At 42.8% G+C, this 144,179-nt stretch overlaps 1 protein-coding gene across 2 annotated transcripts; it reads left to right on the forward strand.

Moving 5' to 3' along the window:
• The first annotated feature begins 35,099 nt into the window (after window positions 1–35,099).
• On the forward strand, window positions 35,100–115,098 carry LOC126174780 (uncharacterized). Of its 2 annotated transcripts, none has more exons than XM_049921130.1 (4): window positions 35,100–35,227; window positions 62,206–62,423; window positions 84,275–84,620; window positions 114,600–115,098. In XM_049921130.1, the coding sequence occupies exons 1-4, from the start codon at window positions 35,101–35,103 to the stop codon at window positions 114,854–114,856; spliced, it is 948 nt and encodes a 315-aa protein (XP_049777087.1). In that variant the 5' UTR covers window position 35,100; the 3' UTR covers window positions 114,857–115,098. The 2 variants fall into 2 exon arrangements, with proteins under 2 accessions (XP_049777087.1, XP_049777096.1); XM_049921139.1 differs by lacking the exon at window positions 114,600–115,098 and adding an exon at window positions 102,500–102,714.
• The last annotated feature ends 29,081 nt before the right edge of the window (window positions 115,099–144,179 follow it).

The following is a 144,179-nucleotide window of genomic DNA, read 5'->3' on the forward strand; positions in this document are numbered from 1 at the left end:
TGTGTTCTTTTTCGTCATTTTTGCCGGCCGGAGTGGCCGAGCGGTTCTAGGCTCTACAGTCTGGAACCAAGCGACCGCTATGGTCGGAGGTTCGAATCCTGCCTCGGGCATCGATGTGTGTGATGTCCTTAGAACTACTTGAACCTAACTAATCTAAGTTATAGGAGACTGATGACCTCAGAAGTTATGTCCCATAGTGCTCAGAGCCATTTGAACCACTTTTTTCGCCATTGGGAGCTAATGGAAGATCGCGTTGCAACAGAAAATATACAATATGAGTTAGTTTTTCTTTGAGTTGCCTTTTTAATTCATGTGGGTTTCTTTTGAATATACAGTTTGTTGAATATTCTATTCTGATTTCATTTATACCCTGTCTATATACTTACAAACTAATCAGCGCAGTAGTTTTTGTTATTTCAAATACATCTCTCTCTTCCCCTCCATCCATGAATACACCCTCCGTCCTCCACACAATACCAACGATTTCATATTATGTTTACTCGTTGTTAATATCTATTCTCTCTCACACACACTCTCTCTCTGACACTAACGCCGCAAGTGCCCTTCTATTCCATTCCCCAAAAACTTTATAAACAAATCTAGCGGTTTCCAATGACGCTAAATTTTCTCTTTTGATTGCTGCTGTCTTTACTCTCTATCATTCCTCTCAACACCTATGAAACCGTATTCTTTGATCTCCCCTTCCCTATAACCCATTCTTCGTTCTGAAAACAGTTCTTCCTTATCTCTCGGTCCTAAGATAAAACGAACTGTGGCACACATCTATGTAAGCAATACTTTGCAAGCATTTCACGCTTATATTTTGCACTTCTGCACTTCTATCCATTCCCAGATCCCGCCCTCCTTCCTGTTACCCGTCCCTTGACATCTGCATCTACATCTAAATGAATATTCTGCAATTTATAATTATGTGCTTGGCAGGGGGGTCTGTAGTCTGGTGGATTAATCTTGTATTGATGTGTAAAACGTGTAGGTTCACATTTCACGTCAGGCGTAGATTTTTAACACACACAAGTAATTCTCCTTCACCCCTAGTAACGCCAAGTGCTGAACGCCAGTAATCTCCGTAGTTCAATATCCACAGTAAACATAACATCACTTCGCTGCCGACTGGGGCACAGCGGCATTCGTTTGAGCTCTGACAGATGGAGAAACCCCGGAAGGCAGAGACTCTGTCACCAGCAAGCCGTCGTAAACTAGAAAACGTATTTCATTTAATGAACCAATGGCCAAGTAAGTTCACAAGGTTCATACTTTATTTGAAACTGAGACGTTGAAAATTATGGTGTTGGACTGAGATTCTAATTCGATTTCACTGTGTTCCCCAAGATTGCAAACTCTTCTAGGCCTCCGCGAAAGGCGCCTATCTCGTTTCGAATCCTGATCAGTACAAAACATTCATTATTTCATTTCAAGCCCTGGTATGTGCACTCCGAACTACCAGTGAAAAATAGTTGCATTTTCAACGTCTTTTCGTGCGTTGTCAGCTGTAACGTATTCGTTTCAACTCACAGCCACATGATGAGCTTTTTATCACAACATTACAAGATCAAACGTTTCCTTACATCTTTTCAAGTTCAAACATTCCTCTCCATCCTACTGGCGAAAACGGATTCGGGTTTGACGTTGGGTTCGTTGTGATCACCAACGACGATATGTTGTGGATTCAACTTCTAGCCAGCAGAGTATTTTCCATCACATCATTGAAAGTACAGACATGCCACTCCTAGCTATTATTGGAAAAGAATTTGATAGTTAAAGTGTCTTCATGACCACGTGTGCGGGGTTTGAATTCCATTCAGCACAGAACTTTTCGTCGCCTGATGTCTAGCTAAACATGCGCACATCTCACTACAGGTGAACCAACAACAGCTATGTATCGTCTGTTCCTGGCTAGAAAACGACGGCGCTAGATGCTGGGTTCGAATCCCAGTCAGGCAAAAACAATTCTATCGTCATTTAAGGTTCCAACATCTCGCTATTGGTGAAAACATTTGATATTTCTGATTTTACGTACTTCGTTAACAATCCAATTAGGTGCTGGGTTCGCATCCCTGTCACAAGCTTTACATGATGGAATTTCAATTTTAAACATGAGCATACCTTGTTCCTTGTGAATGACACCATATTAAACGTCGTTGGGGGTAGTTCCCATGAAGGTAACTGTTATGACAGATTCCCAGTCCAGTGCAAACATTTTCGTCATTTATTTTCAAGATCTGAATTGATAACTGATGCTGGTGCAAACGTCTATACTTCACGTATCTTTGTGCCTAGTGATCGGGTCTCAATAAGGCACAAACAAAACTTAGCTTGGTTAGCAATGGCTATAGGTGCTGGGTATGAATCCAGGCCCAGAACGACGACGTTGCTCATGTCATTTAAAGTTCAAATTTGTGTACACGTAGCAGTTGATGTGTTACGAGAACAATGATATTACTGGTGATTCGCTGTTAATGTTGAGATATCCGTAGAGTGATTGTTGCCGTTAATCGCGTTTTTTTACTGGTTCATCCAATATCCACTTTCCAGAGCCACTCGCCGTTGAGCGACGTTCAGCACGTGGATGGAAAACCTTTTCGAGAGCGAAAAACTTTTTTCCAATTGCTGTACAGCTTTGTAACTCCATATATTGTCTCAAGTATTTAATTTTGACTAAGGATTACTGTACGACATATGTAAAATAATCTGTTTTCTCAGAACTTTTGGAATGTCACTTGTTGTAATTAAGGTTAGTTTATGAGTGTTATGGGGTGTCTCATAGCCAAGAACGTGTTTTCTAATATGTTTCGTATGACGATATTTGTTGACGCTTAGACTGACTGCCATAAAGACCTTTGGTCTCTAGTAGTCTCTTGCGGTACCCATTGTGTGTAGTCAAACGACTGTTACCCCAAGGGGTTTTGGTGTTTAGAGGACCTGCAACAAAGTTACGTTATGTTGGTTGTATTTGGCAGTGACCCACTTTTTTTGCTGTCAAGTTTACCTAACCAGAATTATTCTCAGCCCTGTACACTATGACGTGCTGTTTATTCGAGCATTTAAAGCCTTATCGATGTTGAAAATTAAACTAACCTGAAAACCGCTATAAAAATCAGTGTCAGAAAAGGATCACCTTATTTCTAACCAATAGAAAATATATTACTGAGTTTCGTTCAGAAATTATAATGTTATGTTTTACAAAATTTATTTTCGTACACAACAAGCTTAAGTTCGTCAGTTTTCGTACAGGATTGAAAAGTTAATTGTGTTTTGTCGTGCATAGTTGTTTTGCAGTTCGTCTGCTGATTTCATCCAATCATACTCATGCTTAAGTCGGGCTTATTTTTGTAACATTTCGCGCCAAAATTATTCACATGAGTTTTTGTAGCGGCGGTGTCTTAATTTTCAGTGTTTAGTTTCACATACTTTAAACCATCGATGACAAGAATTTTAAGATAAAAGATAATAACAAGGTGTATGTTTTTCAATAGTTTATTATTTGTTCCGCAAATCCTTCGCTTTGCGATATAGTAAACTTTTATGTAAGTTTGTCTATGTAATGTGGTCGTATCGCAAGTTTATCTACACAATATAAACTACTTATCATAAACTTCTAGCAGTATTTAATATTTCGTTCCGTATCGCAGTTATGTTTGCTATTATTATGGCAATGTTTCAAGTTCAAAAAATGGCTCTGAGCACTATGGGACTCAACTGCTGAGGTCATTAGTCCCCTAGAACTTAGAACTAGTTAAACCTAACTAACCTAAGGACATCACAAACATCCATGCCCGAGGCAGGATTCGAACCTGCGACCGTAGCGAATGTTTCAAGTATTTATGGTTAGTTTTCATATGTTTTCATATATATGCGCATATGAATAAAATGTGTGTAGATGCAAAACGAAACAAAATTGGAAAGAAACAACAAAAATCAAACAAAATAAAAAATTAAGAGATATAAAACAAAATAATAAAGATAATAAAAATAAAAGGTAAGAAAAAACTTTAAAATCTAAAGAAAACTTCATGCAGGCACGTGACCTTGATGTGGGTGTGAGGCTTGTGTGCTCTGAAGACACAGTAGGCTACACTGGATAGAAACCATACCAGGCAGGTAACCGTACAGCAGCTGGACTAACGATACCCAACTCTGACAACATGGTTCGAAGGACAATAAAAAGTACCTGTACCTGATCAACTGTCAAGGCACGACATTCGATGTCAAAATTAGATTAAAGTAAAAGTTGGGAACCAGGATGAAAAATGCTCCTATTACAGTGATTGGTTTGGATATTATTAAACACCGAGTAGCAGCCCAACAATTAAGCTATACCGACTGTGTCCTAAGGACAAGAGGCTTATCGGCTAGTACTGCTGTGGGAGTTGTCCTTATAAGTGTTTCAACTGCTGAATAAGGCATTAACTCAATCAATAGGTTTTTGTTGTAACAAGAATGACTACGGTGTTCGACTGTTATAAAGTGTTATTTTCCTGATTTTACACAAATGTGAGGCAGTTACTCCCTTCGTCTTACAATTTAATGATTTTTATACTCATCACAGGTCACTCCTTGATATCTTCTTACGGTACAGCAGTAATTAGCGCAAATATCACAGTCTTCACTGCCATTCAGTTGTAGGTGGTAGGCGCGGTTGTCGTGAAACGCGTAATCACCGTTCAATGTAGATTCTTAACAAACTATTTCAAAATAAACTCTTTTGTCACAATCGGTAAACTGACGAGGGTCAACCTCCGGAGTTGGAGACTAATTCATTTGACAATACCCATTACAGGTGACCTTCCGCCCTTACACCGCGCCCTGTTCCCTTCCTTAGCGACACTCCCCTGCACACTGCCTGCACTCAACTTACCAACAACTGCTCTATGTCACTGGCGCTCGTAGCGCTCGACAGTCGATATCTAGCCTGCCTCTACCTGTGTGAGGCAAAACTACATTTACCTTTACGTAACGGGCTGAGCGCGCCTTACAACAACACAAAAACGATGAGTATGTCCCGGGCGGAGTTAGGAATGTAAAAGAAGGGAATTAGCTTCTCGACTTATCTGACAGCTTCAAAGACATATATACCAAAACATCTTGTCATATTCGATCTTTTTTGCGAGTTAACCTTACTTCCCCAGCGCAGTGAGCTCACTTAGTCGCAAGGTGTTGGCACACATCCATCTTGCAATCTATAGGCTGCAGTCCCTGATCCTGTGCCCAAGCTCCAGAAGAATCACCAGCAACAGTAAACAATATAAAATCATACGGATGAAGAGCATACATGTAATAGCTAAAAATGATTTTTTGGGAGGATAAAATTTCTGGAGATGAATTTGTTCCTGAGGGGACGCCAAATCAGTTTTTTTTTTATTTCTGAACATGGGAGGGAAGTTCATTTTCTTCCCCAGGGAGCATTTCTCCTCCAAACCCACCATGTCCTACAGGCACGGTGAGGGGTGTAACAACAAATACATACACATTTAGTAAGTAGGCTGTTTAGATGTAAGTAGGCTGTTCAGGTTTTTGTGTTGGTAACGTCACCTAGCGCTCTGTATGAAAATCACTGGCTGTGGTGTTTGCAGTCTGTGGCTGGTTGGCAGTGCTGGAATATTCGTCATTGTGGTGTTGGGCAGTTGGATGTGAACAGCGCGTAGCGTTGCGCAGTTGGAGGTGAGCCGCCAGCAGAAGTGGATGTGGGGAGAGAGATGGCGGAGTTTTGAGAGCGGATGATCTGGTTCAAATGGCTCTGAGCACTATGGGACTTAACTTCTATGGTCATCAGTCCCCTAGAACTTAGAACTACTTAAACCTAACTAACCTAAGGACAGCACACAACACCCAGTCATCACGAGGCAGAGAAAATCCCTGACCGCAGATGATCTGGACGTGTGTCCATCAGAGACAGTAAATTTGTAAGACTGTATGACATGAACTGATATGTATATGATGACTTTGGAACATTATTAAGGTAAATACATTGTTTGTTCTCTATCAAAATCTTTCATTTGCTGACTATGCCTATCAGTAGTTAGTGCCTTCAGTAGCTTGAATCTTTTATTTAGCTGGCAGTATTGGCGCTCGCTCTGTTGCAGCAGTTCGAGTAACGAAGATTTTTGTGAGGTAAGTGATTCATGAAAGTTATAGGTTATTGTTAGTCAGGGGCATTCTTTTGTAGGGATTTTTGAAAGTCATATTGCGTTGCGCTAAAAATATTGGGTGTCAGTTTAGTGTTGATCAGAATAAGTAAAGAGAGTAATGTCTGAGTACGTTCAGTTCTACTTAGCTGTTTGAAAAGCAAATAACGTAAGAGGTTTTCCAGTACAGTAATTCATTAATTTTTCTAAGGGGACGTTTCATATCCATAAACTGAACGTAGTCAGACATTACTCTCTTTACTTATTCTGATCAACACTAAACTGACACACAATATTTTTAGCGCAACGCAATCTGACTTTCAAAAATCCCTATAAAAGAATTTATGTGCTTGTACATAGTGTGATCCGAGATTGGCGCATCGAGAGAGGCGCATCGATAATAGGAAGCATGCCATAGTGGGGATGCAAACATTCTAAAGTGTAATGACACATTGCGACACATTGCGCAACATGACAAATGCCATGTTGGATGACATGATGCCATGTGGCACGACATGTCCTGGCACATTACTTGCATTACCTCGTTTCCCCGAGCTCCTGAAGATAGATGTTGACTGTGGATATTGTATCATAGACACAGTGCCTTTGACTATTCAGAGATGTCACTAAACCCGCCCAAAGATGTAAACAACCATGCATGAGCATCGCCTATTAGACGGAAGAGGTCCGACACCCAATCAGTTACATTCATTCCACCCGGAAGGAGGTACACGGATTGTGTTGTCTGTAGTTCACCCATGCCTAGACGGTCAATACCGCGGTTCGTCGCGTCTGCATTGTTACTTTGTGCCAGGAAGGGCTCTCAACAAGGGAAGTGTCCAGGCGTCTTGGAGTGAACCGAGGTGATGTTGTTCAGACGTGGAGGAGATACAGAGAGACAGGAACTGTCGATGACATGCCTCGCTCAAACCGCCCAAGGGCTACTAGTGCAGTGGTTGATCGCTACTTACGGATTATGGCTCGCAGGAACCCTGACAGCAACGCCACCATGTTGAATAAGGCTTTTCGTGGATCTTCATTCTGATTGGCTGTAGATCTAAATGACAAATCAGACCGTTCCTTCCTGATCATTCTGGTGGCAAATCTTGCCTTATCCAGTCACTAATTTGATAGTAATTTATGTCAGAAAAACTTCAATTTCTTGTATTATGTTTAATAAAAATAAGCAAAGTGCGAAATATTCTTCAAATTGATAAATAAACTTATTCCACCTCTAACTCTCATTCTGGCTGTTTTTATACAAAACCATGCTCACACAGACATACGTCACCTGAATCGTGGTTGCAAATAACTTTCCCACTGTCTGTTTGTACAAGGTTTTACGTAAAATGAAGTATTAAATTTTAACGTGTGCCCCACATACACTCTCTCAATCATTTTCACGCACTCACACAACAAAATACAATCAAATAATTATTTTGACCCATTTTTGTATTACATAATGCACTGACAACTTTGTAATGGCTTCAAATGATAATGAAAGTCAATCTGTTATTGTTCCTATCTTGATTTTAAAAAATAAGCGTAGGTTTTAGGACTTTTAGGTAATACTCTTTATCTCCGGCACTATAATAAATTAAAAGCTGAAATTTTGACAGCATCATTCCATTAATAACAAAAGGCTGTGTACCAAATTTGAACAAAATCGGATAATAACTAATATGGATTATTTAGATTCGTAGAGGGTATGAATCTTCGTATCGACTGAATGCTGCGCTATGCAGTTCCCACAGCAGGTAGCGTCAGCTGTGCTGTGACCAGAGTGAAGAGAAACATAGCCATCCTGCCGCCACCGTACTAAAGTGGTTCAAATGGCTTTGAGCACTATGGGACTCAACTTCTGAGGTCATTAGTCCCCTAGAACTTAGAACTAGTTAAACCTAACTAACCTAAGGACATCACAAACATCCATGCCCTAGGCAGGATTCGAACCTGCGACCGTAGCGGTCTTGCGGTTCCAGACTGCAGCGCCTTTAACCGCACGGCCACTTCGGTCGGCTGCCACCGTACTAGACGGCTGCGTGCGTTACTGCAACGAATGTCATCTCGTAATAACTTGCTGCGTTACATGGTGTGGCAGCAATCTGGACCACCACCTCTGAAGGTCTCGCTGTATGGTGGTACAACGTGCAATGTGTGGTTTTCATGAGCAATAAAAAGGGCGGAAATGATGTTTATGCTGATCTTTATTTCAATTTTCTGTACAGATACTGGAACTCTCGGGGCCGAGGTGATGCAAAACTTTTTTTATGTGTGTAAATCAAATTTTTATATTTTACTTGACATTATTTCAACAATGTCAAATTTTTCATAAGTGCAGCTCTTCTGATTTGCATTTTCTGTTGTGCAATGTCTCGTTCAACTTTTACAGCACATGAGTAGATTACGTTACACAATACATCAATAGCTTCCGATAGCCAACGAATCCTATTGGTGTTATTATTAAATCTAAAATAATAGATGGAACAATTCCTCAGCTTCTGTAGGAAAGGGTACACATTTTCTTAATCGATTTATGTAATAACTTTTGTACGTAACTAAAAGAGTAGTATGGGAATTAGTTGGAGGTAGACACACAAGACACCATTACGTAAGGAAGCGCTAGGAAATCCATTTTTGTGTTCGCCTTTAGCAGTGCGAAAGAGTATAACGCAAGAGTCGTACCACTAGAGGAACGGAGTGCACACAGTCAACACGTGACGTGAAGGTGACCGCGTGGGCGGCGTATATGACTTTGCCGAATGTTATACAACATTCTGAGTAGGCTGATGTTCGGTGCTCAGAAGTATTAAGATGCATTAAACCAGTGAAGACACCCCTCAGTTAAGTTAATGGACTCGTCCATCTCATTTGGGTGGGCTGCAACAAAAAATAATCCCGCATAAAATTATAGTTTTATTGGTAAATGAAATCAGAATAAAACTTCTGATACTGTCTTATGCAATTTTGACATGAAAGAAAGACGTAAGTAACATCTAAACATGTATCAAAATGAAAAATGAGGGATGATAAAAGACACAGCAGCGGATGGCACGACAGGGGGAGAGTGACGGCATTCTCTCTGAAGGCTTCAGCGCTTGGAGACTATAGTTCCCATGGTTCCAAAACTTCATGCCGAATACGCAGGGAACGCGTGTTCTGATTTTGTGGTTTTTCGTATTGGCTCTTTGCGCTATGGTGTCAGGCACAGACTAGTCGAAGTGGTAATCTCATTTATCCATCCATCAAATATTTTAGAGGCCACCAAGTTTCCATTATGAATTGTGTAAAATTATTTTCGGTTTTCACTGGTATACTTAAGAATCCTTTCCCATAGCTTAAATCTTCTTTGGCATTTACATGTAATGCAGCTGTGTGATACGAACAATGGATTATTTCGGAATGATCCTTTAACAAGTACTGCCGGGAGGTTTGCAAGATGGCAGACTGTAGAACGCCGGCCAGCAGCTGTTATAATAAGGTGAGCCACTGTATAATTTGATTTCTTTCCTAAACCTAACATCACACATAAGCATGACAGACACACGATTGTTGTTCTGGACCAGCACAGGAACGTGGTTGGCAGCACTGCTATATATGACATTTCATAATAATTATCGGTATGATGTACAGTATATGCTACTTCCATTCGACAAAACTACTGCACAGATGCAAGGGGAAAGGTTTTCCAGCAGGAGAACTCCGCGTGATTCAACATTCGGAACAACTGAGAAAAGGCAACGTGGGAGCGGAAAGTTACATGTCGGTAACATAATTTCCTCCTGGAGGTTTTTGGAATTTGTTGCTATTACGTACAGCAAGATGAGCTTTCATTTTACTGTACTTCGAGAAGTAATGTCCGACAGTAAGAAATTTGCTGTCACTGTAATACGCTTTCTGAAGACCGTATCAATTCCAGAATGAGATTTTCACTCTGCAGCGGAGTGTGCGCTGATATGAAACTTCCTGGCAGATTAAAACTGTGTGCCGGACCGAGACTCGAACTCGGGACCTTTGCCTTTCGCGGGCAAGTACTCTACCAACTGAGCTACCCAAGCACAACTCATGCCCCGTCCTCACAGCTTTACTTCTGCCAGTACCTCTCCTCCTACCTTCCAAACTTTACAGAAGCTCTCCTTTCAGGAGTGCTAGTTCCAGGTACTCAGGAGAGCTGAGAACTCCCGATTTGAACAAGTTTTTTTTTTTTCAAAATGTTTTGTGACACATCAGAGAGTATCTAACCAGTAACGCTAGTCAAATAGCCGGCCGGAGTGGCCGAGCGGTTAAAGGTTCGAATCCTGCCTCGGGCATGGATGTGTGTGTTGTCCTTAGGTTAGTTAGGTTTAAGTAGTTCTAAGTTCTAGGGGACTTATGACCACAGCAGTTGAGTCCCATAGTGCTCAGAGCCATTTGAACCATTTCAGCTAGTCAAATGTCGCAAGCTTTGGGCACGTCTAAACTTAATGTGGAGAGTTTACTATGAACTGCTGCACCGACATCACCTTCATAGAGTCCAGGCAACAGCACTGAAATGTTACCCATTACAGATTGCACAATGGCGTCTTCCAACCACAATTTGGTGCTATTTACTAATATATTTACGTCCGAGAGAGATGACTGTAATGGCTCTACTCAGTATTTTATGTGGTGTTGTTGTTGTGGTCCTCAGTCGAGAGACTGGTTTGATGCAGCTCTCCATGCTACTCTATGCTATGCAATTCTCTTCAACTCCGAGTAACTACTGCAACCTGCATATTTTACATCCTTCCGAATCTGTATCCTGTATTCATCTCTTGGTCTCCCTCTACGACTTTACCCCCACGCTTCTCTCCAGTACTTAATTGGTGATCCCTTGATGTCTCATACTGTGTGCTACCCAACGATTCCTTCTTCTAGTCAGGTTGTACCACAAATTTCTCTTCTCCCCTGTTCTGTTCAGTACTTTGTAATTACTTACGTGACCTACTCATCTAATCCTCAGCATTCTTCTGTAGCTCAACATTTCAAAAGCTTCCGTTCTCTTCTTGTCTAAACCGTTTATCGCCCATGTTTCTCTTCCATACATGGCTACACCCCATACATATACTTTCAGAAAGGACTCCCTGACATTTAAATCTATACTCGATGTTAACAAATCTCTCCTCTTCAGAAACATTTTTCTTGCCGTTGCTAGACTACAATTTATAACCTCCTTATTACGACCATAATTCTTTCCGCACGCTATACGAGATTAGAATGATAGAGAATTGTGAAGGTGGTTGGATGAACACTATGCCAGGCACTTAAATGTGATTTGCAGAGTATCCATGTATATATAGATGTAGATCATCAGTTATTATGCTCCCCAAATAGCAAAACTCATCTACTACTTTGTCTCCTTTCCTAATCTAATTCCCTCAGCATCACCTGATTTAATTCAGCGGTATTCCATTATCCTCGTTTTGCTTTCGTTAATGTTCATCTCATATCCTCTTTTCAAGACAGTCTCCATTCCGTTGAACAGCTCTTCCAGGTCCTTTGCTGTCTCTGACAGAATTACAATGTCATCGGCAAACCTCAAGGTTTTTATTTATTCTCCATGGATTTTAATTCCTACTCCAAATTTTTCTTTTGTTTCCTTTACTGCTTGCTCAATGTACAGATTGAATAACATCGGAGATAGGCTACATCTACATCTACATGGATACACTGTAAATCACATTTAAGTGCCTGGCAGAGGGTTCATCGAAGTACCTTCACAATTCTCTATATAGCACGCGGGAAGAATGAACACCTATATCTTTCCGTACGAGCTCTGATTTCTCTTATTTTATCTTTGTGATCGTTCCTCCCTGTGTAAGTCGGTGTCAACAAAATATTTTCATATTCGGAGGAGAAAGTTGGTTATTGGAATTTAGTGAGAAGATTCCGTCCCAACGAAAAACGCCTTTCTTGTAATGATGTCCACCCCAAATCCAGTATCATTACTGTGACACTCTCTCCCATATTTCGGAAAATACAAAACGTGCTGCCTTTCTTTGAACTTTTTCGATGAACTCAGTCAGTCCTATCTCGTAAGGATCCCACACCGCGCAACAGTATTCTAAATGTGGACGGACAAGCGTAGGTTCTGGCGCTGCAGTCCGGAGCCGTGGGACTGCTACGGTCGCAGGTTCGAATCCTGCCTCGGGCATGGGTGTGTGTGATGTCCTTAGGTTAGTTAGGTTTAAGTAGTTCTAAGTTCTAGGGGACTTATGACCTAAGATGTTGAGTCCCATAGTGCTCAGAGCCATTTGAAACATTTTTTTGACAAGCGTAGTGTAGGCAGTCTCCTTAGTAGGTCTGTTACATTTTCTAAGTGTCTTGAAAATGAAACGCAGTCTTTAGTGTGTTCCTTCCAATTTAAATTGTTCGTAATTGTAATTTCTAGGTATTTAGATGAATTTACGGCTTTTAGATTAGACTGATTTATCGTGTAACCGAAGTTTAATGCGTTCTTTTTAGCACTCATATGAATGACCTCACACTTTTCGTTATTTATGGTTACCTGCTACTTTTCGCACCATTTCGATATTTCTTCTAAATTGTTTATAGTTTGTTTTGATCTTCTGATGACTTTATTAATCGATAAACGACAGCGTCATCTGCAAACAACCGAAGACGGCTGCTCAGATTGTCTCCCAAATCGTTTATATAGATAAGGAATAGCAAAGGGCCTATAACTCTACCTTGGGGAACGCCAGAAACCACTTCTGTTTTACTCAATGACTTTTCGTCAATTGCAACGAACTGTGACCTCTCTGACAGGAAATCACAGATCCAGTCACATAACTGAGACGGATTTCCATAAGCACGCAATTTCACTACGAGCCGCTTGTGTGGCACAGTGTGGAAAGCCTTCCGGAAATCCAGAAATATGGAATCGATGTGAAATCCCTTGTCAATAGCACTCAGCACTTCATGTGAATAAAGAGCTAGGTGTGTTTCACAAGAACGATGTTTCCTAAACCCATGTTGACTGTGTGTCAATAGACCGTTTTCTTCGATGTAATTCATTACGTTCGAACACAATATATGTTCTAAAATCCTGCTGCATATCGACGTTAGCGATATGGGCCTGTAATTTAGTGGTTTACTCCTACTACCTTTCTTTAATATTGGTGTCACTTGTGCAACTTTCCAGTCTTTGGGTACGGATCTTTCGTCGAGCGAACGGTTGTACATGATTGTTTAGTATGGAGCTAATGTAAGAGCATACTCCGAAAGGAACCTAATTGGTATACAGTCTGGACCAGAAGACTTTCTTTTATTAAGTGATTTAAGTTGCTTCAGTACTCCAAGGATATTTACTTCTACGTTTACAACACTGTCTCTCTCCCTTCTCAGCCACTGCTTCCATTTCGTGCCCTTCGACTCGTATAACTGCCATCTGGTTTCTATACAAATTGTAAATAGCCTTTCACTCCCTGTATTTTACCCCTGCAACCTTCAGCATTTGAAAGAGAGAATTCCAGTCCACATTGTCAGAAGCTTTCTCTTAGTCTACAAATGCTATAAACGTAGGTTTGCCTTTCCTTAACCTGTCTTCTGCGGGAAGTAGTAAGGTGAGTATGGCCCCGCGTGTTACTTCATTTCTCCTGAATGCAAACTATTCTTTCCCAAGGTCAACTTCTACCAGTTTTTCCATTCTTCTTTAAGGAATTCGTGTTAGTATTTTGTGACTGTGGCTTATTAAACTGATATTTCAGTAACTTTCACAGCTGTCAGGATCTGCTGTGTTTGGAATGGCAATTATTATATTGTTCTTGACATTGAGGGTATTTCGCCTGCCTCTTGTTCACCAGACGGAAGAGTTTTGTCATGGCTGGCTCTCCCAAGGCAGTATTTTAAGTAAAAGTATTAAATCTTTAGTGTAAGCGACTGAAAGTAGCATGGAGGCCACCACGGAGTATTGCAGGAACAGCACTGGCCATCAGCCACGTTATGTCGACATGCAGGGCACAATAACAGATGCGCAAGTCAGATGGGAAGCGAAGATAGTTGTACGCAGCGGTAAACTGCCCCGCGCAGAAAAGAACGATGTAGTGAACGGGTCGTTGCCACCACATTCGAGTGTTAGGAGCGGCGCCGGAACACCACCGCACTGACTGGGCAGCGCCAACAGCAGCCTCCGGTTCGAGGCCAGGTTGCGTCTGCCGCCGCACCGGTTCCTTCACGGGATTTGGTGCCACAGCCCCACTGGCCTACTGTCTGCAAGAAGGGGTTAGGTTAGCTCTGCAGTAGGGAGAAATACGTAGGTCGACAGAGGTAAGTGAGCGGAAACAGATATTTACATCGAGTATTAAGCGTTTCAGTTGCTATCGAATGGAAGATGTACAATTACAAAACCTACAGCGGAATTTGTCTATTACGGGTCACCAACGATTTGGTGGAAATGCAGTGGAGGAAGTTCTGGTCAACGGCAAGGGAGCTCCAAGGCCGCTGACAGGCGTTCCCGATAGGAGTAAGTTCAGTCAGAACGATTGCAGAGGCGGAATGTGCCATAACGGGTGCTGGGAATGGAAGACAGTATAAAGTATTGTTGGACAAAGGAGCATATGTGTCAGTAGCCTTAAGAGAATTACTGGGTAGGAGGTAGTGGATTCCACTACGATAAGGGATAATGATATAAGACATTATGGTCAGAAATGGCGAATTGTTCAGTTGGGACAATCAAGTTTAGGCAGTGTGTGGAAGTAGTATATCATGTAAGCGACAGGTACAGCATGATCCTAGGGCTGGATTTTCTGCATCAACGTCTTACCATAACTGACATTCGACAACATATAGAGAAACTGAGTGAAAAGACATTCCGGTTAGGGGTCACCAACGATTTAGTTGAAATGCAGTGGAGGAAGTTTTGGTCAACGGCAAGGGAGCCCCAAGGCCGCTGACAGGAGTTCCCGATAGGAGTAAGTTCAGTCTGAACGAATGCAGAGGCGGAATGTGCCATAACGGGTGTTGGGAATGGAAGACAGTATAAAGTATTGTTGGACAAAGGAGCATATGTGTCAGTAGCCTCAAGAGAATTACTGGGTAGGAGGTAGTGGATTCCACTACGATAAGGGATAATGATATAAGACATTATGGTCAGAAATGGCGAATTGTTCAGTTGGGACAACCAAGTTTAGGCAGTGTGTGGAAGTAGTGTATCATGTGAGCGAGGGGTACAACATGATCCTAGGGCTAGATTTTCTGCATCAACGTCTTACTACAACTGACATTCGACAACATATAGTGAAACTGAGTGAAAAGACATTCCGGCTAGGGGAAACTGTTGTCAATGTTAACCTGTCGTGAGAAATGTCCAGTATACAAGACGGTCAAGTTAAACTGCCAGCAATAGCATTAAGGCTTAATTTGCATGAAGCATTTGAAAGGAGTAGAAAAATTACAGTTGGAGGACCTGTTGCTAGAATTCCAGGATATGTTTTTTCCGAGAGGGCTGTTGCCTGCCACAAGTAATACAGCACAGGATTTCAGCAGGAGATGAAGTACTGGTATACCGAAGATCATACAGAATATCACGGTCATTGCAACCACTTTCAGAAGAATTCTTAGATCAGAGATTAGATGACGGAATAATAGAACAAAGTAATAGTGTATTGGGGGCAGGAATCTTAATCGTACCTAAGAAGTCTAAGGAGGTTCGCAGAAGTATCGGTTTTGTTGCGATTATCGCTATTTGAGTAGCATGAGTGCAACAGAAACATATCCTATTTTGAATATCACGGAGACCAAAGATAAGTTAAGGCAAAACAAATATTTCTCGACATTGAACTTAAAGAGAAGATACTATAAGTTCGAAGTGGCTCCTGAAGATAGACCGAAAACAGCTTTTCAGTAAATGGGGGACACTACTAATTTAAGAGGATACTTTTTTGATTTAAACAAAGCGCCGGCGACATTCCAGTGGTTGCTGGACGGAGTATTGAGAGGATTGAAACCACACCAGTCTTGATGACTTAATCGACCATTCAAGGGATATTCTAAAAGATGTATTCAGCGGATTATGGGCAGAATGTCTCATACCCAATGCTGAAAAATGTTACTTGCGCTGAAGAAAGTTAACTATTTGGATCATGTCGTAGGTAAGGATGGTGTAAAGATTGATCCAAGGTTGGTGCAAGTAGCGCAATATGTTTCAGTACCACGTACTCCTCCATCCTGCGAATTATTATATGAGGTTCGTGAAGGGCTTTGTGAATATTGCAAGCCTGCTTACGCAATAGTTGAAGAAAGAGCTTAAGTTTGTGCGTTCGAAAGAATGTCAGGGAGCATTTAACGAGAGACAGTAGGTGTTGACATAAATTCCAGTTAAGATGTTTCCATACTTCCAAAAAGATTTGTACTGTTATGTGATGCATCAAACTACACCCTTGATTGCGTTTTGAGCCAGAAGGTGGATGGTCAGGACCAACCTGTTGCCTTTGCATCAAGACAATTGAATGGCGGAGAAGGAAATTACTCTATAATGGACACAGAGATGCTTAGACTGATATTAAGAAGAACGTACTTTCGATGTTATTTGTACGGGAGGAAGTTTAAGTTGATAACGGACCATGCAGCTTTAAAGTGGTTATAGGCTTAAACGACCCTCTAGTACATTAGCGATATAGACATTGAATCTCAGAGAATTTGAGTACAAAGTAATCCATAAGCCGAGAAATGCAGATGGGCCAAGCAGAAAAATGCACGCACTGGGTCACAACCTTGCGGAATGGCGAGTAGCACAGAACACCGACGAGGAATGTAGGCAGTATAAGAAACAGCAGCAATTTGGTGTGCACGACAGATTATTCTGCAGAGAGACAAAATTAAGACCACTAGTTGTGGTGACGGCCAAGTTAAAATTGGAAGCACTATATGAGAAGCATGATCACGGTTTGTCACACCGTGGTGGATGCATGACGACGAATAGATAGATGGCAGGGAAGTACTGATGGAAAGGAAGGAAGGATGGCGTGGATTGATACGTCAAGGCCTGTGCGAATTGTGCGCAGAGGGCCAATTTAAATCGGAAGCAGGTATTGTTACAATGACTGTCTGAACCAACAGAGCCTTTCATTGGGGCGGATGTTTTACAACCATTCAACTGAACACCAGCGGGCAATCATTTTGTTCTGACCATAATAGCTCGTTTTTATCATTATGTCGAGATCGTTCCAATTCTAGACCAACAGGCTATCACAGTCGCACTGCCGTTAGTTAATAGGTTGATACTGAAGTTCGGAGTGCCACAGAAGATTGTAATGGACTGATGGCCGACCTTCACGTCAGACCCCATGAAGGAGTTGTGTTAGTTGCTGAGAGTGAAGGAGTTGATGACTAGCCTACTACATCCACAAGCTAATGACAAAACAGAAAAAGTTCATAAAACAGTGAGGAAATACCTAGTTACTACGTGGATTGAAATCATTCAAATGGGGACACATACCTAGCTTTTATTGCAAATACATGTAACTCTAAAATACGTACTAGTACTGGGTTGTCACCATTCGAGGTAGTTTGTGGCAAAAAAATTCCATCACTTGTCGACATGATTGACCAGGAGAGCGGCAAAAAAGGAGCAGTCCGCAAGTTTGCAAGAAAAGTAAAGGTTGTGCGGAGCAGGGACAAAGACTAAATACGAAGGCTTTGGAAAAACAGGAAGAAGCAATGAGTCGTATGGGAAGGTTACTGCATTATAAGGCGGCCCGATGGATGATACTGTCGAGTCCGTGTACGCCTGAGGGAAAGACGACTAAGTTTTTAACACGGTGCCAGTGCCTGTACCAAGTAGTCGGAACTAAGTCACCGGTGAATATGAAGCTGCAGTTAGCAACAACGACAACGATTGTCATGTGGGACGTCTGCGACCATTCAACGGTGCGCAAGAAGCGATTCCACGAGAAGTGCTGGTAAAGGCAGAGGAGGATAGCAAGCGGAAAAAGTGAAACGATGAACAACGAGAGAGGGAAGTCCGGATGCCTCAGACTCGTTATACATTAACGTCAAGGCCGTAGTCATGTGTATCGATTTTGTGAAGTTTATTTGCAAGTGCAGAGTAGGACATAACGTTGATAGCAATAGGGATATGCCTATATGCTTATTTGTGGTAGTCTTATCAGTAGAATAACAACATTATTGCAGTTCAGAGACAGCAGGCTTCTTGGGAGGATGGGAGGTGATATGGGTCCCTGCCCTAAGGTTGCCAGGCGAAGGAGAAGACGAGTGCTAGTTTTGACAGTTCTTGATCTCTTCAACGGAGGCGGTGTATCGGGACTGCAAGTGGACCATCTGGATGGTGGAGTGTTGTTTTCCAGACAGCGAGATATGGTATTTTCTAACCATAAATGGCCTTATTTTAGTATTTAATGTGTGGGAGCTACGAAATGAAATCAGGAGAAAGGAAGAGGTACTTTCGGGGGTGCAAAAATCAGTGATTTGTAGTGGGGAGCAGAGAGAGGTCTCAAAGGAACACGGGAACTCGCTCGGAGCATATCAACGATTAAAGGAGCAGATGCAAGAGGTGACTGAATTAGTAGCACACGAGCTTAGGAGAGTAAAAAGGAGATGGATAGATGACGGGAGTGACTCTGTTGGATGTGACACAGCCACAGCTGTACTGACCATACGAACCACTAGAGATATTATCCAAACAAAATCTTACCTTTGTGAACGATACTTGGGAACCAGGTCTGGGCCACTCCTCAAGCCAAATGATAGGACCCCTGCGGAACAAAGGCTACAGCACGTCGAGCAGTGTCGAAATAGGTGACGTCAAGTAACAGTGGCTTTAACTGTCACAATTCCTAGCACCATGGTGAATTTGGTTTTGCTCTACCGAGTTTATATATATATATATTTCACGCCCCATAGCGTGAGGAAACCCGATCCAGGAGTAACACAAGTTCCGGTAGATTGGATTCCCAGGGCAAGACTTATTTGACATAGTACTTATGTAATAGTTAGGAATAGACGTTGGCGTAACTGTACAGATAAAGAGTATAGTTGTCATCAAAATAGAGTAACCAGTTGGAGCACGAGCCGAGCACCAGCTCTTCTCCATAGGTATGCAGTGTAGTGGTACTACCCAGTATTTTAGGTAAAAGTATTACGCCTTTAATGTGAGTGGAAGTCCGTCGGAATGCACAATGGACATGAATGGATGCAGGTGATCAGACAGTATGCTTACGTACGTGTCACCCGTCAGAGTCGTATCTAGATGTATCAGGGGTCCCATGTCACTCCAACTACACACGCCTCGCACCATTACAGAGCCTCCGCTAGCTTGAAGAGTCCCCTGCTGACATGTAGGTTCCATGTATTCATGAGGTTGTCTCCATACCCGTACACGTCCATCCGCTCTATACAATTTGAAAGGAGACTCGTCCAACCAGGCAGTATGTTTCCAGTCATCAACAGTCATGTCTGCGTTGACAGGGCCAGGCGAGGCGTAAATCTTTGTGTAGTGCAGTCATCAAGGGAACATGAGTGGGCCTGCGGCTCCGAAAGTCCACATCGATGATGTTTCGTTGAATAATTCGGACGCCGACTCTTGTTGATGGCCAAGCATGAAATATGCAGCAATTTTCGGAAGGGTTGCACTTCTGTCACGTTGAACGATTTTCTTCGGTCATCGTTGGTCCCGTTCTTGCAGGATCTTTAGCCGGCCACATGTCGGATATTTGGTGTTTTACCCTATTCCTGATCTCCACGGTTCACTTGTGAAATGGTCGTACGGGAAAATCCCCATCTCGGAGATGCGGCTCGTGCGCCGACTACAAGACCACGTTCAAACTCACTTAAATGTTGATGACCAGCAATTGCAGCAGCAGTAACCGATCTAACAACTGCAGCAGACACTTGTCTTATATAGGCGTTGCCGACCGCAGCGCCGTTTTCTGCCTGTTTACATATCTCTGTATTTGAATACGCATGCGTATACCAGTTTATTTGGCGCTTCAGTGTATTTAAAATGATTCCGCTTGGTCAGAATATTACAAAATTGATGTTGTGTTTCGTCTAAGTGAAGTATTACAAGAGTTATTGATGTTTGTTTATCGATGTACTACGTAATTAAAAAAAAAACTTAGAGTACCTACCAAGTTAAACAGTTCATCAAAATTGAAGTACTTTGGCCTCAAGCTTCGACTGAAATACATCAGTTACTTTAAAATGATCTTCTACAAAAGTGCCAGAAAGAAGTTGGGCAGTGTTCTCACTTCAGGCTTTGCATGAATGGCTGATGGAATCCATCTCCACAAAACCTTTTACGCCACTGCGAATAAATGGTTGTGCTGATTGCTAGCATATTTTAGTAAAGATGGGTATAACTTTTAAAAGAGAAACCAAATGTGAAAATTTCCACCACACGTACAGATTTGATAAAGTAAATGCCAGAAAAAGATCGGTATGGTAAGGGACAGATAATTTTAAGGTAGTTTATGTAGTGACCGAAAGTTTTCGTTACGATACATCAGAATTACCCATTATTCTGTAGAAATTTGGCATTGTCCTTTACAAAACAGTTTTTACGAGGGTAATCCCAAAAGTAAGGTCTTCTATGTTTTTATAAGTACATAGACCTGTTTATTTCTACAATGGTTTACGTCAGTTTACAGCTTAAACATTTAGCTATATTTCGACATAATCACCATTTCTGTCGATGCATCTTTGTAGACGCTGTGGCAGTTTTTGTATGCCCATGTCATACCAGCTCGCCGCCATGCTGTTCAGGAACTTATAAACCTTTTCTTTCACCTCGTCGTCGGAGCTGAATCGCTTTCCGGCCAAATGTTCTTTTAACCTAGGGAACAGGTGATAGTCACTGGGCGCCAAGTCAGGACTATACGGTGGGTGGGTGATTATGTTCCACTGAAACTGTTGCAGGAGGGCAACGGTTTGCCGCGCGATGCGTGGGCGAGGGTTGTCATGGAGAATGTGTACGCGCTTGCTCAACATTCCTCTTCTCCGATTCTGAATTGCCCGTTTGAGTTTTTTCAGAGTCTCGCAGTACCTGTCAGCGTTAATTGTGGTACGAGTGGGCACAAAGTCGACCAACAACACCCCATTCCGATCCCAAAAAACTGTTGTCATGACTTTACCGGCAGATTGTGTTTGTTTGAATTTCCGCGGGTTTGACGAAGAAGGATGCCGCCACTGGCGTGATTATTGCTACGCCGCGCGGGATTAACCGAGCGGTCTCAGGCGCTGCAGTTACGGACTGTGCGGCTGATCCTAGCGGAGGTTCGAGTCCTCCCTCGGGGATGGGTGTGTGTGTTTGTCCTTAGGATAATTTAGGTTAAGTAGTGTGTAAGCTTAGGGACTGATGACCTTAGAAGTTAAGCCCCATAAGATTTCACACATATTTGAACATGTTTGATTGTTGCTTCGTCTCAGGTGTAAAGTGGTATGCCCAGGTTTCGTCAACCGTGAGAATTGAGTACAGAAAGTTGTCCTGTTCAGCTCCAAGGCGGTGAAGAAATGCGCGGGAAGCATCAACTCGTTGCCGCATGTGGTCTTCACTCAGCATGCGTGGCACCCATCTTGCGCACACCTTCCGGTAGTTCAATGTTTCCGTTAAAATTCTGTGAGCGGTGCTTCGGGAAACCTCATAAACCAATGTGCAGAGATCATCCAGGGTGATCCACCGATCTTCACGTAAGCTTTGCTCAACCTTCAGCACTGTCTCCTCAGAAATTGACGGTCTCGCGCTCCTCTGTTCGACGTGAATTTCGGTCCGACCAGCTGCAAACTACACCACTTACGAACATTTTTGACATCCATGCACGACTCACCATACACTTCCGTCAGTTGGCGATGGATTTCAATCGGAGCAGTGCCCTATGCGTTCATAAGCCGAATAACTGAGCGCAATTCGCACTTGGCGGTAACATCCAACGGAAGCCCCATTCTCAACGGCTGCCAAGCCAAGACTGAGTGCCTGAGCGCGGCGTGCGCATGTTTACACACAGCGCGTGAAGCACTCTCCGTAACAACTGCCACATAAACAGAGTTCTGTACTTATAAAAAAATAGGAGACCTTACTTTTGGGATTACCCTCGTATTTCGAATAGATAGAGTGGTCGCAGTCGATCCCGCATTTTTGAAAAGAGCGGTAAGTTCTCTAAAATTATATTGCAAGCGTAGCGGCTGGCGTTGTGACATCGAGCGCCTCCTGGGCCTCACTGTAGGCGGCAACAGACAGCAGGCCGGCTGGGCTGAGGCGCCAAGTCCCGTGGAGGACAGGCAGACGCAGCCTGGTCTCGAATCGGACACACTTGAGCTGCCCACTCGTCTCTCGGTCCGGCGGTACTCTGGCGTCGTGGTGCGGCTACTCGGCGATGACCAAATCCCGCGTTGTATGACGTCCTGTCCTCAAATTCAGTCTCATTCATGCTCTGTTACTGCTCATTTGTTTCTCTAAAACCTGGCGTCTAGTCATGTCGCCCGTAACTAAGAGACTTGATCGGGTGTGGTGGCAACGACCCGCTTACTACACCGTTCTTTGTTGTGCGGGGCAGTTTGCCGCTGCGCCCAGCTATCCTCGCAACGCAACACACTTGTGCCTCTGTTATTGTGCCCTACCTGTCGACATAGTGTCGCTGACGGCTAGCGCTGTTACCGCTACTTGAAATTACATTTTCGTAACACGTTGATGAAAAAAATGTAACAAATGGTTCAAATGGCTCTGAGCACTATGGGACTTACCATCTGTGGTTATCAGTCCCCTAGAACTTGGAACTACTTAAACCTAACTAACCTAAGGACATCACACACATCCATGCCCGAGGCAGGATTCGAGCCTGCGACCGTAGCGGTCACGCGGTTCCAGACTGTAGCGCCTAGAACCGCACGGCCACACCAGCCGGCAAAAATGTGACACACTCCTTCTATATAACACATAATTTTCAGTTTCAGTGCATCATCTTAACGTTACACGTGGATTACAATTTCAGTTTCACCCACACAACACGAATTCAAAAATACAAGATGGCGCTTTGTCATGCTGAAATTCAAGATGACAATCTTTGCAAATTCAGGATGAAAGTTCTGTTTGCGAGGAACTCTTCAACCCTTTCATAAGAGCGACATTACATTCCGTATTTTGCTGACGTGGTGACATCTTAGAGCTGTATTTAACGTGGTCCAGAAGTCAGGAACACTAACTTTATGTTCCAGTACTTACACGACAACATAATCGACAACAGTTTAAGATATTTCCACCATAAACTGATTTCTCCATAGCGATTTGTATACTGAAATCAATTAAACACTTAAAGAAAGCGCCGGCCGGTGTGGCCGTGCGGTTCTAGGCGCTTCAGTCTGGAACCGCGTGACCGCTACGGTCGCAGGTTCGAATCCTGCCTCGGGCATAGATGTGTGATATGTCCTTAGGTTACTTAGGTTTAAGTAGTCCTAAGTTCTAGGAGACTGATGACCACAGATGTTAAGTCCCATAGTGCTCAGAGACATTTGAACTTTTTTTTTTTTTTAAGAAATATAAAGTCACACTCGGGGGTAGTCTTCTGTGTTTAAAACGAATGTTATGCAGATAACACTGAATTTTTCATTGAAAAGAGCGAATATAGTACCGATTTCAATGAAATGATTACCCACAATTAAGGACAGAATGCTGTTTGCTAGGTACTCTTCAGTCTAATCACAAAACCGGCATGATATTCAGTTACTCATATTTTAATTTCAGTCTGTTCAATAGATACAATAACAGTTATACATGATAGGGATTCATCATATTACGTGGCATAGAGGATACATCATATGGGTATATATAGGATTGACCATCTTCCACAGGAGTTGTTGTCATCTTGGATTTTGAAGTATTTATAAGAAACCTTAAACCATGAATACTCATTTTTATTTGTCTAAGAAGAAGAAGGAGGAGGAGGAGATAGTGGAGAGGAGCAGGAGGAGAAGGAAGTGCAGTTTGCACAAGAAGGAGAATGTGTGTCACTTTACACATTAATTGCTTGAAATTTTGCTTATTGTGCTACATGTATTGATCCATTGGAACAGGTGACCTTTGATCATAGTTGCTTCCATACAGATGTCGACGATCTGTGCAAAATTTTTGTCACCTGCACAGGACGAATGTCATAGAAGTCATATTTGGAGTAAATTTCAAGAAAAAAATTTATAGATACTATATGTCTGAACAAAGACCTATTAATTGCTGCAAGGGATGGAGCTAATATTAAACTTTAGGAATCTGTAATGGTTTTTACTCATAAAGCATAAAGTTTATAGCCACCTGAACAATAGATGACTGTGAAGGCCGTAAACGTGGCAAGTTTCTTCCATATAACAACAACTGAACTCTCCATGGCAACCTATATTGCACTGTACAGGCCATGCACTTTCTTGACACTTGGTCACTTTAAGTATACCCATCGTTTTGGGTCATGAGATGTTAACTTCATTGTACTACCCCCAAACATGTTGACAATGGATGTCTTGTTACTACCAAGGATATCGACATCTTGAGGAAAATGATTTTACTCAGTTGTCATGCAATCCTCGATGCAATTTAGCTTGCTGCACAGTTGCTCCCACTCCATATGACTGAATTGCACCTTTGTACCCTACTGGTTACTCTCTATTTCTACTATTGCTTAGAAATCTATGTCGATGCTAAACCAACTTAAAATGCTTCAGTCCATTGGCAGCCAGTTGAGAAGCAGTGCTAAACTTCACCCCTCTGCAGTGACTTAGCTCAGGCTCAATGTAGTGTATACTGCTGCTGTTTTTAGTGAGTCACAGAAATAACTGTGTTCACGAAGCTGTATGAGATCTCTACAGGATACCCTTCCTGGAAGATACAATGAACAAACACACAATCATCGTTACAACCGACTGATTTTCTAATCTGCAGAGGTGAGCACGAACGGAGAAACGTAAGAACGTCAACAGTTTGATATTGTTCTCTCTTAAAAAATTTGTTCGTACAATACACAGGAGAACTGAAGGAACGATTGCGTACTTATTGAAAGATTATCTAAATACGTAAGTGTAGAAGTGATGTTTGTACAAAAAAGTATGCCTTTACGACATCAGTCACTCTAATTAGATCTTCATAGAAATACGAGGGGCATTCAATAAGTAATGCAACACATTTTTTTCCTCGGCCAATTTCGGTTGAAAAATGCCGAATCTGTTGTGGGACATAGTGGAATATTCCCGCCTCAGCCCCTATAGCTCATGAAGTTCCAATAGGTGGCGACGACATCCGTAATCTTCAGAACTACGACGGTAACGCAGGTGCGTTTCTAGCAGAGATCTGACACTGAGTTTCTTTTGGAGGAGAACCAGAGCATCGCAGATATTCATAGCCGCTTTCAGAATGTCTATGGGGGCCTTGCAGTGAACAAAAGCACCATTAGTCGCTGAGCGAGGCGTCTGTCATCATTGCAAGAAGGTCGCGCGTACCTGTTCGATCTCCCGTGTGCCACCTGGCCGCACACATTTACATAAACTATCTGGTTGATGGTATTGACAGTGACCTTAGACTGTTTGCCGATGATGGTATAGTCTACAGGAAAGTACTATCACACGAAAGTTGTGATCATTGAGGATTTGCAGAAAATAACTGGTGTAATGACTGGCAGTTATCTCTCAATATTAGTAAGTGTAACCAACCGCGTATAACAAGGAGAAGATCCCCATTAATGTAAGAGTACAAAATAAATGCAAAGTCTTTGGAAGCGGCAACATCCGTCAAGTATCTGGGTGTGACTATTCGAAATGATCTCAAATGGAATGATCAGATTACACAAGTAACGGGCAAGGCGAACTCTAAATTGTGGTTTATTGGTAGAATCCTGAAGCGATGTACCCCTTCAACAAAGGAAATTGCTTACAACACGTTAATTCGTCCAGTCTTAGAGTATTGTTCATCTGTATGGGACCCTTACCAGTTGGGTCTCATTAAAGAGATTGAGAAGGTCCAAAGAAGAGCAGCAAGATTCGTGACTGGTACATTTAGCCATCGCGAGAACGTTACAAATCTCATAGAAAGTTTGAAGTGGGACACACTTGCAGATAGACGACGCGCTAAACGGAAGGGGCTGCTCACTAAATTCCGAAATCCGATCTTCGCCGAGGATGTAGAGTATACAGGGTGAGTCACCTAACATTACCGCTGGATATATTTCGTAAACCACATCAAATACTGACGATTCGATTCCATAGACTGAACGTGAGGAGAGGGGCTAGTGTAATTGGTTAATACAAACCATAAAAAAATGCACGGAAGTATGTTTTTTAACACAAACCTACGTTTTTTTAAATGGAACCCCTTTAGTTTTGTTAGCACGTCTGAACATATAAACAAATACGTAATCAGTGCCGTTTGTTGCACTGTAAAATGTTAATTACATCCGGAGATATTGTAACCTAAAGTTGACGCTTGAGTACCACTCCTCCGCTGTTCGATCCTGTGTATCGGAGAGCACCGAATTACGTAGGGATCCAAAGGAAACGGTGATGGACCTTAGGTACAGAAGAGACTGGAACAGCACATTACGTCCACATGTTAACAACTTTTTATTCGTCTTTTTCACTGACGCACATGTACATTACCATGAGGGGTGAGGTACACGTACACACGTGGTTTCCGTTTTCGATTACGGAGTGGAATAGAGTGTGTCCCGACATGTCAGGCCAATAGATGTTCAATGTGGTGGCCATCATTTGCTGCATACAATTGCAATCTCTGGCGTAATGAATGTCGTACACGCCGCAGTACATGTGGTGTAATGTCGCCGCAGGCTGCCACAATACGTTGTTTCATATCCTCTGGGGTTGTAGGCACATCACGGTACATATTCTCCTTTAACGTACCCTACAGAAAGAAGTCCAGAGGTGTAAGATCAGGAGAACGGGCTGGCCAATTTATGCGTCCTCCACGTCCTATGAAACGCCCGTCGAACATCCTGTCAAGAGTCAGCCTAGTGTTAATTGTGGAATGTGCAGGTGCACCATCATGCTGATACCACATAGTCGACGCGTTTCCAGTGGGACATTTTCGAGCAACATTGGCAGATCATCACCGTTCCCTTTGGATACCTACGTAATTCGGTGCTCTCCGATACACACGATCGAACAACGGAGGAGTGGAACTCAAGCGTCAACTTTAGGTTACAATATCTCCGGATGCAATTAACATTTTACAATGCAACAAACGGCACTGATTACGTATTTGTTTATATGTTCAGATGTGCTAACAAAACTAACGTGGTTCCATTTAAAAAAACGTAGGTTTGTGTTAAAAAACATACTTCCGTGCATTTTTGTATGGTTTGTATTAAACAATTACACTCGCCCCTCTCCTCACTTTCGGTCTGTGGAATCGGTTCGTCAGTATTTGATGTGGTTTACGAAATATATCCAGCGGTAACGTTAGGTGACTCACCCTGTATATTATTACCACACACTTTCAAATAGCGCAATGATCATCACTCAAAGATAAGGGAAATTAGAGCGCGTACTGAGGCGTTCAGACAGTCGTTTTTCCCTCTTGCGCTCCGCGAGTGGAACAGAAGGGGGGGGGGGGGGGTAATACGACTTTGGCGCGAATTGTGCCCTCCGCCACACACCGTTTGGTGGCTAGCGGAGTATATATGTAGATGAAGATGTAGAACTGTGAGCGTAGTGCAGGATGTTTTTTATCCAGGGGTGGGTAGCGGCAATGAAGAAGGAATTTACGGATGTTTTTGTTGTATGGATGGGCACAGCTAGCTACTACATTAGTGAGATCCTGTGCTCGATTATGATTAGTTGCCTTATCTGTGATGCGAGATACTGAAGTGCGTGCGAGATGAGGAGCCGATGAAGTAAGCATAGCATGTCACGGTCACGTAACTTGTCCGGCCGGAATCATTATAACTGGTCTTCTGGACGACTGGAACGGTGAAACAGAAGTAGGTTGCAGATGCAACGCACACAAGATTCATGGTTTCTTCTTACGGTCTCTAATTTCCACTTCTCTCGTCTCACTGGATGACATCGCAGTAATGGAGATTGGTAGAACGCATGACTGCACATGTTTGCCCTGTAGACGTGTTACGAGAACACAGAGGCAAGTAAAATTATTCCTGCTAGTGGTGACAGTTTTCTCTTCCCAAATGAGGTGATCATCCAATGCCTCGTGTCCTCTAGTTTTTTTTTCGTTTGCTTCAGTTGCATTGGCATATGGTATGGTATGGTATGTTAACCGGGCACCTAGAAACGACGGAGAGGCTCCGTCCCCGTCGCAGCCGCAGTGGTCCTCAACCCCACGACGTACTGTAGGCAATGGGACAGAATCTGCAGATATTAACCAAGACTTTAGACAAGGTTGCTCTCTCTTACCCACCCGTTTTAATGTTGATAGCGAAGATATCAGTCATAAATTTATGATTTCGTTAAACAGCACACTAAGAAATTATCATTTTAATTTCAAGATGCTACTGTTTGCTGATGGTCGGCTTATAACACGAAGATCTGCAAAAGTTGTTCCAACTGCAGTACATAAGTTGATTCAAATTGCCGCTAAACACAAAATGAGAAAATTCACAGATAAAACAAAACTAATGGTATCTCAAGGACTGGAACCCACAAGTGATAGAGTTAAAATATCTAGGGTGCTATTGAATCGCTTATTACTGAAAGGGGATAACTTCTTAAAAATTGAAAATGCAGATCTTTGTCAGTTTCAGTGTCTTCAGACTCAGATGCATCGACTGGAATTAAAAAGGGAGGCCGTCATTGCCTTGCTACCGAGAGAGAGCGGATTTAAATCTCCAGTTGTTTCTAATAGGTGACAACTCCAGAATCAGTCACATCTTAGATATAAACTTGTGGCGGACTTGGAATAATGCTGATTCAATCGGTCATTTTTATTGGGAACTTTAACTAACAATTCCACTTATAATGTTAAGATGAGCAGCTCAGAGTTGAAAGTGCCAGAAAATAATGAAAAAGAAAGCAAGAAAACGGAAGAAAGGTAAGCCTGATTACTTTTCAGTATTCTACGGGTTTTTGTGATACACAACATGAAAACAGATGAAGCCACGTTTTATTGTTACAATAAAGGCCAAGGTAAGAAAGATCCTAATGAAGTCCTCCTTTCTGTCCCGTTACTTTCAGTACTTAGGCCCTATAAGAAAGCTCCGCCTGTCCAGCAATGCTTGTGTTGGCCAACATGGCAATGATATTATTATAATAATGTTATTGTTCTTAACAGACAGTGACAGATTTCATAAAATCTAGCAGTGTTTCCCCACGGGAGGTCACTCTTATCTAGCACCTGACTGCACTTACGAATGTGCAACAGAGTACTTATTCCAGATCAGTATATGTCACTTACCACCGAATCCAGCCACCTTGGTCGCTTTGAAGTTCATGCAAAAAAAAAAAAGTAAAATAGAGATATCTTATAACATGTTTGATCCTTTTATACAAAATGCTCGTGACCTTAACAGAAACCATGGGGAGAGGCAATAGAAAACTGGACAAATTATCATTTGCCACCTATTAGGTTCTGTACTATGGGTACAGATCAAAAAAGAAAATGCAAGTAGTTGGTAAGTCGTATGTCGGTGGACCCGAAGTCCATATCTCAACTTTGGTGAAAGCCACGACATATTTTCCCAACTAGATCACTGGGTTTTCTCAAGTAGAGACATATTAGGGGAAAGTTTCCTCACACGAAGAAGAAAGGTGTTATTGATAAACTACTAAAGTATATTGAAGATCGACAGTATTAAGTCTTCGTAAAAAGCTGAAGACGTAGGCTATACAGAAGTAAATGGAAATGACTGAAAACTAACTAGAAACAATAATTTTTTGAACACTGTTTCGTATTCATTTTTGCTAATAAACTTAATACACTTTCGTGAACAGTGACCATTCATCATTTGCAACATGCTTTTATTCATTTTTGTTTTAACTTAGGGCATTTTTGTGAACTCTCAGGGCTATAAAGATAATATTGAACGTATTAATTGGTTTAGGTTCAAAAGAACTGACAAAAAGTAAATTATTGGCTTACATTTAAATATTGTAAAACTATGAACATATTGTATGTATTGTATTGTTTGTTAACCGGGGACCTAGAAACGACGGAGAGGCTCCGTCCCCGCCGCAGCCGCAGTGGTCCACAGCCCCACGACGACTACCGCAGTCCACTTCACCCCTCCGCCGCCCCACACCGAACTACTCTTTCAGGTTTCTTGTGCAGTTTGCTGTCCGAGTGGACCCCTCCCCCAGGGAACGTCTCAGACCAGACGAGTGAAACCCGTATGTCTCGTGGTAGAGTAATGGTGGTGTACGCGTACGTGGAGAACTTGTTTGCGCAGCAATCGCCGACATAGTGTAACTGAGGCGGAATAAGGGGAACCAGCCCGCATTGGCCGAGGCAGATGGAAAACCGCCTAAAAACCATCCGCAGACTGGCCGGCTCACCGGACTACGACACAAGTCCGCGCCGGCCGGTGTGGCCGTGTGGTTCTAGGCGTTTCAGTTTGGTACCGCACGATGGCTACGGTCGCAGGTTCGAATCCTGCCTGGGGCATGGATGTGTGTGAAGTCCTTAGGTTAGTTAGGTTTAAGTAGTTCTACGTCCTGGGGAAATTATGCCCTCAGATGTTGAGTCCCATAGTGCTCAGAGCCATTTGAACCATTTTAACCACAAGTCCGCCGGGCTGATTGGTGCCGGGGACCAGGCGCTCCTTCCCCCGCGGAAAGCTGTGCGTTAGACCGCACCGCCAACCGGACGGGTTACCATTAAAATATACTTCATATCATGATTATGTAAGGTAATTTTTCTGTGATAGTACTCTCAAAACAGACATATATCCATTCTATTTAATGTATTGCATTCGAAATGCTGTCACTAATTAAATATAAGTTTTTACTCTTCGTATAATGTAAGTAAGGGCCTTAAAATATATTTTCATCTCCATTTACTGCTATAATGGGGATAACTCCATGTGATAGAAATTACCATAACAGTTAAAAACGTTTTCTAACTAGTTTATGTTAGCCTTACACATTCCAGTAAATGATTTGTTTCAATGACAGAAAGAAATTCCCCATTTAAATTGTAAAACAATGTTGTGGAAAGTTTTTTCTGTCTCCTGAATAATTTATCAGGCGGGAGTTGTCCCCTTTCATAAATAATTGATACAGTTTGAAATTTTCCAAGTCAAACAATGAAGAGATAAAATTGGCCAGATTCAGACATTTCTGTGGAACCATACAACGTACATTACAAACATAATGTAAGTAAAGAAACATTACTTAAACTTCGCATACCGGCCGCGGTGGTCTCGCGGTTCTAGGCGCGCAGTCCGGAACCGCGCGACTGCTACGGTCGCAGGTTCGAATCCTGCCTCGGGCATGGATGTGTGTGATGTCCTTAGGTTAGTTAGGTTTAAGTAGTTCTAAGTTCTAGTGGACTGATGACCACAGCTGTTAAGTCCCATAGTGCTCAGAGCAATTTGAACCATTTTTAAACTTCGCATAGTAAAAGCTAATATACAATTAATTACGACGAATCGAATCATCAGAGATGAAGTTCCTTCTTTGTAGCGGTAAACTCATTGTTGGACTATAAAAGAAACACCTATATTACCAGCAGATAAAAACTAAATGTAGAACGGATTACAACTGTTACCGAAAAAGCCATATTGAACTGGAAAGACCATACGTAATGTACAGTGAGGAGGCAAAAGTGATGACACATCTCATAATATCGTGTTGGACCTCATACTGCCCGGCTTAGTGCAGCAGCTCGACATGGCATGGACTCAACAGGCCGTTGGAAGTCCCCTGAAGAAATATTAAGCCATGCTGCCACTATAACCATTCACAGTTGCTAAAGTGTTGTCCGTGCAAGATTTTGAGAACGAACTGATCTCTCTATTATTATCTAAGTTGCCAAATCATTTGCTCGAACTGCCAACCGTTAACAGTTGTGGCCCTGTGACATAGCGCATCTCATCCATAAGAATCCCATCGTTGTTTATGAATATGAAATCCATGAGTGGCTCCAAAGAGTCTCCAAGTAGCCGGAGATAACCACTTCCAGTCAATGATCGGTTTATTTCAACCAGGGGACAAAGATCATTCCACGTAAACACAGCCCACACCATTGTGGAGCTACCATCAGCTAGTACAGTCCCTTGTTGACAATCTGGATCTTTGGCTTCGTGGTGTCTGCACCACATGAACCCTACCATTAGCTCTTACCAACTGAAACTGGAGCTCACCTAACCAGGCCACGGATTTCCGGTGGTCTAGCGTCAAGCCGATATAGTCACGAGCCGAAGCGAGGTGCTGCAGGCGTTGTCGTGCTGTTAGCAAAGGCATTCGCGTCAGTCTGCTACCATAGCCCATTAACACCAAATTTCGCCGCACTATCCCAACGGATACATTCATCCTAGGTCCCACACTCATTTCTGCTGTTATTTCACGCAGTGTTGCTTGTCTGTTAAGACCGACAAATCTAGCAAACGTATCTGCTCTCGGTTGTTAAGTGAAAGCCGTTGGCCACTGCGTCATCCGTAGTAAGAGGTAACGCCTGAAATTTGGTATTCTCGGCACAGGCTGGACACTGCGGGTCTCGGAATATTGAATTCCCTAATTCTTCCCAAGTGGAATGTCCCTTGCATCTAGCTCCAACTATCATTCCGCGTTCAAAGTCAGTTCATACCCGTCGTGCCACCATAATCACGCCGAAAACATTTTAACGTAAATCACATGGGCACAAATGACAGCTCCGCCAATGCACTGCCATTTTTGTACATTGTGTACGCGATGCTATCGCCGTCTGTATGACTGCATATCTCTATCTCATGACTTAGTCACCTCAGTGTACGTCTAGTAATGTAATAGCTAAATTTGCAATACTGTATAACCGAATAGGAACAAGAAATTTTGGACGTCCCTTAAAGAGCTGGTGTGAACATTGTGAGGCCGAGAAGGCCAAAAGGCCTGATCCTCGAAGACAATGATGATGATGAACCAAGCAAGCACTTGTCGAATCTACGCCACATAGAATTTCTGCTGTATTGTGCTTCAGTGGTGGATGAAGGTGCTATTAAGAAGGGAGTCATAACGTTTTAGCTCGACAGTAGTTCTAATTTATGGGCAAGTATTCGAACTTGTCCTAGAGTATCCAGAATGAGATTTTCACTGTGCAGCGGAGTGTGCGCTGATATGAAACTTCCTGGCAGATTAAAACTGTGTGCCGGACCGAGACTCGTAATCGGGACCTTTGCCTTTCGCGGGCAAGTGGTCTACCAACTGAGCTACCCAAGCACGACTCACGCCCCATCCTCACAGTTTCACTTCTGCCAGTACCTCGCCTCCTATCTTCCAAACTTTACAGAAGCTCTCCCGCGAACCTTCTAACAACCCTACCACAACAAAGGTCAAAAATTAATTATGATTGTAGTGTTGCTCACGCTGCTGAATATTGCATTATCGGGTAACAACAAAGTTATATTATGTGGCAGGCGCCATTAGAGCACAGTTAATAAAGTCATTTCTTGAAATAATGGATAAACTAGGCACTCATCTTTTCGTGTTTCCCACGCTGGTCTCGTTGTGAACTCATGACGCAATCGTCGAAAATGTAGGTAGTGATGATCCCAAGCTCGGATGCAAAGAGGCCTAGGTGTTATTCTGCAATATTCAAAAGTTTTACAGATGTGTTTCATAAACCATTTTTGAAGATTAAACTATTGCAAGTTAGGACAATGGTGATGTAAAACAGTAATCAGCACTCTGAATTTAAATTACATTCTTTTTTATTAGTTTTGTTCCAATATCACGTAACTCGTTCCAAAACATTACTGCACAATATAAAACATACTTGAAAATATCTTCCTCACCGTTAAAGTTCACATTTCATAAACTGACTACAATTTGCGTCTTTTTAACATGACGACAGAAGCTTGACTCTCTAATAACGGATTACGCGCCTAAAACTCAGGGTTACAAATACGTCAAAGATCATAGTGACAAAAGAGAGAATACACATAAGAATAATATCAATGCAACATATACATATGGACGTATCGAAGTACCTCTACATTAATGAAATCAAATCTGAATGTTGTCACAGAAATATGTTAACTTTTTTACAGAAACACAGTAGAATATTGCTGGTATCGAGAGGTTGAGGTGAGGTGCCGTAATGGTTACGTAATTCAAGTACCACTACAACCTGCAGAATTAGCACTCCTGAAAGAAAGGATATTCCGGAGACATGGCGTAGCCGCAGCCTGGGGGATGTTTCCAGAACGAGATTTTCACTCTGCAGCGGCGTGTGGGCTGATATGAAACTTCCAAAGTTCTTGCAGGAGAGCTTCTGTAAAGTTTGGAAGGTAGGAGACGAGGTACTGGCAGAAGCGAAGCTGTGAGGACGGGGCTTGAGTCGTGCTTGGGTAGCTCAGTTGGTAGAGCACTTGCCCGCGAAAGGCAAAGGTCCCGACTTCGAGTCTCGGTCCGGCACACAGTTTTAATCTGCCAGGAAGTTTCATGTCCTAGAGTACGCCATATTGCACTATGACCTTCGCCTCTTTAATGACGTTGCGTGTAACACGAATGTTTTTAAAGGTCATAGACCCTTCGATTACGTGATCATTAGCGATTTCCATTGTGCCGTTTTGTGATCAGCTGAAGGCAGTGTTTGTCACGTGCTAAAAGTGTAGGTACAAACAGACCACAAAGGCAGCAAAACACTTCGTCAATTAAACGTCCTGCGTGTGGCAAGACAGTTAAGGAGAGGTTTTGTGTGTGGGACACTGAACGTCGACGCTTTGTGTTACGCGAGTCGCGACACAAACTCGGGCGCCGGCTTGCGTGAGAAGAAGGCGGGAGGCCTTCGCACGGCGTGGCGGCACCAAGACGGAGAGGAAGCGGCGGAGCGCCAGCAGCTGCCGCGGGCATGGCGAGGGGTGGGGAGGGGAAGCAGGTCTGTCGGGTCGCGCGCCGGCACAGTGAGCGCCCATCTGCAGACATGGCAGCCACGCCGCTACTCAGCCTGCTCCTACTGGCCGCCGCCGCCTCCAACGGTAAGTGAGCCTCAATAGACACGTCAACTACTTTTCAAATGTTCTTTCTACTGTTCCTGACATGGACAAGCTACACATACACACATATTAAACCAACGGTACATACACTACTGGCCATTAAAATTGCTACACCACGAAGATGACGTGCTACAGACGCGAAATTTAACCGACAGGAAGAAGATGCTGTGATATGCAAATGATTAGCTTTTCAGAGCATTCATACAAGGTTGGCGCCGGTGGCGACACCTACAACGTGCTGACATGAGGAAAGTTTCCAACCGATTTCTCATACACAAACAGCTGTTGACCGGGGTTGTCTGGTGAAACGTTGTTGTGATGCCTCGTGTAAGGAGGAGAAATGCGTACAATCACGTTTCTGACTTTGATAAAGGTCGGATTGTAGCCTATCGCGATTGCGGTTTATCGTATCGCGACATTGCTGCTCGCGTTGGTCGAGATCCGATGACTGTTAGCAGAACATGGAATCGGTGGGTTCAGGAGGGTAATACGGAACGCCGTGCTGGATCCCGACGGCCTCGTATCACTAGCAGTCGAAATGACAGGCATCTTATCTGCATGGCTGTAACGGATCGTGCAGCCACTTCTCGATCCCTAAGTCAACAGATGGGGACGTTTGCAAGACAACAACAATGTGCACGAACAGTTCGACGACGTTTGCAGTAGCATGGACTACAGCTCGGAGACAGTGGCTGCGATTACCCTTGACGTTGCATCACAGACAGGAGCGCCTGCGAAGGTGTACTCAACGACGAACCTGGGGGCACGAATGCCAAAACGTCATTTCTTCGGATGAATTCAGGTTCTGTTTACAGCATCATGATGGTCGCATCCGTGTTTGGCGACATCGCGGTGAACGCACATTGGAAGCGTGTATTCGTCATCGCCATACTGGCGTATCACCCGGCGTGATAGTATGGAGTGCCACTGGTTACACGTCTCGGTCACCTCTTGTTCGCATTGGTGGCACTTTGAACAGTGTACGTTACATTTCAGATGTGTTACTACCCGTGGCTGTAGCCTTCATTCGATCCCTGCGAAACCCTACATTTCAGCAGGATAATGCACGACCGCATGTTGCAGGTCATGTACGTGCCTTTCTCGACACAAAAAATGTTCGACTGCTGCCCTGGCCACCACATTCTCCAGATCTCTCACCAATTGAAAACGTTTGTCTATGGTGGCCGAGCAACTGGCTCGTCACAATACGCCAGTCACTCTTGATCAACTATGGTATCGTGTTGAAGCTGCATGGGCAGCTGTACCTGTACACGTCATCCAACCTCTGTTTGACTCAATACCCTATCAAGGCCGTTATTACGGCCAGCGGTGGTTGTTATTTGTTCTGGGTATTGATTTCTCAGGATCTATGCACCCAAATTGCGTGAAAATGTAATCACAGGTAAGTTTTAGTATAATATATTTAGCCAATGAATACGCGTTTATCATCTGCATTTCTTCTTGGTGTAGCAGTTTTAATGGCCAGTAGTGTAATATCCTGTCTTCCCTTGCAAGTTCCCTCGCCTAAGTAGCGCGAAAGAACACTGGGTGTTTTCATCAGGAACTGTAAATACGAGGGGCTTTGAGTAAACTGCAACGCATTTTTTTCTCGCCCAATTTCTGTTGGAAAAATGTGGAATTTATTATGGGTCATCATGGAATATGTCCGTTTCAGCCCCTATAGTTTCACGAAGTTCGGTAGGTCGGGGCGCTATACGTAGCCTTCAAAATGGCCTCTGTAACGGAGATCCGTTCCAAGAAGAGAGCTGTTATCAGGTTTCCTCTGGAAGAAAAACAGAGCATCGCAGGTATACACAGGTTTCTGCATCATCGCAAGAAGGTCGCTCGAGCCTGTCCAATCCGCCACGGGCCGAACGGCCGCACACAGCTGTGACTCCTGCAATGTTGAAGCCTCATTCGAGGTGATCGACAAATCACAATCAGACAAACTGTTCTGCAGCTGGGGAGGTTATTGATGCAGCAAGACGTTGGGCATACAAGGCCGCCCTGTAAGCTCGCATTGAACGGAGTTTATGTTGTAAAACAGGGCTTTTTAGCCAAAATAGTGGGGAATAATATAGCGTATTGAAAACCTGAATAAAACCAACCTACTTTCAGACAAAAATGTATTGCATTACTTATTGAAGACCTCTCGTATTTTGAGAGGTAGCACTATAGATATATAAAGATGTACGTGATACTCTGTCACCCAAACAAATACTCACAGAAGGTTTTATGCAAAGACAAATAAGTTCGAAGTTTATTTTCATAAATTCAACCCTCTTTGCATTCAATGGACATTCTAGTTCTCCTCTCAAGTTGTCTCAGCGTTCTTGTTGAGGTCTGCGCTATTCAGAATCCGATCAGTTTTTTGATTACAGACTCTATCAACCATCATCAAAGTCAAAAGTCTAAAGGGGTAAGGTCGGGGGATATTGGTCACAAGAAGCTTGACCGTTTCTGCCTTTCTAGCTGCGGGGATTCTCAGCTTAGGTGATGTGTAATCTGACGACTTGAATATGCAGGGTCTTCCATCATGCTGGAAGAACATACTCATCCTTGTACCCAAAGGAAAAGCTCCCAATAGCGCTGGAAACTCGTGGAAAGTCCAGATAACAGGGACAGGTAAGACGATGCGGTAATTCAATAAACGCAATCAAATGATCGTCCATCGTACCAGACCACACATTTATAGGAAAGCGTTCATCGCACCACCAAAACAAAACTAATAGCGGATAAATAAACCCATAGCAGCTGGAGTTCAAACATGCGAAATGCAAAATTCTCTCTATAACCAACTGTATCTCAGTCTCTAATAAAAACTTGACACATGTTACACGGAATATTTCATTTGTATTGGCCCATATTTCGGCCTCCTAAAATATTTGTTATTCTTCCCGAAACACTCTTTATATCCCTAGGAATTAGCAACTATCGCTATTAACTTGCCCTTACGCAGAACATACAATAGAGACATTTAGTATTGTTTTGCTGGTTCTCGTATTTTATCAAACAACGAATGTTAAGCAGAATATAGTAATTATTCCATCACTGCCCATCTAAGTTTCCAGAACATAGCTTCAAAACATTCGTATTGACTAAAAACACACGTGATAAGTATCACTCAGTGTCTTCGACATGTATCTTCAGGCTGACTTAGTGTTTCGATCGTGATCTTCAGCCCGAATACTAGTATGATGTAGCGCCTGACGGTGGTCGGTCGTGTGCCAGCTTCTTCATCTCCCTGTAGCTGGGGCAACAAACATTAACTTGAGCCTCCTTACTGTTGTCAAGACTGTCTCCATCTACATTTTAACCGAACGCTGTGGCCGATCGGTTCTAGGCGCTTCAGTCGGGCACCGGGCTGCTGCTATGGTAGCAGGTTCAAATCCTGCCTCGGGCATGGATATGTGTGATGTCCTTAGGTTAGTTAGGATTAAGTAGTTCTAAGTCTAGGGCACTGATAGCCTCAGATGTTAAGTCCCATAGTGCTTAGAGCCATTTGAACCCTCAACATTCGCGCCCGGGTTCCCAGGTTCGATTCCCGGCGGGGTCAGGGATTTTCTCTGCCTCGTGATGGCTGGGTGTTGTGTGATGTCCATAGGTTAGTTAGGTTTAAGTAGTTCTAAGTTCTAGGGGACTGATGACCATAGATGTTAAGTCCCATAGTGCTCAGAGCCTCCCTCAACATTTTCAACCCCCCACACTCCCCCCTCCCCCCATTAAAAATGTACGACTCCTTGATGCCTCTAGATCTGTCCTATTAACCAATCCCTTCCTTTAATAAAATTGAACGATAAATTTCTTTTCTTCCTAATCCAATTCCGTATCTCCATGATGTAAACCGATCTTCCCATCGAATCTTCAGCATTGTTGTACAAACCACATTTAAAAAGCTTATATTCTCTTCTTGCCTGAAATATTTATCATATATCTTTCATCTTCAAACGGAAAAAGATTTCCTAATTCTCTAATTGATATTCGATGTTAACATTTTTCTCTTTATCAGGCCAACTTTCTTACTGTTATCAGTTTGCATTTATATTTTCCCTAGATCGGCTGGTATCAGTTATTTTGTAGCAATACTTATCGTCTGCTACTGTTGTCTGATTTCCTAATGTAATTTCCCCACCATCACCTGGTAATCCGACTCCGTCCTGTTACTCTTATTCAACTTTTGTTGATATTCTTTTTATAATCTATTTTCATTACAGCATTACGAATATAGGCCACACAATGATAGAATACGCTGTTTATTCTGCAGAGGCATCTTATTCTCGCAAACCTTTTTGTGATGAAGTCACCTCGCCTCCCAGTAACTTACTCTCTTCCTCTCTGTCGCAACACCTAAATACACTCCTGGAAATTGAAATAAGAACACCGTGAATTCATTGTCCCAGGAAGGGGAAACTTTATTGGCACATTCCTGGGGTCAGATACATCACATGATCACACTGACAGAACCACAGGCACATAGACACAGGCAAAAGGAGCATGAACAATGTCGGCACTAGTACAGTGTATATCCACCTTTCGCAGCAATGCAGGCTGCTATTCTCCCATGGAGACGATCGTAGAGATGCTGGATGTAGTCCTGTGGAACGGCTTGCCATGCCATTTCAGTTGGACCAGCGTTCGTGCTGGACGTGCAGACCGCGTGAGACGACGCTTCATCCAGTCCCAAACATGCTCAATGGGGGACAGATCCGGAGATCTTGCTGGCCAGGGTAGTTGACTTACACCTTCTAGAGCACGTTGGGTGGCACGGGATACATGCGGACGTGCATTGTCCTGTTGGAACAGCAAGTTCCCTTGCCGGTCTAGGAATGGTAGAACGATGTGTTCGATGACGGTTTGGATGTACCGTGCACTATTCAGTGTCCCCTCGACGATCACCAGTGGTGTACGTCCAGTGTAGGAGATCGCTCCTCACACCATGATGCCGGGTGTTGGCCCTGTGTGCCTCGGTCGTATGCAGTCCTGATTGTGGCGCTCACCTGCACGGCGCCAAACACGCATACGACCATCATTGGCACCAAGGCAGAAGCGACTCTCATCGCTGAAGACGACACGTCTCCATTCGTCCCTCCATTCACGCCTGTCGCGACACCACTGGAGGCGGGCTGCACGATGTTGGGGCGTGAGCGGAAGACGGCCTAACGGTGTGCGGGACCGTAGCCCAGCTTCATGGAGACGGTTGCGAATGGTCCTCGCCGATACCCCAGGAGCAACAGTGTCCCTAATTTGCTGGGAAGTGGCGGTGCGGTCCCCTACGGCACTGCGTAGGATCCTACGGTCTTGGCGTGCATCCGTGCGTCGCTGCGGTCCGGTCCCAGGTCGACGGGCACGTGCACCTTCCACCGACCACTGGCGACAACATCGATGTACTGTGGAGATCTCACGCCCCACGTGTTGAGCAATTCGGCGGTACGTCCACCCGGCCTCCCGCATGCCCACTATACGCCCTCGCTCAAAGTCCGTCAACTGCACATACGGTTCACGTCCACGCTGTCGCGGCATGCTACCAGTGTTAAAGACTGCGATGGAGCTCCGTATGCCACGGCAAACTGGCTGACACTGACGGCGGCGGTGCACAAATGCTGCGCAGCTAGCGCCATTCGACGGCCAACACCGCGGTTCCTGGTGTGTCCGCTGTGCCGTGCGTGTGATCATTGCTTGTATAGCCCTCTCGCAGTGTCCGGAGCAAGTATGGTGGGTCTGACACACCGGTGGACGACATTGTACCGAAAGTTTGATGCTAGGTTTGCAGCCTCATAGATTCTACTATGTCACTTACGCACTTTAAATAATGGCTCTACTTACGCACCTTAAATAATGGCTCTCAAGTAAGATGTCCTAATAGTAGAAACACTTTTAACAGCTACCCGTGGACCACAAATTGACATTAGTGCGGGTCAGGGATTTTCTCTGCCTCGTGATAGCTGGATGTTGTGTGATGTCCTTAGGTTAGTTAGGTTTAAGTAGTTCTAAGTTCTAGGGGACTGATGACCATAGATGTTAAGTCCCGTAGTGCTCAGAGCCATTTTTTTTTTACATTAGTGCTGACGACACCACTGATCCACTGATGGCAACTGAGGGAAGCAATCTATGTGCCTGTATCGTTTTCACCTTCTCACTCTCATCGCGCAATCACTCATAATGACACAGAGACAAGCACTCGTCGCAATCGTTTGCTTTTCATCATCACGCAGTGGAGCCCGCCTGCCCATCTGACACGTAGGCGCAGCTGACTGCCATGCGGAGGAGCCGGGTCAGATTCCAGACACAGTCAGGTTTCTTTCTTCATGAAAGGAGGCATCCAATGACGCCAGTGGCAGAGGTTAGCTCTGCAGTCGGCCGGCGGACGGAGTTATTTAGTTAATTAGTGAGTAAGCAGAGGACGCCAGACACAGAACTATAAGATAAAGAACTCAGCTCTGAATTTTTCTTTGACTTAGTAAAACTATCCGCAAATCAGTTGCAAATTCAGGTTGGAGAAATGATAAGGCACTACATTTCAAATGCTAGAAACAACCGTTTTCTCAATGTTTATTAATCACTGCAGGAGAATACGAATGCAGCTACCCTATTTCAGTAGTTATATTACCCAAATGTTCCACGAAACTGGTGCATTAAATCTTAGAAGAACAAACTAGAGCGATTGCTGGAGAGTGTTATTTGTCCTCCGGCATACCTCTAATCCAAGTGTGGAAGTTGTTCCATACCTTCTTTATCTTCTCTTTATTCTTATGTTGTCTCTATATCGCTAAATGTACTGAATTCACAGAAACAACTGCAAAAATTATTTCTTAGAGATTACTAAAACCAGATTTCCAACAGACTCTTAATGCGAAATTTGCAAAGTTCTATGAACACTCTACATTCTTTTGGTCTCACATGACGTTACGCCTAGTATTTTGTGGTTTCCTAAACTCATAAGATATTTTCTTTCAGTTTTATATACACTCTTCTTACAGCTTCATTCTCATTACTGATTGTGGAACGCTTACTTGCTTCCATTTCGTTCTTATTTCTGTCTTTAAACACTCGAGTTTTCATATAATGTAGTTGATTTTCTACTATGTAATGACACTGTAGATTGTAGGGATGCGTTTTACTTAGTAAGACTACAGGAACCAAATAAATAAGAAATGCAGAGAGGCCGAACCGATGTAAAAAGAAATGGCCATCGGAAGGACGTATGCAACAAATAGAAAATTCATGACAACCTTCGGTGGAATTGAACTCAAAAGAGTTAACTCGAAGAGCTCAAGAAGGATTTCACTGTTAAACGGTGAGCAGAGTATACTGACAGCCCCGGCGAGTGGGGGGAAACTGACTGAAGTTGTGAGAGAATGAGAAATGGGAGTCGATATGGAAGACAATAAGGATCCAGTATTAGAGTCAGAGTTTAAGAGAGCTTTGGAAGACTTTCCATCAGATAAGACGGTAGGCGTGTACCACATATCTTCCGAATTTCTAAAATCATTGGGAGAAGTAGCAACCAAACAATTAAAATTTCTTTGTGGAATCTCGTTTGAAGATTCCGGAAAAATGTCATCCACACAATCCCGACGACAGCAAGGTCAGATAACTGTGACGACTGTCGCACACTGATCTTGAAAGATTATGCATTCAAGTTACTGCCAAAAATAATATACAGATGAATGGAAAAGACTACCCCTTCAGTTTTTACCTTCTGCGACTTCCTCAACCACCACGGAAACTATTCTCTAATATCTTAACACATGGTCTATCACTTTATATTTTTTGTCAATGTTTTCCACATCATCCTCTCCTCGATGATTCTAGGGTGAACTTCCTCTTTTCTTATCATATCAGTTCACCAACTTTTAGGCATCCTTCCGTAGCAGCACATCTTAAACTTTTCGATTCGCCCCTTTTCCAGTTCCCCCAACAGACCATGATTCACCTCCATACACTGATGTCCTCCACACGTATATCACCAGAATTTTCTTCCTCAAATTAAGGCCATTGTATGATGTATAAAGAAAATGAATGATCTTTTAAATGACGATCCATTTGGCTTTAGTAAAGATAAAGGCACCATAAAGGCACTTCTGGAAGCAAGACTTAAGAAAAACGAAGACACGTTCAAAGGATTTATGGATCTAGTAAAAGTATTTGGTAATTTAAAATGGTGCAATGTGTTCGAAATCCTCAGGAAAATAGCAGTAGGCTACAGGTAAAGACGGGTAATAAACAATATGTATTTGGACAACTAGTCGCATCTTCACATGGCTACAGTTGTTCAATAAGCCTGTCACTGTCGTTTCCTGTTGTACTTCATGAGAATATTTACGCAGTTTGCGCCACTTTATGTGTTTTATGGATGACTTACATAAGTAAAAAATGTACTAATGTGCATGCTACGTGAAGGCACAAAAAGTGAATGAAATGTGACCATTGATAAGAGCTTCAGTGATCGATATTTGTATTAATATTTGTGACTAGTCGATCTCAACAACCTTGTTGAAATGTATCTGACTCTCAAAACAAAAATTTCATTCCGCTAGTAGAGTGCACACAGTACAGAAAGATGCTAACATGTTAAAGCTGTATATCGGACCACAGCTTACACATTATCTGATAAACAACTGAATTTGCTTGCAAATTTCGTCACCGTAGGAAGATAATCAGTCGAATGGAGTAACAAACTAATGGAATCTGACATTGTAGCTTGTGAAAATCTGACATCGAAAGGTGACAAAATAAATTCCCAAAACCGAATTTCTCTCTCATTACTCCTTATTGGCGTATGCTGTTAACTTGTTTGCAAGACTTTTAAGGGAACTTATTGCCTACGTGTTGTATGGCACCCTGAAGTGCTAAGCTAATGACAGGAAAGAATACGCATCTACTTAATAGTCAAAAGCGTTTCTTGTTTCAAATACTATGCTATAACACGACTGCTTCATTGTAGTGATGAAATTACATAGCGAGGAAGAACAGCCTGCAGGTGAAGGACTATCATTAGTTCCGCTTAGGCAGAGCACCTGAGAAACAGCGTTTTCGTTACCCAACGTGCCTCCTCAGAATTGTCACCGCATAGGCTAGTCTTGTGACGATGCAGGAGGAAATTTATCAAGATGTAAAACTGTATTGTTGTGTGTGGTCTTCAGACCGCAGGCTGGTTTGATGCAGCTCTCCATGTTACTCGATCCTGTGCAAACCTCTTCATTTCCGAGTAACTAGTGCAGCCTACAGCCTTCTGAATGTGCTAACTGTATTTCTCTCTTGGTCTCCATGTACGATTTGTAACCCCCACATTTCCTTCCAACACTAAATTGATGACTCCTTTATGTCTCAGAACGTGTCCTATCATCCTTCCTCAAGTCAGGTTGTGCCACAAACATTTTTTCTCCCCAATTCTCTTCATTACCTCGTTATTAGTTATGTGATCTACTTACCTAATCTTCAGACTTCTTCTGTAGCATCACATTTCAAATTTTTCTATTCTCTTCTTGTCTAAACTGTTTATTGTCCATGTTTTACTTCCATGCGTGGCTACACTCCATACAAATACTTTCAGAAAAGATTTCGTAACACTTAAGCCTATATTCGATGTTAGCAAATTTCTCTTCTTCAGGAAACCTTTTCTTGTCGTTGCCAGTCTACATTTTATATCCTCTCTACTTCGGTCACCATCAGTTATTTTGCTTTCTAAATAGGAAACGTCATCTAGTACTGTAAGTGTCATGTTTTCAAATCGAATTCCCTTAGCGTCACCGGGTTTAATTCGACTGCATTCCATTACTCTTACTTTGCTTTTTTTTATGTTCATCTTACATCCTCTTTTCAAGACACTGTCCATTCCGTTAAACTGCTCTTCCAAGTCCTTTGCTGCTGTCTCTGACAGAATTACAATGTCATCGGCAAACGTGAAGGTTTTTATTTCTTCTTCCAGAACTTTAATTTCTTCTCCAAATTTTACTACTTGTTCAGTGTACATATTGAATAACATCGGGGATAAACTACAAACCTGCCTCTCTCCCATCTCAACCATTGCTTCCCTGTCATGTCCTGCGACTCTTATAACTGTCATCTGGTTTCTGTACAAGTTTAAATAGCCTTTCGTTCCCTGTATTTTTCGTCTGTCATCTTCGGATTTTCAAAGAGAGTATTCCAGTAAATATAGTCAAAAGCTTTCTCTAAGTCTACAAATGCTGACAATGTAGTTCTGACTTCCCTTAACTTCTCTTCTAAGAGAAGTCGTAAGGTCAGTATCGCCTCGTGTGTTCTTACATTTCTCCGGAATCCAAACTGAACTTCCCAGAGGTCGGCTCCTACCAGTTTTTCCATTCTTCTGTATGGAATTCGTGTTGGTGTTCGGCAACCATGAGTTACTAAACTGAGAGTTCGGTGCTTCCTTAGCAATTGGGATTATTATATTATTCATGAAATCTGATGTATATTGCCTGTCTCATACATCTTGCACATCAGATGGAAGACTTTTCTGATGGCTGGCTCTCCCAAAGCTATCAGTAGTTCTGATGGACTGTCGTCAGCTCCTGGGAATTTGTTTCCGCTTACGTGTTTCAGTGCTCTGCCAAATTCTTCTAGCAGTGTCATATCTCCCATTTCATCTTCATCTATGTCTTCTTCCAGTTCTATAATATCGCCTTCAATTACACCTCCCTTATATAGACCCTCTAATTCTCATTCTACCTTTCAGCTTTCCATTCTTTGCCTAATACTGGTTTTCCATCTGAACTTTTGGTATCCATACAGCTGTTTCTAATTTCTTCAAAGGTCTCTGTAATATTCCTGCAGAGGGTATCTATCTTTCCTCTAGCGATATATGCTTCCAAATCCTTATATTTGTCCTGTAGCCATTTCTGATTAGCCAATTTGCTCTTCCCGTCAACCCCATTTCTTAGATTTTGTATTCGCTCTCTCCTGCTTCATTTGTTGCATTTCTATATTTTCTCCTTTTTTCAGTTAAGTTCAGTACCTTCTGTGGTATCCAAGGATTTGTACTAGGCCTTGACATTTCCCCCCATTTGATTATCTGCTTCTTTCACTACTTCATCTCTCAAAGTTATCCATTCGTCTTCTAACGTATTCCTTTCCCAGTTCTTGTCATCGTTGTCTAATGCTCCCTCTGAAATTCTCAAAACCTTTGTTTCTCTCAACTTATTCAGGTCCTGTCTCCTTAATTTCCAACACTTTTGCAATGTGACAGTTTTATTCGTCGTATAATCTAATACAGAGTCTAAAAATAGCTGTATTCTCACATCAGACTCAAAAATAGATTTCCATTCTCCGTAGCTTACGATGAAATCTGTCGACAATTCAGGGAACTTCCGGCTCCATTAAAAGCGTTATTTTCAATATACACATTTTTTTCCGAGACATTATCCTTGGATTAGATTGACACAATGCCTTCTAGCATCAGATATGACGCACTCAAGACTATGTTGTAAGGCTGGAGGAGACTCCCACACAGTAAGCGTCTGCTACACCTCCTTAATTGTATACCTACTAGTATTTAAAAAACTCCAGATTTATTGTTATACTCAGTGAGGGTTAAAAACTGAAGGACAGATTTGGTGCCCTGCAATAGTCTGTCAGTACTCTTATAACCAATACGTTCATTATATGTGCATCAGACCCTTTCAGAGGTGGATGGAACATTGAAACTATTGCTGCTTCCTTTCTCTTGTTTATCCGCACTCAAAATAACAAATTTATTCAGCAGACGAAATCTTTCAGAATATTCATAAGATACTTCAGCTACTGTATATTCAAGGAGCAAATATCAACTGCTGTATGACATTCCATGAGTGTAATCTTTTTGTAGGGCGTGTATACTGAAAACACTAGCGTAAAAAAATGTAACATCTCTGTAGTTAGAAAAACTTAGTGTTAATAGGAACAAGAGTATTAGAAAGAAGGTAATATGCTAAGGTTAATAATATCATTGATCCGATAATGTAAATCTTAATCAGACTTCGCATAGGAACCTGCCCGATGACACAGGACCAAATCATACGTTAGGTAATCCAGTAGCATGGGTCGAAACTGGTGTGCCATTATCCACGGAACACCTTTTACTAAACTGTGTTCGATCCTGTGACAGGGGGAGCAGTGCTAGAATTTCTTAGAGATTTGCTGCAATTTACGTTACAAAGAAACTGGTGCAGAAAAGATTTTAAAATTTCGTATGCCCGGTATACCGCTAAAACTTTTAGAAACTAGATTTCCATATGTGTCTCATGTGGTGATATATCGTTTTTCCTATGAAATAAAAAGATTACGGGAAAATCCTTTGCATGCCTCAAATAGAGAACCTACCTAACAATCCTCACTACAGAAGTACTTTCTGAAAGTGAACGGGGACAATAGAACAGAGAGGAATTAGCCAGAGGTATGAGGACAACAGGGTAAAGATCAGAAGACACACACACAGCTCCATCAGATGCATCACGTCAGTGTTAGTACTCATATCGTTGTCAAAATGTTGCGCACCTGTTATGCTTGTCGCGTTAAACGTGGATAGTAGGCACCATATTTTAGACGTTTTGCCACCGTCTCGAGTTCTGAGTTCCCCCATGTGTCCTGCGCAGCAGCAGCGATGGATGTATGAAAATTAAAACGAACCACTTTGAGCGCCGTGATGTTTTTCGTACATTCTGGCGTGGAGAGTGTTTTTTACAGATCTTCGACAGCTGGCAACAAGTGCTATGCACGGAACGGCCTTGTTGATGTTGTGTGTTTACGCGAGATCGCTTCGTACGTGACACCTGTGCTCACAACAGGTCTGGCTGTTCTTTGGGGACTGTTGTTTCCCCTAAGACAGACATTAACGGAACCCATCTTTGTTAACTTTACGTCCTCAGGGAGTACCTACCAGCCTCCTTACCGTAATATAAAAGCTACCGATTAAAATTAATAACAACCTCATAAGAACGTTAATTTTTTAATCGGGAGAAGGAACCTGTTGACTATAGCGGTTGATGTAGCACAATGAAACTTTGGGGAAAACGTGAATGAAATTGTAGAACGGAGCAATCAGTAAATTTTTCTCGTTTTCGTAAATTATACGAAAGCTTTAGTAGTTTCAGTTCCAACAAAATCTGTGCTGATTTCATTGAGGTACAAAGTGTTGATTCAACATATTATACCCAATAAAAACATACATTTTCGCAGCTTCCATTAGACTTCATTTGGATAATGAGGAATTCAGAACTGATATAGCAGCCAGGCAAGAAGGTTCCACAACATCAAAATATTTCTTAGCTGTCCTAGAGAGAGTTTCCAGATCTTTAAACTTGGCGGTCGAAGATAGGATATGCTTCAGTGGAATATAATGAAGCCACCTCCTTTCCTTTATTCAGATTGAACTGTTTGCCTGTAACTCAAATAAACTTTCCACGACGAATGCAAGAACTTAGCAGAGCAAGCTTAAAATAGGTCTGAAAAGCAATGTCATTGTAACTAATACAACGTATAATTACATACACTGAAGAGCTAAAGAAACAGGTACACCTGCCTAATATCGTGTCAGGCCCCCGCTAGCTGTGCTGTGTGCAGTCTGTGGCTGGTTGGCATTGTTGGAATATTCGCTTGTGTAGTGTTGGGCAGCCGAATGGGAACAGCGCGTAGCGTTGCGCAGTTGCAGTTGAGCCGCCAGCAGTGGTGTATGTGGGTAGAGAGATGCCAGAGTTTTGAGCGGACGATCTGGACGTGCGTCCGTCAGAAAAAGGAATTTGTTTAATTGGATGACATAATATATATATATATATATATATATATATATATATATATATAGAGTCAGTGATTTTCATACAGAGCTCTACGTGGAGTTACCAACATAAAAACATAAACAGCCTATTTATACCGTGATTATCAGGAATACGGTAAAATGTCAAATCTCCGACATCACTGCGGTCGGAAAAAAGATCCTGCAGTAACGTGACCAACGACGACTGAGATTGCAGCAGATTTCAGTGCTGTGCCATCTGCGTGCGAACGAGCAAGCGAAGCATCATCTATATGGGCTTTCGGAGCCGAGAGACTACTCGTGTACTCATGATGACTGCACGACACAAAGCTTTACGCCTCGCCGGGCCCTTCAACACCGACATTGGACTATTGGTAACTGGAAACACGTTGCTTGGTCGGACGAGTCTCGTTTCATTGTCTATAGATCGGATGAACATGTACGGGTATGGAGACAACCTCGTGAATCCATTGACCCTGGATATCAGCAGGGGACTGTTTTAGCTGGTGGAGGCTCTGGTGTGGGATGTGTGAAGTTGTGATGATATGCGACCTCAGACATGTCTAGATACGACTCTGTCAGGTGACACATACGTAAGCATCCTGTCTGATCACCTGCTTCCATTCATGTCCATTGTGCATTCCGACGGACTTGGGCAATTCCAGCTGGACAATGCGACATCCCACATGTCCAGAATTGCTACAGAGTGACTCTAGGAACACTCTTGTGAGTTTGAACACTTCCGCTGGCCACCAAACTCCCCAGAAATGAACATTATTGAGAATATCTGGGATGCCTTGCAACGTGCTGTTCAGAAGTGATCCCCGCTCCGTCGTACTCTTACGGATTTATGGACAGCTCTGCAGGAGTCATGGTGTCAGTTCCCTGTAGCACTATTTCAAACATTAATCGAGTCCATGCTACGTCGTGTTGCGCCACTTCTGCGTGCTAGCGGGGGCCTGACACGATATTAGCCAAGTGTACCTGTTTCTTTAGCTCTTCAGTGTATATATAAAGAAACAGAGGTAAGTGAGGTAAGAGATTCATGAAAGGTACAGGTTATTGTTAGTCAGGGCCATACTTTTGTGGGGATTATTGAAAGTCAGATTGCATTGCACTAAAAATATTGTGCGTCAGTTTAGTGATGATCAGAATAAGCAAAGAGAAAACTGTTTGAGTACGTTGAGTTTTGCTCAGCTGTTTGAAAATCAAATAACGAAGGAGTTTACCAGCACAGTTATTCTTAATTTTCAATGGGGACGTGTCAACGCTACACTCGTGAAATGGGTATACGAGAAAATCCCCACTTCATCGCTACCTCGAAGATGCTGTCCCATCCCTCATGTGCCCACTATAACACCACGTTGAGACACACTTAAATCTTGGTAACCTGCCTTTGTAGCAGCAGTAACCGTTCTAACGACTGTGCCAGACACTTGCCTTGTATAGGCGTTGACGACGGCAGCGCCGTATTCTGGTTGTTTACGTATCTCGGTATTTGTATTCGCATGCCTATAACAGCGTCTTTGACGGTTCGGTGTATATAAAACCAGCATATAGAAGAGAGAATTGCACGTATTCACAAAGTAGTCGTGATAACAGTTGATGAACTTTTCGTATTTAGTTAACGATAGCAAAAGTAGGAGAGTAAAAGTGGGGAGGTGAAATTTTAGTAAAGTAAATGACGTGTTTAAAACCAAGCTCTCTTTGTTTCAGAAGCAGAAAGATTATACTCATAAACTGAGGGTGCTCAGTGAGCAATGTAGATATGAATGTTGGAAATTTTGGTTACTAGGAGACACAAGAAAACGAATAAATGAATTAGGTAAAAGAACAAAGTGGAGTACAAGACGTAGCTCTGAATGTAATAAAAATAAAATGGGAGCTGGCCAGATGAATAGAGGTAGAACAAGGAATTTCGTTGTTGGATTGCACGATATGAAACCGATATAGCGAAACGATCTGATAAGCGGTCGGCCGGCCAGAGTGGCCGAGGGGTTCTAGGCGCTACAGTCTGGAACCGCGTGACCGCTACGGTCGCAGGTTCGAATCCTGCCTCGGGCATGGATGTGTATGATGTCCTTAGGTTTGTTAGGTTTAAGTAGTTCTAAGTTCTAGGGGAATGATTACCTCAGAAGTTTAAGTCCCATAGTGCTCAGAGCCATTTGCACCATTTGATACAAGGTCGGTGAAACAGATATTGTAAATAAACATAATGGCCATTACTTTCTATGTCTGTGAGTCTAAGAGATAGGTTAAAATCGTTTCCCAGTTTTAGCGGTTTAAAATTTTGAAATTAGTGTTTCGTTATTTCATCAGTCACTTGTGCAGTAGTAGCTGATTCGGATATGTGGCCATTATCATCTGGGAAAGTTTTGTTTACAAACACAATATCTCTGAAGTGTGGAGGAAGTTTTATTTTTGACAAAAGCCACATAAAAAATCTTTTCAACGTTGTTCGACGACGTGGGGTTGAGGAAATTGTGGTAGTTCCCTATTTTATTGCTGTACCAACACAATTTCTTGTTGAATCTGACAAAAAATCTACAGCGCAGTATGAATGGTCTGTAGCATCTGAGAATAGGTGTAACCACTGCCTAAGTCTTTCGAGCACACCTTGTGCGAGTCCATATGTATAAGGTTTTGTTTGTATATGAACGTCCCCGGTATTCAGGCTAGTAGTCGAAGTGGGCATCTAGGTCGGGTAATGTGTTTTGGGAGTGGTTGGCAAGTTTTTGCCGTGTCCTCAGTGTACAGCGGTGTTCTCGCGAGAGTGGCCTGCGGGCATCCGCCGCGACTCCGCGTCGTCTCGGCAGAGGCGGCGTTTTTGCGAGTGTGACGCAAGATCCTGGCCACGCTATTACCTGCAGGAAGCACTTATCGAAACAGCCATCTCCGTCTCCAGGAGACAGCCTCGCTACGGCATGAACTTAAGCAGGTCTTTCTTCAAACCGCTCGGCGTCTGTATCCACGTTCCACACCGTTTGCTAATATACCTGCTGTTGCCCCATAGCTGGAGCAGTTATTGGTACAGTTTGATAATTATCACAAGTATGAAGAAATCAGGACCTTAATCGCTTGAACTATTTCCTGTGCATTTCCTTACATTATTCACATAACTAGCGAATGTTTACAGCTTTCGTTTAATGAAACGAAATGGTTCAAATGGCTCTGAGCACTATGGGACGTAACATCTTAGGTCATCAATCCCCTAGTACTTAGAACAACTTAAACCAAACTAATCTAAGGACATCACACACATCCATGCTCGAGGCAGGATTCGAGCCTGCGACCGTAGCGGTCTTGCGGTTCCAGACTGAAGCGCCTAGAACCGCTCTGCCACTCCGGTCGGCTTAATGAAACACTATGAACTGAATTACCGGCTCAAATGGTTCAAATGGCTCTGAGCACTATGCGACTTAACTTCTAAGGTCATCAGTCGCGTAGAACTAAGAACTAATTAAACCTAACTAACCTGAGGACATCACACACATCCATGCCCGAGGCAGGATTCGAAACTGCGACGGTAGCGGTCACGCGGTTCCAGACTGAAGCGCCTAGAACCGCACGGCCACATCGGCCGGCCTGAATTACCGCCCAAGGTATAAGTGATATGCCGCCACTGAAAACTGGTGCAAAGACATATGCTCCATATAATTTAATCTCTGGCGGATGGCGTCGAACTGTTGAGCCACGCCGCTTCACACCCTCTGAAACGCTCAACGTGTTGAGTCAAAACTGTGGATACTATCACGAGGAACATACAGTATGCCCTGTCCTGATAAACCAGTACTAACTCTGATTTATAGTACACACCTCCCGTCCATGCAGTTGGGTAATTCTTCTGGAGGGCTATACACACTCTTGTATGTACAAAACAATACCACTTTCAATTAATCTGCTTTTCAACTCACTCATTTCTAGAATGTTTACTAACCCAGTTAGAAATAACATAACGTTAAAATAATTGCGTAGGCCTCCGCGGCCAGTCAGTTAACGTGGGACTTTTCTGGGTATGGTATTGCGTCATATTGTCGTATTGTAAATAACTATCACTAATGAAATCAACTTTTCGGTAGACCCAGAAAGAAGCCACCGTAACCTCTGCCGAAACGCTGGTTTTATCAGTGATAGTCTTTCACAATATGACACGGCAATATATCCAGAAAACATTCATGTTAACGGAACATTAGTTCATCAAGTGAAACACAGTTGACGTTTAACGAATATGTGGTGATAAATGAAAATTTTTACCACGCTGGAATGAGAATCAGATTTCCCGTTTTCTTTTCGAGCAGCTGCCATAGCATGCTTCCAGGCCTCACTCAAGTGTTCAATGTTACTGTTTGTCAAGATTGATTCCCGGCAGGTACTGCCAGATGTTCTTACTCGGGACAGACGGGACTAGGACCACTGGTGCAACACCCTATCTAACTGAATAGAAGTACGAGATGCTTCAAGTAAGGTGTTTTCTTCTGCAACTTATAAAACAACTGAAAGGAATGTTTATTTAGATATGTAAACGTAAGAACAATGCTCTTTGTTCGGAATTATAAACATAGTTAGCTTAGTTATTTACCACAAAACTACAGAACGAATTACAGTTTTTTCAACAGAACATTTTATCTATCATGCAGCTACACTACTGGCCATTAAAATTACTACGCCACGAAGATGACGTGCTACAGACGCGAAATTTAACCGACAGAAAGAAGATGCTGTGATACGCAAACGATTAGCTTTTCAGAGCATTCACAGAAAGTTGGTGACACCTACAACGTGCTGACATGAGGAAAGTTTCCAACCGATTTCTCATACACAAACAGCAGCTGACCGGCGTTGCCTGGTGAAACGTTGTTGTGATGCCTCGTGTAAGGATCATAAATGCGTACCATCACGTTTCCGACTTTGATAAAGGTCGGAATGTAGCCTATCGCGATTGCGGTTTATCGCATAGCGACATTGCTACTCGCGTTGATCGAGATCCAATGACTGTTAGCAGAATATGGAATCGGTCGAACAGGAGGGTAATATCGAACGCCGTGCTGGATCCCAACGGCCTCGTATCACTAGCAGTCGAGATGACAGGCATCTTATCCGCATGGCTGTAACGGATCATGCAGCCACGTCTCGATCCCTAAGTCAACAGATGGGGACGTTTCCAAGACAATAACCATCTGCACGAGCAGTTCGCCGACGTTTGCAGCAGCATGGACTATCAGATCGGAGATCATGGCAGCGGTTACCCTTGACGCTGCGTCACAGACAGGAGCGCCTGCGATGGTGTACTCAACGACGAACCTGGGTGCACGAATGGCAAAACGTCATTTTTTCGGATGAATCCAGGTTCTGTTTACAGCATCATCATGGTCGCATCCGTGTTTGGCGACATCGCGGTGAACACACATTGGAAGCGTGTATTCGTCATCGCCATACTGGCGTATCACTCGGCGTGATGGTATGGGGTGCCTGCCATTGGTTACACGTCTCGGTCACCTCTTATTCGCATTGACGGCACTTTTAACAGTGTACGTTACATTTCAGATGTGTTACGACCCGTGGCTCTACCCTTCATTCGATCCCTGGGAAACCATACATTTCAGCAGGATAATGAACGACCGCATGTTGCAGGTCCTGTACGGGCCTTTCTGGATACAGAAAATGTTCGACTGCTGCCCTGGCCAGCACAATCTCCAGGTCTCTCACCAACTGAAAACGTCTGGTCAATGGTGGCCGAGCAACTGTCTCGTCCCAATACGCCAGTCACTACTCGTGATGAACTGTGGTATCGTGTTGAAGCTGCATGGGCAGCTGTACCTGTACACGCCATTCAAGTTCTGTTTGACTCAATGCCCAGGCGTATCAAGTCCATTATTACGGCCAGAGGTGGTTGTTCTGGGTACTGATATCTCAGGCTCTTTGCAGCCAAATTGCGTGAAAATTTAATCACATGTCAATTTGTCCAATGAATACCCGTTTATCATCTGCATTTCTTCTTGGTGTAGCAATTTTAGTGACCAGTAGTGTATGTATTTAATACATGTACAAATCAGTCTAATCAGATTTGTATAACTTTTAATTTGGTCGCTATAAACTTTATAAACATTCCACAATCTAGCCGAACGTGACTTCAGACTGTACACCGAGAAACCTTGTCTCTCCATTATACAAATATCTTGAAGTCACAATCTAGTCCGCAGTTCGTTTAGAAAGCACTCTTACATACGCAATGTGGAAAATGGGCAGTTTTTGGAACACCTAGCTTAAATGAACACCCACACGAAGACAGGCAATAATGAACAGTATGTTGCATCTACCCATAAAACTCTGAACGTTTCTAGCTCCATGAATAAAAGTTATAGAAATGTAATTTAAATTAATTTGCACACAGTTGGTTCAAATACGTCAGTTGCAAGGTATAAAAAACAGTTTTATAATTAATGAGTTATAACTTCTTGCTGCTGCTCTTGGCACAACCATACATATTAGGAAAATGGATCTATGCATATATGTATACACTGAGGTGACAGAGGATCATAGAATGCCCTTGTTTTCTGGGTGTAATGCAGCAACACGCATGGACTCAACAACTCGCTGTAAGTCTCCTGCAGAAATATTGAGCGATGCTGCCCCTATAGCTGTCCATAATTCCGAATGTGTTGTCGATGTAGGATTTTATGCTCGAAAGGAGCTCTCGATCATGTCTCATAAATGTTCGAAGGGATTCATGTTGGATGATCTGCGTGGCCAAATCATTCGCTCGAATTGTCACGTATGTTCTTCAAACCAATCGTGAACAATTATGGTCCAGAGACATGGTGCATTGTCATCCCTAAAAATTCCGTGATTGTTTGGGAACATGAAGTCTATGAATGGATGCAAATGGTCTCCAAGTAGCCGAACATAATTGGAGGATCCAGCCCATTCCATTATGGAGCCACCACTAGTTTGCAGAATGCCTTGTTGACGACTTGGGACCATAGCATCGTGGGATCTACACCGCACTCTAAACCTACCATCACCTCTTACCAATTGAAATCGGGACTCATCTGACCAGGCCACGGTTTTCCAGTAGTCTAGTGTCCAGCCTATGTTGTCACCAGCCCAGGAGAGGCGCTGCAGGCGATGTCAAGCAGTTCGGTCGTCTGCTTTCATAGAACGGCAGATTTCACCGCACTTTCTTAATGAATACGTTCGCCGTACATGCCTCATTGATTTCTGCAAGTATTGCTTGTCTGCCAGCACTGACAAGTCTACGCAAATGTCACTGCTCTCGCTCGTTAAGTGAAGACCATTGGCCACTGCGCCGTCTGTGGTGAGAAGCAATGCCTGAAATTTTGGATTCTGTGCACGCTCTTGACACTGCGTATCTTGGAATATTGAATGCCCTAACGATTTCTGAAAAGGGACGTCCCATGTGTCTAACTCTCCAACTACCATTCCCTGTTCAAAGCCCGTTAATTCTTATAGTGCGGCTGTAAATACATCGTAAACCATTTCACATGAATCACCTGAATGCAAAAGACAGCTCCGTGAACAAGTTGTCTTTTTATACCTTGTATACGCGATACGGAAATTTGGAAATTTGTGGTAAGGTCTGATAGGATCAAACTGCTGAGGTCATCGGTCCCTAAGCCTACGTAGTACTTAATCTAACTTACGCTAATGACGACACACACACCCATGCCCGAGGGAGGACTCGAATCTCCGACAGGGGGGGGGGGGCGGGGGGGGGGGGCGACCGTGACAAGGCGCCCAAGACCGCGCACCTACGCCGATACTACCGCCATCTGTACATGTGCATATTTCTATCCCACGACTTTGTTGTAACCTCAGTGTATATGTTTGTATGTTCCACATCTTCTCCTAAACTATTAAACTATTGGACCGATTTCAACAAAACGTTGTATACCTATCACTTACTGTCTGAAAACAATCGCAGTGAGGTTAAGGAGCACCTACCTACCCAACGTGGGGGGGGGGGGGGTCGGTGAAATAAGACGTGTAGTCCACGACACGCAAATGACACAATTAATTCATCCAATACATAGTTAGTCACTTGGAACATGCTTTAGAGATAATTTCAAACCTTCAAGAAAGTTTTTGTCGCTGACAACCTCCACAAAATGATGAAAGGGGAAAGTTTGTCCCTTGTTATATTGTCGCTGCTCAAGCAGTAAAACTCCTGCATCAGGCATGACGTTTAAAATTATTACTTCTTTGCTGCTAAGTCGATCCGCAATTCATTTCACAGACAGTATTTACATGTGCTGCTGAATGTATCTACAAAATTACATCATTGTGCGACACATGGTTCAGGAGATATGACGTAGTGAACATTGGGCTGCATGGAAACGAAGGCGTAGGGCGAATTTCGCTAGAGATACAGGTGAAATATGTATGAAGTGAATTACATACGTCATGCAAAAGGGCGTATGTGGGCAAAGCCACGGGTAAAATATTCTCCTAAGCCCCTGGATTGTGTTTTTAAACTTGGTACTCTTATTACTCATTATCTGGAAAGAAATACAGTAGGGGTATGAACCAGCAATCTCGTATTGAGATAGGAGTGCTGACGTGGACAGAGAGAGAGAGAGAGACAGACAGACAGAAAGACAAACAAAGAGAGAGAGTAAAGGGAGGAAGCAATGGACAGTCAGAAATGGGGAAAGAGGACATGAACACAGGTGGGAGGAGGAGTTGGACAGAAATGGGGAGATGAGGAAACTGACAGAGAAATGGCAGAGGAGAGACACAGAGAGAGGGAGGAGAAGTAAACTGAAAAAGAGAGTGGGAAGAAGCAGATGAAGAAAGTGAGGGGGGTGGGGGAAGAGCAAATGGACTGAGAGATTCGCAGGAGAGCTGGACAGAAAGAGGAGGGACGAGGGGATGGGCGGGAGGACGCTGAAGATGAACAGAGAAAGGAAGAAGGCGGAGATGGACTAAAAGATTTGTTGTAAACTAGTAACTAAGTAAACAATCATCATAAATCTGCAGAAATACTCAAATTCCTTAACTTTACCTATTGAATAGCAGTGACTGAACAAAAATATGGAGACACCGCAAAAAATGGATGCTGGAACATAAATGCAGATGCAAGCCAAACCTGCAGGTTCCGCTGTTTATTTGATCACGAACTGCATCTGTGCAGTGTCCTCAATACGTTTCTTGTGTCAGTCGCCGTTAGATCAGTGTTCTGTGTAGTTATGAGTGCATTATGTTGGAGCTAAATGAATTCGAACATGAGTAAATTGTGGGTGCTCGTGTGGTGAGTGCTTCTGTGTTCAGGTGAGCCAAAAGTTTGGTGTTTCATTGGGCATCGTGCCGAAGATTTATACCGCATTCACGGAAAGCGGAAAAAGTCATCCTCTTAAGTGACAATGCGGATGAAACTGTGTGTCGAGTGATTGTGGCAGACGGTTACTGAAGAGGGTTGTGGCGAACAGTAAGAGAATGACAGCTGCAAAAGTCACTGCACAACTGAATTTTGGACTCACGAATCCTATCAACACCAAAACAATACGAAATGGCTCCATGATCAGAACACTGCAGGGAGAGTTGGAATTACAAACCAACTCGTCTGTAATGTCAATGCTTGCAACAGAAAAACGTGGTGCCGAAGATATGAAACCTGGACGATGCAGCAATGGAATAAAGTAATTTGGTCGTATGAGTATTGTTGCACACTTTCCAACATCTGGCCGAGTTTACGTCCTAAGTCCCGGTTCGGTGATGATTTGGCCAGCTGTATCGTGGTATTCCATGAGCCTCGTGGTTACTCTGCAAAGTCGCATTACTGTCAAGAATTATGTGACCGTTTTGGTTGATCAGGTCCATCCCACGATACAATTTTTGTACCGTAATAGTGATGTTGTGTTCCAAGGCGACGGGAGCTCTGTTCACACAGCTCACATCGTCCACGATTGGTATTGAGAGCATGACGATGACTTGTTGCAGCTGCCCTAGGCCACCAGAGTCACCAGACCTCTGTATTATTTAACCCTTGTCGCCTTCTTTGGAGAGAAGGGTGCTTGATCGCCATCGACTTCTAAAGTATCCCGTTAGGGGTAAACCACGCACAAGAAGAGAAATGTGCCAGGGTAGCCAGAAACAACAGAACATTATTACTACAGAGAAATACATAAGAACGTGGGCAACAGAAAACAGTTTCATGTTGAAGGCAACGTAAAGATCGTTCTGATCTTATGAAAGAAACTGGTAAATACAGCAGAGTTCTTGAAAGCGCAAATTGAGCACCTAGCCTGTGACTAGTGAGAATCAGTGCAGCAGGCAGCAGACTGCACACTGACAGTGTCCAAGGTCCCGATAACATGCGCTGTACTTGGAGGAATACGATCGCGGCACTTCCGATGTAGAACCTCGATTTCCAGGCTCGGACTCGCACTGGCTAGCGAACGCTGGGCGGTGTTCTATGAAGACAGCGGGGTGGAGGAACACCGGGCAGTTATCTGGTATCCCGTGGCTCGCGTATGCAAGCTATTCAGAGATGTGGCGCCCGTAATACTGCGATTCAATGATGGGGCCACGCTGGCTTGCAGGCAACCCGCAGTACACTGCAGTGTGACGTGTGGTTGAGCAATGAGGCACCATCGGTACGCTACACACCTCATTCACCGTTACCTAAACTTTCCAGTTTTGCAGGAAGAATGGTACAAGATCTCTTTAAAACCAAACAGGACCTGTATTTATCAAATCTGAGGCGACATGAATGTTACTTTTATGCCAACAGTTTCTCTACACTGTATTAGGCATGAAATGTGTAGAGTTTTCGATGTTTTCATATTTTGTCCACCTCCCGTTAATATTCTATTCACTTATGAAGCACCCATAAGGAAGAGGGGAGGGGGAGGAGGGTAAAACTTCACAGGTTGAGAGGCTATGTGGTTTTATTTCAGTGATCACAGTATCGAGTGAAATTTACAAAAAACTGCGCAGTACGAGCCGACTTATCAGTATGACGTCGCAGACCCTCTGGCAAAGATGCTTGCACTTAATCGATTGGGAATGGTGCCACACAGCCGCTGTATCTTCTCCTGAGGTAAACTGGCACACAGCTGTTGTTATTTAACCATTATGTTCTTGATACTGGCACTGGGACAGAGCTGACGGCCTAGCTGGTCCCACAGATGTTCTATCGCGGACAGATCTGAGGATGTTGACAGCCACTGGAAAACCTCATCATCACGCAGACAGTTAACAGAGATACGTGCCATGTGCGGACGTGGATTGTGTTGAAAAATGGCTCGTCCATATACTGTCGCATGAGAGCTAACACATGAGGACGCAGGATGTCCTTGACGGACCGTTGTGCCCTCAGGGTTCCTTCAGTCCACGACCTGTAGTCATACCTGATGGCTGCCCACACCATGACGCCTGAAGCAGCACCGATGTGACTCTCTAAAGTATTGGAAGAATGAGAACTCTCTGTGGGTAGCCGACATACTCGTCGATGATGATCATCCGGGGTGTGGCAGAATCGTATTTCATCACTGGACACACGCATCAGCATTTCATGTTCGCCCGTCACGGGACAAGTCTAACCGCACCGCTTGTATTGTGGTGTTAACGACAGCCTACATGTATAATTCCCCAGTGTGGTTGCTGATAGTCTCCCACCAACAGTGCTGTATGATACAGAACATTGCAGGAAGTCCATCACTTGTCCTTGGACGGCAGGCGCAAATGTGATGCGATGACAGTGTACTTGGTGGACAATACGGCGAGTGATCCTTTTGGTGGTCAGACAAGGTCGATCGGAACCTTGACGACGAGTATGCCTGTCCTCAAGTCCACATGCATTCGAACATCGAGCCACTGTCACACCGAATATCCGAGAAATCTGGATATTGAATGATTGTACCAGCCGGCTGAATGAAGATTTACAGTGAGACATCATTCAAACTCTGTTACGTTCTGATAACGCTCTCTCACACAAAGACGTGACATCTGTGTCCTACTCTGTGGTCAGCATCTAACGCTGTTCACGTCCGTTATATACCTTACCACGCCTGGCAACAACATTAAACGCAAACAAGACTAATTCACTATGGTGACCGTTTTAACTATCACAGATAACTGCACCTGTAAGCATTTACATACCCGCCGAAGTGTGTAGGTCTACGAAGCTAAATTGACGTCTGGCTATGTCTCCTTAGTGCTTCACTTTTTTTTTCAGGCGGTGTATTTTGTAAATTACAGAGAAAAATGTGTTACCTGAAACACATTGTATATCTCTTGCGACTGGGTATGCCACGGTCGCTCAACAGCTCCATTCCTCAGTTGTGCTACTGCAACACACTCACCGGGAAGACCTCTGGTAGCAGTGTTAGAAGATCATCAGTGGAAAGATTCCATCAGTGCCAATGGCAATGTGTTACCTGAAACACATTGTATATCTCTTGCGACTGGGTATGCCACGGTCGCTCAACAGCTCCATTCCTCAGTTGTGCTACTGCAACACACTCACCGGGAAGACCTCTGGTAGCAGTGTTAGAAGATCATCAGTGGAAAGATTCCATCAGTGCCAATGGCAGGCCGAGATCGGCTAATGGTATCAGAGCCACTAGAAGGGTTTTCAGCCAAATGAACTTCTTACACTTTCACTTTGAACTAATACAGAAAGTAGTTTTTAATTATTCAAGCAATATAGCCAAATAATAAAAATAGGTGAACGAAAGTCTGCGCTGAGAGAGGAAGAATAATGCAAAAAAATAAAATAAAATATGTTAAACCGACTGCTCCCGATAAGCAGGGAGTTCGAACACGAGTACCGCCCCGGTAAAAATTTTCGGTTCTCACCACATACGAGTATTCATTATACGCGTGGTCAGCATGTCTGATATGTTTGCACTGATATATCATCCCATTACATCTTCATTAATATGACCCTCACTCATCCTTTCGTTTCATATCAGCCCACTACGTTCATTTCACACAGTTGTTAGGGATTCCTTGTCTTAATGCTTAGGAAATCGTCCTTACGAAATGTCATGTTTTTTTTTTTTGCATTTGTCTTTCACCGCTTACTTCCCGATAAAAGTTTCTTTCACGAATTTCAGGCATTTCGAATTTGACACAGGCTGCAAAACGCAGAGTATCAGTAGCGTATGTTAAGGATGATAGTCAGGTTGCCGCAGACTGCTGTTGTATTATCTTTCTCTTGTGCAGCTCCTTGACTGTCAACCTTGTGCAGGCTTGTGCGTCGAGGTGAGCAACAAGCTGGACTTTTGGGAGGAAGAGGAGACGGACGCGCACGAGAACGAGGTGGAACCCCGTCCACCGCCGCTGACCGTCGTCGACGTGCACGTCGTCGTGGCTAACGGCAGCGCCAGCAGCACCGAGAAGCACCGAGACGTGCCCATCTACGTGCCTGTGGAACTCGTCACTCCAAAGCCGGCTACTTCACGCCCGGTGAGTTGTCTCGGCACGTCGCATACCTTTGAACCTTTGACTACGAATTTTATTTTGAAAACATTAATGTGTGGTTGTTTTACTTACTGTCTTAGTCAGAAGTAAAAATATGAAAAGAATATTTTCCGCCTGTCACAAAATGACTGCGCGAAACGTACAAGACATCTGGAAGCAGGCACACAATAGTGGACAGAGTATCTCTCCAAGTTTGTAGCTCACACTATAGGTGCTCAGTATGAGCTTCGATTGTGATGTGGCAAGAGTCAATTCGTGGGTTCAAGTCGTTGACGCGAACCAGCCCGCTTTGCTAATCTGGTAATTGGGTTGTCTTTCTGCAGGTGCGAACTAATTCGATGTTACAATGCGGTGACGATGATTAACAATGAATCTTGAGGACCGCACAACCTACAGGTTGTATTTATAAGAATTCTGTTAACTATAAGTAGGCTTCCCTTTACCAGTGGGACACTGCTACATTGTAATAATATGCAACAAATTGCCTTTGGTTCTCTAACATCTGTCGTGGGACACGTACGTCCCGTTGATAGTCAAAGGTTGCTATGCGGTTAAAAAAAGTGCCAGAGACAGAGATTTGTGTAACAGTGTCTGGATGTCTTCTATAAAAACTACTTCGAACAGACATAGAACTGACTCGTGAAGGTACTGTCTTAGATATAACCCGAGCTACTCGAATCTATTAATGCAGAAGGGGGCTTTACTGATCATATGGCTACCATAGCATTATCGACTACAGGTGTTACAAGGAATATTAACAAGGGTGGGTAGTATTTTTGCGTAAAAAGTGCGATAGGAAACAAATTTCAAATTATCTGAGTAATCGACATCAACTATTCAGGACGTCGCCAGGTTCTTTTGGAGAACGGAAAAAACCATATATTTCAGGGGCACAACTGTCTGGGAAGCTTAACAGCCTTCTTTCACAAATTGCAAATGGTTGGCCTGGAAAGATTAGCTCTCTCCATAAATGAGGGACTGTGTGTTTTTTGCCGGAACATGGGAATGCTTACCGTGACAACGACGTCTCATTAGTCTAAAATCTTATTTTTTCCAACAAGAGCGATTTTGAGTCGCTGATTGGCTCCACTCAGGATATACAAAGAAGAGGCTTGCTTCCACAGCGTGTAATCCCAGGTGCTGTATCTGGATTGGCTGCCAGGCGAACAGAACAGTCAAGAGCAGAGATTCAATAAGTTAAGGATATGTCCATTGGTTTGTAGAATGTGAAGACGCTTTCTTTTTTGCCAGTTCGGCTCCCATGCTGAGGGTTGGTGGAAAGTGTTTGTGATTCTTTGCTTTATTTGTCTTCTGGTCCTCCCCTGGTGGAGAACTTCAGGTCTTTCCCTGGTGGGTGAGACTTGCGGTCTGTAACTTGTGGTGAACTAAGAGCCAGTAACAGTTACCAATTGTACCAACAACAGAACTGCATATCATCTCAGACATATCATGTGTCATGAGGTTGAACTTATTTGTCCTGAGCCGGCCATTTTACGTTTGCCAATTCTAGCACACAATGTCGTGGTTATGAGTCAATTGGTTCGGGCAGACCAGCGAATGGGTGCAACTCACGCTGATGTCTGCCGCGATTTCAAGGCTCTGATAGGGAAGTTCCCGTGTTCTAATAATCAGAACTCCAGTCTGTGTAGCTTGCCAATTTTCGAGGACGCGTCGCTCCTCGCCCACAGCGCGCCGCCTTCTCCTGCCACCTGAATCGAAGTGAAAGGCTAAAGTATGACTGCACCAGCGTAGGGTTGTTAAATGATGAAACTTCCTGGCAGATTAAAACTGTGTGCCCGACCTAGACTCGAACTCGGGACCTTTGCCTTTCGCGGGCAAGTGCTCTACCATCTGAGCTACCGAAGCACGACTCACGCCCGGTCCTCACAGCTTTACTTCTGCCAGTACCTCGTCTCCTACCTTCCAAACTTTACAGAAGCTCTCCTGCGAATCTTCTGGAAACATCCCCCAGGCTGTGGCTAAGCCATGTCTCCGCAGTATCCTTTCTTTCAGGAGTGCTAGTTCTGCAAGGTTCGCAGGAGAGCTTCTGTAAAGTTTGGATACATCAATAATCCAAGATTCAATCTTGTTAGTTACTTTGATTGTTAATTTGAGTTCTGAAAGTGACCGCAGATACAGGCAACAAAAGAGTCATGAGTAAATTAACTAATTTCATAAATAAAATGTTAAGGACATAGTTCACGATTTTAAGGTTATTGAGAAGATGAAACTTTTCTTTATGTAAAGACAATAACATTTAGCACCACTCGGAGCTATATTTATGATTAAAGCAAGCGACAGCTTGCAGTGTCAGATAGTTCCTATAAAAGCAAAGACATCTTCTTTGCATATTTAAGCAAAGTCAAAATATACTTTATAATTAAAACGTGAAGTTAAACCTAGCGTAAGAAGTTCAGCGTAAGAAGTGTTCAATGAATCCGAAAGTAAAATTTTGGCAACCGATCTGTTTATAAACTCTTAACAAGTTTTGGTCTTACTTGAAGTCAGTAGCGGATCAAAATCGTGTATTCGGTCTTTGATTGATCATAATCGCACCCAAGCCGAAGATAACAAAAGGAAGATCCAAATTCTTTCATCACGAAAGATCGTGATACCGTTTCTTCGGTTAGTCAACGAACGAAGGCCGCAATGGCATATAAGTGGGTAATGGCAGATAATCATATAAGTAATTGTGGAATAGAGAAACAAGTAAAATCGCTCGATCGTGGAAAGGCATCTGGGCAGAGTGAAATACCTACACCAGGGGTGTTGAACCTATTAGCTTATCTGGGCGACTGTGGAATAAGAAGAGTATTTTTGGGCCGCGCATAATATACTTAATACTAACAAAAACTGCTGAGCAATAGAAAGAAAAGGAACGAGATATACGAGGTGCATTCAAGTTCTAAGGCCTCCGATTTTTTTTCTCCGGACTGGAAAGAGATAGAAACATGCGCATTGTTTTAAAATGACGCCGCGTTTATTGTTAATACGTCCCAGAGATGGCAGCACCGTACGGCAGATGGAACTTTACCGCCAGAGGCGAGAATGAGAACTGTTTTAAATACTTAAAATGGTGACGTTTTCCTTACTTGAACAGCGTGCAATCATTCGTTTTCTGAATCTGCGTGGTGTGAAACCAATTGAAATTCATCGACAGTTGAAGGAGACATGTGGTGATGGAGTTATGGATGTGTCGAAAGTGCGTTCGTGGGTGCGACAGTTTAATGAAGGCAGAACATCGTGTGACAACAAACCGAAACAACCTCGGGCTCGCACAAGCCGGTCTGACGACATGATCGAGAAAGTGAAGAGAATTGTTTTGGGGGATCGCCGAATGACTGTTGAACAGATCGCCTCCAGAGTTGGCAATTCTGTGGGTTCTGTGCACGCAATCCTGCATGACGACCTGAAAATGCGAAAAGTGTCATCCAGGTGGGTGCCACGAATGCTAACGGACGACCACATGGCTGCCCGTGTGGCATGTTGCCAAGCAATGTTGACGTGCAACGACAGCATGAATGGGACTTTCTTTTCGTCGGTTGTGACAATGGATGAGACGTGGATACCATTTTTCAATCCAGAAACAAAGCGCCAGTCAGCTCAATGGAAGCACACAGATTCACCGCCACCAAAAAAATTTCGGGTAACCCCCAGTGCTGAAAAAATGATGGTGTCCAAAAATGTTCTGGGACAGCGAGGGCGTAATCCTTACCCATTGCGTTCCAAAGGGCACTACGGTAACAGGTGCATCCTACGAAAATGTTTTGAAGAACAAATTCCTTCCTGCACTGCAACAAAAACGTCCGGGAAGGGCTGCGCATGTGCTGTTTCACCAAGACAACGCACCCGCACATCGAGCTAACGTTACGCAACAGTTTCTTCGTGATAACAACTTTGCAGTGATTCCTCATGCTCCCTACTCACCTGACCTGGCTCCTAGTGACTTTTGGCTTTTTCCAACAATGAAAGACACTCTCCGTGGCCGCACATTCGCCAGCCGTGCTGCTATTGCCTCAGCGATTTTCCAGTGGTCAAAACAGACTCCTAAAGAAGCCTTCGCCGTTGCCATGGAATTACGGCGTCAGCGTTGTGAAAAATGTGTACGTCTGCAGGGCGATTACGTCGAGAAGTAACGCCAGTTTCATCGATTTCGGGTGAGTAGTTAATTAGAAAAAAAATAGGAGGCCTTAGAACTTGAATGCACCTCGTACAAATGAGGGAAGAGCCGTGTGGTGGGTGTTTCAAATTGGAAATATTATTTTGCGGTTTTTTTTTTACGGACCTGCTTTGGGCCGCTTGCCTGCGTGTTGGACACGCCTGCTATACAGAGATTATACAAAAAAACTACCTCCCCTTACAGCAGCAGTATTTCATAGGGCGCTGGAAAGACGAAGCGTAGCAAACCGTTGGAAAATAGCGCTGTCATTCTCATGTTTAAAAACGGTCATCGAACTGATGCGCGTAATTACAAGTCTGTTTCACTCACTTCAGTCTACTATAGAATTATGGAACATGTTCTGCAGTTCTACACTACGACGTTTCTGGAGACCGAAAAGTTCCTCTACAGAAACGAAGATGTATTTCGCAAATAGAGGTCTTGCGAAAGGCGGCTCGCACTGTTGCTACGCGGAGTGGCCGCGCGGGTTGAGGCGTCATGTCACGGACTGCGCGGCCCCTGTCGCTGGAGGTTCGAGTCCTCCCTCGGACATGGGTGTGTGTGTCGTTCTTATCATAGGTTAATTTAAGTAGTGTGTAAGACTAGGGACCGATGACCTCAGCAGATCAGCAGTTTCAGCAGTTTGGTCCCTTAGGAATTCACACACACACACACACACACACACACACACACAAACACACGGCTCGCACTGTTCGGCAGTGAAATGCAGAAAGTCGTAGACAAGGCGCCCAGGATGATTCTGTGTTCCTTGACTTCTGGAAGACACTTCCGCACTTTTTTCCGAACGAAATACGACCTTACCGACTATCGGACCAGATTTGTGGCTGGATTCGGGAAATTCTAAGTGATAGAATTCAGTGCGTTTTCTTAACGAAATGAAGTCAGTAGCTCTAAAGGTAATTTTTTGGAGTATCCGAAGGCAGTATGACAGACATTACGCTTTGCGATATTTTTGAATATGGATAGTGCCAAAAGCTCTATGAGGTTTTCTCTAAACTACACTATTGTTTGTTGAAAGCTTGCGACGCCAGTAAACTGTAGCGATCTGCAGGAGGACCTTCGGAATATCGACGATTGGTAGAGGAACTGGCAGTCGACCCTGAACGAAAAAAAAAACACATACTACGAGTAAATAAACAATGAGATTCATTACCGTTTGATGACGTTACAGACGAATAAACAGTAATAATAATAAAATATCTAGGAATAACTAAAACAAAATAACAGTATAAAGGTAATGTACGGCAAGCAGATGCCAGACAGATTCATCGGAAGAATATTAAGGTAGCGTAATTCACCACGGAAGCAGTGGCTTACAAAGCACTTATTGTTGATCGTTAACAATAGCGGCAGAGAATATTCAACAAAGAGAGACAAGTTATTTTTTTGTCATGGAATTGGCTTGCGGAGTATAGATGTAGATGTGACTGGATCACTTGGTATTTCTCAGACTAATAACGTGAACGCTTTTGTTTTCCCTGACCCCCGATGCGCTCTCCAATTCCAGCAAGGCGTTTCGTCTGTAAATAAGCTATGCATCATGATTCAAACTCAACTTTTGACTCTATATTGCCGACTAACCAGGTAGGTGAGGCAGCTCGTAAGTGGAACAAGAAACGGGCATAAGACAACCATTAGCATCATGTTCAGTTTAGCACCGGGGTTCCCGATGAGCATCGATTTGGTTGTGTTACGTCTTGCTTTCGTATGTCCACAATATGGTCGCAAAATCCCTGTGACCGCTCGTCACAGCGACAAGACGTGTACACACTAGGAAAACGGTCCCGTGTCCCAGCAACAAGGCCGTTCCATTCAATGGTACTGTATCCACCTGTCACTTTAGCAGGCACATTGCCAGAGCACGACGCTGAAGTCGCCTCGACTCAAATACATAGCCGTCTCTTTAAGTACGAGAAAAATAATTTCTTAGAAATGAAAAGAGGGCACGCAATCTACTGATGCGCCATCCTTTTGCCACACGCTTCTGTGCCTGGATTATCAGTCGTGCTGCCCTCTACACCTCGCAGCCACTCAGCCCACCACAGCAATGACTTCAAGGCAGCTCCAGGGCCAGGCACTAGTAGAAGTAGTAGTAGTAGCTTAATTCATCCGTAGATCTCTTTTCTACCCCCATGAACCATGGACCTTGCCGTTGGTGGGGAGTAGTTGCAGGGCCCACAGTCTGGATGATTGACTGATCTGGCCTTGCAACACTAACCAAAACGGCATGGCTGTGCTGGTACTGCGAACGGTTGAAAGCAAGGGGAAACTGCAGCCGTAATTTTTCCCGAGGGCATGCATCTTTACTGTATGGTTAGATGATGATGGCGACCTCTTGGGTAAAATATTCCGGAGGTAAAACAGTCCCCCTTCGGATCTCCGGGCGGTGACTACTCAAGAGGACGTCGTTATCAGGAGCAAGAAAATTGGCTTTCTACGGATCGGAGCGTGGAATGTCAGATCCCTTAATCGGGCAGGTAGGCTAGAAAATATAGAAAGGGAAATGGATAGGTTAAAGTTAGATATAGTGGGAATTAGTGAAGTTCGGTGGCAGGAGGAACAATACTTTTGGTCAAGTGAATACAGGGTTATAAGCACAAAATCAAATAGGGGTAATGCAGGAGTTGCAGGAGTAGGTTTAATAATGAATAAAAAATAGGTGTGCAGGTACGCTACTACCAACAGCACAGTGAACGCGTTATTGTGGCCAAGATAGACACGAAGCCCATGCCTACTACAGTAGTACAAGTTTATATGCCAACTAGCTCTGCAGATGATAAAGAAATTGATGAAATGTATGATGAGATAAAAGAAATTATTCAGGTAGTGAAGGGAGACGAAAATTTAATAGTCATGGGTGACTGGAATTCGAGAGTAGGAAAAGGGAGAGAAGGAAACATAGTGGGTGAATATGGATTGGCGGAGGGAAATGAAACACGAAGCCGTCTGGCAGAATTTTGCACAGAGCATAACTGAATCATAGCTAACACTTGGTGCAAGAATCGTAAAAGAAGGTTGTATACATGGAAGAATCCTGGAGATACTAGAAGGTATCAGATAGATTATATAATGGTAAGACAGAGATTTAGGAACCAGGTTTTAAATTGTAAGACATTTCCAGGGACAGATGTGGATTCGACCACAATCTATTGGTTATGAACTGTAGATTAAAATTGAAGAAACTGCAAAAAGGTGGGAATTTAAGGAGATGGAACCTGGATAAACTGAAAGAACCAGAGGTTGTACGTAGTTTCAGGGAGAGCTTACGGGAACAATTTACAGGAATGGGAAAAAGAAATACAGTAGAAGAAGAATGGGTAGCTCTGAGGGATGAAGTAGTGAAGGCAGCAGAGGATCAAGTAGGTAAAAAGACGAGGGCTAGTAGAAATCCTTGGGTAACAGAAGAAATATTGAATTTAATTGATGAAAGGAGAAAATATAAAAACGTAGTAAATAAAGCAGGTAAAAGGGAATACAAACGTCTCAAAAATGAGATCGACAGGAAGTGCAAAATGGCTATGCAGGGATGGCTAGAGGACAAATGTAAGGATGTAGAGGCTTATCTCACTAGGGGTAAGATAGATACTGCCTACAGGAAAATTAAAGAGACCTTTGGAGAAAAGAGAGCCACTTGTATGAATATCAAGAGCTCAGATGGAAACCAAGTTCTAAGCAAAGAAGGGAAAGCAGAAAGGTGGAAGGAGTATATAGAGGGTCTATACAAGGGCGATGTAATTGAGGACAATATTATGGAAATGGAAGAGGATGTAGATGAAGATGAAATGGGAGATACGATACTGCGTGAAGAGTTTGACAGAGCACTGAAGGACCTGAGTCGAAACAAGGCCCCGGGAGTAGACAACATTTCATTGGAACTACTGACGGCCTTGGGAGAGCCAGTCCTGACAAAACTCTACCATCTGGTGAGCAAGATGTATGAGACAGGCGAAATACCCTCATACTTCAAGAAGAATATAATAATTCCAATCCCAAAGAAAGCAAGTGTTGACAGATATGAAAATTACCAAACTATCAGTTTAATAAATCACGGATGCAAAATACTAACGCGAATTCTTTACAGACGAATGGAAAAACTGGTAGAAGCTGATCTCTGCGAAGATCAGTTTGGATTCCGCAGAAATGTTGGAACACGTGAGGCAATACTGACCCTACGACTTATCTTAGAAAATAGATTAAGGAAAGGCAAACCTACATTTCTAGCATTTGTAGACTTAGAGAAAGCTTTTGACAATGTTGACTGGAATACTCGCTTTCAAATTCTAAAGGTGGCAGGGGTAAAATACAGGGAGCGAAAGGCTATTTACAATTTGTACAGAAACCAGATGGCAGTTATAAGAGTCGAGGGGCATGAAAGGGAAGCAGCGGTTGAGAAGGGAGTGAGACAGGGTTGTAGCCTGTCCCCGATGTTATTCAATATGTATATTGAGCAAGTAGTAAAGGAAACAAAAGAAAAATTCGGAGTAGGTATTAAAGTTCATGGAGAAGAAATAAAAATGTTGAGGTTCGCCTATGACATTGTAATTCTATCAGAGACTGCAAAGGACTTGGATGAGCAGGTGAACGGAATAGACAGTGTCTTGAAAGGAGGATATAAGATGAACATCAACAAAAGCAAAACGAGGATAATGGAATGTAGTCGAATTAAGTCGGGTGATGCTGAGGGAATGAGATTAGGAAATGAGACACTTAAAGTAGTAAAGGAGTTTTGCTATTTGGGGAGCAAAATAACTGATGATGGTCGAAGTAGAGAGGATATAAAATGTAGACTGGCAATGGCAAGGAAAGCGTTTCTGAAGAAGAGAAATTTGTTAACATCGAATATAGATTTAAGTGTCAGGAAGTCGTTTCTGACAGTATTTGTATGGAGTGTATGGAAGTGAAATATGGACGATAAATAGTTTGGACAAGAAGAGAATAGAAGCTTTCGAAATGTGGTGCTACAGAAGAATACTGAAGATTAGATGGGTAGATCACATAACTAATGAGGAGGCATTGAATAGAATTGGGGAGAAGAGAAGTTTGTGGCACAACTTGACTAGAAGAAGGGATCGGTTGGTAGGACATGTTTTGAGGCATCAAGGGATCACCAGTTTAGTCTTGGAGGGCAGCGTGGAGGGTAAAAATCGTAGAGGGAGACCAAGAGATGAATACACTAAGCAGATTCAGAAGGATGTAGGTTGCAGTAAGTACTGGGAGATGAAGAAGCTTGCACAGGATAGAGTAGCATGGAGAGCTGCATCAAACCAGTCTCAGGACTGAAGACAACAACAACAACAGATCTCTTTTTACATGTCAAAGTATTTACAAGTTTATACCAATTTAAAATAATTCGTATACACAAAAATTTACAGACGTCTTGTTAGAGACAATCATTAGCTTTACTCTTGGTATACAATAATACTTCTTTTAGAAATACATTATTAAATAATGTAATGCTACTGTGTTCACTCATATCTCACTATCAGTCACTGCACACTCTATAGGCACATCGTTTCATAACACTTCACTCACTATACAGAAACACACACACACTGGTCATCTCTGGGCCATTTTCTGTACCGCAACTTCCCATTTGCTATCCTGAAAAACTGAGTCAGTACCCCTCCATAATGAGTGAGATGTTGAGCTCAGAAAGAGGAAGAGGTGTTAGTATTGTGCTATGCATAGCTTGAGGGTAAGTTTTTCTAGAAAAGGAAAAAAGAAGGAGAAAATCATAGTGTGAAGGTGTTATGTGGAATGTTGGATGTTTTATAATCATTATTATTATTGTTTATTTGTATAACTTTTTTTTACCAGACCCCTACTCTGTTTCATATAAGTAATACTTCAATGTATAAAATGAATTGCATAACACGTACTTTTTAGCTGCCTTTTTAAATAAGTGCATTTTTGCAATCTCTTTAATCTCTCTATGTACGAGTAGGTGGGTGCCAACACACTGTTTTCGCACTCGGAGGAAAAAACTGGTGATTGAAATTTCATGAGAAGATCCCGGCGCAACGAAATACACCTTTGTTTTAATGAGTCCACTCCAATTCACGTATCATGTCTGTGACACTATCTCCCCTATTTTGCGATAATAGAAAACGAGCTGCCCTTCTTTGTACTTTTTCGATGTCATCCGTCAGTCCCACCTGATACGGATCCCACATCGCACAGCAATACTCCAGAATAGGGGGGACAAGCGTGGTGTAAGCAATCTCTTTAGTAGACCTGTTGCACCTTCTATGTGTTTTGCCAATGAATCGCAGTCTTCGGTTTGCTCTACTCATAATGTTATCTATGTCATCGTTCCAGTTCAGGTTATTTGTAATTGTAATCCCTAAGTATTTATCTGAATTTACAGCCTTCAGATTTGTATGACTTATCGCGAAATCGAAATTTAACTGATTTCTTTTAGTACTCATGTGAATAACTTCACACTTTTCTTTATTCAGGGTCAATTGCCACTTTTCGCACCATACAGATATCTTATCTAAATCATTTTTCAAGTCGTTTTGATCATCTAATGACTTTACAAGACGGTAAATGACAGCATCATCTTCAAACAATCTAAGACGACTACTCAGATTGTCTCCTATGTCGTTAATATAGATCAGGGACAATAGAGGGCCTATAACACTTCCTAGGGGAACGCCAGATGTTACTTCTGTTTTACTCGATGACTTTCCGTCTATTACTATGAACTGTGAGCTTTCCGACAAGAAATCACGAATCCAGTGATACAACTGAGGCGATACTCCGTAGGCACACAGTTTGGTTAGAAGACGCTTGTGAGGAGCGGTATCGAAAGCCTTCTGGAAATCTAAAAATATGGAAACAATTTGACATCCCCTGTCGATAGCACTTATTACTTCATGAGTATAACGAGCTACTTGTGTTTCACAAGAATGATATTTTCTGAATCCGTGCTCACTATGTGTCAATTAATCGTTTTCTTCGAGATACTTCATAATGTTCAAACACAGTATATGTTCCAAAACCCAACTGCAAATCGACGTTAGTGATATAGGCCTGTAATTCAGCGGATTACTCCTACTTCCCTTTTTGGGTATTGGTGTGACTTGAGCAATTTTCCAGTCTTTAGGTACGGGTCTTTCTTTGAGCGAGTGGTTGTGTATAATTGCTAAATATGGAGCTATTTTATCAGCTTACTCTGAGAGGAACCTGACTGGTATACAGTCTGGACCGGAGGCCTTGTCTTTATTAAGTGATTTAAGCTGCTTTGTTACTCCGAGGATATCTAATTCTATGTTTCTCATCTTGGCAGTTGTTCTTGATTGGAATTGAGGAATATTTACTTCGTCCTCTTTGATGAGGGGTTTCGGAAAACCGTGTTTAATAACTCTGCCTTGGTAGCACTGTCATCAGTGACTTCACCTTTGTTATCGCGCAGTGAAGATATTGATTATGTATGACCAGAATCTCTTAGGGTTTTCTCTCATGTCCTGCATAACTACACTTCAGCCTCGCTATTTCTACTCTCTCTCTCTCTCTCTCTCTCTCTCTCTCTCTCTCTCTCTCTCTCTCTCCCCCTCTCTCTCTCTCTCTCTCTCTCCCCACCCCCCCCCCTCCTCTCTCTCTCTCTCTCTCACACACACACACACACACACACACACACACACACACACACACACACGTGCCTTCATGATTCAGTTCAACGACAAATAAATAGGGCCTGCATACCTTATACTTTTTATTACACAGTCAGTTGTTGCCTGCGACTATGAAGAATCTGTAAACTATCTGTTTCAAAAAATAGCTCATGAATTTCACCTTCACGTAGCATAAAAATAATATATGCAAAATCTATCTGCGCGATGATAACCAACAGCAATCGGCGGAACAGCTCTCATTCACCTACCTTCATTGGACTTGAAACCTCAGAGGAAGGTCGGTTAGTAACAGTGTCTTGTGAGGTCTAAACTCAGTGATTGACTTCCGATAAAGTCTGAGTGGTCGTGGATTGTAAAGCAACACCACAAGACTCAGAAAGGTAGCGCCCATGGAACGTGACACGTTCCAGATGCATCTTACAATGAACGATAAGGTATATTTTGCAATAATACGAGAATAAATGGGCTGATAATCAATTATATTGTAAGTAAAGAAAAGTAAGTGGATTCACATCATATACTCATACCATATTTCTTGAATATATAAAACTAATTCACACTTCAGGAGAGGGTAACATATTTGAATTTACAGCACGAGGAAATGATAAAATAATCTAGGACGCTATAACCAGCTTTCATGCAACTAAGTGTGCGCAACTTATAACCTCACGTTTTACTACTCGCAAACATACGGCCAGATTCCTACTTACCGAATGATCGCAACCAAGCAGTGCTATCTAACCTACTCACAATAACTAGATTTTACTACTTGTACATCAAGTAAATTGAAATGGTCTCACTCAGTTCTTCATTAACTGTAAAATCTGCTTGATGTCATAGACCGCCTCCAGACAACGGAAATCTTATTTTCAAACTCGGCTCCACTGGCAAGTATCCAGTCGATCTCGGAGCATCATACACTCGAATGTAAAGTAATAGCAAATTCTCTATCAAACAAGGAGGACCACATGGGCTGCAATCCAAGAACGACTGTCACTGGTCTAAAGCAAACTGACTCGCCAAAGAGGAAAACTTGTTTCAGGTACCAGGCAAAGTGGCTGAAACTGCTTGTATCGACCAATCGCAGTCACACGGGCATATTCCTACTTAGGGAGTGATCGCAACCAAGCAGTGTCAATCTAATCTTGTCACAGTAGTTAGACTTTACTGTAAAGTATTGCAAAGATAAACATCGCGATCTACTAGAAACAAAATATAATCTGAAGAATAAACAGGCAACTTTAAAAGCGTTTTTTCTAAAGATTTTTCTTACGATGTCGGAAGACTCGTTGCTTCAGTGGTCAACGATAAACTGCCAGTACAGGGGGAGTGCATTAGGTGGCTCAATCTATAAAGAATCGTGCAGACATATGAAGTCTTCTATTGAGCGATTTTAATTGACTTTCTAATCTCCATGTCATTTCAGCTACCAAATGAGAGATGAAAGAAAAAAGAAGAAATAATTTTTTACAGTAAAACAATTTCGGCACATGTGATTCGGTGTTTTAATCTTCTCTGCATCATACTCCATTTCGGTGATCCGAGTTGAGCGACTGAATAGTGATGCTAATCTATTTACTGACTATGTGTAAAAAACAAAACCTCGTACTGTTCTTCGTCAGTACGCTTAGGAAGATAATGATTTTCAGATCATTAAACTTTCCTCGCACTGTTCTAATTTTCTTTTCCCGAAATGGTGATTGATATAAAGAACATCTATGATTTGGTTCACGTGCAAAGTTGTAACACACAGATACGAAATCATAGCGTAATATGATGAGGGAGAATTACGTGAAACAGAAAATACAGCATCTGATCAAAAGTACATGGACGGCCTTATGTAATGCGGGACTGACCGCTAGATGTCACGAGAGGCGAACCCGCGAGTGTAAAAGGAGCCTGGGAGTATTGCGTCCTCAGTAGAGAAACTGTAAAAACAGAAAGAGTCGGTCAGGAGAAGTCAATGACTTCGAACGTGGACTAGTCATGGGATATTGCCCGAGTAATAAATCCATCAGGGATATTTCAACGCTTCTAAAGCTGCAAAATCTGTTACGACACGATTGTGAAATGGAAACGTGAAGGTGCTTAAAAATGTTATTGGGAAGTCAAAGAGTATGTGGTACGCAAATAGATTTACAGGATGAAACTAAAAAAATTGGCAGTCGTGAAGGAAGTGTCTGGTCAGCAGCACAAGGTCGAGGATGTAAAGTCAGTATGTAGTAAAAATGTTTCTGTTACTGGTAAGTCAGATATATGTACAGCACTTAACATTCACTTCTGAACATAGCTAGTGCATCAAGTAAAAATATACGAGGGCTGTTCGGAAAGTAAGGTCCGATATGTCGAGAAACGGAAACCACAGCGAAAGTCAAAAAATTCTTCTTCGCAACAGTTAGCCAAATATTCCAGCTACCTCTCTAAATAGTTGCCGCTTCGACTTAGAGATCTGTCGTTGCGTTGTACAAACTATCCCGTACCCTCGTCACAGAAAGCTTCCACCTGTGATTTCCGACAATTCTCTACGCCGGTCTGCCTTCCGTTGTTTGTGCCAAAATGTTGTCTTTGCAACCAGTGGTTCATGGTAGCAGAGATGAACAACGAAGGGAGCCAATTAAGAGCTACATTGTGGGTGATCAAACACTACCCATCGGAAACGCTGCAGGAGCGTCTTCATTCCCCCTGCAGAGTGCGGCTGAAAATTGACTTGAAGAAAGAAACGCATGACATTTGTGTTATGTGGGCTGCATAGCTTTAGGCGAAATCTCTCACCAGATTCACGTACTTGGCGGGAGACACTGTTGTTTTAGTCATTTCTACGTAATCGCTATGCGCTCTGAACTGAAAGCAGCGCCATGAAGCGATTGACAGGCACACTAACGGCACCGCCCAACATATCTGTGCAAAGTTCCATCGGATTTTTACAATGGTTTCCATTTCGCACCTAATTGGATCTTACTTTCTGAATACGCCTCGTAGTTTCTACAGGAAAATGCCTTTCTGAGAGTGATATCTGAAACGTTCCTCTGTGATACTGAGTCAATAATTAAATCACTCTCATGGAATGAAGGACTATCTAGCAGAATACTAAAGTACTGCACTGCAAGTGTTAGCCCCTTACTTAGCTACATTTGAATTTTTCCTTTACAAATGGACAGTTTCCTGAGTGATTAAAGTATTCAGTAGTAAAGCCGCATAATAAAAATGTAGGAAGGGGAAATGTAGACAATTTAGACCTATTTCTGTGCTGTTAGTGTTTGCTGAAGTTATTGAAATGGTTGTGCATGTAAGGATGATTGATCATTTCATCTCACTTTTTTTTTTTGGTCATCAGTCTGCTGACTGGTTTGATGCGGCCCGCCACGAATTCCTTTCCTGTGCTAACCTCTTCATCTCAGAGTAGCACTTGCAACCTACGTCCTCAATTATTTGCTTGACGTATTCCAATCTCTGTCTTCCTCTACAGTTTTTGCCCTCTACAACTCCCTCTAGTACCATGGAAGTCATTCCCTCATGTCTTAGCAGATGTCCTATCATCCTGTCCCTTCTCCTTATCAGTGTTTTCCACATATTCCTTTCCTCTCCGATTCTGCGTAGAACCTCCTCATTCCTTACCTTATCAGTCCACCTAATTTTCAACATTCATCTATAGCACCACATCTCAAATGCTTCGATTCTCTTCTGTTCCGGTTTTCCCACAGTCCATGTTTCACTACCATACAATGCTGTACTCCAGACGTACATCCTCAGAAATTTCTTCCTCAAATTAAGGCCGATATTTGATATTAGTAGACTTCTCTTGGCCAGAAATGCCTTTTTTGCCATAGCGAGTCTGCTTTTGATGTCCTCCTTGCTCCGTCCGTTATTGGTTATTTTACTGCCTAGGTAACAGAATTCCTTAACTTCATTGACTTCGTGACCATCAATCCTGATGTTAAGTTTCTCGCTGTTCTCATTTCTACTACTTCTCATTACCTTCGTCTTTCTCCGATTTACTCTCAAACCATACTGCGTACAAATTAGACTGTTCATTCCGTTCAGCAGATCATTTAATTCTTCTTCGCTTTCACTCAGGATAGCAATGTCATCAGCGAATCGTATCATTGATATCCTTTCACCTTGTATTTTAATTCCACTCCTGAACCTTTCTTTTATTTCCATCATTGCTTCCTCGATGTACAGATTGAAGAGTAGGGGCGAAAGGCTACAGCCTTGTCTTACACCCTTCTTAATACGAGCACTTCGTTCTTGATCGTCCACTCTTATTATTCCCTCTTGGTTGTTGTACATATTGTATATGACCCGTCTCTCCCTGTAGCTTACCCCTACTTTTTTCAGAATCTCGAACAGCTTGCACCATTTTATATTGTCGAACGCTTTTTCCAGGTCGCCAAATCCTATGAAAGTGTCTTGATTTTTCTTTAGCCTTGCTTCCATTATTAGCCGTAACGTCAGAATTGCCTCTCTCGTCCCTTTACTTTTCCTAAAGCCAAACTGATCGTCACCTAGCGCATTCTAAATTTTCTTTTCCATTCTTCTGTATATTATTCTTGTAAGCAGCTTCGATGCATGAGCTGTTAAGCTGATTGTGCGATAATTCTCGCACTTGTCAGCTCTTGCCGTCTTCGGAATTGTGTGGATTATGCTTTTCCGAAAGTCAGATGGTATATCGCCAGACTCATATATTCTACACACCAACGTGAATAGTCGTTTTGTTGCCACTTCCCCCAATGATTTTAGAAATTCTGATGGAATGTTATCTATCCCTTCTGCCTTATTTGACCGTAAGTCCTCCAAAGCTCTTTTAAATTCCGATTCTAATACTGCATCCCCTATCTCTTCTAAATCGACTCCTGTTTCTTCTTCTATCACATCAGACAAATCTTCACCCTCATAGAGGCTTTCAATGTATTCTTTCCACCTATCTGCTCTCTCCTCTGCATTTAACAGTGGAATTCCCGTTGCACTCTTAATGTTACCACCGTTGCTTTTAATGTCACCAAAGGTTATTTTGACTTTCCTGTATGCTGAGTCTGTCCTTCCGACAATCATATCTTTTTCGATGTCTTCACATTTTTCCTGCAGCCATTTCGTCTTAGCTTCCCTGCACTTCCTATTTATTTCATTCCTCAGTGACTTGTATTTCTGTATTCCTGACTTTCCCGGAACATGTTTGTACTTCCTCCTTTCATCCATCAACTGAAGTATTTCTTCTGTTACCCATGGTTTCTTCGCAGCTACCTTCTTTGTACCCATGTCTTCCTTCCCAACTTCTGTGATGGCCCTTTTTAGAGATGTCCATTCCTCTTCAACTGTACTGCCTACTGCGCTATTCCTTATTGCTGTATCTATAGCGTTAGAGAACTTCAAACGTATCTCGTCATTCCTTAGTACTTCCGTATCCCATTTCTTTGCGTATTGATTCTTCCTGACTAATGTCTTGAACTTCAGCCTACTCTTCATCACTACTATATTGTGATCTGAGTCTATATCTGCTCCTGGGTACGCCTTACAATCCAGTATCTGATTTCGGAATCTCTGTCTGACCATGATGTAATCTAATTGAAATCTTCCCGTATCTCCTGGCCTTTTCCAAGTATACCTCCTCCTCTTGTGATTCTTGAACAGGGTATTCGCTATTACTAGCTGAAACTTGTTACAGAACTCAATTAGTCTTTCTCCTCTTTCATTCCTTGTCCCAAGCCCATATTCTCCTGTAACCTTTTCTTCTACTCCTTCCCCTACAACTGCATTCCAGTCACCCATGACTATTAGATTTTTCAATATCCTCATACACTTTCTCTATCTGTTCATCTTCAGCTTGCGACGTCGGCATGTATACCTGAACTATCGTTGTCGGTGTTGGTCTGCTGTCGATTCTGATTAGAACAACCCGGTCACTGAACTGTTCACAGTAACACACCCTCTGCCCTACCTTCCTATTCATAACGAATCCTACACCTGTTATACCATTTTCTGCTGCTGTTGATATTACCTGATACTCATCTGACCAGAAATCCTTGTCTTCCTTCCACTTCACTTCACTGACCCCTACTATATCTAGATTGAGCCTTTGCATTTCCCTTTTCAGATTTTCTAGTTTCCCTACCACGTTCAAGCTTCTGACATTCCACGCCCCGACTCGTAGAACGTTATCCTTTCGTTGATTATTCAATCTTTTTCTCATGGTAACCTCCCCCTTGGCAGTCCCCTCCCGGAGATCCGAATGGGGGACTATTCCGGAATCTTTTGCCAATGGAAAGATCATCTTTCTTCAAATACAGGCCACATGTCCTGTGGATAAACGTTACGTGTCTTTAATGCAGTGGTTTCCATTGCCTTCTGCATCCTCATGTCGTTGATCATTGCTGATTCTTCCGCCTTTAGGGGCAATTTCCCACCCCTAGGACAAGAGAGTGCCCTGAACCTCTATCCGCTCCTCCGCCCTCTTTGACAAGGCCGTTGGCAGAATGAGGCTGACTTCTTATGCCGGAAGTCTTCGGTCGGCCGCCAATGCTGATTATTTATCAAAATTTAGGCAGTGGCGGGGATCGAACCCGGGACCGAAGACGGTTTTGATTATGAATCAAAGACGCTACCCCTAGACCACGGGTACAGTCATCTCACATACTTTGCTGTTAAATGTACTGTTTGGTTTTAGAAGTGGTTTAACAACTGAAAATGCTATATTCTCTTTCCTCTATGAGGTATTTGATGAATTAAACAAAAAGTTTCGAATGCTAGGCATCTTTTTTATTTAACTAAGATGTTTAATTGTGTTTATCACAAAATATTGCTCCAGGGGTTGACCATTATGGAATACAGGGAGTAGCTCACAATTGGTTCACCTCTTACTTTAAGAATAAACTTCAAAAGGCCATTCTCCACAGCAATGAGAATGGCTATGATGTAGGGACTGAATAGGAAACATTTAAATGGGGTGTGCCCCAGGGATCAGTGCTGGGGCCACACCTGTTCCATTTTTGTATAAATGACATGCCTTTCAGTATTACAGCTGATTCTAAAATATTTCGATTTGCTGAAGATGGTAGTAAAAGATGTTGCTCAGAACGTTGGCACTGTTTCAAATAGTGCAGTTCAAGGCCTAAGTTCATGGCTTGTAGAAAATGAACTAACGATAAGTCACAGTGAGGCTCAGTTGTTACAGTTTATATCACACAATTCAACAAAACATGACGTTTTAATTACACAGAATGGGCGTACGATTAATGAGACTGAACAGTTCAAATTTCTAGTTGTTCAGGCAGATACCAAACTGTCTTGGAAAGCCCTTGTTCCGGATCTTTTCAAAGATTTAATGCTGCCATTTTAACTATTAGAAGAGTATCTGAAGTAAGTGACAGTTCGACACGAAAAGTGGTCTACTTTGCTGATTTTCATTCGTGTATGACATATGGTGCTATATTTAAGGGTAACTTTCACCATCTTCAAAGAGCTCAGAAACGGGCCGTTCGGGGGTTGGGTTGTGTAAGTTCGCGATCCTCTTGTCGACCCCTGTTCATTAGTCTGGATATTCTGACTTTAGCCTCTCAATATATACAATCTTTAGTGTCGTTTCTTGTTAAGAATGTCACCTTATGCCCTAGTATTAGCAGCTTTCACTCAGTCAATACTAGGCAGAAATCCAGTCTGCATTTGCAACGCACTTCCTTGACTCTTGTGTAGAAAGGCGTGCAGATTCTGCTGCATCAATAAGCTACCACTAGAATTCAAAAATCTTACCATAATCCAAGCGCTTTCAAATCTGAACTGAAGAGGTTTCTCAGGGTCCCTCCTTAAATCTGTCGAGGAGATCTTTGAAAAATTAAGCTGATTCGTGTGTTACATTGCTGATTACGTTTACATATGCTTATAGCTTGACGTCTTCTTTGGATTCATAAACATTTTATTTTACCTGTTATTACTTTTCTGTTGTAATAAAAAAGAACAACCCGGGCTAAGCCAAGAACAGGCAGAACTCATGTATCAAGCGACAGGGACCGTGAAGAATTGCGGAGATTGGTTCTAAAGAAGTCGGATGAAATCACGGAAGGAATCACTCGTGATTCCCCGAATGACACTTACATTACTGTGCATTGGGAGTTACAAGGTATTGCGTACAATGGTCTTGTACTCTTCATAAACCACGTTCTTCTGTTGTCAATGCTTAGCGAACTTTGAGGTGGTGTAAACAACGACGTCACTGGACAGTCGATGATGGAAACGAGTGATTTGTCGGGATGAAGCGTGCTGTACCCAGTGGCAACTCGATGGAGGGGTTTCGATCTGGCGAATGCGTGGAGAATGTTAACTACCATCAAGTGTAGTGCCAAGAGTGAAGTACAGACGAGCTGGTTTTACTGTACAGAACCTGTTTTCCGTGGTTAGGGTGTGGTCTCCTTAATTCTCTCAAGAAAACGCTAAATGCGAAACAAGATGAACACATTTAAAAGACTGTGTACTGCGTAAAGTACAGGAACAGCTGAGAGACGATAAAGCAGGAAATATGAGGCAATTGCTTGTGGACAATAACTTTCCCGAAATCGTCTGGACCGCTCAGGGTCCCGATCTCTTCTTGAGGAAGAAAGAGGTGCCATTATTCCACAGACATTCAGGCACGTCATTGAAAGATCCCGCAGAAGAGTTGAAGCCGTCATAAAGGTGGAGGTTAGACACATCCCATATTAATGTCCACTATTAGCTGTCCAGATTCTCTTGATCAGATAGAGTAGGAAATCGTCAAGTCGAAGAAGTCTTCCACGGCTTCAACCACGAAGTTGAAAGAAGAATTATTGCCCACAGACACGAGAAAAAGAGGCAGGAGAAGCACTATCGGCAGGAGGAAAGTTACGCAGTTCTATTCATTTGCTGGAGGTGGCAAGCTCGTGGCGAACGCGGGCCAGATCACAAAGATACAGACGCAATGGTACAGCCCGCAGACCTTCTACGTAAGCGATCATTCCTTCTAGTGCTCAATGCACTTATGCTATAAAGAAAAACCAAATACAGTACTACAATTAACCAAAGTGGTAGAAGGTAAATTCTATTGGTTCAAATGGCTCTGAGCACTATGGGACTTAACTTCTGTGGTCATCAGTCCCCTAGAACTTAGAACTACTTAAACCTAACTAACCTAAGAACATCACACACATCCATGCCCGAGCCAGGATTCAGACCTGTGACCGTAGCGGGGACTGATGACCTCCGTTGTTAAGTCCCATAGTGCTTGGAGCCATTCTTTTAAGAATGCATAATATGAGGTGCTGACAATGTTTCCGTTTGAAATACCTTACGCATTCCGTATCACATGCCTTTGAGTTATTGGGCAAGCATTTCAGTACAGTTATGAACATACATTTGATAATAAAATGAAAGATTATTACTGCACATCGAGCCAGCAGAGACAAATGTTTTATTACATCAAAACACTAAATAAACCTCTGTAAGTCTGTCAATAGAATGAATGGTGTTGTCTGACGTTCACATTACGGTGTCCTCGATTGGTGTCGGTAACGCCATGTATTTTTGTAGAAGTACGATGTTATATTCTGTTCCCTGTAACAGCTGAAGATTACGTTATTTGAAGTGATATTTGACGACCGTGTTATAACGTTAATATTTAAGTAGGTCTGCAAGTAGTCTTGGTGAAAAATTTCTTTTTTATTCAACAAATGAAGATAATGACTGTCCTTAGCGCCCACATTCCTCGTCTAAATGTAAATCAGCGTGTACAAGCGCACAGTAGCTCACCAATTTTTTCTTATCAAAGAGGGAGCTTACTTAAGTTTTAGAAATTTAAACAAGAATTCTATTAAATCGGCCAATGATGAACTAAATTGGCACGAAACGTTTCTTCAATACGTCGCCATCATTATAAGCCTACATAAGCATTTTACATGTCGTCAGATGTATCCGGGAAGGGCAGGAAGAATGCAGCGATCTGCATACTTCTGAAAAAGAGAATAGTTCAGGTAGCATTGTGGTGCTATACAGAACTAACAGGTCTGTTGTTCCTGCAGTGGAAGCACCACGGCAGCTACGCGCCCTCGAGCACCGTCCCTGTGCACGACGTGCCCGTGTACGTGCCGGTGGCGAACAGCGTCTCCAGCGACTCCAGCGGCCACAAGGTGCACTACGACGACGTCCCTGTGCTGATCGGCAGCAGCGGAGTCAAACACGTGAAGACGGACGACTCCCAGAAGACGGTGCCCGTCGTTATCCCCATCAGCATCAACATCAGCACCGGCAAGGAGGACAAGTCCCCGCCGGCTAAGCACCCGGACGTCCCGATAGTCATTGGCAAATCTCCAGCTGCCTCCAGTACGGTGCCGCCGGACGTCCCCGTCGTCTACGGACTCAATCTAGGTGAGACATTCTTTGCGTAAGTGCCTGCGAGAGTGTCATTGTTATTGTTGTTGTCTTCGGTCCGAAGACTGGTACGAGCATTTCTCCATGCCAGTCTGTGCTGTGCAAGCCTCTTCATCTTGGCATAGCTACTGCAGCCTACATCCACTTGTGTACTGTAGTTAATCCATGGCCTTCCTCTACAGTTTCTGTCTCATACATCTCACCCAGTTACCAATTTATCTATCCCTTCATAGAATTTTTGGTATCAACCCGTCCATTCTGTCGGTCAAATCTGTTTTCTTCCCTATTCGATTCAGTACCTCTTCGGTACTTACACGATCTATCCATCTAATCTTCAGCATTCTTCTGGAGCACATTGCAAAAGCTTACATTCTCTTCTTATTTGAATTCACTTCTGTACAGGGCTGTAGCCCAGACAAGTAGCTTCGTAAAAGTCTTTCTAACTCTTAAATTTTTACTAGTGAAACCTGCTTAGTAGGTACTCAGAGGGCGCACAGGATAATGTTATGATTGTGGATGGGGCCGTAAACAGTTACTGTGAGTTGCACAATAAATCACTCTACTTTATTTTTCTAAGAACCACTTATTTACACATTGCTTTAAAAGATCACAATTAGACAATACAGCTGAAGGCATAGTTAAAGAAAACTTGAGATGCTTTCTGGACTGAAGGCCCAAAAACAAATTTTAAACAATGGCTGAAAGCCTGAACAACAAGTCAGACAAACAATTTAAAATAAACCCCTTCCTTCTTATAAAAATGTTCCTTTAAAGAATACACACGGCTGAAGGCCTTATCAAAAGGGGTTCACATAAATCGTCGGCTGAAGGCCACACATAACACATCGAACAACTAACGGCTCAGGACCTGGATTACAAACAATTTCAGATGGAACAAATTTTAAGGAAAAAATTTTTTAAATAAAATCTTCAAAATTTTAATTTAACACGGCTGAAGGCCTTTATGTAAAATTTTAACAAAAACTGAATTAATACACGGCTGAAGACCTCGCACAATACTTCAAACTAAAATGAAAATCACAGTCTAAAAGAAACAGAACAAGTGGTGCTCAGAACTGTTCCAAGGGTCAGCCTGAAAAGGTAGTTCAAACGTAAGGTGAGGTGAGACAGGCAGCCAAGAGTTGAAGTTAAATAACTGGATGGCAACCAAAACTAAGGGCAGCCCAGTGACCGACCAACAATTTAACCAATCCCCTTATCACAACGATAGAAAATATCGGCCGAGGTCGAGGTCTTCAGAAATTGGCGTCTAAAAACAGCCAAGGGAACAATAACCACTCTAAGCAAAATATGAACCAAACAACTTAAAAGGCTGTCGAACTACACGCCGTGCCGGACAGCATCAACAAGACGAGGAAAGGCACACTGCCGGAAAACTACGCTAATGACCAGGGCAGGTAACTGGGTCGTTAACTGCCACAGGGCAGAAAATACCGCTGGTGCACTTCACTGGCAAGTAACAGTCAATTTCATAATTAATCACAATATAGGAAGAGGGCTGCAAGATTCCGCCGACTCCAACACATCATACGTTGCTGCTAGCCCAAACGGCCCAAGGAGCAACAACCCGCAAATGAACGAAGAGATGTCGCAGTAGGTTGAGGTTTCATAATAAGTTAACTGATCATTCAACTTCAGCGTCCAGGTTCGGCAGGCAACCGACAGTGCGTGCACGCCGCCAGCGGTCACGGCGTGGCCTCACGCTGCAGAGACTTGCTTGATGCTCCGTCCCAACCAACTGACTAAAACCAGAATACAGACAGCATTAAAATAACTGCTCAGGCAAAACCACACAAGCTACACACGATTCCACGAAGCACTTCCACAAACAACTCGAACAATACTAAAACGAGTCACTGTGGAAAAACTGGGAGGAATCACAAGTCGACACACACAGAGAACTCGGAAGTGATCGGCGACCAAATACACGTCGTCCGATGAGACGACCGATCGAACGACCAACCAAGGTCGTCCCCACTGAAGTCATGTGTGTCGGCAACGGTCGGGCGAGTCATGGCTGTCCGGACCTCACTGCTGCTCCATCCCCACTGAACTCCCGACAGCCGGCCGCGGTGGCCGTGCAGTTCTAGGCGCTCCAGTCCGGAGCCGCGCTACTACTACGGTCGCAGGTTCGAATCCTGCCTCGGGCATGGGTGTGTGTGATGTCCTTAGGGTAGTTAGGTTTAAGTAGTTCTGAGTACTAGGGGACTGATGACCAAAGCAGTTGAGTCCCATAGTGCTCAGAGCCATTTGAACCATTTGAACTCCCGACACATGATGACCCGGAAATACTAGCGGCCAGAACAAAGGTAGTACGACAGTGCTCTTATCGATAAGCGCTGCTGCTGCCATTCACAGGCAGGCAAGCCAGCAACTTAGTGACGCCAGTAAATCGAATAAGAAACGGGATTGCAGTATCCCGAAGACAAGATGTGAAGCAATAAACGGCACATAGACGAGCCGTGCATGGCTCAACTAGATGTCAACAAATTTCTCTTTTATGAATTTTTTTTTTTTTTTTTTTTTTTTTTTTCAAGTCTATACTTCGGACAAAGCAGATATTTTGCTGCCCAAATAGCGAAACTCGTCCACTGCTTTTACGAAGTCATTTCCTAATCTATAAGGTTCCTTCAACTCACTTGATTTGCTGTCCGCCTCAATAGCTGAATGGTCAGCATGACGGACTGCCGTTCTAAGGCGCCCGGGTTCGATTCCCGGCTGTATCGGGGATTTTCTCAGCTCAGGGACTGGGTGTTGCTTTGTCTTCATTATCATTTCATCCCCATCTGGCGCGCAGGTCGCCCAATGTGGCGTCAGATGTAATAAGACCTACACCAAGGCGGCTGGAGCTGAGCAGTAAGGCGCCTCCCGGCCAATGACGCCAAACGCTCATTTCCATTTACATGATTTGATGCGACTGCATACTACTGCTTTTGTTCCACTTTTGTGGATGTCCATGTGATAACCTCTTTTCAAGACTCTATTCATTTCGTTCGACTGATCTTTGAAGTCTTTTACTGTCTTAGATAGAATTATAGTGTCGACTCAAATCACGAAGTTTTTACTTCTTGTTTGCGGACCTTAATTTACTCTTCAAATTGCTTCGTGACAGGGACTATAATAAGAGCTGCAGGTTTCAGTCTTCTCGAACTGTAGTTTGACATTCCTCAGTGATACTGATACATAAATTTTCGTTAAGCATTTCTTACACAACTTGCATAGTTAGTTACATTTCATTAGTATCGCTGTAATTATGAGCTAATTACAGGTCTTACAATAGGAAGCGCTTAACAATATTTTGATCTGCAAGTCCTTCATACTATAATGAAAACATATTTAGCATGTTTCTACTTTTTACGAATCTTGATTAGCATAAATGTCATATAATACAAATGCTACATTATAAAACATTTTATCTCACATACTTAATACAAACTTTTCATTCCGTAATCTAAATAAGTCCTTTTCTTTTGACAAACATTCGTAAACAATAAGCTGATGCATATGGAGCGTATGGTGTCAAAAATTTATTTAACTTCGGGAAGGAACGATTACTTTGAACGCCACTGGAGCGGTGATATAGTCACGGCCGTCAGCTGAGGATTTTGTAAGGACTGTGACTACCATTTCACGGCAGTTTGTTACTTGATAATCGCACGGAAGATCTTTGCGAACTTTCGTACATTTTTAGCTATCCCTTGTGATGCATTAGAAATAATATTACATTATCATTAAGAGTGACTTGTGTTGAGTTTATTGGCTCGATATTGTTCGTAAAAAATTTCTGTATGCCTTGAAGAACAACCGTTACAATATGTAGGATGGTCAGAAACAGTCTTACAAAGTTGTGATGGTGTTGCAGGATAGGTTGTGATGAGTTGCATTTGTTAAAAAAATTCGGTACGTTCTGCCGTTTCCGATTTAATTTGCATTGAAGTTAGCCAATCAGGTAGCTGTGCACACTAAATGCGGCGCTGACATCTGCGGATTTGTGAGTTACCACTTTCGAAATACTCACTACCAGTTAAAATGTGCCTTTTTCGCAAGTAATAAATTTAAGGTCGGTGAGCAAAAGGTACGGTTGTTCGGTCTGAGGACAGCAAATGAAGAACACGTTTCGCGACACTGTCTCTGGCAGGTCGCTTGAATCTGCGTGCGCAGCAACCTGATTGGCTAGCTTCAGTGCTAATTCTTAACAGTTATTTCTTAGCACTTTCTACACAACAAAACCCTTACAAGCTGTTTCTGATATCCCTGTATACATGCAGGGTACACAGGCAATAGACGGCCGGAGTGGCCGAGCGGTTCTAGGAGCTACAGTCTGCGAGCGTGTGACCGCTACGGTCGCAGGTTCGAATCCTGCCTCGGGCATGGATGTGTGTGATGTCCATAGGTTAGTTAGGTTTAAGTAGTTCTAGGGAACTGATGACCTTAGAAGTTAAGTCCCATAGTGCTCAGAGCCACTTGAACCACAGACAATACCTGCCACCACATAACCTGAAAAGACCGCACATTTCCCTCTGTTTAAACAAAACATCATTTTCTTTCAAGCTGCCGTATATCAATGTGTATGTCTTCGTAAAAATATAGTGCTAATTGGAGGAATAATCATGTCCTTCAGTATCGTTCACTTATAACTCATTACCGCTCGGTGGGTAAGCGCCACAATTCGCATTTCAAGGTGTGGGGTTGGTTCCCGTCCAACCCGCGATATTTGCCTCTACTTATCTCTTGTTTCATCACTGACAATTTTTGTTAAAGTGAAAAATACCAAATTGCACCGGGGTTCTAAATCCACATTCCCCTACAACTGGTTGGATGAGTTAGTTCAAAGGTCATAGGAAGGCAAGTCTGTGCCACCTCCAGTATGTCCACAGCTAGGAAAGCACCTCTGTGATCTAAACAACATTCAGTGTGATGACAATTTTAGTTATCGTCCGTAACGCAAACAAGAAAAACAAAAACAAAAAAAAAAAAAAAAAAAAAGGACGAAATGTAGGACGAACTCAAACGATCACCAGAATACATCATCATTTGTGTCACGGCTGTTTTCGATTTCGACCACTTTAAAAATAGAGTATGTCATTGCTACAAGTATCTGGTTCTGTTCCATGCATCATCGCTACCAACATCTTGACATCCCTGCTGAATAAAGATTTGCGAATTTTCTGTGCGTTACAGTAGTCATCCATACATATCAACGTTACTTCTGTATGCTTTCAAATGCCTTCTACTCAACTTCCATACAATATTCATATATTTTTATTATCATTTGGAGCCCTGCAAGGAACTTGCTTGATTTGTCTGATATCCATTCATGTGACTACATTTGCAGCTGACCTCCGCTTCATTTTCATTGCCGTACTAGTTACCAATTCTACTCGGGTCTGTTGCTGCCTGTCCCTAGTTCTTCAAGTAATTCCCAACGTGCATCACTCCACTGCTCGCAAAGTAACCCCTAAGTTTTAATTTTTATCCTGTAATTCAATGCCTCAGTGACATAAATCTAAACTGGAAATACGTTTCACATCAGTTTTATTCAGTCATTTCACTTTAAATCGCTTCTAGATATTAAATGAACTAGGCTTCTAATGATGTAATAATGGGTCATTCTGCTTATTTACACTATGTGATCAAAAGTATCCGCACAACCCCAAAAACATACGTTTTTCATATTAGGTGCATTGTGCTGCCACCTACTGCCAGGTACTCCATACCAGCGACCTCAGTAGTTATTAGACATCGTGATACGGCAGAATGGGGCAGTCCGTGGAACTTACTGATTTCGAACGTGGTCACGTGATTGAATGTCACTTCTGTCATATGTCTGTATGCGACATTTCCACACTGCTAAACGTCCCTAGGTCCACTGTTTCCGATGTGATAGTGAAGCAGAAACGTGAAGGGACACAAAAGCGTACAGGCCGGTCTCGTCTGTTGAGAGACAGGGACCGCCGACAGGTGAAGAGGGTCGTAATATGTAATAGGCAGATTTCTATCCGGGCCATCTCCTGAATTCCAAACTGCATCAGGATCCACTGCAAGTACTATGACAGTTAGGAGGGAGGTGAGAAACATTGGATTTCATGGTCGAGCGGCTGCTCATAAGCCAGACATCTCACCAAACCACGCCGCACTTGGTCTAACGAGCGTAAACATTGGACGATTGAACTGTGGAAAAACGTTGTGTGGAGTAACGAATCACGGTACACGATGTGGTGATCCGATGGCAGGGTGTGGGTATGGCGAATGCGCGGTGAACGTCATCTGCCAGCGTGTGTAGTGCCAACAGTAAAATTCGAAGGCGGTGGTGTTATGGTGTGGTCGCGTTTTTCATGGAGAGGGCTTTCACCCCTTGTTGTTTTGCGTGGCACTGTCACAGCAGAGGCCTTCATTGATGCTTTAAGCACTTTCTTGCTTGCCCCTGTTGAAGAGCAATTCTGGGATGGCGATTGCACTTTGCACACGATCGATTACCTGTTCATAATGCACGGCATGTGGCGGAGTGGTTACACGAAAATAACATCCCTGTAATGAACTGGTCTGCACAGATACCTGACCTGAATCCTATAGAACACCATTGCGGTGTTTTGGAACGCCGACTTCGTGCCAGGCCTCACCTACTAACATCGATACCTCTCGTCAGTGCAGCACCCTGTGAAGAATGGGTTGCCATTCCCCAAGAAAACTTGCAGCACCTGGTTGAACGTATGCCTGCGAGAGTGGAAGCTAAGGCCAAGGGTGGACCAACACCATATTGAATTCCAGCATTACAGACAGAGAGCGCTACAAACTTGTAAGTCATTTTCAGCCAGGTGTCCGGATACTTTTGATCACATAGCGTATGTGCAATACGCTACAGTGGTTGATGTTCGGGGTCAACTGCTATTCCCTGTACCAAGCGTCGATTATCTTCACACCCACACGGAAAACGTAATGCGAGAGAGTTTGGATCAATGGAAGGAGCAAATAGTGGCGTGTCTGGGCTCAAGTGGGATACACTTCCAAGGCGACTAACACTAATTCAACACTGTTTGTTAGTGCAAAAGTGCTGCAGCATCAATCTCGTTTTTCTTGAGGCGAGTATTTCCTCTTTTGTAGAGAAAATTGTCACATAGTACGAACTCAGTTGAATGTCAAAAGTCAGAACCTTACTAATACGTAAAGATAAATATTTCCTTCTTCAATTACAGTTTCAGAAGACGAAAATTTCGAATTCGTTGCAGATTATACAAGAACCTGAATAGAAAGCAACACCAGACTTCTTACTGGGAAGATAGCTAATGAAATATTCGAAAACATCGATGGCCGATTCACTCCAAATGAATTATCGCTGAAGACTGAGCACATACAGTTCAGTGCTTCTCAGAGATCGCCAGACGAAATAAAACAAGTTTTCAGACCATGAAATACAAGAAGAACAAAGTGTCAGGTTTTATGGGTTTACAGAGAGATCATAATCTTAACTGGAACACCCACTACCTAGACTTAATGAAGCACTTTAGTTCAACTACTTTAGCAGGTCGTATTATCGTATTACTACTACCGTGGTTGATTTAAAAATAAATAAAGTAGTATGCTGCACTAATTAATTAATTATCGTATATTTTCTGGAGGAATTAAACTATCATAGACAGTATATTAAAGAACTCTTCCGTTACTAGTACTTCTCTTACCTCAAAAACTAATGAAAATCATTAATACATACATCAAAAAAGTTTTGCATCTCCCCGGTTCTCAGAACTCCTGTGTATAGACGTTGACTGTGGATATTGTACCACAGACACAGTCCCTTTGACTGTTCAGAGGTGTCACTAAACCCTCCCAAAGATGTAAACAGCCACGCATAAGCAGCGCCTATTAGACAGAGGGGGTCCGACAGCCGATCAGTTCCAGTCATTGGCCCAGGAAAAAGATACACGGCTCGTGTTGTCTGTAGTTCAACCACGCCTAAACGGTCAATATAGCGGTTCGATCGCGTCCGAGTTGTTACTTTGTGCCAGGAAGGGCCCTCAAAAAGAGAGGTGTCCGGTCGTTTCGGAGTGATCCAAAGCGATGTTGTTCGGACATGGAGGAGATAACAGGCACTGTCGATGACATGCCTCGCTCAGGCCGCCCAAGGGCTAATACTGAAGTGGATGACCGATACCCACGGATTATGGCTCGGAGGAACCATGACAGCAACGTCACCATGTTGAATGATACTTTTCGTGCAGCCACAGAACGTCGTGTTACGACTCAAACTGCACAATAGGCTGCATGATGCGCAAATTCACTCCAGACTTCGATGGCGGGATCCATATTTGCAACCACGACACCATGCGGCGCGGTACAAATTGGTCCAGAACATGCCGAATGGACCGCTCAGGATTGGCATCACGTTCTATTCACCGATGAGTGTCGCATATGCCTTCAACCAGACAATCGTCGGAGAAGTGTTTGGAGGCAACCCGGTCAGGCTGAACGCCTTAGACACACTGTCCAGGGGATGCAGCAAGGTGGAGGTTCCATGCTGTTTTCGGGTGGCATTATGTGGGGCCGACGTACTCGGCTGGTGGTTATGGAAGGCGCCGTAACGGCTGTACGAGACGTGAATGCCATCCTAAGACCGGTAGTGCAACCATATCGGCAGCATATTAGCGAGGCATTCGTCTTCATGGACGACAATTTGCGCCCCCATTGTGCACATCTTGTGAATGACTTCCTCCAGGATAAAGACATCGCTCGATTAGAGTGGCCAGCATATTTTCCAGACATAAATCCTATCGAACATGTCTGGGATAGATTGAAAAGGGCTGTTTTAACCCACCAACTACCGTTGAGGAGTGGGACAATGTGGACCAACAGTGCTTTGATGAACTTGTGAATAGTATGCCACGACGAATAACTTTTTACGGTCTCAATGTATAGTGGTACAACACGAAATGTGTGGTTTTCATGAGCAATAAAAAGGTCGGAAATGATGTTTCTATTTCCAGAATGAAATTTTCACTCTGCAGCAGAGTGTGTGCGCTGATATAAAACTTCCTGGCAGATTAAAACTGTGTGCCGGACCGCGACTCGAATCCGGGACGTTTGCCTTTCGCGGGCAAGTGCTCTGCCATCTAAGCTACTCCAGCACGACTCACGACCCGTTTGGAGGGTAGGAGACGAGGTACTTGTGTAATTAAAGCTGTGAGGACGGGTCGTGAGTCGTGTTTGGGTAGTTCGGATGGTAGAGCACTTGCCCGCGAAAGGCAAACGTCCCGAGTTCGAGTCTCGGTCCGGCACACAGTTTTGATGTTTCCGTTGATCTATATTCCACTTTTCTGTACAAGTTCCGAATATCTCGGTACTGAGGTGATGCAAAACTTTTTTTGATATGTGTATAACACTAGGACAAAAACATCTACAGACTTCAAGGGGCTGAATGGAAGGACTTTATATTGGGCAACTCCTTCTACACGGCGCCCGGGTTCCCGGGTTCGATTCCCGGCGGGGTCAGGGATTTTCTCTGCCTTGTGATGACTAGGTGTTGTGTGACGTCCTTAGATTAGTTAGGTTTAAGTAGTTCTAAGTTCTAGGGAACTGATGACCATAGATGTTAAGTCCCATAGTGCTCAGAGCCATTTGAACCATTTCCTTCTACACCCTTCAAGAGCGAATTCACAGAAACTCTTAAATATAATACACTCCTGGAAATTGAAATAAGAACACCGTGAATTCATTGTCCCAGGAAGGGGAAACTTTATTGACACATTCCTGGGGTCAGATACATCACATGATCACACTGACAGAACCACAGGCACATAGACACAGGCAACAGAGCATGCACAATGTCGGCACTAGTACAGTGTATATCCACCTTTCGCAGCAATGCAGGCTGCTATTCTCCCATGGAGACGATCGTAGAGATGCTGGATGTAGTCCTGTGGAACGGCTTGCCATGCCATTTCCACCTGGCGCCTCAGTTGGAGCAGCGTTCGTGCTGGACGTGCAGACCGCGTGACACGACGCTTCATCCAGTCCCAAACATGCTCAATGGGGGACAGATCCGGAGATCTTGCTGGCCAGGGTAGTTGACTTACACCTTCTAGAGCACGTTGGGTGGCACGGGATACATGCGGACGTGCATTGTCCTGTTGGAACAGCAAGTTCCCTTGCCGGTCTAGGAATGGTAGAACGATGGGTTCGATGACGGTTTGGATGTACCGTGCACTATTCAGTGTCCCCTCGACGATCACCAGTGGTGTACGGCCAGTGTAGGAGATCGCTCCCCACACCATGATGCCGGGTGTTGGACCTGTGTGCCTCGGTCGTATGCAGTCCTGATTGTGGCGCTCACCTGCACGGTGCCAAACACGCATACGACCATCATTGGCACCAAGGCAGAAGCGACTCTCATCGCTGAAGACGACACGTCTCCATTCGTCCCTCCATTCACGCCCGTCGCGACACCACTGGAGGCGGGCTGCACGATGTTGGGGCGTGAGCGGAAGACGTCCTAACGGTGTGCGGGACCGTAGCCCAGCTTCATGGAGACGGTTGCGAATGGTCCTCGCCGATACCCCAGGAGCAACAGTGTCCCTAATTTGCTGGGAAGTGGCGGTGCGGTCCCCTACGGCACTGCGTAGGATCCTACGGTCTTGGCGTGCATCCGTGCGTCGCTGCGGTCCGGTCCCAGGTCGACGGGCACGTGCACCTTCCGCCGACCACTGGCGACAACATCGATGTACTGTGGAGACCTCACGCCCCACGTGTTGAGCAATTCGGCGGTACGTCCACCCGGCCTCCCGCATGCCCACTATACGTCCTCGCTCAAAGTCCGTCAACTGCACATACGGTTCACGTCCACGCTGTCGCGGCATGCTACCAGTGTTAAAGACTGCGATGGAGCTCCGTATGCCACGGCAAACTGGCAGACACTGACGGCGGCGGTGCACAAATGCTGCGCAGCTAGCGCCATTCGACGGCCAACACCGCGGTTCCTGGTGTGTCCGCTGTGCCGTGCGTGTGATCATTGCTTGTACAGCCCTCTCGCAGTGTCCGGAGCAAGTATGGTGGGTCTGACACACCGGTGTCAATGTGTTCTTTTTTCCATTTCCAGGAGTGTATTATAAGTTGGTTTGTAATTATAATCACAATTAGCACTGTAATGCAGTAATGTAAAGTTGTTTCCGTGTACTGCGCTTTCATTAAATTATATGTACAATTCTGATTTCTCTTCACATCCCAGAGGTCACTCTCCGTAGCATACATGTAATCAGTAATGTGAACAGTCTCGTTTCTTCTGTAATTCTTGTGTGTGTTCAGATATAAGTATTAAACATACAGTACTGATATCAACTAATGCACAGGTACTCCACAATAGTCGTATATGTATTGCAGATGGTTCAAATATTTGCAGCTACCGAGAGCTTGCGATCTAATACACATGTATTATATTGATGCATAAGTTCTTAGTGTTTTTCCATAGGCTTAATAAATGCAACAGATATACATAACGGAATCTTTAGTCATCAATAATATATTCCCCTTCACTGTTTACAACAGTCTACCATAGTCTACTTTTCGATTCCGCGACTTTAGAAATCACGTGGTTCTGAGGGGGAGAGTCGTCGAGCCATGTTCGGAGCGTATTTTTATCCGGAGACGGAGTTCCTTGAAGGTAGTTCGATAGAGAGCGGAAAAGCGTGAAAATCTCAGGACCAAGGTCAGATGTTTTGGATGAGGAAAGATTTCCCAACCCACCCTCACGTTAATGGTAGCAACTACTTAATGTATATAATAATCCAAATCGTCCTAAAGATATACGCAACGTATTGTATTACACTACACGCCTTCACTATAACAGCATCAGTTACTATTTCCGTTTATACAGTGTTTTCTGTCAGTCTAGCAGTATGCAGGTGGGCGTTATCGTGGAGTAGCATCACTTCACGCAGTCTTCCTGGTCGTTGCTCTTGCACTGCTTCTGCAAGACGCCTCAGTTGCTGACAGTAAATGTCAGCAGTGACGGTTAAACCTCGGAGAAGCAATTCGTTGTACACCTCACCGTCGCTGTTCCACCAAACGCACAACATTATCTTTTGTGGACGTTAGCAGGTCTTTGAACGAGGATTTCCTGCTTTCTTGGGCTTAAACATTCCTTTCTTTTCTTTATGTGACAATACAGACACCATTTTTCGTCATCAGTGACGATACAGGATAGAAATGATCGGTGTTGTTTACGAATCAATTGATCGCAAGTAAACAGGGATGCACATATGGACCCCGGCTGATTTTTGTGATTTTGGCTTAGAGCACTCAGAAACACGATTTTTGAACCTTCCCCATTGCATGCAAATGTCGCACGCTGGTTGAATCATCATAGCTCATCACATTTATCAGTTCACCAGTACAGTGGCGTGGATCATTGTAAATTACTGTATTTAAACGATCTTTGTCAGACTCTGAAAGTCTTCCTGAATATGGAGAGTCATTAATGTCAAAAGGATCCTCCTTGAAACGAGTAAAACATTTTCTTACCGTGCTTTGGTCAGTGCCATTCTCCCCATACACGGCGTAAATGTTTCTGGCCACCTCTGCTGTTGTCACCCCTGTATAGAAGTCAAACGGAAGAATAAGTCGGAAATGTTACAATTTATCCACTCGCACTCCATTTTTTAGCGTCCACAGCTCCACTCACTAATCCTGATGACAAAATGACAATATTAAAACTCAATAGCAACAGTCAACTAAAAATAAAGAAACCTCAATCAATAAATGAACCCATAGCAACCGGAATACAAGCATTCAAAACAAAGACACTACAAACTTATGCACCAGCCTAATACATTCTAGAATAATTGATTCACGTTTCGGTGAAGTTCTTTTATGATGTACTATCAAGAGACTGTACTTTCAACAACAAATCAGTTACGTAAACAATGCAACTGAAAGTTGCAACAGAGCGAAAGCTCACAAAAAATTTCAAAAAAATGTTGGGTAACAGGTACCCTCCACCACTGACGTAAACCACGTTAGTGAAGTGATGTTATGTGTCAGTCATTTATGTGAAATCGGGGCAGTTAGATGGTTCGACATGCAGATCTGACTAAATGGCAGCAAGAAGCTACCGTGTTTGAACGTGTCCATGGCCACATTGTGAATGATGCTGAACGATTTGTTGGTGTATCAACGCAGACTGTACAGTGTCCACAGCGTAAGGTGCACCAGCAACCATGTAACACAGTGGTCGTAAAATAGATCCTAACCGACAGGTACCGGAAACTAGAGCCACGCCCTGTCAACGTACGTCGGTTTCAGGCCCAACAGGAATTGCTCCCGTCAGCGAATTCAAGCCCATCTCAAGTAGTTTCCAAGGGACCTTTGCGATGGGAACAGCACACAGTGGTAATTTTAAATCGGGCACGTCGCAAAATGCCAATGCTCACTGTGGCACCAAAAAGTGCGCTTCAGCGACACAAACAACACAGAAACTGGACAATAACTATCTGGAGGCGCATAGTGTCGTCTGAAGTGCCGAGAATTACCATCTTTTCGAATGATGCAAGCGTTGAGTACGGCACGATGGAGCGGTAACCTGCATTGTCTGAAGGACATTGATGATATGTGTGAAGTTTTGAGGGGTTTCCCATCACCATGGCATATGCCTGCCGTGAACATGTTCCAGTATGTCTTTTTTTTAATATTCTTGGTGACCGAAGTCCGCTCCGATAGCTGAGTGGTCAGCGCGGCGGTATGTCACGCCAAGGGGCCCGGTTTCGTTTCCTGGTTGGGTCGGAGATTTTCTCCGCTCAGTTTAATATTCTTGGTGACCAAAGTCCGCTCCGATAGCTGAGTGGTCAACACGGCGGTATGTCACGCCAAGGGGCCCGGTTTCGATTCCTGGCGGGTCGGAGATTTTCTCCGCTCAGGGAATGGGTGTTGTGTTGCCCTCAATATCATTTCATCATCATCAGTGGAAGGCAACGGGAAACCACCACTGGAATAACTTCCTAAGAAGATCATCCGGTGGACCTCTGACGAAGCTTCCCCCGTGACAATACCTGTCGTAAGGCAGAACACAAAGCTTTTTTTTTTTGCCCTTTCATCTGCATCTACGTAATTAGAATGCCGCCGGCAGTCCCATCTTGTAAGATGGCGACAGTATTATTCACGAGGATACTCCCGTACATTTGACTAATACTGAGGAGCCTTATAATACATCCACAAATGTTCCGCTAAATCTGCCGATCGCAGTCCCACAGAAAATGTATGGGAGTGTGTGGAAGAGCGGGTGAAAAGTAGCTATCAACATCCCCGCCATTTTGTAGTTCTACGCGATCTCCGTGGTCGTTACCAAAGCTAGAGATGGTGCTACACGGTACTGAAGTGAAGTACTTTAGGGGTGACTAACATTTTATCCTGTGTGCTTATTATTCAAAATACATTTTTCCATGTTTTCTCCATCGAGCAAGTCACTAGGACTGTGACTGGAAGTACTGTAACTTTTTCTTCCGAACGAAGTTTTAAGCTCCGTATTCGCCGTATAGAAGTGTGGTCGATAATACACTGGCGTACAAAACTTAAGGATGAAAGTATCTTTAGCATGATGTGTCACTGCCAAGTAACAGCTCGATGAAACTTGTTCCATGCATAGCAATAACTTCTGTAGAAGGGTAACTGAAAGAACTACACAATGAAAGGAACAAAAATGACAGTTTTAGTGAAAGACAATAGTCATACTCAACTCGCCACGATTTATTTTGCCCTGGATATTGAAAAGGTTCTTAACATGGTGTATGAGCACCATCAACGGCAATACAATGCGCAATGTGCTCCCACGCTGGGCATGACGTCGGTAAGGAGTTCTTCTGGTAAGCCTTTCCATTCCTTCACCATCACGTTTGATAACTGCTGGATGGTCGTTGTTGCTGTATGTGCTGCAGACATCTCCCCAACGCATCCAAAGTGCTTTATGGGATTTAAGTAGTGGGAACCGGCAGGCCAGTCTATTCGTCGAGTACCCCCTCGTCCCAAGAGCTCCTTTACCTGCGCTACTCGATTCCGTCACGCATTGTCATCCATAAAAATGAAATCTGAGCCGACTGGACCCGTGAATAGACGCAGAAGTACAGTGTCACAACAATGATGACCAGCGAGTGTACCGTATTGAAAGATTTGGATGTCAGTACACCAATGCAATATTATATCTTCCCACAGACCTGGACCACCGAAACGGCCATGTTTAACGATGTTCACTGAATCTGCTCTCATTCGAGACGAGCACGCAACCTCACTCCTTGTTGGACCAGTCCCTTGGAACCATCGCAAATGATACTGCCGATGTGCGGGCGTCAACGGAATACGAAATACTGGTCGTCAGGCAAAGAGATCACTCCCGTATAGTCTCCACGCCACTGTGGAGCGTAATACTGGGGTGCCTTGCAGTCCTGTTAAATATAACTGCAATTGCATCGGCGCCGGCCGCAGTGGCCGAGCGGTTCTACGCGCTTCAGTCTGGAACCGCGCGACCGCTACGGTCGCAGGTTCGGATCCTGCCTCGGGCATGGATGTGTGTGATGTCCTTAGGTTAGTTAGGTTTAAGTAGTTCTAAGTTCTAGGGGACTGATGACCTCAGATGTTAAGTCCCATAGTGTTCGGAGCCATTTGAACCTTTGAATTGCATCCGCTGTTTGACGCGAATCCCTTCTTACCTGTTGCACATTGTAGTGGTCATCTGCTGCTGCTGTTGACCCTGACCGACCACCTCCTCTTCTCGCCACGCAGCTGAACCAGTGCTGTTTGCAATTCCAAACTCATGGGCTGCACTCATCACACCTCGTCTTTCTTCCAGTTTCCCGACGGTTCTTTCCTATGTGAACTCATCCAAATGGTGTCTCCGGGCCATGTTGTAATGAAGACCACCACCACACAGCACCGTAACTGTTCGCTGACTGACAAACGCTGTCTTTTCACGTTCCTTCAGCTGCCTCGTTTCGCGGGGCCAGCCCTATTTGGCGCTATAGTCACGATGACCTCGTGCCGTGCGACAGCCAGCTTCCTGTGCACGACTGGGAAACCCCTAGTAACATGCTCCCGCAGTTTCACTCATTTCCACGAGTAGATAATATGTTACGGTACTCTAGCCATCTCGTCCTTAAGTCTTGCAGAATAGTGTACTTTGATAGATATTTACTCTGATGTAACGGTTCCAAAGGTAATGTTGAACTGCGTACTAGCTACTTGTTTTAAAAGTGAGAACCAGTGTATTAGGAAATTTCACACTTTTATTCAAGTTGGACACCATGACTTTTTAGCGGGATAAGTAATATGGCCTACTACCTGGAATCGTAAGTCGTGATGAAAGTCTTAAATCTACCGCGAAGTGTGCTGAATCAGAATTAAAGAAGTATGTGTGCCGTCTTACGTTTTCCCCGTCTCTTGCGTCTTCTTTCTCATGGCGTTTCGCTGTTTTTTTTTGTTTTTTGTTTTTTGCTTTTTTTTAATTGAGTGTATTTTCCAATGGTTTATGCCGGCCTTATTGTTTTGGTTTCTGTATCTGAATTTTATCCTGCTCGGACGTCTTTTGATTTCCAGTTATTTGTCGCTTCAAGTGAATTTGCTCTGTACACATGTCTTGCTAACCGCTCTATTCTCTTATTAATGGTATTCTACGGAAATTTGTCTGACATATTATTTATAGGAGTTCAGTTCAATTTCGTTTTTAATTGTTATGATACAATATCTGGAGCTTTTCTAGTTTCTTCCTTCTTTTCCCATTGATTACAGTTTACTTCCATGAGATACTCTGCTGGAGACGAACACAACTCATTCAGAAAGAGTGTGGTTCACGAATCCTCATCTGGTTATATGGGTTTTTGCATGTATTGCAGATTACGTATCATTATAGGCATTTATCCCAAGATTTAGAAGATCAAGATCTTATTTTTCGTCACGTCGATCAATTTCTCTAGACTTACATATGCCGCAAAGTCTTCCAGATATTATTTTATTCTTCCTTCCTTTGTAATACACAATCTTTGTTATGTACATTTTCAATATTTTTTTCTGTTCTTCTGTATATTACTGTTCCAAGGAGCTTACAAGGGTGACGTTTCACCACAATCGAATTTTATGAGCAGCCTTTTTTTCGAATACAGTTAAACACTTCAGTAAAGCAGCTTGAGAAATTACACGAACCTTCACGACGCACAACATTTAGAAGCTAACGGCCATAATGAATAATTTAACGTTCATAAGACTTGTTTGTAAAAATAACTTGTTCATTTGAGTTAATGATACCATAAAATTTTCTAAAAACAGCTTTCTTTAAGAAAAAGATCTGATTCATTAGGTAATAATCTTATTTATTTACACATGTTATTAAGTTAGCTTATTTACATTCCTCACAGATTTCTGTGTGAAAAATATGGAATGGAATTTGCCACCCAAAAATTGATAAATTATCATCTTATTAGCTGTATGTGTATTTCAACACAGGATATGTATGACCATTCAATGGAGGCTAATTATGTTTGTTACAGTAGAGCGTTGTATTTTATATCGGCTTGCAGAAAATTTGTGTATTATAAATACCTCGCGAACGGTTAATCACGGTAAAAGCAAAGTCAAGATGTGTATGATTGTATCGCGTTGGTGGTTGAAGGCAACAAAAGAAAATATCAAAAAAATCAAATTTATTCAGGAGATTACCAAATAAGTTTTTTGAACTTAATACTTCCACATTTGCGGGATCATTCCCATACATCGAAAAGAAAAAAGTTAGAAATTCAAACTTCAATGAAACGTTCTGTACGTTTTTTATAGCAGTAGATTTGTTTAGTTGTTACTAATAAGTTTTTATAACTATGGAACTTCATTGTTTTTAGGTTTGCCAGCTTTCGCGGATGGTCGCTGAAATATAGCTTGAGGCAAACCATTTCCAGTTATAAAAATATCTCATCCGTAATGATGTCATCACTACAGTAGATCTAAGTCCATAAATATTTAAACATTTCTTTTATCATCTGTAACTTCTTTCTCTTTTCAAACAAGTGTTCCTTCTATGGTTGTTTTTCTCTCGGCGTGGGTAATAAAGCTGTAGTTAACAGATTTTTTAAAATTTATTTTTAAGTTTTAATGTTCATTGGTTTGTCCACTTTCATCCCTATTCTTATCTTATGACCAACTATTTGTGGACAGTAATGGACGTATAGAGTGTAGAGGATGTATTTACCACCTCTACACAACCAATTTTTCGGTTCCACAGAGTAAGAAAATAATGATTTATGACTTAAACTTACCTTTTAACTATGACACCATCGATCAAATATCGGTAAATGTCTAATAAAAACCACATCTAACAAAAATATACAGTGAATATCTACTGTATGAATAAAGAAAGTTCCCATAGCAATGAAGAATTCAGTATTTTATTAATATGAAAAACTATTGTTAATAAATTTAGGTAGTTAACACAATCTCTCGGTTGTATTTTACATATTTTGTGAACCAACTGCGTATTAACCACAACTTGTTTCTTATCTAGTTGCAGTTGAGCTCCAGGAAACCTTTCCGTGTATGTTGTGTAGAGTAGGAAGTGTGAATTCAGCATATCGTACTTCTTTGAAATCAGGTAGTCAAATCCGAAATTATTTTTCTTGATGTTTTATAGTGAACTCTGACCGTGAGTGAAAATTCGGGAAGCTAGTAGATTGATGAGTAGTAGTATGTTCTGCAGTAGATGCAACAGGCAGTCTCCGAGGGAGTAAAAGTGGGTGAAGCTGCCGATTAGCTTTGTGACGCCCTCGCCTGGTCATTCCGATCTCACAGCGAGAACTGATTATGGATGAGAAGGAAGGAGAGAATTTTGAGTCACCTATACGGATAGGAAGAGATCATTATACACGGAAAAGTACTGAAGCAAAAACAAATCGCAATACCAAGGAATTGTGCGACGTGCACGAAAGTTAGTAGGTCTGTTTCTACATTTGAAACATGATGTCTATTCAGATTTCGCGCCACTTGCATAAGAGTGGCACTGGTAGCGCCACTATGAGGATGCAAATCACGTTTGCTTTAAATACAAGCTGTACCGGTCGTAAGCGTCAGTTATCTTTAAGACTGGATGTGGTGATTGATGATCGTCAAGAATGTCTTTAAAGCGACAAAGATACCATTATCAACACCTCACTGGGTTCGAATGGGGTCGTCTAATAGGGCTACTGGAAGCTGGATGTTCCCCTGATACTGCCGAAAGACTTAGCAGGAAAGTAGCCGCTGTATATGAATGCTGGTTAGTGGTTATCATGAGAATATACGATTGCAGGAACACCGGGCTCCGGACGTCCACATAGCATTACTGAGAGGGAAGACAATGGTTTTCGGCGTATGGATCTGGCACTTCGTTCTGCATCTGCAGCAGCAGTGTGAGCAGCAGTTGGCACCACAGTTACACAACGAACTTTTACAAATAGGTTACTTCGAGGACACCTCCGAGCCAGATGCCCTATAGCATGCATTCCACTGACCCCAAACTATTTGCATATTCAGCGGTGTCAAGCGAGAGATCACTGGAGAGCATGGTGTGAGTCTGGTGTGTTTTCCGGTGATAGCTGGCTCTGCGTCGGTGCCAGTGACGGCCTTGTGTTGGTTAGAAGGAGACAGCTGAGGGTCTGCAACAGTCTTTTTGCGTACTAGACACACTAGACCTAAATTTGGTTTTACGGCCGAGGGTGCGATTTCGTATGAGAGCAGGACCGCTCTCGTTGTTATCCCACGCACACTGACTGCAAATTTGTACGTCAGTCTGGTGATTCGACTTGTTGTGAGTCAATTCATGAGCAGCAATCCAAAGGGTGTTTTCCAACACGATAACGCTCGCCCACATAACACTGCTGTAACCCAACATACTCTACAGAACATCGAAATCTTGCCTTGGCCTGCTCGATTACCATATCTGCCTCCACTCGAGCACAAACTGGACGTCACCGGATGGCAACTCCAGTATCATCCACAAACAGAATTAACCGTTCCTGTATTGACCGACCAAGTGAAACAGGCATGGAAATCCATCCAGCACCTGTACAACAAACTTCACGCACGTTTGAGTGTTTGCTTTCAACATTCTTGTGATCACACCGGTTATTAATGTACCAGCATTTCAAATTTGCAATGGCTTATCTCACCCTTTTGTGAACCTGTGATCTTGCAGTGTTAATCACTTAAATAAGTTACCTGCACAAATGTGTTCCCAAAATTTCATGTCTCTACATTAATTATTTTTTGGTATTACGACTTTTTTTTTAGCTAGTGTATACTGAAACAGAACACAATATTTCTGAAACTGTGGAGATGTTGTAAAATCTCGAGGGAGCAGAGATAAAAAATCCACCAGCAGAAGTCGAATGCATATACCATAATGATTAGTATATTGTCCACATTCAGCACCAATACCACTAAGTAACATCGCATGTTGTAGTATCTTAACGTAAAATGGCTTAATATTTGGGCACCTCACTTGAGGAAGAAAGAATATTTTTAGACAAAAAGCGAATCATCTTAACCGTCTATCGTAATTCACTAAATTTTTTTAGGCTTTTATTTAGCGACCTGAATAGGGAATAAGCTGTCAAACTGGGTGCAAATTTCGAAATCTTTGTCTGCGCTACTCAGTGCTAGAATAGCAAACTATAATATATGTAGAGCATAATGAAAGATTTGAGATACTATATAGCCTTTCGAAAACCTGAGGTTAAGTTCAAAATTCTAAAGAAATTCAAAAGAAGTTACTTTGAAGCCAAATCATCAGAAAATGCAGAACGGTAACAAGAGAATGATTTCCAGAAGCACGAACACAAACATGCTAGAATGAGAATGAAGAACTGCCCACTGTAGCGATGGTAGAAGAGCGTTTTCTCAGGAAATATGAAAGTGAAAGGGCGAGAGCAATGAGCAACAGTTTACTAGATAACTGATTGGCCTAATTTTGTAAAAGTCGTTAGGTACCAATTGAAGACAGGCGACCTTATATCGATGATATATCATCGGAATTTCTAAACCCCTAGTTCTTAGAGTAGACGCACCAAATAGCAAGATATGCCTAATTCGGGAAACATCACCGGCGCACAAAATAAGATACGTACCAGCAGTTTATCTTGGTAGAGTCTCCTGTAGAATTAATGCACTTTTGAAAGCCACAAATATTCAACTAGCCTTTCGAACCAATAACAACCTTTCAATAAAATTACGTTCCTCCACTACTAGAAGGTTCAAATATGATAACCCAGGCATACACAAAATCACATGTGGCAGCTGTAATAGCTTTTAGCCGGCCGCGGTGGTCTAGCGGTTCTGGCGCTGCAGTCCGGAACCGCGGGGCTGCTACGGTCGCAGGCTCGAATCCAGCCTCGGGCATGGGTGTGTGTGATGTCCTTAGGTTAGTTAGGTTTAAGTAGTTCTAAGTTCTAGGGGACTTATGACCTAAGATGTTGAGTCCCATAGTGCTCAGAGCCATTTGAACCATTTTTTTTAATAGCTTTTACCTTGGCCAAACAGGAAGAAATTTTAACGTGAGAGATAAAGAACACACTAGAAAGCGCGAATATAATCAGTCGAGCTTCTTCCTACATTTGAAAAATCAACATCACATTGCTGATACGATCGAAAATGCGCTACAGTTTCTGCACAGAATACCAAGAGATTTTGCAATGAACATTCTTGAGGAATTAGAAATTTACATGTACACAAGAAAATACCCACAAACAATATTAAACGAGCATACAGAATTTAGACACAAGTACTACCTTAAAAACTTTAATGAACTTATAGAACACGATAATGGATAAATCGGAAGTAATATATGCAGCAACCAAAGATAATCGTAACAAATTTTAGTTAATTAAATAATATCGCTGTTCATCTGCACATTGTTTGTAAAAACATATACCGTCGTAAGAGTGGAACTGTCAAACTGCTGTCATGTCGTAACTAACATTTAATTTCAACATCTTGACACCATTTACGGTGATAGTTACAAAACAGTCCCCTAACGACGCAATATGGACGTCAGATCGGCCTAGACATGAGTACAAGACTGCTACTTTAATGTGAATGACATTGGCATCCATGCCTATTCTCATCAAAATTGTAATTGCAGGTACTTGAAAATGGCGATTTAGCCGAAACTGTCGTAAATAAAGATTAGTTATTATAAGCAGCTATTTGGTGTATCTGCTCTAACAATCATGTCGTTATCATACATATATTACGTTGCTGGCTATAAAGAAGATAAATCCATGGTGTGTTCAAAAGCTAGAAGTCCATTCACTCCGATCTCCTATAACGCTAGTAACTAACAATTTCCGGAACGGCATTGTGTGTTTCAAAGAAACCGCAATCCCTCGAGTGATAATTTCTCATGATCAATTTGTCACACACTAGGACCTGTCTGCTAGATTAATATACAGATCAATTGAAAGGAAAATCGAAGAAATAGTTTTTGATAACCAGTTTAATATCAAAAAAAGTAAATATAAAGGTGCAAAAGAAGGTACTCTAACATTTCCCTAAAATTAAAAGAATGTAGAAATGTTAACAAAAAATTTTAACTTAAAAGAATGGAAGTGTGTAAAGTAGCTAGTAATTGTTGGCGATAACAGGTTATAATTGTACGACATAATAGAAATGTACGTACATAAAAAAAACGAGTAGAAGTAAACTAGCAATCAAAGAAAAGGTCGCCTCAGATTTGTTTGAGACACACACTGTTTGGCAAGGATCGTGAAAATTTCAGTACCAAACAACTTATATAAATTTCTACCATCGATTACGTAAAAAAGAAATTAATCGGTTTAGAGAACTACACACGACCTCTGAGATCTCAGTATGAAGTGAAGACCCACAAGTTGCGATTAGATCTTCTGAACGTCGTGGCATGAAGCCAAGGAGGGTGGGAATACGCCCCAGTTCAACAATGGCTGGAAGGCCCTGACGAACAAGTTGGTGACCAACCATGTTGCGGATTTCTCCGATGGGCGATATTTTAGACGAATGTGCCAGCCAGAGAAGCAGTGGAACTCGTCGTTTTCCGAAGAAGGCTTATACATTCTCGGGCACAAGTTGCTGTCTGAAACGGGGGCGTATTGAGTTACCCAAGGCTCAAAATCTGGGACTCTGAAACCGCTGGTACTATGGAGGCAGACTGTGTGTGACCGTACTCTATCCAGCGGTTCTATATATGCATCACTCTCGCAGCATCATATTCTTTCCGAAAGAAAATGTCTTGAATGGCAAACCCTTTTCGTGCAGATTACAAATCAATAACTTTTGTCATTCAAAATTTCCCTCGTGCCATCGACAACTGCTGTAATACTAGAAAAAATATGACATCAGTTAACAGATACGAACTTGCACGCTATATTTGGTAAACTATCTGTAGACGGCTAATTAACAACCAAAATGGCCTTAAAATTTTTATACTGTTTGATCAAGACTGTCAATTAATTCGGTATTCAGCCTTATTGTATTTACAATGCTTCTTGTGACTGATAGTGTTCGGGGCAGTCACAATCGAATTCAAATTCCACCTTCCAATGTGCAGGGTGTTTAAGAAAAGTGTCATATTTTTTTGCAGGCGGTAGAATTGGTCGTAACTAGAAGAAAAGTTCCTATAACGATCGGAAACAAACGATCCGCAGAAAATGTGATAGTGTCACGTCGTGTATAAACCAAAGTCGTCTTTCTGCATGGGTAGCATTCTCCAATAGTGCAAGAAACTGACCTTGCAGAAACCGGTGATAATACGTGGTACTTACTGGAATTAAGGAAAACGTGGAAGGGAGGATCCACCAATATAACTTTCTTTTCACACAACCTGTTTATTTAACCATATATAAACCGTGGTTTACAGATAATCGAAGCATTTAACAATAAAATTTTCTTTAACAAAATGAACAAATTTGCAAAATTCTTTTGACCTTAAGACGTAAGTTGAATAAGCTTTTAATCCTTGCATTTGAAGTGCTGTATTGCAAAACAGCAAAACAATATGACAATGACTACAAGACAGCCTTACCTGCAGCCCGCCCGTTATAGGGTGAAACAGCAGTGTTTACTACCGCGTTGGACACAGTCTGACTTATTAAATGCCCTTTTGCAACACCTGAAAACTATATAAGCACCATAGATGACAATACTGATTCAAGTACCCAAAACAGATGACTTAATTTTCAATTTGAAAGCTGTATGTCGAAAAGTTCGAGGGTAAGATGCGCACCTGTGCTTAAAGGTTAAACAGATTAGCAAACAATATGCAATGATAACGCGTGCTTCAAATCAACATACCTCTTAATTTCAATGGCCATCCAAGGTGCGACTGAGTCCCAACCCGTCCCTTCTGACAATTTTATTTTGACTAAAGCCCTGGTGACAGTTGGCTGTTAATATTTTCAAAGTTAAACTGACTGTCAGTTATTAAGACTGTTCTGAAGGAACGTCTTAAAACATTACTTGCGAACACTTATTACAAGAGAATTGATGGAACCTCAAGCTCCAGCTAAAATACATCAATAATGACTCGGTCTTTCAAACACAGAAAGGAACAGCTTAGTACAACAGGTTGTTCATATTATAACTGATGACTGAGAAACGCAATTACAGTCAAAGAATTGAACCGTTTAACAGCTAAATCTAACCACAAGGTCCCTTTTGTTTAACGGCAGCCTGTGCCTTGGTACAATTGTTCCGGCTGTATTTATGACCAAGAGCTGATTAATTAGAACATTAATGATCGTGTAGCCATGTATGGAAGTGAAACATGGACGATCAATAGCTTGGACAAGAAGAGAATAGAAGCTTTCGAAATGTGATGCTACAGAAGAATAGTGAAGATTAGATGGGTAGATCACATAACTAACAATAAAGTATTGAATAGAATTGGGGAGAAGAGGAGTATGTGGCACAACTTGACAAAAAGAAGGGACCGGTTAGTAGGAGATGTTCTGAGGCATCAAGGGATCACAAATTTAGCATTGGACGGCAGCGGGGAGGGTAAAAATCGTAGAGGGAGGCCAAGAGATGAATACACTAAGCAGATTCAGAAGGATGTAGGTAGCAGTAGGTACTGGGAGATGAAGCAGCTTGCACAGGATAGAGTAGCATGGAGAGCTGCATCAAACCAGTCTCAGGACTGAAGACCACAACAACAACAACAATGAACCAGAAAGGAAAGGCAATGTAATAGCGGGACAAATTTTCAAACGACAATTAGTGTCAAAATACTACTGCCTATATTTACGACCAAAGGGCCGACCGAGTAAAACTCTGAGGGTCCGGTACAAACCAGAAAAAAATAAGGGGGGCAGATAGACAATGAAACAAATCACCGCCAGAATTACTGAATAGTACTCCCCTTTATCAGTAAGCAATTCCATGGATCCACGGTGCGTCGCAACGGTTTCTGAGTGGTGCCGATGAAAGCCAGATAGAAGAGGGCAGCCAGGCCACGAGCTGTTGTCCGACAAGAATGTTGCCAACCAACCGACGGGATGTCGGCCTGCTGCTTGTAGTCGACGCTGACCCTGGTGAGGTACTCCTGTACCCTCGCTCGGGGCAGGCCCTCCTTGCGCAGCTCGTGGCTTTGGCCGCTCGGACCTCGTGACCACCTCTTGTCGCGACGCTACCGCCAATCCGCCAACTTCGTGCCTCCTTCTCCGGCCAGCAAACCCCGTGTATATATGGGCAAGCAAAGACCTTCTAAGGACACAATCCACAGATACGAACTCTTCCTCATAGATACTGGCAATGGGGCCGCAAGAGGGATAGTCGATACTATACCTTAGCCAGTGGCGCCAGACAGAACTGTCCACTAACTCAATGGCGCCACGGTTCAGGTGATACACAAGATCAGTTAATATATTTCACACATTTTATGTCCCTGTGACTCTTGTCACCAACAGTTTCCATTCACTGATGCTGAAGTGATCCTGATGCCTCGCCTCCAAGATTGCTGGAGGACTTGCATCTGCCTACACTCCCGTATTGTGGCAATTTACTAAGCTATCTTCTGGGAATCCCAACTGATCTGCAAATGGTGATCTGCTGGCCGAAGATCTTGCACGCGTTGTTTATGATAGGGACAATGCAACTGCTCATACAGCACTGGCCACGGAAGAGTATGGTTGATACTTACAGCAACTTAAATTATCCGAGCGGTTGCTTCATGATCATCGTTTACATGTCACAAAACCTGTTCCTTCACCTGTGGCGTGTGGACTGTACGGTCCGCTGTCCTTGCTGCGAATGATCTAGTGAATACTAGTCACTGTAGTAGCCTGTTGATTAATGCTTTCAGATGGAATGGCGCGCTGTGGATGTTGTTAAGCATGTACTTCACTGGCCTGGTGACTACTGTCATCGGCAAACCCTTAACAGACTATGGTGTCTGTCATTTCCCTTATGGAATTTCAGGCCTTCAGTGAACTGTTTACACTGCACAGAATCGTTAATCTTGTTATGCTAACGTAGAGCATGAGCAACGCAATCTCAGCTAAAGTAGTAGACAGTTGCACTGCTATGACTGATACCAGCACCATCATCAATGTCCTGCAAATGAGAACCAGTCACACATGCATAATGACAACAGTAAGACGCCCTTCACCACTGAAAACCACACATTACTCGTCACCAGTACATTGACCCACATCTCAACAGGAATTAGTTTCTGGACATATCACTATAGGAACTTTTCTTCTAGATTTGATCAATACTACCTCCTGTAGAAACACGCAACACTTTTTTTAACCTCCGCTCTGCTGCCGCGTAGCTACAAACCCACTATCATTGGATCAAATGCTTTTTTTCTTTATTATTCCTCCCTGTCACAGGGCTTTTAACAAAGCACTGAAATGTACAGTGGACAACTGTAATGCCATTCATGGTGGTACCAGTGGCTATCAGAAATATTGTATACAACTAAACCAAAATTAATAACAATGTCAAATAAAGTACCTATACTTATCAGATCTTTCCAGTTCAGGGAATAGCGTGTATCTGAAAGTGGCCATCAATCACTATGTTGCCACAATACCGAATAATATCATAGCGAAACTGGTAAACGTCACGCGAAGTGAAATTCCAGCGTCCTTCGAGTAGTCCTTCCTTCATGCTCCTCGGCAGTTTCCAGAAAGTTTGTTCGTGACCATCTGGTTGGTGCAGCTATGAATGACACATGACAAATTGGACAAGCTGCTTAAGACCAAATCCTGACAATAAAATCTCCCGCTCATAGCCGTATCACATCGCATACTTAAAAAGACCAGTAACAGAAAAAATGCATATAAAAATGATGAAATTGACCTACAACGACCTATGAACATCCAGAGGAGATCACAGAACATCACCACACACGATCCAAATTCCACATTCAGTTTCACCAAAAGTGATAAGGCAGTTCATTTTGTTGAAATTGTATGTACGAGGGCTGTTTCTTTTTCAACCTTCGATTTTCGCGGAATGAAAACCACAATGAAAAATCTGGTGAAGCTTTGCGCAGATGTGTAGCGCAATGTCCCTTATATGCCAGTTTACAGCGTCACGTCGCACTTTTCAGTGCTGAGAGCATAATGAGCACATAAAGATGCATAGAAAATACTGTCTCTCGCCAAGTGTGAGGTCCCGTTAAGGAATTTCACCTGATCTCATGCAGTCCACGTTCCGTAACTGTCATGTGTTTCCATCTTCACGAAAATTCTCAGCTGTGTATTGCAGGTGCAAATAAGATGCTCCTGCAGCGGTTTCGGTGGATTTAATTTGATCACTGACTATGGAGCCCGGACTTGGCGTAAGTTTTCTATAAAAAATTTAACTGTGTATGAAACTACCGAACATTCTTTTCTCAAAAACCTTCTATTCGCGTAACATAAGCTTTAGATATCGTATTTAATTCTCGAGCAATATTAACATCTGGTTGGCCGTACGTTGCGCATGTGAAAAGGGTCCTGAAACAATAATTTAATCTTAATGAAATGCCGAATTTGAAATAATGAAAATGAATCTAATGTAATACCAAAAGAAACTAATTGTATGCTCAGTGAAAACTATTTTACTAAAACCCCATACTGAAGTATATTATCAAAGTTGTGTAATATAAAGTGCAATGTCTGACTTGAAACATCCACAAAAATAAAATAATGCTCTACCGAGAAGAAAATAACTGTCTGAGATTTTGCACACCACCTGAAAATTCCATCCACTGTTTCCACAAAAGATTACAAAGTAAGATCTGCCCTGAAGTATTCGTCCGCAGCTCGTGGTCTAGAAGCTAGCGTTGCTGGCTCCGAATCACGGGATCCTGTGTTCGATTCCCAGCCTGGTTGGGTATTTTTCTGTCGGGGACTTGGTGTTTATGTTTTCATCGTTTCTTCGTCATCATTCGTGACAGGGGGTACATTGAATTACGAAAATATTAGACTGTGTAAAAGTTGGGACTTTGCACGGGAGCTGATGACTGCGCAGCTGAACGCCCTACAAATCATACATCATAACCATATGCCCTGAAATAAGAGTAGCTTGCCTCATACTCAGTATGCTGCCTCGTGTCTGGTGTACTGATGTTCTCGAAAGCAAATAGAAATCAGCAGATGCAGCAGCTAAAGGAAAATGAATTACTCACTACAAAATTTTTCTATGCTTGTCAGCAACAACCTGTGGCTTCGTGTGGAGTAAGGCATAATGCACAGACGACAAAAACATACAAAATGTTACTACTAATAATGGAAGTGACTTTTACTTTAAAGAAAAGTGTTCTTGAAAAATTAAACTCAGATAGTTGTCAAAAAACTGTACAACATAACAAGACCTAACAATTATGAAATTCTCTCAATACAAAAATTACAGATATTTACACTAACTGCGCTGTTTGTGACGTAATGAAAACGAAGAGATCAAAATTTGTAAATTTGTGGTAAGAGCTTACGGGACCAAACTGCTTAGGTCATCGGTCCCTAAGCTAACACACTACTTACTCTAACTTAAACTATGGATAACACACACACCCATGCCCGAGGGAGGACTTGAACCTCTGACGGGGGGAACCGCGCGAAACGTGACAAGGCGCCGCAGACAGCGCGGCTACCCCACGCGGCCGAAGAGATCAAATTAGCACTAATTATGAATGTTATTAGTTAACTGAAGAAGAAAGATTTCCTTCAGTTAATAATTCTGGCACACAAAAATTTCATTCTTGCTCATGCATTGTTTACCTTGAAAGATTCCTCCAAAAACTCTTCTCCATTAACAGAATCAATAAGATATGTCTAGAAACAAGTATTCCAGATAATTTCTATCAAATTCACAAATATTAAATCGCGTTCTCTAAAAACTCAACTGCTCGCTGTTACACCTGAATTAAGAATTACACAGCGCTGCACAACTGACAGGCGAGCAAGCGAACCACAGATAAACTTGAACACAGAGTCAAGGATCTTATTTACTGATCGTGCAGCGCGCTCATTCATCTTTGCCGCAGTACAGTAAAGGTGAATTACTTACAATGGCAGAATTCGTATGAAAATCTTACATTGGCTCCCTTTGAGTTTTGTCTTTTCGCGTGCATTAGCGGCTGGATCTGAAGAGAGCATTTTGAGACAGCCGAGATGCAGACCAGCGTTAGAGATTAGCCTTCCATGATGAGGGCATTGAAAAATTGGTACCACAAATTTCAAAGTCTGAGCGGCCACTATGTAGAGAAGTAGCTAGAAGGTGTAGCTATAAGTTTCTGTTTTTCGCTGTTGTCTACATTCCTCAATCTATCAGAGCTTTTTAAAAAATAAATAAATTAATTAAACTCTTAGTTTAAATGAATTGAAACTTTTAATTTAGATGGCTCTCGATGTTTGTGCTTCAACGTCGGACAGATAAACAAATACATGAGGTATCCATGGCAACAGTTCCTTGAATGTCCTCAGTGAGTGACGTGGCTGTGTCCGGCAGGTCCGCAGTTCCACCGTCGGGGAGGCGGTGGCTTGGTGAGGCCGGCCCCGCCGCTGCAGGACCGCACCTTCTGGTGGCCGCCCGTCGTGGCCATCGCCCCCCGCCCCTGGCTGCCGCCCGTGCAGCTGCCGCACTACCACCCCCAGCCCCAGCAGCCGCCTCCCAGGCCCGTAACTCCCAGCCGCACTACGAGCACCACCACAACGACTGCCTCTTCATTGGTCGTCGACGGGAAACTTGACTTCGGCGATTATTAGAACCAGACGCTGTTCCTGCTGTGTAAACATGGCGGACTAAATATATATACTCGCCTATATCAGTCCTGATAACTTCATACCAGAAGTGATTAACATTCATTTGTGCATGAATCTTGAATTAAACGTGTGTGTCATTGATGCAGGTCAAAGTTTCACTGAAAAGCAAGGTATTGTGAGATAAAAAATTAATATTTGTAAACAGCAGATGGCAGAGTGTTAATTTACACATAATCTACGTTTTTAGTATAAAAACGTTTAATTATTATTGTTCTGTAATTAATTTTAGCAACTCATGTTTTAGTCCAGGCATCCACGAAGAGATTCGGAGCTAAAAATATCTACCATCAAGTGAGTTGTCTGAAAATCGTGTGTAAACGCAAAACGTATTTTGATACGTCGACAATGTTAATTAAATGTGATTAACCGACTTTGAACACTAACAGGCATTTTAAAATTAACTTGCAATATAATCAGACGTTCGCGTGATGTGTTTACTCCCTGTCTCTCATTTTCTGATAGCGTCAGCAGCTTTTTCACAACTATTTCCACTAACTCTAATGGTTGGAGACAGGGATGTAATATATACATAAATATAAGCGACTGGTTGCAGAATTTATTCTGAATTTGCTGCTTAGACACAGGTACAGTTAAGCTCATCATACAATGTTTACATTCAAAAGTTTATTTAATGGCGATTTAAAATTTATACATAAAAATTAAATATATATTCAACAATGAATAATAGAGTCTATAATGTACATAAGGTGTTGAATTTTAATAACAGGAGATAAGACTTCAAACTTGGATCCGCAGAGGAAGCTGTTGAGTTTTAATACCAGTTAACATTAAAATCCTGATATCCATAATGTGCTCCTGCTGTGGTCATTGTGGTGGATCCCACCTTCGTACAGTTAGCTTTCGGGGGATTACAGTTCAGTCACTTTGTTATAAACTCATTCTTTTGGGCTACTGCGAAGATGAGATTCTGTACTTTTATCGGCTACAAACAATTTGAATATCTTTGCAGGTTAGCCTGTGAGGTTTGCGGTAAGTTTGCATTGCACTTCTGAGTGAATGGGCTAGTGAGAACTGCCCACTCACAAAAGACGCTGGAGGCCAGCGTTTAAAGAGGCACTCTCTCGTCCTCTGTTTTGAATTGAAAAGACATGTAACAATTTGCATCCTACATCGGTAGTTTTGGAGGTTTCCTTCATCTGTCTGTCGGCTCTTGGTTGCGTGACCGTCCGGAACTGCCAAGCACTGGTGGCAAACGGGATGCACTAAGCCCTTATGAGACCAATTAGGGAGCTGCTTGATGAAAAGTGGCGGTTCCAGCTACGAAAACTGACAATGGCCGAAAGAGCGGTGTGCTGACCACATGCCCCTCCATATCCACATTCAGTGACGTCTGTCGGCTGAGGATGACACGACGGTCGGTCGGGGTACCGTTGTGTCTTCCGAGGTCTGTTCGGGAGAAGTTTCTTTTTTTTCTCTCTTTCTCTCTCTCTCTCTCTCTCTCTCTCTTTCAATCTGTCTCTCAAGTGTCAAGCACGTTCCATGACCAACAGATATCGAGAAATCAGTTGTCTAGGCGGCGGTATGTGAGGACTCTAGGTCAGGAATACAGTGATACAATGGTCGTCCAAGAATGCTTCCAGAGCGAGACTGGATGCAAAACCAACATGTGGTTAAGTGTCAGAGTTGAATGCAGGGTGGAATGCACAAGTGGCATGTAGGATGTGAGTGACTTATTGCCAGGAGTGCCTGTTTTAACTTTCATTGGCTGTTTCTTATAATTTATGTATACGCATCCGTGTTTCTATATCCGTTGACATTGTTTTATATCAATCCTTATTTTTGACATTCAATCAAATACTTAGTAAATACATACTAAGATGGTATCTTCTTTCGGACATGTCCGAAAGAACAGAAACCATCGGTGACCATGCAGCTCGTTAGAATGAAATTACAATGAAATGAACACCCTTAGCTGCTTACAGGCGTTGACATGTCAACGGGGACAGATGAAAATGCGTGCCCCGACCGGGACTCGAACTCGGGATCTCCTGCTTACAGAATGCGGGACAATACGTTGAAAATGTGGGTTTCGTGGGAGGCGTGACAGAGATAAATCCCTGCTGTTGCGCTATCCTCTGTGTCCTCAGTGGATCAGATGGATGCCGGCGCGGTAGCTCAACGTGTTCGGTCAGAGGGCTATGTGCCCTCTGTAACAAAAAAAAACTGAGTTAATCGATCATCAACGAACTTAAACGGATGTCTTACGACGTCCGCCCCGAGCAGACGCAACGAACAAAAGCGAACAAAATGAGATTAAAAAAAATTTAAAAAAAGATGGATAGAGCGTCTGCCATGTAAGCAGGAGATCCCGGGTTCGAGTCCCGGTCGGGGCACAAATTTTCATCTGTCTCCGTTGACATATGTCAACGCCTGTAAGCAGCTAAGGGTGTTCATTTCATTGTAATTTCAAATACTTAGTGTTGTATATGTTTCACAGCTTAGCGCAGCACTACCGTTAGTGTGAGAATACGAAACAGTCCCTACAAAGGGTCAATTCCGAATATGGTTTTGTGAATGTATCAATGAGAGTGGATAATACGTATAAAGAAGAAGACACGACCACCATCACAGTCTTTTTTCGGTGCCTGCTAAGTAAAGAACAATAAGCTGAGAGCCGCACCGGCACGCGAAAGTGGTGATACAGTTACCCTTTCAACTTTTCAGAGATGCTGCACCAGATTTGTACACGCCGAAGATCTACTTCGAAATTAATAAATGGGTGAGTACGTCGCAGTCTGGGAGCTCAGTTGCAAATTATTTTTACAGAAGCATATTTCGATGCCCTCCAATCTCATCTTTTTAAGTTTTTCCCACTATCCATGTCGCATTCCATAGACCACCGCCTTCCAGATGTACTTTCTCCGAACGCTACTCCTTTATTCTACCTTGTTCTCTGTGGTGAGGGGGTTTATTTTAGTGTATCTGCCCCTTCTATCGTTTTCTCTGAATTTAATGGAAGAGCTGACTCAAGTTTATAGTTACGAACGCGTAGAAACGGTTCTGTACGTGATACGCAGACCGATGTGATTTGAGCTGTTTGCCTACACTAGCCTGCCTGCTGCTACCTGTATCCACAGGGACACATAATTAATGATTTCGTAGCCACTTTCGCATACCACATATGGCTCGGTACAGCAAATCTGTGTGATCAGGAATCCTATCATTTTGAGTTTCTAACAGAACTTATATCGTGTAACTAAATTAAGCTCATCCATTACGGATATTTTAGAGCCCGTGACTGTTAACTTAATTTAAATAAACCATTCACTTTTTTTGAGTAATTATGTTTTATTCCATGAAACTGTTTTCGAGCCTTTTCAGGTTAAAAAAAAAAGGTGGCTCTGAGCACTATGGGACTTAACTTCTGAGGTGATCAGTCCCCTAGAACTTAGAACTACTTAAACCTAACTAACCTAAGGACATCACATACATCCATGCCCGAGGCAGGATTCGAACCTGCGACCGAGCGGTCGCGCGGGTCCATAATGTAGCGCCTAGAACCGCTCGGCCACTCCGGCCGGGCTTTTCAGGTTCATCTTCAGATGGTTTGTGGAGGTTACATCATTATTTACAGCATAATGCCATAAGCCAGCACCCAGCTTTATGGTTTTACATTTAACTAAATGTTTCTGCGTTTGATTTTCGGTCATCATATGTCTGAAAACAGAGTAAGGAGTTTGTTGTTACCCTCTTGTCTTGCGACTGTTTGCATGTCAGGCTGTACGTCCTTATTCTGTCATTTTGTTTGTAATAATAATGTTATCGAAGTCCGTTTATGTTCCTTTTTAAAAATCAATAGGCCATAATTCTGGAAAAGCGATTGGTTTGGTGACGTGTCGATTATGCGCCATCATACACACATTTACTTTTTGTAAATAGAACCTTGCACTCTAAATCTCTCATTATGAAGCCGATTACTATTCTGTGTAATGCGAACCATTTATTGCATTATATCTGATATTATCACGGCCCGGAATGACGACTCTCCACCTGACCCTAAAAGAAATCAGAAAATAGTAAGTAACGGAGACGCCTTCAGCCAAGTAGCAGTTTTAACACTAGTTAATATTAAAATTCTAATTATCAATTGTTTTTAATGTGCTCCTGCTGTGGTCATTGTGATGTGTCCTACCTCCGAACAATTAGATTTCGGAGGGCTAAAGTTGAATCACTTTATAATACATTCATTCTTTTGAGGAGTACATTACAAAATGGTTCAAATGGCTCTGAGCACTATGCGACTTAACTTCTGAGGTCATCAGTCGCCTAGAACTTAGAACTAATTAAACCTAATTAACCTAAGGACATCACACACATCCATGCCCGAGGCAGGATTCGAACCTGTGACCGTAGCGGTCGCTCGGTTCCAGACTGTAGCGCCTAGAACCGCACGGCCACTCCGGCCGGCAGCACATTACACACGACTACTGCAAAGATGAGATTCTGTACTTGTTATCGACTGAAAACAAGTTGATTATCTTTGGAGGTGTACGGGAAGTATGCTTTGCGCTTCCGGGTGAATGGGTCATTGAGACCTGCCTGCCACAGGAAACGTTGGAGGCCGGCGTTTGAATAGGCACTCTCTTGTCTTCCGCTCTGTAGTGAAAAGACGGGTTTGGGTTGAATGCTTCTGCTGGTCGCTGAGATTACTTTGTCGCGAGATGGGATCATATAGTTGGGATGAGTGTAGGTGATGCACTTCTCAATACGATTCGTTAATCACTGAAAACATGCTTGTATCATATGATTAACTTTTCCTTGTTCGCGTTACACTGCTGCTATGACTCAGCTCGTTGGATTCATATCACGCGTATGGTTACAAGTTTTGTGTGTCATTGAAAGAGTAGTTGGGTACGACACTCGGTACGGTATCTGACCAAAATCAATTAATTCGAACGGTAGTATAGTAAATCTAGTCATTTTTCCTGTTGATGAAACTTGCTAAACACTTTGTGACTTGTGCCTAACTTAATTTGTCGTTATTACATAATTAGTGTAACTTTGCGAGTCAAGTCTCGCTTGTGCACTAACAGTTCGTGTGTTACTACGTTTACCTGCTTTTCTAAAGTCATTTACACGAGTTTATCTGTAAATACTCTTGCTATTCCACTTACTTGCTATATAGACGCATTAGCGTGACTTGCACTCTGCAGCAATTATACGATAGCAGGATTTAAAATATAACCTTCGCCTTCAGCATTTGGTAACAAGTTTCTTACCGCATTTCACATCAAAACTAGCATCCTTTATTATGAATATTATACATCCATTTGTTTGCATGATTTTCAGCAGATAAAGTACGTCCTGTCGTTGATGCAGCCTGCAGAGACACTGAACCGCGTTATACACAAACAGAAGTGTATATGTATGATGCAGTATATTTGTATGTTGTTATAACTGCGTGGGGTTCACATCCCCATTTACATTTCAGCAGACTACAAGCAACGCTGCTTAAACACTTCCATGTTTGCTGAAACACTAGATATGATTTCTCATATCACTTAAAATCAGTTTCTTCTTGCTACGCCTCTATTAAACGGCAGACTTATAAAGCAGAAGCTAGACACTTCCTTTACCCAGTTTTCTCGTCAGATCTAAAACAGAAGCATTTTGTGTATGAAAGAGCATAGGTTTTCTATAATAGGGCACATTCGGATTTACTTATACTGGCGATCCAAACTTACAAGGGGAGCGTCCAATCCGATTTCTCGAAACATTCCCTGAAATTTTTTTATACAAGAAGATTACACCGAAAGAAACACAATGTCAAAATTTTTGATGCTAAGACACACTGCAAGTGTTTTCTTCTTACATGTTGAAAATTGACAAATGCTTAGCTAGCCAGGTGGCTGCAGAAATTTACTTCCCTACCGTAGCGGTACCAGACACAGCATGCACAACGTGGTAGGGGCAAGTCCTTGGTTGACAGTACATCGGTCAACAGATAACATTGCACAGTGCGATCCTAATTTGTAAAGAGAACTTCAGTTTCCGTTGATACAACTGCTCAACAACTACTACTCATTCGAATTTTCGATTCATTTCATTTTCATAACAACCAAATCACCTTTCCGGTATTTCTAAGAGTTAACAACGGAGATAAAACTGAATTAATTTTCTTTGTAAATAATCTGTTTTTTCACAGGTTCCAGAGTTTCACAGCAATGTGGAACACCATTAATGGTTTCAACCTTGAGAATATGAAATACGAAGAACGTGGTTCTGCAGTCATGATTACCCACTTCTCCTGGATACCTATGTTTTATTTATTAGTTAATTTCTTAGATATTGATTCCAATAATGTCGAAATTTCGTTAGAAACTCTGGGAACGTTAGAAGAAACAAGAAATACTTATGACAATTCCTTGAACTGTTGTCTGAACGATGACTTTTGTGCTAATTGAAGGGCAGAACAAAAATATAATACCTTCCTAGCAAAAAGTAAACATTAATAGCTTTCAGTGACAAGGAAAAGACAAAAAAAATTTTGATGAAACGAAGGAGAGAGAAAACTCTTGAAGTTCAGTAGTGTACAAAGCCTGTTTATTAGAACATGAAATGTATAAATGGAACAAAGACTCACATAAAGTACGAAATATGCACCAAAATTAAACAAAAGTGTGAAAGAGAAACTATTTGAAATATCTAGAACATCTCGTTACAGTCAACGCACAGATACCGAGAGAGAGATCTACGAGGCTAGGTCTCTGAATTGCGAGTGAGATGAATATTACTGATTTCCAAGGACCTTCGGGCTGGTTAAAAAGATTCTGGAGGTTAAACAGAAAAGGAAGTCTCAAAATTACGGAGTTTACTTCAAGTAAACATGTAGACGAAAAGTCATTAATAGGTGTTTCTATTGTGAAGTTAGTACTTGATGTGAAGACGAAGCCTCTTGTTATAACCTGAAATGCTGTGTATAAAGTTAATCTGTCAGGTTTCATGCAAGAACTACATGCAGGCCACACTTTATCATTTCGAGTGAAAAAGAGCCGTCCGCTTGTGCAGTCGATGAACGCTTAAACATTCGTGTACAACAATATCACTGATAAGTATCAGTAGATTGTTTCCGCAGCTTTATATGTCTTCAGGAACCTAAAGGCAAATTACGACCAAAAATTTAAAAAAGGACTATTTGGTTACAAAAACCATGTAACCGATGTAGCAAAATCTCGAAAAATGGAAGATAATAATTTTGAATATTACAACTAAAATGTCTTATTATCGGGTGCAGAAATAATACATTGCTTTTGTTCGACAATTTGCGTGGACACAACGATATGTCTATCCTTAGCAGGACGATGAAAAGACTTAATATAATTCGGCTTCCACCTGGAATTAATAATGATTCAGCCTCTCGATAAGGAAATATTTCGACAGTGTAAACTGTATAGCAGTTTTCAGAAAATCCTCAGACAATATGCTTTCCGATAACTCTTTGTCATTTCAGGTTTTGTCAACGGGCAGTATACTTCCGTCATTTGTGCATTCTGTGACCACGTTTTAGGAATTTGATCAAATGTGTCTTGTATGCAGCACAGTATGCATAATAACGGCCATGACCATTTCTTACTCCATCTCGTTTCTGCCTAAATAAAATCATAATTACTGTGAAGTGTCTGAATGCATTAATTTCTCTTTTATCGCGCTGATGAAAGGAAAAACTTTTTCATTATCCAATAAATACTTCGCATTTTGTGACACCACGGAATAAACAAGAAACTGTTTCCTTGTTAGTAATCCATACATTATTCAAAAAGTATCAAAAGAACTGTGCTACAGGAATTGTAACAAAATACGCTATGCCAACAAATTAAAGTATAGAATGATAGGAGCCGTGTGTAATGCGACAACATACACTGCCTCGAAAAACAGTCAGTTCGCTTAGCCACAGACTTCGGTCACTTTTAGCTATCTCACTTTGCGAATAATTGTTATTTATACAGTCGTCTAAAATATTTGTTTGTTGTGTATGCTAACGTTCACGCAGCATTCCACGACGTTCGTAAATGCTCAAAACTCGCGGTTCTGCGGTTTTATTCCACAAAAATAATTCTTTTTGAATATTAATCAGGAACACGACTTATTCATCATTGGACTCAAAATACTCCCGCGCCCGGGTTCCCGGGTTCGATTCCCGGCGGGGTCAGGGATTTTCTCTGCCTCGTGATGACTGGGTGTTGTGTGATGTCCTTAGGTTAGTTAGGTTTAAGTAGTTCTAAGTTCTAGGGGACTAATGACCATAGATGTTCAAGTCCCATAGTGCTCAGAGCCATTTTGACTCAAAATACTTCAGAATCACACTTTGGATGGCGCTTTGGACCGCAGCCCAAACAACCACGTTGGCCATTCACTACAGATTAACTCGCTCTCACGACTAGAGCGCGCGCGCATTCGCTTACAGTGGTCGCGCTCTTGTGACTACCGCACCAGCTATACTGCAAACGCAGCAAATTAACCGCCTATACCGATATTTTAATGATGACATCGCTAATGGTATTAAAGTATGAAGCTTTATGTTGTTGCGCAGGTTAGCTTTGTAATCTCTTCCTTTTCTCAATATGGTAACAGAAATATGAGATCAGCAGAAAATAATTAAAAAAATAAAAGAACGTAATGATTTACCGCCAGCTGCTGACAAAATTTCTTTACCGAACAACTAGCTTCGGTCTACGGACCAACTGAGAGGAAATATAAAGATGCGAACATTTTAGGTCACACTATACCGTATGTGCCAACGGCCTTGCTGCAGTAGTAACACCGGTTCCCGTCACATCACCGATGTTAAGCGCTGTCGGGCTGGGCTCGCACTTGGATGGGTGACCATCCGGCCTGCCGAGCGCTATTGGTAAGCGGGCTGAACTCAGCCCTTGTGAGGCAAACAGAGGTGCTACTTGATTGAGAAGTAGCGGCTCCAGTCTCGTAAACACATACGGCCGGGAGAGCGGTGTGCTGACCACGTGCCCCTCCATATCCGCATCCAGTGACGCCTGTGGGCTGAGGATGACACGGCGGCCGGTCAGTACCGTTCGGCCTTCCAAGGCCTGTACGGACGGAGTTTAGTTTTCTTCAGTTTTTTTACCGTACGCGTTACTGATTTCGAATGAGAAAAACAAGTTTACTAACGTAAATGTAAATGTGAAAATGAAACAACTAAAATAGAGTACCTACAGTGGTCACAGTTACGTTGTTTTATTTTAATACTTACATTTACTTTTAACTTTTAGTGAAAAACCTCCCCAGAACCATGTTCTCTATTAGCGTTTGTTTCTCTAATAAACAGTGTCTCAGGTTACCCCAAAGTCGTAGCGCAACAGACACATATAAATCCACCCGATGATGGATATTTAAATCTTTGAAGCGCGTTGTGGATAAAAATGAACAGTGACTGGTAACAACAAACGGGTTGTTTCATTCGATAACTTGTAAAGAGCAATACAGAATTAAACGGTCATTAAATTGCTAAATGATGTACATGCTGACGTAACTGTCACTGCAACTGTTCTCGTAACACACATGATTTGCTGTTGGATGCAACGCACAGTGTGTTAAAGTGTTATGATTGTCACAGATACTCATTTTAACACACAATACACAACATATATTGTCGTAAAAAGCTAGTCGCTGAAATAGTACTGGAACTATTGATGTACACTGAGGTAACAAAAGTCGTGGGATACCTCTAATGTCGTTTCGGACCTCCTTTTATCCGGCGTAGTGCACCAACTCGAGGTGGCGTGGACTCAACAAGTCGTTTTAAATCCCCTGCAGAAGTACTGAGCCATGCTGCCTCTATTGTTGTCCATAATTGCGAAAGTGTTGACGGTGCAAGACTTTGTGCACGAACTGTCCTCTCGACCATGTCCCATAAAATGTCCGATGGTTGGCCAAAACATTCACTCGAACTGCCCAGAGTGTTCTTCAAGCCATTCGCTAGTAATCGTGGATCGATGACGTTGCACACTCTCAGCCATAAAAATTCCATCGTTATTTGGGAACATGAAGTCCATGAATGGCTGCAGATGGGCTCCAAGTAGCCAAATATAACCATTTCCAGTCAATGATCGTTTTAGTTACACCAGAGGATCCAGTACATTCCACTGAACAACAGTCCATACCATTATGGAGCCACTACCAGCTTGCACAGTGTCTCGTTGACAGTTTGGATCCCTGACTCCCTGGGATCTTCACGACACTCAAACCCTTCCATAGGCTAGAATGAGATTTTCACTCTGCAGCGGAGTGTGCGCTGATATGAAACTTCCTGGCAGATTAAAACTGTGTGCCCGACCGAGACTCGAACTCGGGACCTTTGCCTTTCGCGGGCAAGTGCTCTACCATCTGAGCTACCGAAGCACGACTCACGCCCGGTACTCACAGCTTTACTTCTGCCAGTACCTCGTCTCCTACCTTCCAAACTATACAGAAGCTCTTCTGCGAACCTTGCAGAACTAGCACTCCTGAAAGAAAGGATATTGCGGAAACATGGCTTTGCCACAGCCTTGGGGATGTTTCCAGAATGAGATTTTCACTCTGCAGCGGAGTGTGCGCTGATATGAAACTTCCTGGCAGATTAAAACTGTGTGCCCGACCGAGACTCGAACTCGGGACCTTTGCCTTTCGCGGGCAAGTGCTCGGTCGGGCACACAGTTTTAATCTGCCAGGAAGTTTCATACCTTCCATAGGCTCTTAACAACTGAAATCAGGACTCATATGACCAGGCCACGGTTTTTCAGCACTCTGTGATTCAACCGATATGGTTACGAGCCCAGGAGAGGCACTGGGGGCGATGTCGTGCTGTTGGCATAGGCACTCACGTCGGTCGTCCGCTGATATAGCCCGTTAATACAAATAATACAAATTTTCGCCGCAGTGACCTAGCAGTTACGTTGGCTGTACATCCCACATTGGTTTCTGTGGTTATTTCACGTAGAGTTGGTTGTCTGTTAGCACTGATAGCTTTACGCAAACGCTGCTGCTCTCGTTCGTTAAGTGAAGGTCGTCAGCCACTACGATGTCTGTGGTGAGATGTAATGCCTGAAACGTGGTATTCTCGCCACATTCTTGACACTGTGGATCTCGGAATATTGAATTCTGAAACGAATATCCCAAGAGTCTAGCTCCAACTACCTGTCCGTGTTCAAAGTCTGTTAATTCCCGTCGTGCGGCCATAATGACAACTGTAATCTTTTCACATTAATTACCAGTATAGAAATGATAGATCCGCCAATGCACTAATCTTTTATACTTACCGTACGCTAACACTTGGTTTAAGAATCATGACAGAAGTTTGTATACATGGAAGAAGCCTGAAGACACTGGAAGGTTTCAGATAGATTATATAATCGTAAGACAGAGATTTAGGAACCAGGTTTTAAATTGTAAGACGTTTCCAGGGGCAGATGTGAACTCTGACCACAATCTATTGGTTATGAACTGTAGTTTAAAACTGAAAAACTGCAAAAAGGTGGGAATTTGAGGAGATGGGACCTGGATAAACTGAAAGAACCCGAGGTTGTAGAGAGTTTCAGAGAGATCAGTAGCGAACGATTTACAAGAACGAGGGAAAGAAATAAAGTAGAAGAATGGTTATCTTTGACAGATGAAATAGTGACGGCAGCAGAGGACCAAGTAGGTAAAAAGACGAGGGCTAGTAGAAATCCTTGGCTAACAGAAGAAATACAGAATTTAATTGATGAAAGGAGATAATATAAAAACGAAGTTAATGAAACAGGCAGAAAGGAATACAACCGTCTCAAAAATGAGATCCACGGGAAGTACAAAATGGCTAAGGAGGGATGGCTATAGGACAAATGTAAGGATGTACAGGCTTATCTCACGAGGGTAAGATAGATACTGCCTACAGGAAAATTAAAGAGACCTTTGGAGAAAAAAGAACCACTTGTATGGCTATCAAAAGCTGAGATGGAAACCCAGTTCTAAGCAAAGAACGGAAAGCAGAAAGGTGGAAGGAGTATATAGAGGGTCTATACAAGGGTGATCTACTTGAGGACAATATTATAGAAGTGGATAAGGACGAACATGAAGATGAAATGGGAGATATGATACTGCGTGAAGAGTTTGACGGAGCACTGAAAGACCTAAATCGAAACAAGGCCCCGCGAGTAGACAACATTTCATTAGAACTACTGACAGCCTTGGGAAAAGCAACCCTGCCAAAACTCTTCCATCTGATGAGCAAGATGCATGAGATAGGCGAAATACCCCCAGACTTCAAGAAGAATATAATACACTCCTGGAAATGGAAAAAAGAACACATTGACACCGGTGTGTCAGACCCACCATACTTGCTCCGGACACTGCGAGAGGGCTGTACAAGCAATGATCACACGCACGGCACAGCGGACACACCAGGAACCGCGGTGTTGGCCGTCGAATGGCGCTAGCTGCGCAGCATTTGTGCACCGCCGCCGTCAGTGTCAGCCAGTTTGCCGTGCCATACGGAGCTCCATCGCAGTCTTTAACACTGGTAGCATGCCGCGACAGCGTGGACGTGAACCGTATGTGCAGTTGACGGACTTTGAGCGAGGGCGTATAGTGGGCATGCGGGAGGCCGGGTGGACGTACCGCCGAATTGCTCAACACGTGGGGCGTGAGGTCTCCACAGTACATCGATGTTGTCGCCAGTGGTCGGCGGAAGGTGCACGTGCCCGTCGACCTGGGACCGGACCGCAGCGACGCACGGATGCACGCCAAGACCGTAGGATCCTACGCAGTACCGTAGGGGACCGCACCGCCACTTCCCAGCAAATTAGGGACACTGTTGCTCCTGGGGTATCGGCGAGGACCATTCGCAACCGTCTCCATGAAGCTGGGCTACGGTCCCGCACACCGTTAGGCCGTCTTCCGCTCACGCCCCAACATCGTGCAGCCCGCCTCCAGTGGTGTCGCGACAGGCGTGAATGGAGGGACGAATGGAGACGTGTCGTCTTCAGCGATGAGAGTCGCTTCTGCCTTGGTGCCAATGATGGTCGTATGCGTGTTTGGCGCCGTGCAGGTGAGCGCCACAATCAGGACTGCATACGAACGAGGCACACAGGGCCAACACCCGGCATCATGGTGTGGGGAGCGATCTCCTACACTGGCCGTACACCACTGGTGATCGTCGAGGGGACACTGAATAGTGCACGGTACATCCAAACCGTCATCGAACCCATCGTTCTACTATTCCTAGACTGGCAAGGGAACTTGCTGTTCCAACAGGACAATGCACGTCCGCATGTATCCCGTGCCACCCAACGTGCTCTAGAAGGTGTAAGTCAACTACCCTGGCCAGCAAGATCTCCGGATCTGTCCCCCATTGAGCATGTTTGGGACTGGATGAAGCGTCGTCTCACGCGGTCTGCACGTCCAGCACGAACGCTGGTCCAACTGAGGCGCCAGGTGGAAATGGCATGGCAAGCCGTTCCACAGGACTACATTCAGCATCTCTACGATCGTCTCCATGGGAGAATAGCAGCCTGCATTGCTGCGAAAGGTGGATATACACTGTACTAGTGCCGACATTGTGCATGCTCTGTTGCCTGTGTCTATGTGCCTGTGGTTCTGTCAGTGTGATCATGTGATGTATCTGACCCCAGGAATGTGTCAATAAAGTTTCCCCTTCCTGGGACAATGAATTCACGGTGTTCTTATTTCAATTTCCAGTAGTGTAATTCCAATCCCAAAGAAAGCAGGTGTTGACAGATGTGAAAATTACCGAACTATCAGTTTAATAAGGTACGGTTGCAAAATACTAACGCGAATTCTTTAGAGACGAATGGAAAAACTGGTAGATGCCGACCTCGGGGAAGATCAGTTTGGATTCCGTAGAAATGTTGGAACACGTGAGGCAATACTGACCCTACGACTTACCTTAGAAGATATATTAAGGAAAGGTAAACCAACATTTCTAGCATTTGTAGACATAGAGACAGCTGTTGACAGTGATGACTGAAATACTCTCTTTCAAATTCTGAAGGTGGCAGGGGTGAAATACAGGGAGCGAAAGGCTATTTACAATTTGTATAGAAACCAGATGGCAGTTATAAGAGTCGAGGGGCATGAAAGGGAGGCAGTGGTTGGGAAGGGAGTGAGACAGGGTTGTAGCCTATCCCCGATGTTATTCAATTTGTATCTTCAGCAAGCAGTAAAGGAAACAAGAGAAAAATTTGGAGTAGGAATTAAAATCCATGGAGAAGAAATAAAAACTTTGTGGTTTGCCGATGACATCGTAATTCTGTCAGCAAAGGACCTAGAAGAGCAGTTGAACGGAATGGACAGTGTCTTGAAAGGAGGATATAAGATGAACTTCAACAAAACCAAAACGAGGATAATGAAATGTAGTCGTATTAAATCGGGTGATGCTGAGGGAATTAGATTAGGAAATGAAACACTTAAAGCAGTAAAGGAGTTTTGCTACTTTGGGAGCAAAATAACTGATGATGGTCGAAGTAGTGAGGATATAAAATGTAGACTAGCAATGGCGAGGAAATCGTTTCTGAAGAAGAGAGATTTGTTAACATTAAGTATAGATTTGAGTGTCAGGAAGTAGTTTCTGAAAGTATATATGGAGTGCAACCATGTATGGAAGTGAAACGTGGACGATAAATAGTTTAGACAAGAAGAGAATAGAAGCTTTCGAAATGTACGTGCTGCAGAAGAATGGTGAAGTTCAGATGGGTAGATCACATAAGTAATGAGGAGGTACTGAATAGAATTGGGGACAAGAGAAATTTGTGGCACAACTTGACTAGAAGAAGGGATCGGTTGGTAGGACATGTTCTGAGGCATCAAGGGATCACCAATTTAGTACTGGAGGGCAACGTGGAGGGTAAAAATCGTAGAGGGAGACCAAGAGATGAATAAACTAAGCAGAGTCTGAAGGATGTAGGTTGCAGTAGGTACTGGGAGATGAAGAAGCTTGCACAGGTTAGAGTAGGATGGAGAGCTGCAAGAAACGAGTCTCTGGACTGAAGACCACCACAACAACAACGAGAGAGTAGCGCCATCTGTTGTGTGCATATCGCTACTGCATAAATTTTGTCACCTCAGTGTATGCAAACCCATAGATCGTCTTTGGTTTCACTTGTTAACGCCGATCAGCTGTGCAGTAGGCAATATATACTCGTATAATGTGTCCGATAGTAGCGTAAATGCTGACTGTTGATATAGGATGAAAGTGCACTTACAGCACATTTGTGACTGACATTGTGATTTTTGATACTACATGACAACAGGTAAACGCAATGCATGTACGTTGCTCATGATATCCTTTGTCGTACTTCGTTACATTATTCTGTGTGTTGTACTTTTATTTCCAGCGACAGTTCTTTATTCTGTGACATCAGTGATTTCACATCGTTTAGCATCATTTAGCAGTAGGTGACAACTTTTCTTGTAACACTTTTTATACGTTCTTTCCTTTGGTGTACAGGAACCTGATGGACCGAAACTGGTTGTTCAATGAAGAAATACTATCAGCGGCTCTTGGCCGTAAATCGTGGTGTTTTTCAAGAAATTAGCACCTGCGGGGCACCACTTTCTAAGAAACACAAACGTTCCGATCACATATGAAAGAAGGAGGATAGTAAACATGTGGCAGTAGTTATTAGAAATCACTTCTCTATTTTATTACCATTTGGCACACGTACAATAAATGGATACATTAAATTAAATGAATTGGCACTGTACAGAACAGACGAGCCCCGTGTTGTGAGACACGTGCTCGTTGGCAGACCTCAGCGCTTGCCGTACACCACAGGCACGGCGTACTGGTACTGCGGAGTGGGGGCGTATCCCACCACGGCGGGCACGCACACTCCGGTGTAGGCCAGCAGCAGACCTGCAAAGAATATATCTACTGTGAAAATTCTCAATGGCAAGGTGAAGCAAACAGCTTTACAGTGTATTAACAGATACGCTATTTGATCAAAAGTATCCGGACGCATATTAGTGGACATTAATATGAAGTGCGTCCATCCTTCGTCTGTATCATGGCTTGAACTCTGCGCAGGATTCATTCAGCGATGTGTCTGCATGTCTGTGGAGGAATAGCAGCCCAGTCTTCCTCAAGACCCGAAACCAGAGAAGGTGGTTATGTTGGACGCTGGGGTCTGGAGTGAAATCGATATGCTAACTCTTCCCAAAGATGTTTCACAGGGTTCTCTGGAGAGGCAAGTCAGCTTTAGGAATGCTACTTTGCACAAAACATTGCTTCAAAGATGATGCCTAGTGATAGGGCGCGTTGTCATGCTGATACAATGTCTCAGGAATGTTCCTCTGCCGTGCACAGTGACAGTGCTGTGAAGTGTCTTCATGTCCTTCGGCATTTAGCGTTTTCTTAGGCGCAACAAGGGCATCACACCTTACCATTGAAAACCGTCCCTATACTGTAACACCACCCCACCTGTACTTCACAGTTGGCAGTACCTGTGACCTCCAAGTATTCGACAAACCATGAACTTTGCATTGAATTATCAGAGGATATATCGTGATTTATTACTCCAAATCACTCGTTTCCAGTGATCCAGGGGCGTCGCCCTTTCCACTGAAGTAGGCTGTTTAGGTTTTTATGTTGGTAACGCCACGTAGTACTCTGTATGAAAATCGCTGACTGCGTTGTGTGCAGTCTGTGGCTGGTTGGACTCATTGTTGGAATATTCGTTGTTGTAGTGTTGGGCAGCTGGATGTGAACAATGCGTAGAGTTGGGTAGTTGGAGGTGAGCCGCCAGCAGTGGTGCATGTGAACAGAGAGATGCCAAAGTTTTGAACGGTTACTACACTACTGGCCATTAAAATTGCTACACCAAGAAGAAATGCCGATCACAAACAGATATTCATTGGACAAATATATTATACTAGAACTGAGATGTGATTACATTTTCACGCAATTTGGGTGCATAGATCATGTGATATCAGTACCCAGAACAACCACCTCTGCCCGTAATAACGGCCTTGATACGCCTGGGCATTGAGTCAAACAGAGCTTGGATGGCGTGTACAGGTACAGCTGCCCATGCAGCTTCAACACGATACGACAGTTCGTCAAGAGTAGTGTCTGGCGTACTGACACGAGCCAGTTGCTCGGCCACCACTGACCAGACGTTTTCAGTTGGTGAGAGATCTGGAGAATGTGCTGGCCAGGGCAGCAGTCGAATATTTTCTGTATCCAGAAAGGCCCGCGCAGGACCTGCAACATGCGGTCGTGCATTATCCTGCTGAAATGTAGGGTTTCGCAGGTATCGAATGAAGCGTAGAGCCACGGGTCGTAACACATCTGAAATGTAACGTCCACTGTTCAAAGTGCCGTCAATGCGAACAAGAGGTGACCGAGACGTGCACCCCATACCATCACGCCGGGTGATATGCCAGTATGGCGACGACGAATACACGCTTCCAATGTGCGTTCACCGCGATGTAGCCAAACACGGATGCGACCATCATGATGCTGTAAGCAGAACCTGGATTCATCCGAAAAAATGACGGTTCGCAATTCGTGCACCCAGGTTCGTCGTTAAGTACACAATCGCAGGCGCTCCTGTCTGTGATACAGCGTCAAGGGTAACCGCAGCCATGGTCTCCGAGCTGATAGTCCATGCTGCTGCAGACGTCGTCGAACTGTTCGTGCAGATGGATGGTTGTTGTCTTGCAAACGTCCCCATCTGTTGACGCAGGGATCGAGACGTGGCTGCACGATCCGTTACAGCCATGCGGATAAGATGCCTGTCATCTCGACTGCTAGTGATACGAGGCCGGGATCCAGCACTGCGTTCCGTATTACCCTCCTGAACCCACTGATTCTATATTCTGCTAACAGTCATTGGATCTCGACCAACGCGAGCAGCAATCGCGATAGGCTACAATTCGACCTTTATCAAAGTCGGAAAGGTGATGGTACGCATTTCTCCTCCTTACACGAGGCATCACAACAACGTTTCATCAGGCAACGCCGGCCAACTGCTGCTTGTGTATGAGAAATCGGTTGGAAACTTTCCTCATGTCAGCACGTTGTAGGTGTCGCCACCGGCGCCAACTTTGTGTGAATGCTCTGAAAAGCTAATCATTTGCATGTCACAGCATCTTCTTCCTGTCGGTTACATTTCGTGTCTATAGCACGTCATATTTGTGGTGTTGCAATTTTAATGGCCAGTAGTGTATAAGTGAACGATGTGGACGTGTGGCCGCCAGAAAAAGGAAATTTGTAAAGATAGATGTCATTAATTGATAGGTACATTTTTGATGACTTTTGAACAATATTAAGGTAAATACATTATTTGTTCTGTATTAAAGTCTTTCATTTCCTAATTATGTCTATCAGTAGTTAGTGCGTTCAGTAGTTTGAATCTTTCATTTAGCTGGCAGTATTGGCGCTCGCTGTGTTGCAGTAGTTCGAGTAACGAAGATTTTTGTGAGGTAAGTGATTCATGAAAGGTATATGTTATTGTTAGTCAGGGCCATTCTTTTGTAGGGATTATTGAAAGTCAGATTGCGTTGCGCTAAAAATATTGTGGGTCAGTTTAGTGATGATCAGAATAAGTAAAGAGAGAATGTCTGAGTATGTTCAGTTTTACTCAGCTGTTTCTGTATCAAATAACGTAAGAGTGTTTCCAACAACGTCATTCATAATTTTTCAAAGGGGAGGTTTCAGCACCACCGCAAGTGTCGCTTACCAGAAATGTATGACTTATGAGAAGCTGCTCAACCGTTTTTTCCCATTCTTTGCCACCTCCTACGCACAGTCGTTATGCTAGATGGACTGCTGGTAGCACTTTAGAACTCACAAGTGATACCTTCAGCTGGTTTCATGTGATTCTTTGCAACCGCCTCCCCCCCCCCCCCCTGCCCCCAATGGTCGATAAACGCTGTCCGTCAGCACACGATGTCTGTCTGATCTAGATCCAGCTATGGTTATTCCTTCACGTTCCCACTTCACACTCATATCACCAACGGTCGACTTGCAGCTTCAGAGGGATTGAAATGTCTCCGATAAATTCGTTATTCAGGTGACATCGAATGCCTAGCGTATGTTCGAGATCACTGAGCTCTGCTGACCGTCCCATTCCACTGCTGCGGCTTCTCTTCTGACAACACAAGTCTCTGCCTCCTCCTGTAATGGAGTCTAGTCGCCAATTCTGTATTACAGACGGTCGTACGACTACTTTTGATCAAACAGTGTATTCTCAAGTGCATGAATAATAAATGCGAATAAGTCATCTTCGTCACATAACAATCGCGTGTCATGCGTAGTTGTACTCAGCACAGTCATCAAAGTGCACGATTTCTCGACCTATAGCCACAAAGCATATCTAGCACAGCTGTTTACGGTTCCGCGGCATGTCTAGAAGTGTCTTCTAACATTATTTCAAATTTGCGTCATCTGGTGCATGATAGCTTTTCTCGGTAATGGTTAAGTCCTACCTTTTATCCCAATTGCCTCTACGGGCTGATATTTGTCAAATGAGCACAAATATTTTCTAGGAGCTGATTCCCGCAGAGGAACAGAAAATGGTCAACTGTAACGCAGTAATAAAGGTAACAAAATCCCGTCCACTTACGTGTTTCGACAGAAGACGTAACCTCTTTAAAAAGTATATAGGCTGACAAACTCGATGTCGGACTGAACCCGTATTCCAATTTAGGACTCGAATCCAGCTCTTTGAGTTTCGCGGTTTAAGGTGTTAACGAATTCGCTATCCACTCACGACTCACACCCCTCCTTCTCAGCTTCTGTTCTATCAAAAAATCTCTCCTGCTTTCCAAAATCTACAGAATTTCCCCTGCATACCTTGACCCAATGACAAACATTGAAGGTAAAAACAGAGCTATCCACCCACTTCTGCCGAATAGAGGGCTCAAATGATTGACAATATAGTCTTGTAAAACGTGAATGTATTCCACCGGATTCTCCCTGGATCAATCTGCAATCACTTCTCCTATTCTGCCTCTAATAAGCTTGCCAATAGTGCTGTGGGAACAATGTCATTTGGACACAAGTGATTGTTATCCGCTTTCCAAGTATACAGCCATCCTTGTCTGAACAGAGTACCTTTGACTAAGTTCGGCTACACCACGAGGTTCCAAAAAGTCATTGCTCACTGGCAGAAACCGGAAATAGAACACCATTCCTGTTTTTTGATGATGAGGTATGACGGCCTGTTTTCTTGGAGACTCGCAGTGGATCTAGTTATTTCAAGCAAGTATCATTCACAATTTATACGAGAAAATCATTCACTACAGTGACGGAAGTAGTGAGCATAAAAGAAGGGCCGGACATAATGGCGATTACCGTGAGCCACATTTGGAGGTGGCTGCACAGGAGGGGGCGACATGTGGGCAGCAGGTGTTAGACTTACCCGGTAAATCGCACTGTGCGCAGCGCAGCTCACACTCGTTGAGGTACGTGACGCCATTGTTGCCGCACACGGGTTGTTGTCCCTGAGAACAGGCGCAGCCGACACCGCAATGTACGCTGCCCAGCTGCGCATGAGCGCAAGCCACCAAAGCTGCAACATCGGAACGAGAGGCCGTGATTAAGACTACGGACAGACATTTGAGCCGATACGGACAGAAGGAAGATTAGGATTCAACGTCACGTCTTGATCACATAACGAAAACTTACCACTGACAGTTGTGATGTAATCAGGCTGAGACATTTTCTGATTTCTTCAATACCGACGGGTATCGGTAATTTCATTACATAGTACAAAAATCGTGCAAAACTACACCCAGTGAAATTCATTACTTCATGCATAACTATTTATATTTTATGTGTTTGGAACAAATTTTGAAGTTTTAACACAAAAATCCTTAAAGTTAAATCTAACAGGTTTTGCTAAATATTTCTGAGCTAATGTCTTTCATAACGAAGTACACCTCTTTGCTTCAACTGTTATCTTTGTACTTCGTTTTTGTACATTTTGCAGGAAGTTGTGTGGTAGTGGAGGTAAGTCGTGTTTTGTGATTCAGTAGAAAGCAGACATTGTAGGAACTGAGAGACAAAGAAAACGAGTGAATGGTGCATTATGTTACACCAATTTCTGAACAGTCAAAATACAGATACTGAAAAGTATAGATATTTACTTCATTCGTAGTTATTGACACATCAGACTTCCAGAATCCTAGCACATGTGGATGCTTTTTGTACAAACCAGACCAGCGGACATTATCATGCATCTATTAAAAGACAGCGAAGACAACCTCAATATCATTAGCTAAGCAAAATGTTGTACGTATTTTAGAAAAGTAAATATACCCTTCAGTCCAACTCCATTCAGAATGATGCCAGACGTCCGGTCCATGGACGTCATTGTGTACACTGCAATGAATCGGTATATTAAACAACACACACCCATATATAATAATCAGATGAAGACGAATGGCAACAGCCGCCGACACGTTATACATCATTTTCCAAGACGACAAGGTCTACAATCCAGGATAATTTTAATAGAAATTGAAACCGGGATCGAAAGCCAGTTAACTTAACAATGTACACTTCCCTTTTTACATGTCGTCACGAGTGGACACGTAATCTAGCGCTCTTGGAACTGAGTGAACAGAAGGAAAATGTGGTCCAAGTAGGCTGTAGGCTGTTATCCGTACAGTTGACTAATTTCAACTGTGGATCATTTTCAAGCAGTTATTTTAAGCTTTACGCTTCATTTCACATTCTTATTCATCGCTGGTACATGTGGACGGGTCTACATCGCATTTCTGTGCGTATGTGGCACAAAACAAACATGTGTGCATGATTACGTCCATTGACAGAGTAAAGGTTAACTCAACTAATGTTAACGAAAGCTGGGGGGATAAGAGGGCCAGAGAACATTAAAAGTCTCGAACGGCATGCATGTGCTGTGGTTTAGATTGTTTTTGTAGGGCAGTATGACGTGGTTCATCAGCTCGATAAGCCACAGATATGTTATATCAAATAGTTCGCCACTTTTTCTCTTGCGCCACTGTGTTGTGTTGTTATAGGCAAATTTGTCTCTAAAAACAACTATAAAATATGTTGGTAAGCGCATGTTTAATTGTCGTATTAAGATTTCGTTCCGTTTCATTAAGGGTTATGAGATGTCATACAAACCTATGGCCCATAAGTAACTGAAGGATGTATCCATAGTCCCAGAGCGAGTGATGTAGCAAAACATCTCTAAAACTTCATAAACGTACACTACAAAATGATATTAAAGAAAGAAAGAAAGATTAGCGTTTGAGGAACTATTGATATTGAGTTTACGAGAGAGAGAGAGAGAAAGTGACAGAGAGAGAGAGAGAGAGAGAGAGAGAGAGAGAGAGAAGCTGAGCAACTGGCTCATCACAATACGCCAGTCGCTAGTAGTGTACATTCGGCAACCGTCTTATTGTGGGTTACTTAGTGTATCTCTGCCACTCCCCACCCTTTTCCTGTCCTAGTCGCGAATTGTCCGCGCAAGAAACGATTGTTGGTAAGCCTCTGTGTAGGCTTGAATCTATTAGCCTCATTACCTTTTCGCGAGATTCCCGTACGGGGACCCAAGATATTGGCTGATTCTTCTCGAAACGTTTTGGTGCTTAGTAAATGAACCTGTAACGAAAAGTGCTGCTTTTCTTTTGATTTTCTCGTTATTCTCTATCCTATCTGGTACAGATGCCAGACTGACAAACAATTTTGACGTATTGGCCGAACGAGGGTTTTGCAACTTACTTTCAGCTGTGTTCTGTTTGCTAGGTTTTCTTCAGTCCAGTCACACGACTGGTTTAATATTCGGGACGCTCGTAATTTTTTCACTAGTCAGTGGTACGGAAGTGTTTCGAACTGTGTCTGGCGGTCAAGAAACACGGTACCAGTCTGGACGCCAGTATCTATTGCTTTCTGGATCTCGTGGATGAACAGAACGAGCTGGTTTTCATACGATAGTTGTTTGCACAAGTGAAATTTAAGTGTAGTATCTACATAGGGTAAGTGCTACATTTGCTTCAGTTTACTGAAAAAATGGTGATTTTGAAAAGTCATGATAATAGAATATTCGTACACACAGCCGCAATCGTAAAAAAAGTCATACTGCATAGATATACCACTTAAGGCTACTCATGGAAACACAGAATAGCCTATCAGATGAAACATTCAAAAGTTCTATACATATGGATTAATATTTCACTGGTCATGTGTTGTGGGAGTTCAGTTTGAGTAAAATAGATCTATGATCATACTTCCCTGTAAACTCGCGATATCTCATGTTGTTATAAACTGCTACTATTCTCAAACACTCGAATACTATTGCAGTATGTAATGTGTTGTACTTCGTATCGTTCGCATATGAACAGTGGTTTTGCCGAATCGTACAGAGGTACCAATGGCTGTCAGCTGCTTCGCACACCGATAAACGTATGTACTTGTTCGCTACTTGATTAAATCCGACGCCTTACGAAAGGGGCCAATAGATCTAACAGAACTGCAATATCTCATCTTTGTACAGTGACGCCTCGGGCACGGATGTGTGTGATGTCCTTTGGTTAGTTAGGTTTAAGTAGTTCTAAGTTGTAGGGGACTGATGACCTCACAAGTCCCATAGTGCTCAGAGCCATTTGAACCATTTTTTTGTAAAGTGACTCACAGCAGTCAAATATTATATTCCCGAGGATAGAGAGACTTTCTTAAACCTCGAGATTTTAGAACGCATTGAAAAAGCCTGTAAATCGATACATTTTTGTTCAGGAAACAATGGCTGTCATATATTTATTTAAATAATTTCCTTTACGACCTGTCTTCAAAAAATAATTTTATTTTAATAAATAAATATGAAGCGTATTGCTTCATTGTTCCCATATAAGGTTTTGCTATGAGAGATTCAGCTGTTAGCTGTGTTAGGTAATTGAAAACACAAGTCTTGTCTCGTAGATCTAACATTCAAAGCATACAACTTGACGCAATTGTAGAGAAATGCACAAACACCCAAAATATCGCTTCTTTCTTTGTGAGTGAATGTGGAAGAGGTTTAATAAGACCTCTGAGTAATTATTTCTACGTCTCAGAATAGGACTACGATCTGATAATATTTTACACGAAACGTTGATGAATGATTTGCTATTTGCATATTGCCTTCTGCCCACACTTCTTTACATTGGAACTACTTTTTAGGCTTAACCACAAACTTACACACACGTAGGTAACACATTGTTCATATGACTGAGAGCAATATGGACACCCCACTGCATCACGTATGTTTCGTATTTGTTAATAGATTTTTGGTATTTTGCGCCATATACATTACCTCTTCTTTCTTAACGTTTGTTTATTCCCATATTTCATTCTGATGACCATTCTGTCTTCGGTCTTTGACTTTGATCCAAAATCCGGTTTTAACTTCTTGCATGGTGAGAATATATTATTTTGTTTTTCAAAATGTGTGCGTCTAACTGCGTATGATACGCCAATCGTAACCGGCACGTCTCAACATGTTAACATACAACGTTTAAGAGGTTTTATTTGTAATGCACTTTCAAATGACGCTAACAATTCCATTCGACAAATAGTTGCTATTATAGAAATTAAATAGAGACGTGGTTATGTTGCTGCATTACAGTTCCACTGATTCTGACAGTTATGGTATTTATGTAGTTTATGATCCTGGTATTTGTTTCGGACGGTATGCGGAACTTAATCGGAGCCACGCCGGTTTACCTTGTTGTCCATTAGCTGACAAGGATCTACAGACTGTAAGAGCAGCAGTTAGCGGCTGATGATCCGAATAGAGGAAGGTTAGCTGGAAATATTTCAAGGTTAAGGCGTTGCTTTCAATAGCAGCTTATAGTTATTCGCCCTCAACACCTGCTATGGAGACAACCATTGATGTGTCTTCAGATATAACGACCCACGTGGTGTAATTTAGGAGCGGGAGAAGCAGGAGTTACGCAATACCTACAGATGTCTGAAGCATGGAAGCGTCACACAGTCCAAGGGGGAAATATCACATTCATATGCAGAATCAAAACGCCAATATGTGCAAACTTATTTGTGTCCAAGGAGCTGAGAAAGTATTCTGATACCACAGAATTATGCTGCTCTCCTTATCGCCGTAATAATCAAGAAAATTAGACGATCGAGGTGCCACACCACGGAACTGACTAGTTCTGAGTGCTAATAAGAAAGTTTTTGTTTCAGGTGCCATTAATACAGAGGCACTACATTTTTTGTGATAAAACGAGCGTAGAAAAACAGCACTAATACTTGAACTAGCTGAAATGCAGTCAACAAAACACACGTATCATAAGTTTTCCATTTTTGTAAAAGAATAATGAAATTAAATTTAAAAACAAAATTTCTCATTATTGACTTCTGTTTCTTACGTAATTACATTCTTGCGGTCAGGTGTCGCTAAATTTACTGTAGAAGTTCCTGCGTCGTTGAGGAAGAAATGGGACCATTAAGAATAGATCTTTTTATTTTACAAATGGTAAACATAGCTGGTCTTTCAGATGAAGTACGGCCTAGCATACATCAGACATGGTCTTTTCTTTTTTCGATACCCTTTTACCATTCTTCCGCTTAAGTGAAAGAATTTTTTGTAGCTTTTTGAAACGGATGAGCATCAGATACTTTGACCTACTGCATTTGGAGCTCTTACTCATCTGCACTCATAACGTTTCCGCAGCATCTTTAAAATCAAAGAAATTCTATGCAATGGAATTACACGGAACAGGTTCATAGCTTAAGCTGACTCAACAGTCTGTCTTGCAGAACAAAGATGTTGGCGCATGGCATTTGATACTGCAGAAGAAAGCACTACTTGGCACAAATACCAAGCGCCATCTATTGGTAGATATTTGAAAGAATGATTTGACACTAGGGACAAATCTAAGGACATGTAACGGAGTGACAAGAACACAATAGCACAGGAAACGTGATTTGTGAAGAAGTGGCTCTTAGAACGTTTGACTTTTCCACCCTTCAATTGTTGTCTCTGGCCGTCGAGAATGCTACCAAGCCTTCTGCAACAGTGTAATCAGCTATTATAAAAACACGAGAGATTAGAGCTCAATTTCAGCTGGAACTGCAATTTTTACAGTATTTCCATGTAACGCAACTGACAGTTTTAACTGAAGAAAGAGGATTCGATAGTTGAACATCCCATCGTCGACGTCTTTGAAGACAGAGGAAATGGGTAACGACCTTCTCAAACGAACCCCCCCCCTCCACCTCCCCCCCCCCCCCAGAATTTGTCTTCAGCGATTAAGCAAACTAAAAAACACCTAAATATCTTTAGCTGGACCGGAATGTGAACCTGTTGTCCCCCCGAATATGAATCCAATGTATTACCACTCAGCCTGCTCGCTGGTTAGTACTGATCGAAATCACGAGTAGGAGTCTCGTTCCGTCAAGGATTTTTCGCAGCCCAGATGAAAGTAGCGTATGGCAAAGGAGTTCTGGACGTCCTAGTGACACGTAATGAAATGTAGGTATTCTGAGACGATGTGATGTGACCTCAACTCTCTAAAGCAATGCGAAATCAGTAATATACTTTTATTCCTTCATGTTCACGTGGAAGTGAAGCGTGATTAGCGCACTGAATTAACAAAACCAATATCTAGCGTTCTTCCGCTAGTAGTACGACTATCTCCACAAAGGGCTGTGAAATCTTTTGAAAATTTGAACATTTTTGGAAGGAACTATCAACAGCCATCAAGTAATATATAAAATGCGTGTTTGACCATCAGCCGCTTTTATTTTAAACCCGAATATCGACCAATGTCATGGACCATCTTCACGGATATGGGTTAAAATGATTTAAGTCACAATTTTATATTTGTCATTACTTAAATAATGTGTGGAGCATGTCATGAATATCAATATACGACACAGGACTTTTAGAAGCAAACATACTAATAAGTGTACACAAAGCAGTACTGAAGAGAAGGTGAGGACTATAGGTATTACAATGTAATACTTTTAGTCCTGATCTTCTCTTCAATACTACTCTGTGTATACTTGTTGCGTTTGCTTCTAAAAGTGTAAAAATTAATTTTCTACACCCAAAACTTCTACAAATACACAATTACTAAACTAGTTGTTTGGTTACTTTCCCGTGAAGATTATCGTTTTTTAGACACCAGCTTTTTGTGTACCCCTTCGCCCTCATGCACACATGTCACATATATTCACGCATATTCAATTTTACACATATTTAAAACTTTTCACACCAGCCTGCATTGTGGTGACGTGTTCCAGCACAGCCTGAAATCAATGGTGTCATTGATAACATGTTTCATTTCTTTGCAATAGTTTTGCGCTTTCCACTTCCGTTGAATCTGACCGACAAAATTCGGTTTCGTCTGAAGCAGGCTGACAGGTTGACAACGACAACTTATCATCGTTTCGACAAAAAAGATTGCGATTAGCAACTTTCTGATTCTCCACTGATTTACACTAAGTAACTCCAGAGAAAACGTTAAATGTACTGTTGTTAGGACTACCAGGTGTCCAGCGTCAACCGGACATGTCCAACTTTTTACGGTCGTGTCCTGTCAGATATACAAGAGCTCTGCCTGTCCGGCTTTTGTTAGGCTTTTCAGCGATGAGTAAAGAACACACAACTACGGCCCTTTGCAAGCTAATGACGCACGCGGGAGAAATAAGTGAAGGATGAATAAGGGGGCTCATCATAAGGATGTACAGTCAAACCAACCGGTATTATTCTTATGTCCTGCATCCTGTGTTTTTCTTCATAGAACGAGCGAGCCTAACACACAACGTCGACAACCACGCTACGCGCGGAGCAAGCGAGGCATAATGGAACGTACCCATCAATCGATGCCAACTCGGCCCGCCACATCCCGCTAGCAGTTTGCTCCATGCGTGATAACCTTGTGTCGTTCCTACTCGTGTTCAGACGAGCAAGTGCGAACGATAATTAGTCTGCGCCGTACCTTCCCTATTCCAATACTGATTATTCATCAGTCCAATTGGAATAACCAAAGTTATTGAATATTTATTCTTTTTCTGTCGCAGAAGAATACGTTATCGTTTATTATGTTTAATGAAGAACTTTTATTTTTTGGTAAAATTATCTTAGCAATAATACTGTGCAATTGAGAAGGCTGAGCACTTAGTTGATACCATAACTGCCAAATCAGAAGGCTGTTTACTGATTGTTTTCTTAGTTCATGCTCGTTTAAATTTGATCTTCCAAAAACCTAACCGCAACGATTGAAAATATCAAAGGAATAGTCCTGTGCTTAAGATAAAATGTCCAGAAAAATACAACGCCGAGTCCAGCTTCTCTTCTTTTGGACCTGGTAACTCTATATGCGGTATCAGTAAAGTATTCACCCGTGTGGTATGATCTTTGGCCGAGAAATATGTTGACAAAATTAGTGGATAGCTGGAGAGCTGACTCCTGCGTTTTGGTTGACGGTGCATACTTTTAAAGTGTTCCAATTCAACTAAACGAAGGAAATCAGTTCCAATATTACCCCTCTCCCATAGGGGTAATATTCTAATGGTATTGTTGAACAAATAATGAGTCATGTATAATTTGTTGAAATGTCCCAGGCGTTCCCGAATTTTCTGTCACATATTTCCGCGCCAACCTTCAGCCATTGGGTTGCTATAGGTGTCTCACTGTCACAGTAATTTTGTTCAGGTAGCAATTGATAAGTCTGGTAGATTTTCCTTCAGGCCCCACAGAGATATGCTGATACGTCATGGTCTTTGCGCCGCCCACCCCGAACATCTTCCCCCCCACCCTACGTGTAACAGCTCATTGGGACTGTTTACCGACGCCGGAAACTATTGATGTGATACTAACATCGATCGTTATTCAATATTTTTATATGTCATGGGTTCGTGCCGTCTCCTGGTGTATTTTTCCCTGTGAATATACTTGAGAAAAGGACTTAATGTTTTTCTGTAATACGAGGGTTGGAACTTTGATATTGGCAACTACTTATTTGCAGCTCATACAAAATAGATACGTGTTTCAAAGTTTTACGACTTTCAAAGTAGTCACCAGCATTGTGTATAACCCTTTGCCAGCGATGTGGAAGTCGTGGGATACTCTTAGTAGTGCCAGTTGTGTTGACAGTTCGAGCGGCGCGGTGTATTGCCCGACGAATTTGTAGCAGTTCTGAAGCGAATGCCGTGAAGTGTTTCCTTCAGTTTAGAAATCGAGTTGAACTTACGAGGGCTCAAGTCAGGGGAGTGCAGTAGGTGGTATAGCACTTAGCAGCCCCGTCAGTCAAACAAATCAGTAACAGCTTGCACTGT

The sequence above is a fragment of the Schistocerca cancellata genome, chromosome 1, assembly GCF_023864275.1.
Source record: "Schistocerca cancellata isolate TAMUIC-IGC-003103 chromosome 1, iqSchCanc2.1, whole genome shotgun sequence".
In the NCBI taxonomy this organism is placed as follows: domain Eukaryota; kingdom Metazoa; phylum Arthropoda; class Insecta; order Orthoptera; family Acrididae; genus Schistocerca; species Schistocerca cancellata.

Coding starts and splice junctions, on each gene's coding strand:
- LOC126174780 (XM_049921130.1), top strand. CDS start 35,101: ATGGCGAGGGGTGGGGAGGGGAAGCAGGTCTGTCGGGTCGCGCGCCGG. Junction 35,228..62,205: donor GGCCGCCGCCGCCTCCAACG/GTAAGTGAGCCT, acceptor AACCTTGTGCAG/GCTTGTGCGTCGAGGTGAGC. Junction 62,424..84,274: donor AGCCGGCTACTTCACGCCCG/GTGAGTTGTCTC, acceptor TTGTTCCTGCAG/TGGAAGCACCACGGCAGCTA.